The sequence below is a fragment of the Mytilus galloprovincialis genome, chromosome 7 (assembly GCF_965363235.1).
Source record: "Mytilus galloprovincialis chromosome 7, xbMytGall1.hap1.1, whole genome shotgun sequence".
Taxonomy (NCBI): Eukaryota; Metazoa; Mollusca; class Bivalvia; order Mytilida; family Mytilidae; genus Mytilus; species Mytilus galloprovincialis.
Window position 1 is genome coordinate 22398676 of NC_134844.1, and position 144179 is coordinate 22542854.

Sequence of the window (144179 nt, forward strand, 5' to 3'; positions counted from 1 at the left end):
GTTTGTATAAGTGTACCTAATTATTGACCAGATAACTGTATTTGTAGTGGTCAGTTATCGTTACTTCTATGTAGACCACATGAATTTTGTCGTCTTTTTGTCACATTTTTTGCTGATTTATAGTATGAGTATAGTAGTTTTGTCTTATGACTAAATCTTCTAATTAGACTTGTTAACATGTCTTTGTGTTAAATACGGATAGAGTTTATATCGCAAATGCTTAACTTGAAGAGCACAGAAACAAAAACAAGGCTTATCTAGTTGGAGATAAGTTATATGTAAACGGCAACCTATGGCAAGGATAGGGGTATTCGGAGTTTGATTTCAAAGAAAACAGTAATAAACTCAAGTGTCACAACAGTGCATTACTTAAGTTATGTTCATGGAATATTTCAAAAGGTTTATTGAGAAAACTTAGAGATATTTTAAAGAATTCCTACAGATGGTAAACAAATTTGATATATTGTGTTTAAATGAATATTGGGTAAAATGTCCAGAAGAATTCGACTCATTGGGTTATCAAAAAGAATACATAGTCAGAAAAAAATGTAACGGGGGAGGTGTTATTGTGTTTTATAAAAAATGGTTAAACCCTTTTATTACATTTGTAAAGAGCTGTGTTGATTGTATGATTTGGTTCAAAATTGATAAAAGTATTTTGTGTGATAATACCGATTTATATATTTGTTCTATATATATGCCTCCATATAAAAATGTGTACTATCGTAAATATGACATAGATGTATTTGATAACCTACAAGAACATGTAGAAATGTTCAGAAACATTGGTAATGTGGCCGTTATAGGTGATCTAAACGATCGTGTAGGTCAAGAACCCGACAACATAACAGGTGATGTTATAGACAAACAATTACAAGACAACATTTCTTTCATTAATTATCACTTCTATTAAATATTTAAAACGTGATAAATCCACTGGTTATGACAATATTATGAACGAATATATATTAACGAGCAGAAACTTTATCAAACCAGTATTGTGTAAACTGTTTAACCGTATATTGAGTGCTGGCGATTTTCCAGAAATATGGGTTAACAACATTATAATACCAGTTTTCAAAAAAGGACCAGTAGACGACCCTGGCAACTATCGTGGTATTTCCCTCGTATCACATGTGGGTAAACTGTTCACATCAATTATTAACACCAGGCTTACCAAGTGGAGCGAAAAGCACAATATAATAACAGATGCACAGTTTGGATTTAAACCAGGTTATGGAACAACTGATGCCATCTTCGCACTCCATTCTCTAATTTCTAAGTCTTTGCGTAGTGGAAAACGATTTTATTGCTGTTTCATAGACTATAAAAAAGCATTTGATAGTGTGTCTCATTTCAAATTGTGGTTAAGATTAATCAGATGTGGTATACGTGGAAACTTATTAACTGTTATTAAATCTATGTATGCCAAAATTAAATGTTGTGTTAAACTGGAAGGAAATTTTTCAAATTTCTTCCAAAGTAATGTTGGTTTGATGCAAGGAGAATCATGTTCTCTTTTTTTAGCTCACCTGGCCCGAAGGGCCAAGTGAGCTTTTCTCATCACTTGGCGTCCGTCGTCCGTCGTCCGTCGTCGTCCGTCGTCGTTAACTTTTACAAAAATCTTCTCCTCTGACACTACTGGGCCAAATTAAACCAAACTTGGCCACAATCATCATTGGGGTATCTAGTTTAAAAAATGTGTGGCGTGACCCGGCCAACCAACCAAGATGGACGCCATGGCTAAAAATAGAACATAGGGGTAAAATGCAGTTTTTGGCTTATAACTCAAAAAAATAAAAACCCATTGTTGGGTTGTTGCCCCTAAATTGGTAATTTTTAAGGAAATTTTGCGGTTTTTGGTTATTATCTTGAATACTGGTATAGATAGAGATAACCTGTAAACAGCAATAATGTTCAGAAAAGTAAGATTTACAAATAAGTCAACATGGCTGAACTGGTCAATTGACCCCCTAAGGAGTTATTGTCCTTTATAGTAAATTTTTAACAATTTTCATAAAATTTGTAAATTTTTACTAATATTTTCCACTGAAACTACTTGGCCAAGTTCATTATAGATAGAGATAATTGTAAGCAGCAAGAATGTTCAGTAAAGTAAGATGTACAAACACATCACCATCACCAAAACACTATTTTGTCATGAATCTATCTGCTTTTGTTAAATATTCACATATACCAAGGTGAGCGACACAGGCTCTTTAGAGCCTCTAGTTTATATTCTTTGTATATTAATGACATTGAAAATGAACTTTTAAGTCAAGGTTGTCAGTCATATGAGTTAAAGATGCTCAATTTATATTTGCTTATGTATGCAGATGATACAGTTCTTTTTAGTGAAACTATTTATGGTTTACAAAAAATGATAGACAGTGTAGACATATATTCTAGAGAGTATGATTTGGATATTAACTTGTCTAAAACCAAAATTGTTGTGTTTAGAAATAGAGGCCTCGTTAAAGCGACTGAAAAATGGCACTTAAATGGTGTTGATATTGAATTATGTGATGAATTTACATATCTTGGTCTACTTTTTAAATACAATGGTAACTTTGTACATACACAGAAAAGGATAGCAAATCAGGGTAGAAAAGCATTATTTAGTTTATATAGTAAAATATTTGATGATTGTTTTAACCATGAAACTATGTTATCTCTTTTTGACACATATGTATCTAGTATATTAAATTATAGTTGTGAAGTCTGGGGACATCACAAAGCCGAAAATATTGAGAAAGTTCACTTAAGTTTTTTAAAACGTATATTGAAAGTCAAAACAACTACTGTTAATTATATGGTATATAGTGAATTAGGTAGATATCCGTTTTACATAGAGATATTGCAGAATGCTTAGATATTGATGTAAATCATTGAAAACAGATAACTGTATTTCACAATCTTGCTACCAAGAAATGTTAGAAAGATCGATATTAAAACTTCGTGACAAACAAAATTGGGCATGTGAAATAAGAAACATATTGTTTCGTTATGGTTGTCAAGATGTATGGTTACACCAAAAGGTTATTAATGTTGATCATTTTTTGCTAGAAATTGTTAATAGAATGAAAGGTAGTTTTGTCAGTGAAATGAATGCTATTTTCAATGAGTCATCAAAGTGTAATTTTTATAGATATATACACGACCCAGATACTCTACAATTTTACCTACAAAAACCTGTAAACTATGTGTTTAAGCCATATATTAGTAGATATAGATTGTCTGCACACTTCCTTAATATTGAAACTGGTAGATTTTGTAATATTGAAAGAGAAAACAGATTATGTAATATGTGTGATAAAAACATGATTGAAGATGAATACCATTATATTTTAGTATGTGAGAAATATTCTGATATAAGGAAAACATATATAAAACCATTTTATTGGAAAAAACCATCTTGTTATAAACTTATACAATTATTGTCTGTTCATAACATTAAAGAGCTTAACAATCTAGGTAAATACCTTTATTAAGCTGATAAGATTCGTTATTCATAATATTATACTTATTTTTCATTATTTATATTATTTGTTGTCATTCTCCGCCATTGATACAAACTGTTTGTAATTATAAAACATGTATGTAATTATTCACTGATGCTATTATATTTGTATATGTAAATTCTATAAGCTGTATTGCTTCTGAATAAAAGACTATTATAATTATGTGTACAGCTCTCTGTTGTTCTGATAAATTCCTCTTTATTTTCACACGAAATATCATGACGAACGATTTCAGTGTTGATGGTTTAGATACGTATTCCCAAGTGAAAAAGACAGATTTGTCAATTCCAATACAACAGAACAAGATACAAATATGCTACAGGTTATGCCTGTATCAATTTTGTCATTGTGAATTTTCTTCAAACCATATTAAAACTTCCCAAAAAAGCCGATGTACTCATCTAGACTGTCACTGAGTAAAAAAAGCTAATTGTTCATTAAATGTATACTTTGAATCACTATATATGTGCAGTAAGCACTAAGAAATATGTTGGTATGGAATCATCACACTCATTTACATACATTTTAATCAGCTACGGTACATCTTTATTCAGTCATCTGGGTCTTTCATAAGGAAAGACGTAGCTATACAGCAACAACAGTGTATTATCGTTACATCTTTAATACTAAAACAACGAATTTGTCAGCTGTCATGGGGAAAAAACGACACATCAAAGAATTCAACTTTATATATAGCTAATATAGGACAATGGTGTTGATTAGAAATTACACCACTCCAGACCCTTTTGTGTTTTCACATAATTAATATTGCCAATAATTAGATCCGGGTCGAATCCGATACCGATACCAATAGTATATTCACCTGTTACCTATTATCTTATCTGAACGTTCCGCATCTGACAGGAGCACCACCAAACGGTGTATTAAGGATTTTGCTATATACACGGGTCATAATCACAGGGTTGACACTACTAAATTCAATCACTTTCACATTGTTCCCTATTGTAGTATTCTAATCAGTATGACTTTCTGAGATGACAATACGAATACTAAAAAACTGGCGTATAGGTACAGTTTTCAATTTGTTAGCCGGCATGACGTAAACAGCGAAATCAAGGAAGTCAACTTTATTTATAACTATTATAGGACAATGCTGTTGATTAAAAAATACTCCATTCCAGGCTTTTTTGTTTTCCAAAAAAAATAACATTACCAATAATTGATAAGTTCCAGGTCGACAGGTTCAACCAGACAGATTTTGAAAGCAGAGAAAACTGTGCATCTTATAATTGGCATGACTTTATCAGATGACAATACCAATACTAAAATAAGGCTTACGCATAGTAATACACTTGAATTCAGTCACGGAACCGCAATATCACGGGTGTGTTCTAGTACATTATATATTTGCTAGTAGACGAGACCACACATCGATCTAACAAATCTAATTATATATTTTGAGGCCTTAATTTGTTGCAATTTTATAGGTCTGAAATCTAGACTCAATTGTTACCGGTAGCTTTAACATAATGCCTGGAGTAACTGTCCGTACCAACATAAAAGAAATGGACTTACGAGATGATTTCGAGGAAAAAATTGCTGAAAAAGCCAGTGAAGTTCTAAAGGCACCATTAGAGGTAGGCAATTGTATAAGAAAATAAATGATAAAAATGGAAAATAAACAAAGAAGGCAGTTAAAAACCACAAGTCAAAGAAAAATAAAACGAAGAACAACAGTCAAACAAAAGAATACAAAACACTACAATGAAATTCAAGATCGACCAACACCAATACTATCTGTGATGAAACGTGCAGAAGGGGTATTTATCCCCCTTTAATGATGTCTGTCATGTTACCCATGTGAAAGAAACATGTGTGCGTCATATACGGTGATAAGATATCAAACAATAGCGGATTTGAAAATGTCTCTTTTAAACACATAACTTGTAGGCGTGGTCAACTTTGAAGATATTATTTCCTAAATAGCAAATGCATAAAATTTACTAGCTGTGTTCGGTGTTCAATTTAATACTTGTTGGGACAACAAAGCACTTAGCAAAATTTTCATATTTAAACTTTGTTGTCGATGACCAGACTTTCTTGATTCTGTTAAATATTGACTGTGATTAATCCTTTTCCTACGGGAATATTTTTCAGTTGATTTATATATCAGTCTCCCCTGGAAATAGAATGTTGAACAATGGAAGAAAAACACCAATGATATTTGTTGACATATCAGCCATTTTTAAAGACAACGTCTACGATGATTTCAACAAAATCTTTATACCGTTTTTTGCTTCACTTCTAGATCTTCCTCTCAACAGGTAATTTATTCCTCTTATTGCAATGAATGTAATAAAAAAAAACTTATATGTTTCTCATTCATATGTTTAATAACTATCTTGAAATTATCTATCATTCCATTATACTTTCATTCTTTTTGTGTATTTGACTTCCCAAAGATATAATATACAATTGGTATTGTACAGCCAGTAGTCTGTTTGATAGGCTTTTTGTTTCACCTTCTGAATGGCATACACGTTTTTGACATTTATTTTCTTGAGTAATGATTGTTTTGGTATAGTGATTAAAGAATACCCTGTATGTGTTACTCGTCCTCACGTCTCTAATTTTGTTTTGACAATAAAATATTTCGATAAAATGATTCAAATTGATGGTAAGTATGCAGTTTATAAATTATGTGATGGTTTTTTGCACGATTGACCTTTAATTGCTTTTTAAAAAAATTGTTATGCATTTGATTCCTCGAATGGTAGTCCTGATCGTATGCTAAAAAGAGAGTCGAAAGTCTACATAAAACTCACAATATATCCTCATTGTAAATTGTTTGTAAAATTTCAATTCCATAACAAAAATTTTGCAAAAATCGAACAATAGACTACACAACACGAATAACAATACACGTTAGATAGTAAGACTAACAAAATGAAACCTACATAAAAAAAACATGGTGATCTCGTGTGCTCCGGAAGGATTATCAGATCCTCTTCCACATGTAAGCCCCGTACATTGGCTTAAAAGGGAATATCGACTCAAATTCCCTATTAGTGCCATACATCCTCTTCGACTAATGGTTCTCGGGAATCAAACTACTGACAGGGAATATGCGCCCATATTCCAAGTGAAGATCGCATATAACATTACAATATATAACGTTAATAAAGGTAGATATAAATATTAATTTCAAATAACATTAAACTAATTTCTTTTCTTTACAGAGTAGTTATAAAGTATATTAATGTGTGTCCAACAGATTTTGGAATGGTTAGAGAGGCACCAGAATTCAAACATGCTGAATTTTACTCTTCACTTAAGCAGTAATGTTTCACAAATATACGTTGTTATAGCAAACTTCAATTGCGTTTAGAAACATTTGTATGTTTTATTTCCCCCAAAAAAAATAGTTGACAATTAAAATCTGTTTAAATTACAAATGTTGAACCCTCAACTGGCCCCCAGTGAGTAGTTAGTCTGTGTTAGCTTTGTAATTAACAAAAACAGTTGATTTAACAGCTTTAAATTTTAAATTAATTTTCACTAAGCATTGATAAACTTATTCGTTACATTATCAAAAAATTGAAAACAACACGTTTAATGATTTCTTGCGTTCGAAGCGCTTTTCTGAATTTACCCTCATCAGGAACGTTCATAGCCAAACATTTCAAATCCAAAGATAGATAAGTACCGAAAATCGTTGAAGAGCTATATGTCAAAAATACCTAAAATAGATAGCCAAATTCATCTAAAGCCAACTTTGCCTGAGGGAGTTGAAATCTTAGTTTCATAATAATTTCAAAATTTGTTAACGGACAATTTTAGTAAAGTTTGTTAAATCTTGTCAGTACCGAAACACTGACTACTGAGCTCATGATACCCCGGGGACTGATGGTCCACCAGCAGAGGTATCGACCCAGTGATGTAAAAAATTGAAAACAACACGTTTGATGATTTCTTGCGTCCGACGCGCTTTTCTGGATTAACCCTCATCAGGAACGCTCATAGCCAAACCTTTTAAATCCGAAGATAGATAAGTACCGAAAATCGTTGAAGAGCTATATGCCAAAAAGACCTAAAATAAATAGCCAAATTCATCTAAAGCCAACTTTGCCCGAGGAAGTTGAAACATATTGTTTCTTTAAGTAATAGTTAGTAAATGGGTTAGAAATTTCTTAAGACTATTATCTAGTCTTAAATGATAATGTTGAGGAATTTACGTCACTAAACGTTACCTGGGTATAATTGTGTCCAATTTGTATATATTTTCCGAGCGAGTACGCAAGTAATATTCGGTAAAACAAACGATTACCCGATTAGTACATTAATGAATACACAAAAGAGGTACATTCTGTTCAGACTTGTAGTAACCAATAATATTGAATACCTGAATAGAAAGACATTTTTGAGTAAATATCTTTGTACATGGACCGTAATATTCGTGATTTCTTTTGACTCCATCACCAATATTAATGAATGAGTACATACATAACCAAATTAAGCTATTTTGCGCCACGTTTTCATGTGCCTGTTAAAAGTCAAGAAAATCGTAGGTAGCTGTCTTATATTGCCATGATGTTTCATGGTCATTTAGGATATTTGTTGTTGATTTTTTATTATGCAGTTAAGCTGCATTATGCGAGCGCCCTAGATTTGTGTTCTACCCAATAAATGCTGAAATACTTGCCATTGTTATTATCTAGCTCGCTACTATGTTATATATAACTAATTGAACACTTTTTTAATACTTTTTATTCTGGATTACAAAAAATATGACCAGAAAAACCTTAAATGATCGTCGATTTATCCAAAAGTTTTGAAGTTACACATAGGAAGTAGTGCTTATTAAGAATCCTTGTGTAATTCATTATGACTTGTGCTTTTAGCTAAGATGTCAAAGAACAATTGTATGAAATATTTAATCGCCGAAAATCTCTTAAGACAAGTAGTTTAGATTTCCCAAATGGCAAAAGTCGTAGGGATATTGTTTGTCATCAATACGTAGTACAATTACGTCAGTAGTCTATTATATAATAAGTTCAACTGTTCATGATGTTGGCGGCAATTTCAAATTGGAAAAAGAAATTTTCGTAGCTTTTCAAATTGGAGGCAGGTGTGCAAATTAGCGGTGGTCCGAGGTCCGCGACCTTCCACTTTTGCAAGCGGAATTTCGACTAGGATAGTTGGTTTCTAGCTACGCCCGACGTAGTCACCTTCCACTTGAAAGAAAATAAGAAATTACTTTGCAAACCTTCCAAGTAAGTCACCAAAGTCTCCAATTAAACGAGCTAAAAACTTATTTTTATCATTATTATTCATGACAGCGATGTTCATTTTGTTCAACCACTAGCTTTATACAGAAATTCGCAGACAAATACTGTATAAATTCGAGTAAAATCGTATCTGATTGACAAAAACAACATTGTAAACACAACAATGGCGACCGTGAAGACAAAATTTTACAATATCGGATCCGATTCCGGAAGCGGATAAGGATAATTCCGGGTTTGGCGATCATTTACAAAATAAATCAAAGCAGGTGAAAAAATAAATCTATGCATGGTAAATGAATATAAACACTAGAATTGCAAACCAAAAGATATATGTAAAAGAAAGAAAAAGCAGAAAAATATTTTATACAGAAACTCAAAATTACTTTTTTACAAATTTTAATTTAAATATCCAATACAACGTGACAGCTGGGAACAGTATATCTAACAATATACATGTTCATGGTCACAGTCTAAATTTTCTTTATCAGTGATAAATGATGATAATGCATGTGAGATGCTTTTAAAGTGTAAACATATTGCTGCAATTTCGAAGGGTTATTTGTTTTTCTCAATTTTGAAGGGTCAATTAAAGTAGCTGAAAGTTTCTTTATTTTCACAAATAATACAACAATATTATATATACCTAAATGTAAGTGAATCATATGATATATAGGTGGCATTCTTTGGGCCACTCTACCCCTTCCTGTTTGATAACTTGGAAACGGTCGAGCTCCCCATCCCTAAACCATATGAGGGGCAGATCCAGCATTTTAGGTAAGGAGGGGCACAAACTTAAATTTTCGCCGAGCAGAGCAGGAACATATATATTAATATTATATATTAGATATACTGTTCCCAGAGCAGAGCGAGGCTAAAAAAAATTTGAGGTAAAATTATCGGAATATTCTTTATTTAGCTGAGAACAACCAATGCTTTGTAAATTTAAGGGGGGGGTGCAAGCTCGCAACACCCCCCCCCCTGAATCCGCCCCTGCATATATTCAAGTATAGGACAATATAATAAATAAAATGAAATATAGGGGGAGTCGATGGAGTTACCCCACCCCTCCTGTTTGAGAACTTGGAAACGGTCGAGATCCACACCCCTTAACCGTATATATTCATGTTTGTGACAATATGAAAAATCAAATGAAATATAGGAAGAGTCGCTGGGGGTCACCCCACCCTTCCTGTTTTAGAATTTTAAAATGGTCCAGATCCCCACCCCTAAACCATATATATTCATGTATGGGACAATATAACAAATCAGATGAAATATAGGGGAGTCCCTTGGGTCACCCCACCCCCTCCTGTTTGAGAATTTGAAACCCGTTGAGATCGCCACCCTTTAACCATATATTCATGTATGGGACAATATAACAATTCAAATGAAAGATAGGGGGAGTCCCTGAGGTCACTGTTCACCCTTTTGTTTGAGAACTTGGAAATGGTCAAGATCCTTACCCCTAAACCATATATACTCATGTATGGGACAATATAACAAATCAAATAATATATAGGGGAAGTCCCTGTGGTCACCCCAACCCTCCTGTTTGAGAACTTGGAAACTGTTAAGATCCCCACACCAAAACAATATATATTCATGTATCGGCCAATATAACTAATTAAATGAAATATAGATGGAGTCCCTGGGGTCACCCTACCCCTCCTGTTTGAGAACTTGGAAACCAATGAGATCCCCACCCCTAAACCATATATATTCCTGTATGGGACAATAAAACAAATAAAATGAAATGTAGGGGAAGTCCCAAGGGTCACCCTACCCCCAGTGGCGGATCCAGAAATGTTCATAAGTGGGGGCCCGCTATAGTCACGCTTCAGTGATTCCCTATATAAGCAACCAATTTTTTTCCCAAAAAGGGGGGGGGCGGGCCCCCTGCCCCCTAAATCTCTGCCTACCCCTACCTGTTTGAGAACTTGAAAACCGTTGAGATCCCAACCCCTAAACTATATATATTCATATGTATGGGACAAAATAACAAATCATTTACATTTACTATGGGCAGGTCAGTCAGACCTCACCTTTGATCCCTGTTGTAGTGAACATTTGTCTGATTCGTGTCTCATAACTTTTGTAATATAGAACACAAACTCAGTTTTCTTTCCAAGGAAACCAGTCCATTCATACTATTACATGTTCATACTAAGTCAACTTGAACTTCTTGCAGTCAAATAAAACTAAGGTTAACTACCAAGTAAAACAACTGCAATCATTGGGAACTTGTACCACTGCAGACTCACCATAGAAATATACATTGATATATGCATTGCTTTTGAAACCTTGATAACATATAAATTATTTGCCTTAATAAATAAATCATTAGATAAACATGAATGTACTATATATGAATGTTTAATGTTGAGGCAACATTGCCACAGTTTTCATAATTACGGTTGCCTTGGTTTTTGGTTAACTGCCTTCAGCGCTTACAGCGCTTTGATTTATTTTTTAAAACGAGCCTACGGTGAACGTAAGAGCAATTATACCACATGTGGAGCAGGATTTTTTACCCTTCCGGAGCACATGAGAACACTCTCAGTTTTTGGCGGGGAATGTGTTGCTTATTCAGTTGATAGCTATGTTGTCTTTTGTTTACTATATTGTGTCCGTTTTTCTTTTTCTTTTTAGCCATGGCGTTCTGAATTTTATTTCCGATTTATGAGTACGCATGTTCCTCTAGTATCTTTTGCCCCTCTTTCATGAACTCCAAAAGAAGACGAACAGATTACGTAAATAACCTCATCATAGGTACCAGGATCAAAACAAGTTAAAAAAACAAACAAATAAAGTACAAAGTTGAAGAGCATTTAGAACCAAAATGTCCCAAAAGTTTTGCTAAATACAGCGTAGGTAATCTATGCCTGAGGAAAAAGCCTTAGTTTTGTTAACAGTTAATTTATAATTATGCAAATATCGATGATTATGCATGTCAACACAGAAGTAAATAGAGTGAAATGTAAAATTAAAAAAATACTGAACTCCAAGGAAAATTTAAAAACATGGCAACATCAAATGATAAAACTCAGCAAACAAAAGAACAACTGTCATATTACTGACTTGGTACCGGCATTTTCAAATGTAAAAAAATGTGGACTGAACCTGTTTTATAGCACTAAACCTCTCACTTGAATAAAAGCAACAGTATTATACCGCTGTTCAAATGTCAAAAATCAGTTACAATAAAACAAATACAGGTTACAAACTCAAACAGGTAGAAGCACATTAATTATAAGAGGAATACAAAGAAATAACAGGAACACTGAATTGCAACAAAATCAAACGCCGACATACATCGAAACGAACTATTAAATAACGACAGTCGTATTCTTGATTTGGTAGAGAAAATTTTAAAAAATAAATTAACGGACTGAACCTGGTTTTATTGCTACCTATACCTCCCGCTTATATGGTAATGATAAAAAAATATCGATAAATGACAACACTTACTACTTATAATACAGAAATACAGCCCAAACAAATACAATAGTCGACACAACGAACATTTTTCACCAACGACACACAGCACAATACATCACAAACAGTGACGCACTTATGTAGCGAATATGTGATCTTGAAATTCATGCAATTATTTTCACAATACTAGTCCAAACAATTATCACGACAATGACGGTATTGAAAGGCTATTTTATACTATTTGGACTACAAACGATAAGTCATAACACATTATTCAATCGCAACCACGACATAAACATCATACATGTATATAGATTCATAAATGTTGGATGTATTAAATAAGGATACACTCCGAATAGCGATGCAAATTACCACTCGGTAAACAATCATATTGTTATCGTATCTTTGTATGCAATACTGGCGATGGGAGTTGACACTTAGTGTCACCATGAAGAATAGAACACAATCGATAAACTTACAAATCAGATTACTATGATAGTATATAAAGATCTAAGACCGACAGCGAAACATCTGAGTTGAGACACTGACTCACTGTGTAGGTCAACCACGTCGTGAAGTTGGCATTAAAACTGTTCATACATAACTTATGATTTATAAATAAAGTGTCGATTTCAGTGGTCGTTACTCACAACTCTGTTTTAGCAGTTCTTACGTATGAGTGCAGTCCTGTTAACGAAGTCATATAGTGTGAGTATACACGAGCATAATGAATTGATTGGAATATGTACGACGGAGCAGAGGGATGGTAACTGCTCTGAAATTAAAAAGCAGAGCAAATCTGACAGTAATGGTACACAATCAGTGCAAACTAAACTCCCAACTGCCTGCTAAAGTATTATTCCACCGAACTCAACAACTACGTTGTCCATCAAAAAGTGCAGCATTTGGTGATACAGGTATCATCATCTGTGTATTTGTTGTGGGAATTAGTGCGGTTTATAACTAAGAGAGGTTATACGTGGCCCAAAACAAGAATTTTGTATTGTCCCTTCTCATTTTTGTAGGAAATAAATTGTTAATGAACTGAAATAGTCAATCCCTAATAGAGTTTGGAGAATAGAAATGTAACGGAAACACCAATAAGAGGTTTTCAATCAAATTGAAACGGTATCACACTATTTCTACGTCTGAGTTTTTAAGTAGACAGAATAGTGGTAATACGTAAAAAAAAATTGTGCAGTCGAACATGAATTAAGGCAGTGAGGTCGTTGATACAAATCAGAATTAAGAAACTGAATGGGTCTACCAATGCCCTTGATACGTCAATATTTAAAGACCCAAATTTTGCAAAACACATATCCTACCTCCACGAAAAATATGTAGTTGTCCCTGCAGATAAAGTCCCAAACAACATCGTTTTTGTGTGTACAACGCATTACATTAACTGCTTGATAAACGAATTAGGTATAAACAATTTACTTGGAAACTCAACATATACCCTCACGACACTTACCAAAGAGGAAATCCTGGATACTCATAGGTCTGTTCTATATTCCTTTGGAATTTCAACTAAAGACGAAGAACTGGATCTTCCATCTCTGTATTGGATACCTAAACTACATAAGTGTCCTTACAAACAACGGTATATTGCTGGGTTTTCCAAGTGCTCCACGAAACTTATTTCTAAATTATTGATATCTATGTTATCAGCAATCAAAGCCCGGTTTCAACGTTATTGTTTAACTGCCTATTCTTGAGGTTGCGTGATTCAGATGTGGATACTAAATCCAAAGATCTTTTAAAGTACATACAATCTCTTTCATCTTGCAATAGTATTAACTCATTTGAATTTTCTACACTTTACAAAAGTATTCCACAAAACTAAAAGACAAATTGAAAGAGTTGGTATTACTTTGTTTCATTAAAAAGAATGGCCAACGTAGATTAAAGCATCTTGTCTTAGGGAGGGATAAATCTTACTTTGTAAAGGATCACTCTGATTCAAACAAATAATTTTCTGAATCTGACATTATCAAGATGCTTGATTCTTATAGACAATATATTTGTTACGTTTGGAGGACGTGTTTTTCAACAGACTGCCGGCATTCAAATGGGAATCAATTGTGCCCCTATTCTTGCAGACTTGTTTCTTTTTTATTATGAGACTGACTACATACAAGAGTTTCTTAGGAAGAAAGATAAAAATTTAGCAATATTCTTTAACTTTAATTTCCGCTTTACAGATGATGTTCTCTCACTAAATATTTCAAAATTTGGTGACTATGTTGAACGCATCTATCCCATCGAACTAGTGATAAAGGATACAACAGTTACAGTTAATTCAGCCTCATATCTTGACTTCCATCTAGAAATTAAGGGTCGGTTGAAAACAAAACTTTACGACAAAAGAGATGATTTCAGCTTTCTAATTGTGATCTTTCCATTGTAAGTAGCAATATTCCAGCAGCACCTACATACCGGGTATATATCTCCAAATTGATACGATATTCCCGTGCTTGTATTTCCTATCATGATTTTCTTGATAGAGGGTTGCTACTCACAAGGAAGCTATCAAACCAAGAGGGTCCAAATGGTGAAGTTGAAATCATCCCTTTCTTAAATTTTACGGACGCCATCACGAGTTGGTTGACCGTTGTAGAATAACTGTTGCACAGATGATATAGGATATGTTCCTTACTTCACAACTACAATCAACTTCATTTTCATCAATGTAATCCACCGAATTAGGCTATTTACCGAATTTGTTGTAACATAAGTAACACGACGGGTGCCACATGTGGAGCAGGATCTGCTTACCCTTCCGGAGCACCTGAGATTACCCCAAGTTTTTGGAGGGGTTTTTGTTGCCTATTCTTTAGTTTTATATGTTGTGTCATGTGTACTATTGTTTGTCTGTTTGTCTTTTTCATTTTTAGCCATGGCGCTGTCAGTTTATTTTCGATTTATGAGTTTGACTGTCCCTCTGATATATTTCGTCCATCTTTTAAAGACTAGGTAAATATCATTATTTGTCATTCTCAATGTTGCGCCGATCGGAATATACCCGAAAACAATAATCTTTAAACTGAAAATACAATCAACTGGTTTAGTCAACGTCAGATTTCAAACTGAAAAACTGTCAGATTCTTTTTAGCATGTTGTGTTTAAAATGACTACATATTTACGTAGTCCTTATTTCCGGTTAACATGCAAACAGAAGACGAGGACGTTTAAGGATAAATTAACGACTCTTGTCATTAAAGGATATATAATAACTATCTTGAAAGGTAATTGATTGCATGTTAAACATATTATAACGTTTAAAAACATCGTTGTTAAGTGAAATTCTACGCATAAAATCGAGGCCGACATGTTGACAATGGGACATGAATATCATATTCGCGGAAAATATAGTGCGGGAATTATAAAATACAAAAGAACTGAATAATTGTTTATTATGAAGATAATTACAACTAACTTTGCACAACACTCAATATTTGCTTTTTGTTGAAACTTACTTTTGTAGTTCATCTACACCCAGAAAATTCATGACATGCAGTACCTTGCGGTTAATGATTATAATTGCCTGTCGGTACAAATTTTCCTACGGCAGGTCACAAAATGCTTTAATCGCTAAAAAAGAAGGCATCATTCCAAATCTCAATTAACAGAACTTACTACTTTATAATGAAAATTCTTGTTAGTGCTCATGTATTTTTATTTTTTTCAACGTTTTAAGATTTCTGTAGACAATTTTAAGTCAATATATATGTCAGTCAACTTGTCACTAGACATATGAACAGTTTGACTAAATGTTTTTTCTTCTTTTTCACTCTCTGAACTTTCTACATATGAGACACACCCATTTATAATAAAAATTAACATACGCAAAAAGCGCGTACATACGACTTATTAGTTGTGCTAGAATCAAAACAGTTGAAAGGCGCAATTAAACGGCAATCAAATAATACGGTTTATTATATTAATATTGTTACTGTTGCCCCGATATCCTCCAATGAAACAATCTGGTTATCATCTTTCAAATATTGGCTATCATCATAGGATTCAATGAAGTGGATTGTAAAAAAATATGATGTGATCTATCGAAATACCTTCTGAGCAGTACATGATAATTGGAATACGGACTTGTACGATATTACGAAAGCCCAGAAAGATCATGCGAGATTCGATATACGAAATTCGAGATTCAATAATCTGTAGATCGAAATTCGAAATTCGAGATTTAATAATCTGAAGTTCGAAATTCGAAATTCGAGATTCAATAATCTGAAGTTCGAAATTCGAAATTCGAGATTCGATATTCGATATTCTATCCAGCGTCACAATCAGAAGAATGCTTCTTACTTGTGAATTATTTTGGACCAATGAACTGTGTTTTTACATAAATGATATTGAACTTACACGTGTGCTTTTAACTGCATAGTGTAGTAAATTGGTTGTCGTGCAAGAAAGAAATAAGAAGGTATGTTTTTATTTGTTTATTGCACTATTTGTTTGTAGGTTAGTTCAACTTCACAAATATAGTAAAGCGTATTGGCTACGTATTATTTCAAGAGCAAACTTTGCCTAAATTAAACATGACAAAGTTGCATACAATATTATCTAAATAATTTATCACATTAAAAGTAAACAAGTAAACATGATAGGATGTTCGTACCTTGAGATATGTTTACAGATAAAGATAATTTAATTCCTTAAACGCCAAATTAGTTTGATTTATACACCCATCAGGTAAATTTATATTATTTCTCAATCCGAAGTTTGGGTCAAATTATAACATACAATAGGTAGAGCTTTTAACTTTCCAGTCACTGAAAAAAACTAATGAAAACAATATGGTAGAATTAGAAATATTGAATGATTCTTTATGTTTATTATGAAATCCAGTTGGATTTTTGTTATACAGAATGCCTAGAATACTCATTCGTACGAGCTTGAAAGATGCAGATTTACAAGATGACTTTGAAGACAAAGTAGCACAGAAAATTAGCGAGGTTCTTGAATATCCGTTAGAGGTAAGAGCAATTATGAAACGTCAAAGGTTAATTGAACGGTTTAGTCGATAAACACTATGACATGAAGAGTTTTTTTTAAATATACTCAAGACCTGCACAATAAAATATCTTATTATGATATAAGAGAGTCTGAAATTCTTCATATAGTCTAGTCTGTCTACAGAATCAATCTAAACAAATTGCAACAGAAAAGATTTTTTAGATATAATATGAGATTATCATAGCACATTACTGTTAAAAAAGTCTAACAAAATCGTACGGTCGGAAATCGGTGAAAATTGAAAATAAAAATATCGGTGATGTGCCTACCGATTCGTGTCAGAAATGGTCCGCCATATTGACAAAGGGAGAAGACTCTTACATATGTGAATTTATAGAAACCAACTGAGAAGATGATATCACTGAAAGAATCGCTAACATAAACTTATATTATTATAAAAGTATGCTGGTAAGTGTTTTTTTAACATACACTTATGTTTTGCGTGTATTTAGATATTCGGAAATGCGTCAAGAAATGAATTAGACATACAAAAGTTCTTGACGCAGGTCAAACGACAAAGATCGCTATATTTTTGTTTATTTCAAAGAAAATAAGTAAAATCAACTATGTTTACATAAAATCAATTAAATTTAAACTAATAAAGTCCAAAATATAGCAATAAAAATAATTTAAAGGAACGTAGTAAGACTCGTCCCTAACGAAAACAAAAAAGTATGGAACGCCAAATTAACAAAAATGGATAGTCATAATTGCAATTTTGTCGATTTTGAACTTATTACTATAGCCGAAGCATTTATTCTTACCTACTATTGCATTTTCTTCAAATTAATAATTTAAATAATTATTTTCTTTCTTTTTTAATGAATAATTGTCGAAAATAAACTATTTTGTAATTTTATTTCATCTTTCACTTGAAGAAACTTATTCAGCGTCATGATTTTATTGGAGCTAACCACAGTCACTGTGCTAATTGTTTAGCACACGGATAATTTCTATATCAGGTACTAGATTATATTTTTCTGCATTTCCTATTTCAATGAAAATATTTTATCACAGTGGAGTCAAAAATATTTGCGTATCTTGTACTACCAAAAGTCAATTCAAACCAAATTCAAAATGAATGGTTAACTAAACAAATGTACGGAATATGCTACAATAAAACACAATCGAAAGTTTCCAAGTAGGGAAAACATCGAACATAGTATACTTTTTTAATGCTTTATAATAAATATTGTACTTCAGTTCAAGCTGCTCGTTTCTGTGTGTACTTTGTATAGTTTGTCTTGTTTGTCTCAATGTCCTTTTCGTTTTCTCTGATGCGATTTAAGCCTATTGATTCAACTTCTCTTGTCACCCTTTTTGACACTTTTCAAATAATTCATTATCTTCAGTAGTGCTAGAATTCATAATAAATTGAGAAATGGACAAATGAATTACAGTGTATAGACACACTAAAAAAGAAACATCACACGGACAAGAAAACATTATTCATTTAGAGTCGATGTTGTTTATTCTTGTTGTTCTGAATAATATTTTAATGTGTATTGATATGTTATATGACATATATAATGATTAAAATATACAAAAACAAATGATGTGTGTACTAATTCTTTTCAGCTACATCTATACCATGGAGAAATGTATTGTGTGCCTAAAAGATGACCACCCAACAACGCTGATCAAATTGCGACAAAAAGGATGTCTTGGAATTATCAAAGCTAGCCAGGAAAGAGGAGACTGTTTGTCCGCATTAGAGGGTAATTTTGTCCATCAACTCTGCAGGAAAACATATACCAATCCAAATGACATAAAGAAATACAAAAAAGAAAAACTTGTTCTGAGAGAAATAAATACAAATACTCCAAAACTACGATCAAAGTCCCATTTTGATTTTAAACATCATTGTTTATTCTGTGGAAATGAAGCAACGGACTCCAAGAAAAAAGACAAAAATGTATTTCAGGTTCGAACTGATGATTTTGAGAGTCGCATACAAGATGCTTGTGATCTCCGAAATGATGATTGGGCAGCCGAGGTTCGCGGAAGACTGGAGAGCGTAAGCGACCTCCATGCAGCGGATGCTGTTTATCACCAGGCATGTAGTGTAAACTTCCGCACGTGCAAAAATACTCCTGTATTCCGTTCTCCCATATCACCAGACACAAAGCCTGAAAACAAAAGAGGAAGGCCAGCTTTGCAAGAAGACGGCTTCTACAAAATAGTCGACTTCCTTAAACATCATGACGACGAACAGATTTCTATATCAGATCTTGTTGAAAAAATGGACGAGATGTGTGATGGAAATGCTTATAGCCAGATGTATTTAAAGAAAAGATTGAAGCAACATTTTGGAGACGAAATCATTATTACAGACATACCAGGTAGAAAAAGTGTTGTAACTCTACGAGAAACTGTGACTTGTATTCTCCAGGACTATTACCAGAGACCAAGCAATTTAAATCCAGATGACGAAAAGAGAGCTTTGATCAGAGCAGCTGCCAAACTGATAAAAAGCGACATCCGATCTGTAGATACCACAAAGTCTATCTATCCAACTCCAGCTAACATTGCATCAGTTGATAATAATCTATCATACTTACCCGAAAGCCTACTGTTATTCCTTTCTAATATATTTTCTGAGAAAGACCCATCAGTGAAAATAGCTTCCATAGGACAAGCAGTAATGCAAGCCTCACGACCTCGAGCACTTATAACACCGCTTCAACTCGATCTAGGAGTACAGGTGCATCACAACTTCGCTTCACGATTTCTTGTGTCCACATTGAACAGCTTAGGATTTTGTTCCTCATACTATGAAGTCCAGAAGTTTGAATCAAGTGCTGCAGCTGTACAAGGAGTTGACCTTCCAGGTGATATAAGCAACAGCTTTGTACAATTTGTAGCAGATAACGTTGACCACAACACAAGAACGATAGATGGCCTCAACACTTTTCATGGCATGGGCATAATAGCTGGAATTACGCCTGGTACGAAGAGAACACAACCCATTCCTAGAATAGCTTTTTCTACTGATGAAATAAAGGCATTAGCAAAGATAGAGATCAAATATTACAAACCTCAATCAGATCGTATGGCTGAATTAAGTTATGCTGAGTTGAAAAACCTAAACACATTGGATAAGACTTTCCGTCTTGATCTGCTGTCGGTTATTGTTTGGCCTTTAAAGTATCCAATACCAATGTGGTCTGGCTTCATGCAGATGGTTCAGACGGGAGACTACCCAGGAAAATCATCAGTTTCATTCATGCCTATGATAGATTTGAATGCTTCGGACATGATATGTATTTATTCTACATTGAACTTCGTCGCCAACCAAGCAAAGCGTTATTACATAACAGCGATCTTAACTTTTGATCAACCTCTGTATTGGAAAGCCTTATCAATTGTTGAAAACGAAAATCCAGGAAGCACCTTGAAGTCTATGGTTTTACGATTAGGACCATTCCACACAGAGATGAGCTTCCTCGGCTCAATAGGGAATCTTATGAGTAATACTGGTTTGAAAGAGATGTTAGAACTCATATACGCTCCGAATGCCGTCACGCATATCCTTAGCGGAAAAGCTGTAGCTAGAGCTTTTAGAGGTCACATGTTGGTGGATACAGCACTTTATTGTTTGTTGATTGCAGATATATTTAATATTGACGTATCTAAACTTTTGGAAGAACCCAATTCAACCCTTGAAACAACTGAAATGAAGGAAATTGATGAATTATATTCTCAATTATCCTCTGGAGAGCTGTCAGCTTCAGAAGCGAGTGAATCGGACGTCTTGAAAAACCTAGAATCAACGGTCCGGAGAAAAACTGAAATTTAAAAGCAAAGTCGTACAGCAAAGTTGTGGTTGCAATATTCAGAAATGGTCCAGGTTTTAAGACAATTTATCAAAGCAGAGAGAACTGGTAACTGGCCTCTTCATTTGCAAAGCATCAAAGAAATGTTGCCTTTTTTGGCAGCATCTGGACATAATCTGTACACGAAAACAGCATACGTCTACTTAATGACGATGCAATCTTTAGACGAAGACCATCCTGATGTTTATGCTAATTTTATCAATGGGAATCATGTCATCAGACGCAGCAATAGGTACTGGGCTGGAATATCTTCAGATTTATTTATAGAACAAGTTCTAATGAGAAGTGTGAAAACAGCGGGTGGATTGACGAGAGGTCGAGGAATGACTGAAAGCCAGCGTTCCCTTTGGCTTATGTCCATGCCAGCATGTGCTGAGATCAATCAAGCTATGCAGGATTTGTCCGGAGTAGGATACTTTTCTAGTGAACAACACAAAGACGAAACACATGCAAGACAAAAAAAGGACACTAACGACATTCAAACGCTTCTCACGTTCTTGAAAAGTCGTAATCCATTCATTGATTCAGAGGTAGACCGTTCACTACGAAACATTGAGACAGGTGTAGTAGCTGATAAAACCGTGAATGTGGATGATGCCAAAAAGGTTGGGACTTCCATTCTACAAGAACTAGTAGGAAAGAATGTAGCTGACCACACGTTTAGGAGAAAGAAACAAGCCATTACGCTTGGCAACAAAGCAGGCAAAACTTGACGGCGAACCTCTTAGAATAGATTCACAGCTCCTTTTTCAGAGATGCACCACTGCTGCACATGGTATTTCCGAAGATATTTCAGAGATATTTCAATTTGAATTATGTGGAGTTCCTTCATCAATATTTGAAACCACTGGCCTTCCAAGAGAGCCTCAAAAATCAACCCTTGCCGAATATATGTGGAATTTGACTGGACTTAAACCAAAAGCACCAACAGAAACCCACTTTGTACTTGATGGTGGTTCTCTTATACACCGTTTACCATGGACAAAAGGAGCTACAGTTGACACCATATGTATGACTTATGTCAATTATGTTAACAATCACTATACAGATGCGACTGTTGTGTTTGACGGATATCCATCAGTTCCAACTACAAAAGACGTAACTCATTTCAGACGTACTAAAGGAATAATATCTCCAAAAGTCAATTTTAACAATGACACACCAATCAAAACAAAAAAAGACGAATTTCTTTCAAATTCAGAAAATAAACAGCACTTTATCAATACCCTTGGAGAAAAACTTAAGGACGGAGATGTTCAAGTTATCCATGCAGAAGATGATGCTGATCTAAAGATTGTGCTTACAGCAATAGAAAAGTCGAAACAACATACAACTACCGTCATAGGAGAGGACACTGACCTACTCATACTACTCTGTTATCATTCAAAAGATGCTATAAACAAGATTTATTTCAAATCAGAAGCCAAGCAAAACACTCACAAAATAAAGATTTGGGACATCACAGAGACAAGGAGAAAAATTGGACCACTTGTTTGCAATATTTTGCCATTCATTCACGCCTTTAGCGGATGCGACACAACATCTCGAATTTTTGGTCAAGCAAGGGCACGGTTTTCAAGAAAATAAGTACTAACCTTAAATTACAAGATCATGCAGCTGTCTTTTGCCAGGAGTCCAATGTTGAGAGCATTCATAAAGCAGGAGAACAAATCTTTGTTGCATTATATGGAGGGTTACAAGATGTTGAAACATTAGATATGCTGCGTTACAGAATATTCGCCTCCAAAGTTTGCGTTGGAAATATATATGTACAAGTGCACACTCTCCCACCAACATCTGACGCTGCTAAGCTACATTGCATGAGAGTTTATCATCAAACCCAAGTTTGGATTGGGAAAGGTGATAAATTAGATCCAAAGGACTGGGGTTGGCATGTTGAGGACAATAAATTGCTTCCAATTAGAGCAATACTACCACCGGCTCCCGAAAAGCTTCTTAGGATAATCAGATGTAATTGCAAATTGAATTGTGACACAAAACGATGCTCCTGTCGTAAACACGGAATAGACTGTTCCCCAGCATGTGGGGAATGTCGGGGAATGAATTGTTCAAATACAAGTAACATTACAGAAGCCGATGAACTAGACATGTGAATGCATCAATATGCATGTACATTGCAGAGACATTTAACTATACATTAGGAAGACTTATATCAAAATTGTCTGTTTTTTTGTTAAATTAAAACAAAATCAAATATTTTCAAAGATAAATTTTTCAGAAATTGTATTTACCATTCTAATACTTTTACATGAAAACAAAAGTAATCAAGTAAAAACAAAGTAATCAATTATTGAATAGTTTAGGCAATTTATAATATTAATTCAATGACTGTTGTAACAAATCTAACATTAATACATTTTTTTAGAAATTTATTTCATTTTTTTTTGGGGGGAGGGTAATTTTGGGCTAATTTCGATGATAGATAAATAGATTTTCCTTAAAACAACTGTTTGTTTTCTTTTTTTTCTTCGCAAATAATTGTAAATAATTGTGTTTAATGTTTTTACTTTAAAGCTTTCTTCAAAATAAAACGTTTGAAAACAGCCATATATATATATATATATATATATATGAATCTCAAATATATCGGTTAATTTTGCATTTTTTTGTGATTTTATCATTAAAAGGGATAATTCTACCAATAAATTCTAACTCTGGATTGTAAATTTTACATCGGAAATGTTCTTTGTAGTTATTTTAGTCATCTTAATTCGTTTTTCAGATTTGATTGGCTAACATAGTGCCAAAATTTCGATTTTCAAAATTTTTTCACAATTTTCCTCGATTTTTGGTTAAAATCAATGTTTTTAGCCCAAAATGGTGATTTCCGATCTTACGATTTTTCTAGACTTTTCATATATGATTGTGTCATGCTTTGGTATTATAAAACTGTTGAAATCATTTCTGTTGCAATTTGTTTAGATTTATGCAATATTTGCCGTAGTCAGACTAGACTAATATAGCAATGGAGTTCTTTGAATATTCAACCCTACAATCATACAAAGATAAAATTAAAAATCATTTACATTATATGGAACATCGACAGACGACAAAACATATTTTTATATGTTTGTTTGTCAATATACCTAGGTTGACTTAAACCAATGGACATTTTAACATAAAGTATAATATAAAACAAAGAATATCGTCAGTAAGATGTTAGACAAATATAAAAAAAGATGACTTGGTATGATTGCCAATGAGGCAACTCTTCACACGTGACAAAACTCTGGGTCATCGTATGGAATATAACAATGAATCCGAACAAAGCCCATATCTAAAAGCCAGCTATAATAAGCCCCGAAATGACAAATGTAAAACAATTCAAATGGAAAATCCAACAGCCTTATCTATGCCCCTCTCCCCGGCCAAAAAAAGTAAACATAAATGTATCTGTTTCCTAACAACAAAAGCTTTTTTTCAATCTTGATATCAGCGATACGTTATTTGTGTATCTTCTTTAACAACTAGAAAAAGAGGCTAATGATAACTAAAAGGAGAATCCAAACTCAATAGCCGAAAAAAAATCAAAGAAACCGTCGAAAATACAAACACAAATTTAGAAAACACTGCATAAAAACAAAGACAGAGTAAAATGAACATTACCAATAACTGGAATTGATCACATATGCTCCGGAGGTTAATTATTAATTCTGCTGAATTTGTGGCGCCGTCTTGTTGTTCATGAATGCGCAAATGCGATTTAATTTTAATAGGACTTCTCGACTTTAAAAATGTGTATAAACTATAAAGTCTTGCATGGGTCAATACAGAACGGCTGTATTAACAATATCTATAGTGTACATCAATTTTGTTAATATTATTGCACTAGATATTGAATCGAAAACACTGACTTGAGCAAATAAGTACGTCTAAAGTAAAATCGAAAAAATGCTGAACTCCGAGGGAAATTCAAAACGAAAAGTTATTAATCAAATGGCAAAATCAAAAGTTCTAACATCAAACGAATAGTTAACTGCCATATTCCTGACTTAGTACAGGCATTTTTTTAAAGGTCGAAAATTGTTGAATAAACCTGGTTTAATATATATTATAGCGTACGTACTTTACTTTTCAGTTGGTGTATATAAATGTATCAACAGGTAACAGGATGATAAATAATGGAAGGAAAACACCTATGATGTTTGTAGATATAGAATCAGTGAACAGGTTTAATGAAAAAGTCAACGATGATTACACAAAAGTCTTTATTCCATTTTTTGCTTCATTACTGAATATGCCAACTAATAGGTAGTATTTTAGTATTCCATTGTTTAAAACTGTACAATATAAAATAAAAACAACTAAATATTGTAAATTAAAAAATATGTTACATGTATCTTAAAAACGTATTTCTATAGCATGCTCTAGCATAATTCGGTGAATATAAAAAAAGAAGATTTCTTTGTACATTGATCAGTAGAGATTTGTATTTGTCATTACTTGTCCTTTTAAAACTTACTTTGTGGTATAAGTTTGTTTATTGTTAAAGGCTGCTCTCTCTGTTCCATTGTGTATCTGGTTGAGAGAGAGAGTTGTATCATTGGCAATCATAACATTGATTTCATTGATCTCGACTAACTTTGTTGTTGTGTTAATGTTTATTTGTCAAACTTCTCAAAACATGGTTTGTTTGAATATGTATATGTAAAGAACAAAAATTCATCTGTGGAAAAAGAGTATTATGTTTACTAATTATGAAAAAGATCATCTTTACTAAACGTTGACTTATTAAACTTTGCTACATTTAAGCAAGAACGATAACATGTAAGGGCAAAACACACTATATCAATTATAAATATATACAACTGAATGCAAAGAAATCTACACAATCTAATTTTAAACTGGAACGCAACACTGAATATTGAAAAGCTTCCGAATGACGAGCCTGACACGTATGTTTCGTACTGTCATACATGTATACATTATTTATGTATGTGCCTGTCCCAAGTCAGGAGCCTGTAATTCAGTGGTTGTCGTTTGTTTATGTGTTACACATTTGTTTTTCATTCAATTTTTTTTTTCTTTTTACATAAATAAGTCCGTTAGTTTTCTCGTTTGAATTGTTTTACATTGTCTGATCGGGGCCTTTTATAGCTGACTATGCGGTATGGGCTTTGCTCATTGTTGAAGGCCGTACGGTGACCTATAATTGTTAATATCTGTTTCATTTTGGTCTTTTGTGGATAGTTGTCTCATTGGCAATCATACCACATCTTCTTTTTTATATGTGTTCCTTGCATTAAATTTTCTGTTAGTCATATACCTTTAATTGTAAGTCGATCAGTGAATGTTTATTGGATGTTCATAAACTAAATTAAATGATGATCAGTTTGTTTGCATTATAAACTATGTTCTCTTTTCTTTCAGAATTGTTGTAAAATATCATGATGCAAAAGTTCCCGATTTCGGAGTCGTCAGACAAGCACCAGAATTCAAGAGTGCTGAACATTATATAGCATTGAAAGAATAATTATTCCATGACATGATCAGACACGGCTCAATGTTTTTAATTTTACAGGATTTAATGCATGTACTTGAACATTCGTATGGTTTTTCTATAGAATAGAATTTTCCTGTAAATTGACAATTACTGTTATTAGTCGATCACTAAAAAAAATACAAATTACAAACATTAATTAAAATAGCAGATATTTGACGAACACACTTTTTTTTTATTGAGAACGTTTTTACACATTTTTTTGTTAAGATCCGTTATTGAAAAAACTGAAACTTCGGTTCCAAATCAACTCAACGAAAATTAACGTTAAATTGATTTTGTATTGAGACCTATTTTGTTTTATAGATCCAATGCGTATTTTAAATTTGGCTTCTCAAAGTTTATATGTAGGACTCGGAACCGCGATGGTACTCCGAACCGCGATGGTCACGCTGGAGTGCGATGGTCTACGCTGAAGTGCGATGGTTAACACGCTGAAGTGCGATGGTAACATTGTGACGTTAACTTGTTGATATTTACGCTGAAGTGCGATGGTGGTTACGCTGTAGTGCGATGGCCAACTTAAGACTTTGAGTAAAAGCAAAATGCACATGGGCTTTTGTAATAAAATAACACCATTAATATTTGGCTGCTAGCCTCTTATTTTGAAGATGTTATAACTTCTGTTTAGATCAAACAAAAGACTTTAATTTTTGTTTTAATCTAATTTTCCAAGTCTCCAATTATTCTTTTAGCACGCAAGAGTATGGAATAAGGTGTTCAAAGGCGAAATAAAAAAAAAAAGATTCAGCGTGTAGGTCTTTATAATATTACTAAGAAGTGTCCATCTCATTTACTTAAATATTATGATAAAACTTAGTAATTGCTCACATTCTTCTTCAATTTATATATACAAGTTGTACCTTGAATGTCGGAACAGTATCCACGAAGTAAAAATACCGACAAGTAAATTCATTCTTTACTAATAGCGAAGCTTGTCAATTATTTCACGAAAAACAAAGATGAGGATGATAAAATGGGAAGTACACGTAGGGTTTAGTCAGGTTAATTTCTGTCTGACATGTTTTAGACTGAAACCATAAAAAAAAAAAACAAGAACGACGGTGTTCTTTATAAACAAAACAAAAAAATCTCGGGAACAAAACAACATTATATGAACTTGATATAGCAAAATCATTGAAACATTGCTAATACTATCATATTTTTTTTTTAAATTTTTAAATTGCCCACATAAAATCATGTGACGCTTACCGTAAGATAAATTAAGATTAATATTTAGATTAGTATACTGTATTTATCGTACAAAAAGTCTGCGGCATAATTCAGAATACTGGTTAGCCCATTTGGTGACCAAGTTCATTTTACAGCCGCTTTGCTGCCTAAAATGGTTTAACATATTTTTTTATAACCTCAACATGTAATGCTTAAAACTGTTCGGGACTTGAATTGTTTGTTTCTTTCTTATTTCCTTACTTTTCTTTGTTAACATGAAACCTTCATCTACAAAACCCTATTCTACTGCCTGCGAATCCATGTTGTATTTTGAAAACGTCATATTATTCAAACGTCACACACAAAACCATCGCACTTCAGCAAAAGGACCACCGTACTTCGGCGTAGACCATCGCACTTCAGCGTGACCATCGTACTTCAGCGTCCCCATCGCACCTCCGAGTCCTACATATATACCAACAGTTACACCTTTTGCCTTCTTAGTTGATGCTGAGTTCGGTATTGTAGCTTGAAATTACTCCGGGTTTATTTTGGAAAAGAATGTATTACGGATAAAAATCCTGCTATATCATAAACCAAAATTTCCAGATATTACAACATGATGTACTGACTCTAAAACACTAAAGTAACCAAAACTGCATCATAAAGCCGTGAAGATTAAGTGTTTTGATACCTGTTCGTGAGTTTTGTCAAGTTCGTGTGAATACTTTCTAAGGTCATATTTTTTTTTAACATTATAATTTCTTCTTTTGTGTTTTAAAGTTTTAAAGTTTATGTGTGAATCAAAACTTCATTTTTAATAAATCTTCCAAAATTTTGTACTTTTTAAAACAATATTTGAATTAAAACAAATTCTTACACTTTGAAAGCTGTGTATTGTCTTTCAGCTGGTCCTGATTATCGTGCGAAGAAAGATCAAAGTGTTACATTGTTTCCAAATATTCAACAACAGTAGTTTTTGGTGATGAGTAATTTTAATTTACATACGAAACTGCCTGTACCAAGTCAGGAATTTAACAGTTGTTTTCCATACGTTTGATGTGTTTGAACTATTGACTTTGTCATTTGAGTATAGCAGTTCCGTATTGATTTTTTTCGGAGTTCGATATTTTTGTAATTTAACCTTTTAACTTGAACGCCACAAAAAAAAGATATTGTCAGTGGATGATGTAAAGATAACAAAATGATGATGATGATTGATGGTTGGTTGCTTAACGTCCAGTCGCAAATATTTCATGCATATTCAGGACGAGATCAAGTTCACAATAAATACTATAGGTAGGTCTTGAAATAATAGAGGCAATCTGGGATGATGGTCGGGTAAATTTGGACTGCCACTGGAAAATGAGGGTATATTGGATAGGAACAGAAATTTGGCCTTGCAACAGGCCACCTACGGACCCCTTAAAGAGTTGTTGCAAGGGTTCTTAACGTGCAAAGAGCGTGGCACTTTCTTTACACGAGGCATCGGATTTAACGTCCCCAATCTGACCGGACGTGACTGCGAACTTTATACATCCCGCACAGCCAAACGGACGCCTACTTCGGCAAGCGTTTTACTGCCGCTCGGAAGAAGACCAAATGACCATATTTCTATTCCCAAGTCACCCTGGGGGATAACAAAACGACTGTTTAATATGACAATGAAAATATGTGCTATAAAAATTACTTGTACGACTTTGCCCCCCGCAGAGCTATAGAAAAACAGTACATTAACGGGTGTTACACGGACTCTTTTTAGACGATACACGGACTCTTTTTAGTTGTTACACGGACACTTTTTATGAATAGAATCACTCGTGCATGATCAGTGAGTTCATTGGCACTTTAACTTTCAATTAGATTTGAACTTTTTGGTTCACCGACTTATTTCCTGTCTTTTTATTGAACAAAATATTTACGTTAGCATCAATATCTTTTTTCAAACATTTCCAGTTAAATACTATTCACATCAGTACACTAAGGGATTAGACATTTAACTTCAACAGTGGGGGGTATGGTTTTCTCCTAAAATAGATATTTTGATCCCAAATTTTATGAGAAAAAATTTATTATGGTCAAGCAGATGACAAATTAATGTTTTGAATGATTCCTGATTTTCCAAATACTTTTAATAGTGCTCATTGGCGGACCCAAGGGGGGGGGGGGGGGGGGGTCCGTTTACGATTGATCGACCAACCCCCCTTTTTTGTTTGCCGATCAATGCATTTGAATGGGGACATATAGTTGGAACCCCCCTTTTTAAAATGACTGGATCAGCCCCTGGTGCTAATTTAAACAAAAACATTTGGGTGATGGCGTTGAAAAGTAAATAGTTAATATACTCAAAAAAGAACATACCGCCCCCTTCATGAAGCAAAATAATCGGTCAATAAATGTTTTTCTTCAATATATGGACATGAATAGTATTTTGGACAATGCTGAAAGTAAAGAAAGGATGATACTGACGTGAACATTTCAATAAAAATAAGACAAGAAATAAGTAAATAAAAATCAAATCTAATATCAAAAGATAAAATCCCTATCAACTCACCAATGCACGATTGATCCTATAAACAAATAGTGTTCATCTACTACACGTCCAAATAAGCAGCAAATCTAGAAGAAAATCTTTCAACTTATGTCATCAATTTTGGGCGGTAAGCTGCGATTGGATCATATAGTAACACGTGTTTAATCCCGATCAACACTTGCAGATCTAGAGACGAGCATGAGTTTTAAAAAAAATCACAAAGTATATTCCTGAATATATATAATACTAAGACAAAATCCATTTTTTTCATAAATATTTCATTCCCTAATGAAGTAGGAAATTCATTCTTTTGATACCTTTATATTGTTATCGAATTTATATCAGTGGCGGATACATGTCTAAATCCAGAACAAAACAGGGGGGTCCAACTTTATGTCCCCATTTAAATGCATTGATCGTCAAAAAAGGGTTGTTCCAACCCCCGGGACCCCCATCACTGCATATTAAATTCATGTATTTGGCAACAAACGCGCGATTTTTACGATTTTTTTTATGGGGGAATGGGGGAATTGAATGATTCATCCTGCATTTTTTCATCAAAAATAAAGATCACAGCCTGTGTATTTTAAAATGAATTAGCCCCCCCCCCCTCCTCCTCCTCCCCCTCCCCGCTTTCCGTTTTATTCATAAAAATCGAACGTTATCTTACTTACCACTAAAATATTCCTTAATATATTACTTTTTTACGAAGTTGCATTTTAAAAAGTCTTAAATGTGTACAACAATTATCTTTTTTTTAAACGGTTCTTTTTTTATCGAATTATAAGATTCCTGATTTTTTTTCTTGAAAAAAAATCTCGGTTGAAGGGAAATGAAAAAAAAAATGTGTTTATACTATAACTTACATTTACTGCTTTATTGCTATCAAAGTTTCTCAAATGTTTAGTCTTGCTTAAAAGTATTATTACTTGAAACGTCGTACAAGTCAGATAAAAAACAAAAGTAACAAAAGAAACAGGCCGGTTACAACCAGCCGAATAGTTTTTCTGCACTTGTAGTCAGGTCAAGGTCCTCGGCTATCGCCTCGGACCTTGACCTGACTACTCGTGCAGAAAAACTATCCGGCAACGGTTGTTACCGGCCTGTTTCTTTGTTACCTTTGTATTTTATCTAATACATATTGAACTTATTAATTGCCTTGCTATTTGATTTATTCAATGTGTCTATACGGCAAGAACATCAACAGCAAGTAAAAGAAGATCAATTCAACCAACTGCCATGCCGAGGGAAGGGGACATACTAATTGAATATATGATAGTTCAAGCCGATGTTACACCAATGTGTTGTTTAAATCAATTTTCCTGTGTCATCAGTATTTGATTTGTTAATTACAAGTACCATGTTTTACTATCCATTGTTTCCAAAGAATGGTGTAGTTTTGTATAACATAGATCAGAGGCAATCTATTTAAATTATAGTATTAAAGTCTAGAAGTTAATGAGTGTCGTCTGTCGTATTCATTCAGTATTTTCAATTTTTTGTTTTGCAGACATTTACCCCTATTGACCTGCTCCTATGTCCATTATGACTATAATCAAAGTAGTATATAAGATGAATTAGACAAATAGATATAGGAAGATGTGGTGTGAGTGCCAATGACACAATAACAATTTATAAAAATAAATGTTTAGAATTGACGTAAATTGAAGTAAGAGTCGATAGTCAACAGTTATGATATTTTTTTAAAGTGCGTCATCCTAAAAGAAAAAAATTCATAATTTACTTACTGGGTGCATTTTAAAACATCCTCCATAATACCACTTATAATAAGTATACAGGAATCTGATTATCGGTAGTTGTTGTTTGTTGACGAGGTTCATGATTGTTTCTCGTTTCTCGTTAATTATTTATAGACCAGACCGTTGGTTTTCCCGTTTGAATGGTTTTACAGAAGTCAGTTTTCATGTTCTGTATACCTTTCTGTTCGGTGTGAACCAATGCTCTGCGTTAAGACCGAACTAAAATGGTTTACCTTAACAAATTCTGCCTTGGATGGAGACTTGTCTTCTTATACATGTATCTATACATGAAAATCATGAGATATATATTTTTTGGTTTACAAACAGTATTGTGTGTGGTTAATGAAAGAAATTCCATATTTTTTTAGTCAGTTAAAACATGATTTTGGGTTGATTGCTTGATAACGTCTGTACATATATGTGCATTTACAGCTAACGATAATTGTATTTCTTAAACGGCAAAGTTAGTTTGAATTTAGCCCTCGTCAGGTAAATATATATCATTTTTCAACCCTTGGTTTGTTTTAAGCTATAACATTTCCAAATATAGGTACTGAAGAATTGCTTGAAAATTTTAACTTATAATTATCAACAGTATTCAAATAAATTTGGATATGCGAACTCATACTTTAATTTCATATCAACTTATATCATTTTTAAACTAATGCTTAATGTTACAAACACACTCGGTTGATTCAAAATTTTATCCCAAACTTTATTTGCAAACCCGCCCCCTAAAAAACAATTGAAACAATCTGAAAATTTAAAGAATTGACCCGCACAATAAGTCGGGAATGTAAACATATGTTCAAAAGAGCGACTTGGTCATACTAATTACATTTAATTGTGGTGTTCGTTACATGTAGTAATCCGATCTTCAGAAGTTTTGCCTCATTGAATTATCTTGTTATGATATGAAACTGTCTGAAATTATTCATATAGAAATACTGTGTTGTCGAGGGATTTTGTCAAACATTCAAAGTTTTGATTAAAAAACTTGACATTGAAATAGAGCAGAACTTACATGACGGAAGACAAAATATAGTCTATATATAAAAAGAAGATTTGGTATGATGGCCAATGAGACAACTCTCCACAAAAGACCAAACGACACAGAAATTAACAACTATAGGTCACCGTACGGCCTTCAACAATCAGCAAAGCCCATACCTACATAAAGGCCCCGAAAGTGTGAAGCAATTCAAACGTCCTAATTCAAGTACCTTAAAAGAGGGACGAAAGATACCAAAGGGACAGTCAAACTCATAAATCTAAAACAAACTGACAACGCCATGGCTAAAAATGAAAAAGACAAAAAAACAACAGCACACACGACACAACATAGAAAACTAAAGAATAAACAACACGAACCCCACCAAAAAATTAAATGAATGAACAAAAATATATAACACATCAACAAACGACAATCACTGATTTAAAGCCCTCTTGACTTAGGACAGGCACATGAATACAGAATGTGGCCGGGTTAAAAATTGGTATGAGATAAGAATTTCATCAATCTAATCAAGAACCCATAAAGGGTATTGTTATGACAATATGATTGGAAAAAGCAAAACAGAAAACTAATACCATACTATAACATTATGGACAGGATCAGAGCCTAACACAACATGTGTTTTATATAACTATTATATTAAATCTTATAATAATTGGTATATGTTTGTTTATTAATAATGTACCTGAATTGCCTTATCGAGGTTGACATTTTAATGCTAAGGATAATATAGAACAAACAAATATCGTCAGTCAGATGTAAGACAAATTAAAAACAAAAAGATATGGTATTATTGCAAATGAAACAACTTTTCACAAGAGAACAGAAGACACAGAAAATGACACCTATTTTATCCCAAACTTTATTTGCAAACCCGCCCCCTAAAAAACAATTGAAACAATCTGATAGAATTGAAAGCATTGACCCGCACAATACGTCGGGAATGTAAACATATGTTCAAAAATAGCGACTTGGTCATACTAATTACATTTAATTGTGGTGTTCGTTACATGTAGTAATCCGATCTTCAGAAGTTTTGCCTCATTGAATTATCTTGTTATGATATAAAACTGTCTGAAATTATTCATATAGAAATACTGTGTTGTCGAGGGATTTTGTCAAACATTCAAAGTTTTGATTAAAAAACTTGACATTGAAATAGAGCAGAACTTACATGACGGAAGACAAAATATAGTCTATATATAAAAAGAAGATTTGGTATGATGGCCAATGAGACAACTCTCCACAAAAGACCAAACGACACAGAAATTAACAACTATAGGTCACCGTACGGCCTTCAACAATCAGCAAAGCCCATACCTACATAAAGGCCCCGAAAGTGTGAACCAATTCAAACGTCCTAATTCAAGTACCTTAAAAGAGGGACGAAAGATACCAAAGGGTCAGTCAAACTCATAAATCTAAAACAAACTGACAACGCCATGGCTAAAAATGAAAAAGACAAACAAACAACAGCACACACGACACAACATAGAAACTGAATACATTTTAATGCTAAGGATAATATAGAACAAAAAAATATCGTCAGACAGATGTAAGGCAAATTAAAAAACAAAAGATATGGTATTATTGCAAATGAAACAACTTTTCACAAGAGAACAGAAGACACAGAAAATGACACCTATAGGTCACCGTTCGATCTTCAATACCACACAATGAGAAAATCCCATACCACATAATCAACTGTAAAAAGCCAAGAAATTACAAATGGCAAACAAGAAAACCAACGGCCTAATTTATGTACCAAAAAATAAAAAAAGTATGCATACATGTATCTGTCTGGCAATTTTTAAATAGCAAACACTCTAAAATCTTCTTTAACAACAAAAATAAAGGCAAATTATGCCCAAAAGATGAATCAAAACTTATTAGCCGAACAAAGACCGAAACAATTATAGCAATACGTAAATCATTGAAAACACCAACAAAGTTTAGAAAACACTATTGAAAAAAAGACAGAGTAAAACAAATACAACCAATAACTGGAATTGATCTCATGTGCTCTGAAGGCTTAACTATATTCTGCTCCAAATATGGCGCCGTCAAGTTATTCATGAAGGCTTAAATTCGACGTTAAATATTATTAAGTGATGTACTATTTAGTAAAAAAGATGACAGGACAATAGCTACAACAAAGGTGTGAAAAAAATATCCATTAACAGTCAACCTTCACATAATGGGGCTCGTTAAATTAACGAAGGAATGACTTAACCAGAAATCAATAAACAATTGAAAGATTAATTTTTAAAGGTATAACATTAAGCTTGGACATTTTACATTAATTAAGGAAGCACAATACAAAGATTTTTTCACTCCCAATCAGACAACTTTAAACTGATGTAATTCATTTCATCCTTCTTTATATTTTATAAATGAGGTACCAAAAGAAAGAAGAAAGATTAATCTTTCAAATTGTGATAATTTCATTATGACATAATTATTACATAATCAATTGTTATATGTAATTAGTTGCTATATTGTGATGTCCACAGTTGAATGAATTTAACGTCTTTGTTATTCATAGCATCCCAAAATATTTTATAGATTCTTGTACAACACAGCTTGACCTCCAAAACCGTGTCTCAGATTTCCAAAAACATCAATAGAACAAATTTTAAATCCAATTGAACTTAGTGATCTCTTATGAAATGATGTTATAAACTTCATTGAAGATTTATGAGAGAATGAAATACATTAGGAAAATTCTGAGATTCAGTTTTGGAGGTCAAACTGTGTTGTGCAAGAATCTATAAAATATTTTGGGATGCTATGAATAACAAAGAAGCTAAATTCATATCACAATATAGCAACTAATTACACAACAATTAATTATGTAATAATTATGTCATAATGAAATTATCCCAATTTGAAAGATTAATCATTTTTCTTTCTTTTGGTACCGAATTTATAAAATTTAAAGAAGGATGAGTGGAATTACATCACTTTAAAGATGTCTAATTGGGGATGATAAATCTTTGTATTGTGCTACCTTAACATGATCTTACATTATGTGGTCAATTCAAAGTGAATATAGTACACGTACTTTGATACTTGTATTGTAATAAATATTTAGATTAAAACGCTGTACTAGGTCGGTCGCAAAACAACGTTTGTGTATTTTGCCTTTCAGTTGGTGTATATAAATGTATCAACAGGTAACAGGATGATAAATAATGGAAAGAAAACACCTATGATGTTTGTAGATATAGAATCAGTGAACAGGTTTAATGAAAAAGTCAACGACGATTACACAAGTCTTTATTCCATTTTTTGCTTCATTATTGAGGATGCCAACTAATAGGTAATATTTCATTATTTCATCTTTTAAAATTGTACAATATATGGAATATACACTGAAAAACAATTCAATCTTTAAAATACAAAAATCAGGTATTTATGATGGGTTTAATTACATTGATATGTTATCTTAAAAGTATTACTATTAGCGTGCTATGGCATAATATTATAGGAACCCATCAATATGCACCACATGCACACTTAGATAATGTTTTTTCGGTGATGTTCGAGGCCAAAGTAGCCAATGAGACAACTCTATCTCCATCTGAGACCGAATGGAGTAGTAGATACAGCCTTCAACAATAAGCATACTCAAACCGGATTGTAAGCTACAAAAAAAACAGCAATAACAAACACAAAACAAGAAAACAAGAAAACAAACTGCCTGATTTTTGTATTAAACTATAAACGAAAAAGAAGTACTCTTTTTTTGCATTGATTTCGTATAACTTTGTAGTTCCATTGATGTTTATCTATCAAATTCTCAAATCATAGTTTATTCAGATATTTATATAAAAGAACAAATATACATTTGTTGAAAAAGATTATCGTTTTCATAATTACTAAACATAATAAGGCAACTAGTTGGCTAATTCAACTTTGCTACATTTAGTCAAGGACGTATATATCAGATGCTTTTATAACTAAGTCCTTGATTCAGTCATGGAAACCCATAAGATTAATACATGTAAATGCAAAAACACACTATATTAAGTGAATGCTAAGAAAACAAAATAATCTAAGCTGAAACTGGAAAGTATCACTGAAAATTAAAAAGCCTCCGAACAACGAGCCCGTTTTGAAAATGCTCAAGACACGTATGGTTCATACGGTCATACATGTATGTGTTCCTTGCTTTAAAATACTTTGTAATACGCGTACTTCAGAAATTGTAAATGTATGTTCCTTTTACATTGAAATAATTATATGTTTGTATACTGAATAAGTTTTCTTTTTTTTCAGAATTATTGTAAAATATCATGATGCAAAAGTTCCCGATTTCGGAGTCGTTAGACAAGCCCCTGAATTCAAACACGCTGAGTATTATTTAGCATTGAAGGAATAATTATTCCATGACATGGCTAATTATTTGTATTTTTACAGGACTTAATGCATGTACTTGAACGTTCATTTTGTTTTTCTATACTTCAGAATTTTCCTGTAAATTGAGAAATACTGATCAATAAACAAAAAATACAAATCATAAACATTAATCAATAAAGGAATAGATAAATAGCCGCTATTTAACGGAACACTTTTTTTTTATTGAGAACGTTTCAATATATTTATTTGTTTATGCCACGTACATTAACTCGAATTGAATTCGAATCGAATGCCGATCGAATTCGCTAATGGCGTTCACAAAATATTCTTTTTTCATTCGAATTGATACGAATTTGCTAATTCGCATTATCCAATTCGCGGTATGGTCTTTTTTCACTGTTAAAGACTGCACAATGACCTATTATTGTTACTTCCTGTGTCGAATGGTCTCTTGTGAAGAGTTGACTCATTGGCAATCATACACATCTTCTTTTCATGAAGACGTTGTTTAAATAAATATTCAAACTGTATCTGGGCATGTAGGACACCCAATGCCTTTAGAAGAAATTATTTGATCTTTAAGTATTGTTCATTGGATGAAAGGTCGTCTGAATGTTGAAATGACGAGTGGATGATAGTTTCATAATACTATGATAATCCCTTAACACGGAGTATCATATTTGATATGCTATTCAACCAAACGGACTGGTAGCATAATTTATATCCCCCATGCAAACAGTTACACCAATTGTCGTACAGTTCATTTGATGCTGAGTCCGATATTGGAGCTAGAAATTACACTTGGTTTATTTTTGAAAAGAGTATTACGGATATAAATCCTGCAATATCATTCAGCATAAAGTGCATTATAGTGTGACATTTTACAAATAATTTGTCAAATTAGGGTTCGACCTTGATTTCATTGTTTGTTGTTCATAACAATATGGTCCGTGAAGTGCATCGTGTCCTCATTAGTTGATACCAAGTTGACTATAACAGTATTCGATATTCTTTTTTGCTGATGAGTAGTTATACTGATAACTAGGCAAATCTGATTGCAAAAAGTCTGCAATATTTTTAACTGCACTTCTGAATAACCCGGTGATGTCAATCATACTAGGATCATGCGGATTTGATATACTAAATCCATTGCTAGCCATTCCAACGTTTATCAACCGGACATCTTTATTCTTTGTGGAAATTCTGTAATTGTTTAACACTTCGCCCGTTTGATCATTGTAATTGTAGGTTTCAGAATCAGTAAAAAGTATAAAAGTATCGAAAATCAAGCTTTTGTCTAAAGCCCATTTAATTGGCATGGTGCAATCACTTTTTCCAGTTGGAAAATGATCGAAACTTTTAATGGATGTAGATAGTCCGAAGTCTTTAGTAAAATGCAACCGTGTACACTGATTTGAAAAAGCAACAACTTCATAATCCGTTTCAATTTTGGTTAATAATGAAACCATGGCAGCGGCTATATCTTGAGCCGTCAGCATTGACCCAAACATCAGACTCTTCATGGAACAACTTACATCTACTGCCAAACACAATCTTTTTTGTGTTGGCTGTATAATGTCAAATGCTTTGTAAAAAGCGTATTCGAGTGCATTCAGGATTTTATTATTGATCGACCAACTAAATTGCCCCTTATATCCATTATGATTGTTTTCATACCGATACCACGCAATGAGAAGGGTTATTGGGTGGATTTGTTCTTCTTTAGAAATGTTTTGAAGTCTATCAATAACATTTTTTTCCCAAACGGATTGGCTCTCGAATAAATTTAGACTGGACATTTTGTCTAGATTACTTATTAGTGCCGTGGTTGGCATCACGAGAAGTAAACACTCCCAAATCTGTTTATCTCCAAGAAAACTATAATGAATATGTTGTTTAACTAGTCTATGCCTGATTATTAGTTGTTTTAACTCATTCGTGTGTACATTAATACCTTTTCTTGCTGTTTCAATAGCCAGGAGAAAGTCCTTGATCTTGATGGTTATAAGGCTTGTGTCATTTTTTGCTAGACTTGTAGCATAAAGTAACCCATGTGTTATATACCTAATGATCAGTTCAATTTGACGGTTTGCTGGTTTGATATGTGCTAGTCGAACTACATCCCGATGTTTCCATCCATGTCTTGCCTTATATCTTGAAATTAAATATACCAGTCTCATTGGATTGTTTTCAAAACTGTTATACCAGTTTGAAATAGCTCGTCTAAGCGATCTTCCCCATCCAGTTCCTGAACCTTCTGCTTCGCAATATTCAATAAACTCAAATAAATGTGTTGGTATCCTGCATACCTCTGGAACAAGACTATATGCCCTAGCTCTAGTAGTTGGATCTATAATATTTTTTGCACATACAGCTAGTGCGATATTCATAGGTGTATGTTGCCATGTACCATTGTTAACACTCAAATCAATTATCATTCTTAATATATCATTTCCTTTTCCACTTATGAGCAATCTGTAAATATAAGAAGCAAAATACTATACATGAATTATCATTTTATAATTGGCTGATGGCTTTTGAATTGCATGTTTTGCACCATTTTCAATAATAAAAAAAAACATAAATTAAATCATATAGGCTTTTTATCCACTGATAGATTTTTGATATTACATGTACCTTTATTCAGGTGTTTATAATAATTTCAAAGCAAAACCATCTCTGATACACGATTTTTCATTGTTAAATGTTTTTCGCTTTTAACTGGCTGTCAGTAACTATGAGTACTCTTCAATCGTATTTTCTTGTTAATTTGACCTGTGAATACTATTTGTAATATTTTTTTGTTATTTAATGTTTACTTATTCAGGGTCACACCGCGTTTGTATACCAGCTTTGATAAGTGTTTTGTTTTACCATAAATTTTCACCTCCTCGTACTGTTAACATCAACATTAACTATTTTGTAAAAATATTTCCATTCTCCATTTAAACTGTTTACCTAACAACACAATTATTTTCATGTACCTGTCTATATATTAGTAAGTGGCGAGTTTTTGTACGAGGTTATTGTTGTTTTTCTAAAAGTGTTAAACATTTCACAGCGATATTATACTGTTACTTTAATGATTCATCACTTCTTTTATTGATTTTGTATCTACATTGTATCATAATAGATCAAATTTATATGTTCAGTGTATGTTCACTTGTGCTAATATGTCATTTCAACTGATATTTTATAGTGTGTCTTTCTATGTTGTGATGTAACATTATTGTTTATTGTTTTAGATAAGGGTGAAGGTTGGTAATCATTTAAACGTTTAAACCCGCTGTAATTTTTGCACCTGTCTAAGTCTGGAATCCGATGTTCAGTAGTTGTTTTTAGCTCACCTGGCCCAAAGGGCCAAGTGAGCTTTTCCCATCACTTTGCGTCCGTCGTCCGTCGTCCGTCGTCGTTAACTTTTACAAAAATCTTCTCCTCTGAAACTACCGGGCCAAATTTAAACAAACGTAGCCACAATCATCATTGGGGTATCTAGTTTAAAAAATGTGTCCGATGACCCGGCCAACCAACCAAGATGGCCGCCATGGCTAAAAATAGAACATAGGGGTAAAATGCAGTTTTTGGCTTATATCTCAAAAACCAAAGCATTTAGAGCAAATCTGACATTGGGGTTAAATTCTTTATCAGGTCAAGATCTATCTGCCCTGAAAATTTCAGATGAATTGAACAACCCGTTGTTGGGTTGCTGCCCCTGAATTGGCAATTTTAAGGAAATTTTGCTGTTTTTGGTTATTATCTTGAAAAATATTATAGATAGAGATAAACTGTAAACAGCAATAATGTTCAGCAAAATAAGATTCACAAATAAGTCAACTTGAACAAAATGGTCAGTTGACCCCTTTAGGAGTTATTGCCCTTTATAGTCAATTTTTAACCATTTTTAGCTCACCTTAGTACGGCGGCTTTGTGAAAAATTGTGCACATCCTGCTACAAGCATGAAATTTGGCATAGACCTTCCTCAACTATTACTCTTTTATTAGATAGGGAAACATTTGAAAAAAATGTCTCACTTCCGGTAAAATCCAAAATGGCGGACGTCATACTTAAATCAGCCCAATATCGAAGGCTAGTGTGTAAACATGTGTTATTATCATGGTATTATTATAATATTTGGTACAAACCTTTGTTTTTTACTACTTTTGGATAAATTAAAAAGATTAGATGTCTTCAGAAACCCTACTTCCGGTTAAAATCCAACACGGCGGACATTGTACTTAAATAAGCTTATTTTTAGGGAGGATAATTGAAATGTGTTTTAACGTATTGCTACTATCATTAAATTATGCAGGAACCAGGGATGGGCACGATTACTGACAAATGTAATCGATTAATAATCGATTACATGAAGGATTTTTGTGCAATCGATTAATGATCGATTACTCAAATTTTAGTATGTAATCGATTACAATCGATTACTTTATCAAAAGTAATTACATTACTTTTTCGATTACTGTCAATTACATACTTCAACATTTCAACAACAAAAACATGAGTAGAACACAATTATATTGCTCAACATTTGTATAGTGGAAATTAAGATCTTTACAAAATGAATCATCCAAAGCATTGTTTCTAAATTATAAGTTAATAACTGTTTTTTTAGATCAAATCTCTTGATGAAGATAAGAAATATTTAAAAAATCTTGAAATTTTGACTTTCAACATAAATGAAAGATGTCATCGCATTGCAACAATCACTTATTCATAACTAATTGTTTTTCAAAAATTTAGCTTTCTTACTGACTTACGTTAGCTTTTTTGTTTTTACTCTTTATAAAAAAAAATATTTTAGCATAGTTAATTATAATGTTTAAGGAAATATAAAATAAGTAGAAAAATTAGTTAGTTCAGCTATGTAAGATCAAAATTTATTTTAATAATGACATGCATGATTTAAACCTTTTGTTTGGATAACCACCCTAATTACAGATTATTTAACTGCCACTGGAGTACAATTTATAACCTGGGGCTAAATATCGTTAACTTCCTTCTTAATTAGACATAAGATAATAGATAATTGAAATGAAGATAATACATGTAATAGATAGTTGAAATGAAAACAAAGTATGTTTGTTATTGATTAAAAGACTTTGATCATCTCATTAGTAAAGGCAAGAATGTTGTTAAGATTTGTAACTTCTTCAATCAAATTATATACAAATATATTTATAGTGTCAAAGCATGGAAGTATTATATTGACAGGAACTACAACCATTACCTGTCAATATAATACTTCCATGGTCAAAAGGATACATGTATCTATTTCTAAAAAGAATTGCTATGCTGCATTGTCATTGGTTCATTGTTAAAAAGATTTTGTGTTCTTTTTTAATTAAATTTATATATCATTACATTTAAGAAATCAACTGTTTATCTATTCTAAGCTTTAATTTCAACTCTGATTGAAAATGATGTTTTCAGGAAAGTTAATACAAATAAGCTTACTACTTTTAAAAAAGGTAGTACAGAACGAAAGACAGACACATTTCTTATTCAAGATCTATTTTATTACTTCAAATCTTTTTTCTTATTTAAATATTTAAGCTCTTGAATTGTTGACAAGCACATACATCCATTTGTTCCAAAAGCTAGATATAAAGTAAATTTAGGTAGGGGATCTGGTTACTCATAATGCAGCTTGAGACAATAGATAGAAATATGGCAGTTGCTTAACTCTCAAGTATTGTTGATGCATAATTTTTTATCTGTACTAAAAAGTGATAACATACATATTTTCCTCTGAAATAGGTTATTTTTCATCTAACTATTTTACTAAAGTAATCGAAATGTAATTGAAAAGTAATCGATGATTACATCTAAATTTTTGCTGTAATCGATTAAATTACGATTACATGTAATCGAAAATGTCTTCGATTACAGATTACTGTCGATTACTTGAAAAAATGTAATCATTTACAATCGATTACGATTACCCCATCCCTGGCAGGAACCTTTCTTTGGTGCTTCTGATGAATACAATTTATAAGACATATGTCTTAAAAACCCTTACTTCCGGTAATATCCAAAATGGCGGACATAGAAATATCAATTTATTATTCAAATTTTCAACTTTTTTTAAAATGTAAAGAAAATGATTTTTTTTTGTGCTGGTCATTAATCTTTTGGCTTTAAGTTATCACCAAAACCACTTATTCTATCATGTTGTAAATGTTTAAATATAAAGTTGACACTTCCGGTAAAAATATGACGTAAATTTCAAAAATGTGTCCTCAATCCATTTCTTCGATGCAGAGTTTTGGATAGATTGATTAAAACAACTATAGTACTAAAACATTTTTAAAATTACTACTATTTGGCCAAGAATACATGTTTATTCACAGTCACCACCACATGCACACAAGGCAGTGCACTGGAGACCCGATTTTCCACATTACAAATGACCGCGGCATCCTTTCTTTCATCCACAATGTACAAGCTTCTGACAAAATGATGAGGCCTCAGAAAGAGGTTTTTTTTTAAAGGAACCCTCGTTGTCCCTTCGCAATCCATTAGTGCCTGGACTGGGTAGCATAAGAGCCAATCCCAAGCTCGTCTCACTAAACACCTGCATTAGTATATTGCACGTTTTACATGCTTGAAAAGATTAAACCAAGTTGTGGAAATAGCCTCACTTATAATTAGCCTTCCCTTTTGTGCAAAAAATTATTTTCTTGCTTCGTTAATCATGTTAGCTCCATCTGATAAGTTTGTGCGATCTTACATTAAAACCCCGGTGATTTAGGCTGATCAATTATCATTCTTTATGTTAAAGTCACATCTTCAAATACCATCTTTTTCTCCTTTTCAAGCAAAGAGAGAACCGTATCACAACAGGTAAAGGTATGGGTCAGAAATAAGTGTGTGTGATCACTCATTGCCTAGTACATTTGAAAGGCCATTGATAGATATTAATCCAAAGATTTTTGCCTCCCCAAACACAATTCGTAGTTCGTCTGCCCCTATGTCACGGAATAGCGAAATAGTATTGACAGCATCATCAGTGACTGTTTATCATGACTCGTTTAAGTTCGTCATTAAGTTAAGCATCAGACACATGCACCATGATTGTAGTGTCTGTCTCTTTATGTGACCATATGAGTAGTTATAGCAACAAATGGTCAGGATATTCTATCTTATCCACCACGTGATGTATTTCAAGTTTAGCACCAAGTTCACATTTAAAGGCAGACACTAGAATCATGGTGCATGTGTCTGATGCAGTGAAACACGAACTTAAACGAGTCATGATTCGAACAGTCGTTTATGATGATGCTGTCACTACTGTTTCGCTATTCCGTGACATAGGGGCAGACGAACTATGGATTGTGTTTGGGAGGGCAAAATACTTTGGATTAATATCTATCAATGGCCTTTCAAATGCACTAGGCAATGAGTGATCTGACACACTTATTGTTATCCATGCCTTTACCTGTTGTGATATGGTTCTCTCTTTGCTTGAAAGGGGGAAAAGACTATGTGGGAGACATTGATTGCATTTGAAGATGTGACTTTAATATACAGAATGATGATTGATCAGACTAAATCACCGCGGTTTTACTGTAAGATCGCACAAACTTAACAGATGGGTATAACAAGGGTAACGAAGCAAGAAAATAACTATTTGCGCAAAAGGGAAGGCTTTTTGATGCTATTCCCTCAACTTGGTTTAGTCTTTTCCAGCATGTAAATCATGCAATATACTCAGGTAGGTGTTTAGGGAGACGAGCTTGGGATTGGCTCTTATGCTACCCACTCCAGGCGGGGACAAAGAGGATAACTTTTAAAAAAACTCTTTTTGAGGCCTCATCATTTTGTCAGAAGCTTGTAAATTGTGGATGTAAGAAAGAATGCCGCGGTCATTTTTAATGTGGAAAATCGGGTATTCCGTGCACTGCGATGTGTGCATGTCGTGGCGATCGTTATTTTTGGCCGAAAATTGTAGTAATTTTAAATATGTTTTAGTACTATAGTGATTTTATTTTGTTTTAATCAATCTATCCAAAACTCTACATCGAAGAAATGGATTGAGGACACATTTTTGAAATTTACGTCATATTTTTACCGGAAGTGTCAACTTTATATTTCACAATTTACAACATGATAGAATTAGTGGTTTTGGGGATAACTTAAAGCCAAAAGTTTAATGACCAGCACAAAAAAAATCATTTTCTTTACATTTTAAAAAAAGTTGAATATTTGAATAATTAATTGATATTTCTATGTCCGCCATTTTGGATATTACCGGAAGTAAGGGTTTTTAAGACATATGTCTTATACATTGTATTCATCAGACGCACCTAAGAAAGGTTCCTGCACAATGTTACGATAGTAGCAATACGTTAAAACACATTTCAATTACCCTCCCTAAAAAATAAGCTTATTTAAGTACAATGTCCGCCATGTTGGATTTTAACCGGAAGTAGGGGTTTTGAAGACATCTAATCTATAACATATATTCAAAAGTAGTACATAACAAAGGTTTGTACCAAATATTATGCTAGTAGCATGATAATAACACCTTTTCAAATACTAGCCTTCGTTATTAGGCTGATTCAAGTATGACGTCCGCCATTTTGGATTTTACCGGAAGTGAGACATTTTTTTTCAAATGCCTCCCTACCTGAAATAAAAGAGTAATAGATGAGGAAGGTCTATGCCAAATTTCATGCTTGTAGCAGGATGTGCACAATTCGTCTGAAATATGCTTGTAGCCGCCGGACTACCTTTCCTAAAAGGAAATGTGAGCTTTTGCCATCACTTTGCGTCCGTCGTCGTCCGTCGTCGTCGTCCGTCCGTGGTCGTCGTCGTCGTAAACTATTTCAAAGATCTTCTCCTCTGAAACTACTGAACCAATTACAACCAAACTTTAGCTGAATGATCCTTAGGGTATCTAGAATAAAGATTGTGTTTTATTTTCCATTTTGTGAAAAAAACATGGCCGCCATGGCTAAAAATAGAACATGGGGGTAAAATGCAGTTTTTGGCTTATATCTCAAAAACGAAAGCATTTAGAGCAAATCTGACATGGGGGTAAAAATATTTATGAGGTCAAGATCTATCAGCCCTAAAATTTTCAGATGAATCAAACAACCCATTGTTGGGTTGCTGCCACATAATTGGTAATTTTAAGGAAATTTTGCAGTTTTTGGTCATTATCTTGAATATTATTATAGATAAAGATAAACTGTAAACAGCAAAAATGATCAGCAAAGTAAGATCTACAAATAAGTTAATATGACCAAAATTGTCAATTGACCCCTTAAGGGGTTATTGTCCTTTAATGACAATTTTTCACAATTTGTTCATCATATTTGCTATTTTAAAAAAATCTTCTCCTCCAAAACTACTCAACCAAATTCAACCATAATTCAACTGAATGATCAGTAGGGTGTATAAAATAAAGTTTGTGTTTTATTTTCTATTTCGTCAAAAAACATGACCGTCATGGCTAAAAATAGAACACAGGGTAAAATGCAGTTTTTGGCTTATATCTCAAAACTCCAGCATTTAGAGCAAATAAGACAAGAAGTTAAAGAATTTATTAGGTCAAGGTCTACCTGTCCTGAAATTTTCAGCCGAATTGGGTAACTGGTTTTTCAGGTATAATGCCCCTGAATGGATGATTTTAAAGAAATTTTGCAGTTTTTGGTTATTATCTTGAATATTATTATAGATACAGATAAACTGTTAATAGCAAACATGTTTAGGAAAGTAAGATCTATAAATAAGTCAACTGACCAAAATTGTCAATTGACCCCTTAAGGAGTTATTGCTCTTTAAAGACTTTTTTCACAATTTGTTCATCATGTTGACTTACTTTAAAAAATCTTCTCCTTTGAAACTGCTGTATCAATTTCAGCCAAACTTAGGCTAAATGAGTTTCAGAGTATCTAGTAAAAATTTTATATTTTATTTCCTTGTATGTCAAGAAACATAGCTCCTATGGCTAAAATAGAACATAGGAGAAAATGATTTTTTTTTTTGCTTTTGAAGAAAATAGGATGATTCAAAGAACATTTAAATAAATTGAAAAGCCAAAATAATCATTGATGAGAGATTTAACCAAAAAAATTAAGGTGAGCCTCTTGTTCGTAAATCGTATTAATCTTTTACAAAAATCTTCTCCTCTGAAACTACTTGGCCAAATTAAACCAAACTTGGCCACAATCATCTTTGGGGTATCTAGTTTAAAAACTGTGTCCAGTGACCCGGTCAATCAACCAAGATGGCTGCCATGGCTTAAAATAGAACATAGGGGTAAAATGCAGTTTTTGACTTATAACTCAAAAACCAAAGCATTTAGAGCAAATCTTGCACGAGTTAAATTGTTTATCAGGTCAAGATCTATCTGCCCTGCAAATTTCAGATGAATCGGACAACCTGTTGTTGGGTTGATGCCTCTGAATTGGTAATTTTAAGGAAATTTTGCTGTTTTTGGTTATTATCTTGAATAATATTATAGATAGAGATAAACAGTAAACAGCAATAATGTTCAGCAAAGGACGATTTACAAATAAGTCAACACGATCAAAATGGTCAGTTGACCCTTTTAAGAGTTACTGCCCTTTATAGTCAATTTTTAACCATTTTTCGTAAATCTTAGTAATCTTTTCCAAAAATCTTCTCCTCTGAAACTACTGGGCCAAATAAGACCAAACTTGGCCACAATCATCATTGGGATATCTAGTTTAAAAATTGTGTCCAGTGACCCGGTCAACCAAACTAAGATGGCCGCCAAGGCTAGAAATAGAACATAGGGGTAAAATGCAGTTTTTGGCTTATAACTCAAAAACCAAAGCATTAAGAGCAAATCTGACATGGAGTTAAATTGTTTACCAGGTGAAGATCTATCTGCCTTGAAAGTTTCAGATGAATCGAACAACCCGTTGTAAGGTTGCTGCCTCTGAATTGGTAATTTGAAGGAAATTTTGCTGTTTAAAATTGGTTATTATCTTGAATAATATTATAGATAGAGATAAACAGTAAACAGCAATAATGTTCAGCAAAGTTAGATTTACAAATAAGGCAATATGACCGATATGGTCAACTATTAGTAGATTTTTTGCTGGTTCTCGGTGATTTCTATACAAATGATCAACCATTTTGTCAGAATTCAATCAGTTTTAATTGTAATGACAAAATAGATGAAAAGTAAAATCACAAAAATACTGAACTCCGAAGAAAATTCAAAACGGAAAGATCCTAATCAAATACTAGTAGCAAAATCAAAAGCTCAAACACATCAAACGAATGGATAACAACTGTCATATTCCTGACTTGGTACAGGCATTTTTTTATGAAGATGGATTAAACCTGGTTTTATATAAAGCAAGCTAAACTTATCACTTGTATGACAGTCTCATTAGATTTCATTATGTTGACACCGATGTGTGAACGAAACGTACAAATAAATGCATTATTTTTTGTTTTTCTGTTGAAGTTCATCGAGCCACAGATGTATGCACAATTTTACTAAAAATCGGTGACATAGCCTATTAACTGTAACTTCACTTTAATGACAAAACTCCTATAAATAAGAAGTCATCTTTTCGCTATTCATAGCGTTTTCTATTTTGGCCCATGAGATCATCAGAAATATATAACTAGATGCTCTGTAGAGCATGTGTCGCTCACCTTTCTCTACTTTGGTTTTGGAAATCATGTAAAAATAGATCGAACTTGTAACAAGACGGACGACGGCGACAGGGGAAGATGACGGACGACGACGAAAGACGAAGACGATGGACGCCAAATGAGTTAAAAACTAAATTATCATTTTTTGAAAGTGGCGAAGTTTCGTTAAATTTGGCTTTGAAGAATATTTAAAAAGTTAACGGACGATAACTAAAAACAAGGACGACGACGGACGACGGACGCCTAGTAATGAGAAAAGCTTACTTCGCCTTTCGGTGGGAAAAGGTAACAATAGGACTGCTTTGTTGGAACTGAATACAAATGTTTACAGTCAACTTTCTATAACTTTTTCAGTTCAACTGACATATTCATAAAAATATACCATTTTATGGCATATATTACCTTAGCCGTATTTGGCACAATTTTTTTGAATTTCGGATCCTCAATGCTCTTCAATTTTGTACTTGTTTGGCTTCATAAATATCTTGATATGAGCGTCACTGATGAGTCTTGTGTAGACGAAATGCGCGTCTGGCGTTCTAAATTACAACCCTGTAGCTTTGATAATTTTAAACCTTTTGTATACACTGTCCTTACAATTTGATGTTTGCTCTTTAAAGATATACTGCAAGTTAAATAGTAAAATCAAAGAATTGATTTTAGTAAATCGTCAATTTTTTTTTAATTATTTAAGATTGTTATATCGTTTTGCATCCCAGCATACCAAACAAATGATTCTTATAAATTACATTTTATTATATCTTTACACCAGACTTGTTAATTTGCATGTAGTCGTATCTATTTTTGTTCATTCATGTCTTTTCGGTTTGTGTTAACTTTATATATGTATCTAACATTGTTGGGCTGGTGTTTAGACGAGTTATATATATATATACACATGTTTATAATTCGTTTAAACATCAGCCCAACAATGTTAGATCTGTCAATTTACTTTCGCTATTTTTGTTTTTCCTTGCCGGAATTTGAACTCATGCTACTGAGTTTTCGTGGCACCAAATCACCTGTAATGTGCCCGACGCGCTAGACCACTCGGCTACCCGAGACCTATGATTGCGTTGGATTAAAACCGCAATTTTTATACGTGGGGATGTACATTTCGTTGAAGAGGGGTCTAAATACAGCACTAACAACATTTCCAAAAAGACCAGACCAGTAAATTTACGATTGCCAAATAAATTGATCACAAGATGTAACAAAATGGATCTTTATATAAATGTCATACCAAATAGAAAACAATAAACTTCCGACAAAGATGGTAAGTCACAAACATAAGGTACTAAAATTTGTTCAGCATATCCGGATTTCCACAATTTATGTCTTTTCGTTGATGTTAGGGATCGGAACCGAATTTTGAAGGCCATATAATATATGTATTTATATACATTCAATATAGATAAAATACAAACCTATCAATGCACAAAAACATTTTTCTTTTCAAAACAGGCTCACTTTCAAAAGAAGACCCGCCATCATATCCTAAACAAAAATATCTATGCAAGAGAATGAAGTCATCAACACCATATGAATCCCCGCCATTTGAGTTTCTCACCATTAAAGTAGGCACAATGCTGTCCAGTGTTGGTTCAATGCCACCTAGACTAACTCGCAGGAGCTCTTGTACTGTTCGCCTTTTCACATTCTGTCGATGAAAATAATGATAAACAAGAATGTGTCCATAGTACACGGATGCCCCACTCGCACTATCATTTTACATGTTCACTGGACCGTGTAATTGGGGTCAATACTTTAATTTGGCATTAAAATTAGTAAGATCATATCATAAGGAACATGTATACTAAGTTTCAAGTTGATTGGACTTTAACTTCATCAAAAACTACCTCGACCAAAAACTTTAACCTGAAGCTGGACGAACGAACGGACGATCGGACGAACGAACGAACAAACGGAGGCACAGACTAGAAAACATAATGCCCCTCTACTATCGTAGGTGGGGCATAAAAAAGTATTCTTTTAATTATCAGTCTTCTAGTTTGAATGTAATATTTGGAAGTGCTAACTCGTTTTTTTATTTATGTTAACATTTCACAGGTTTTAGCTAAATGTAATTTACATTTAGGTCTTTTGCATGTAAAAGGTCGAACACGGAGTCCTTTAAAAGAGAGGCGAAAGATAAAAATGGATACACGAACAAACTATTGTAATGCCATGGCAAAAAAACACTTTAAAACACCCACGAATTGACAAACAACAGTACAGAAAATCACAACATTAAAGGTTAAAGACTGAGCATCACGAACCCCACCAAAAAGTTTTTTTAATCTCAGATGCTCCGAATTATGAAGTTTGTAGATATCCTTATAGTGCATGTTTGTTTTGTAGATGTCTAAAATCTGCATTTGTAAATAAAGTTAAAATGAATGAATAGTTCTTAATTTCAGAACAGCTCTCATTACTGACGTACTAATAAGATAATACCTATATTCATGACATAATTGCTGAACTGAAAGATGGCTGTTTTTAATAGTTTGTTACTCAAATGAATTTTCGGACTCTCTAGTACTGCAAAACGCCAAGCCAAAAATAATTAATACACCGAAAGTGTTTTTGAATACACATGCTACATCGATCTCTATAGATCAAAAAGTCCTATCTAGATTGAATAACGTCCTGTGACACATATTGCTTTGATGCATACATGTTCCAGATGATAACACATTACCAATAACTGCAATAGGTCAGTCCTGTAATAGAAGCCGTCCGAGATAAATGTTTTTGTAAATAGGACTTCCACTTATGGAACGCCAGAAATGTCTTATGTAGAACTCTGATATTACTCTGATATTACGTTATGTTGTTCTATTATTACTTGATGATAGTTTGTCTTTACATAAAATGGTTTTGACATAACGTAATTATGTTTTGATATAACTCAATATGAAACAGTCATCACATAATGATATTTCGATATTACATGATATGGTTTCGTATTGACTTGATATAGTTTTGTCATTACTTACTATAGTTTTATAATTACTCGATGTGGTTTCGTTATTTTCTTAATGATGATTTGTCAGGTCTTTATATTGCTATTAACATTACGTAATAATGATTCAAAATTTGATGATTTTACACTATATGATGTGTTTGTTTCAGTATAGGGGTACTCATCCAAAGCGCATTACACAATCGACATATGGAAATCGGTCTAAAAATATAACATATATTTTCCAAAATGGTCACGTGGTTTTACCTCGTAGAAGTGGTCGATAAAAGACCCAGAGAAACCAAATTTCAAAAATTTGTCTGAACTGTATGTTCTCAGTAGGTTGAGAATAAGAAGTCAAATGAAATATTTGGTTGAAAGTTATTTACGCGTTCAAAATGTTGGATAGTTGTTTAATTGTAAGAATGAAATCGCGTACATTTCATTGAACAATAGACGCGGATGGAATTGAGGACGTGAAATGCTGTTTCGATACATGACGTCATTACCTTTTGCAGAGTATCAAGTCTTGTCTATGGTCGAGAAAATGTTAGGCAGTAAGATCAAAGGGGAAATTTAGAAATTGCCGTTAAACCAACATTCGGGTGTCTACATCACTGTCAGTCTTCCCGTATTTCTGGGTCAAGATTAGTGAGATTTTATCTTTTTATGCAATGATAGAAATGCCTTACCTTTTCTTCATTTCTTTCTGTTTTGCTAGTTATGTCGTGCGTGTTTGTAGGAATGTTAGAACATTGCACACATAGTTTCTTCATCTCATGAACAATATCAGATATGCGTCCAGGCAAATGGTTGACAACAAAAGGTTGCGGTGCCTTGTCTGAACTCGATATATCTGATGTCTCAACATTTGAATTAGTCTCGAACACTGTGCCACTTTTGCTTTCTAATCTTTGGTATATGATCTGTTCATTTCGGACAGATATGGAGCCATCCTTTTTATTTATGTTCTGTGCTTCATCTACAGTTTGAAGAACTTATTATATACCTTCATGCAAATTGTGTAAGCTACCATTTTACTTGCATTTATTTTTTTACACTTGCAAATTCCCCAAACCCCAAAAGGTGGGTGTCCATAAGATTTATACAAATAAAAAGACTTAAGGAACATTTATGAGATAATGATCTTCTCTTATATCAAAATGATATGAGTTACTAAGTTATGTTTTCTTTTTCATTACTGTAAGGTAAAAGTGAAGAATAACTCTTACTTTGTCTTCTGACTTCACATTCCAAATTGTTGTGTCTATAATATTGAGTCACTTCTTTGAATTCACTTTGACATTTTCCACAATAGATATAATCACATTCGTCGTCCAATCCATTCCCTATTTTTGAATAACATATTGTTTACAGTATCTCTAATGAAAATATCTAATATGTATTCTTTCCAACAATTCTCAACTATAACTAAAATTTCACTAAGACGTACTATAAACTTTTTTGCTTACACATTGTTTTAGTTAAAATAACAAGGACTCATCTATCATTTCTGCATAAGGAAATACACTTAGTAAGTTAGGATTATGAGTTTCGATTGGTGTGTTTGAGGTTTCGATTTTGTCATTGATAAATTACTTTCTGTTTTGAATGTTACTTTGGGCTCGGCACATTTGTATAATCGATTGAAAGATTTGCAGTTCTGGTAACACTTTTTTACTACCCAAACAACGCGTGGATGTTTGATGATGTTCAGGCTCGGATCTTAGAATGCTTAGTTGTCTATTTAGAAATTATTCTACACATCTATGTTTTAATATTGGAAGTAGAATGGAAGCAATTGAGGCTAGAATCTAAGCTTGGCTCTTATGTTCGAATTTACATCATATTTGTATTACAATTTGAATACGATTGATGATCAAGTTCTAACAAAAAGAGAAATATAATCTTATTAGCTAAAATGTGAACATAAATTATTAGCATACATAGTATGGTTGTCAATAAGACAAATATTAAACGGAATCAAATCTAATTGAAGTAGAAATCTCTTATAATGATTGATCCGCATCTTTAATCCGGGGCTCTTTATTCATTTTTTTTCCTTTAAATTGTTCCAATCTTTCTACTCAAAATTACAAACGTTAAGCAGCTTTTATTTTAAAAGATTCGTTACTTGACGTTATCTATAATGAACACATACCTTCACCTAACTGAATCCTAAGTTTCACAGTAATATTAGCTACATCGTTAGTTTCAATTGGGTAGTTACTAAAAAATGATTTCAGAAAACCCTGTACAGCACTAGTAACCGATTTCTTAGAAAGACACAATTTTGTTGGTATTCTGACCCATATGACAATGCCTCCTTTTTCTACCGAATCAATAGATATCTCTTGGTATTCTAGAGCATCTGTGACTTTCGAACTTTTAATGGTTCTATCTTCATAACTCCTGCTTAAACCATCTATTGTAATCTTGGTTGTGAAATTCTTTTCCGCCTGTCTTCTTGGACATTTTGTTTTGTGCTCCGCTATAACAATGGACATGTTGTCGGATGTTTCCATGTAAAACTGATTACATGTTCCGCATATAAAAACATCTTTCGATTTAGCTGTATCATCCGAGTGTGCACCTGCAAATATATATCTCAGTCATTCGTTATAATTAATTTTAAATTCCATTTATAAGTAAATCATGAAAACAAAATGTGGTCTTTAAGGTCACACGACAAAACTATAGGTTAATGTACAAAAGTAATTGTAAGTACATGTCGTTAGTGTATTTTCGATCTATGAGTTTGACTGTCCCTCTGGTATCTTTCACCCTATCTTACATAGATATAAGAAGATGTGATATGAGTGCCAATGATACAACTCTCCATCCAAGTCACAATTTATGAAAGTAACTCATTATAGGTCAAGGAACCGCGTTCAACAATGAGCATTGGCTCACAACGTACAGCAAGCTATAAAGAACCTAAAACATGACTAGTATAAAACCATTCAAACGGGAAAACCAACGGTCTAATCTTTATAAAAACGAGAAACAAGAAACACTTATGAACCACAAAAACAGACGACAACCACTGAACATCAGATTCCTACATTATTTTATTTTCATTCATTGTAGTGTTCTGAACTAGATGTGTCAAAGCGACACGAATGGTCCCCTCTAAAAAAGTTTGAAAATCTGCAATTTCAATATCACATGTACACACAAAATGATGGTAGTATCAAAAATCAGCCCAATATTTGAAAGCATTTAGAAAAAAAATCTGTATAACTATGATTTTCAAAAATGTATCAAATTCCAAAGCCCTAAATAACAGCAAAAATTTGCCGAGCGGAACAAAACTTAAACTTGATCTGTAACTCATCATGGGTAACTCACATACCAAAAATAAAGGCAACAGTAGTATACCGCTGTTCAAAACTCACAAATCCATAGACAAAAAACAAAATCGGTGAAACAAACTAAAACTAAGGGAAACGCATTAAATAATCAGCCCAATATCTGAAGGCGTATTTTAATAAACTGAAATCTTTGATGTGTTTCAAGAGTTAACAATGACAGTATGAAAATAGTAATCAAGGTACCAGACTTATCATTTGATTCCAAAAAGCGCGTGTTGCCTACATACGACTCATCAATGATGCTTAGACCAAACAAGGACTCCACACAAGTATAAAGTTAAAGAGCATTGAAGACCCACAATTTCAAAAAATTGTGCCAAATACGTTAAGGCATCATGTATGCCCGGTATAAGAAACCCTTTGTATTTTGAATATATGAAAATGACCATATACATGTAATTGATATTCATTTCAATACCGAAGTGCTGACAATTGGGTTGGTGATATCTCGGGACGATACGTCAACAAGCAGATGCATCGTCCCCGTATTTTTATAAATAGTTATCAAAGGTACTAGGCCTATAATTTGCCAGACGCGCCTTTGTCTACATAAGACTCGTCAGTTACGCTCAGACCGAACAAGGAAGCCAAACAAGTATAAAGTTAAAAAACACTGATTCATAAACAGTTCTACCAAATACTGTTTTATTTAAAGAATTCTATGCCTGGGATAAGTAATATTCTAGATCTGTACGTGAAGAGAGCTTGGCACTCTCTTTACAAATGCCATTTTACTGTCGTTTTGAAGTCCAACAGTGGTTACATTTTTATCACTGTAACTACTGAGATTTTATTTTAGTTAACTGAAATCTTTAATGTGTTTAAAGAGTTTTCCGCTTCATTCAAAATAGAATTGAATTATCAATGACAGTGTGGAAAAACTTATCTGATGTTGAAAAGAAAATCATATATTCGAACAGATGCAAAAACATTTGAGATTTGTTTTCAAAATCGTGTAGTTACTACATTTGTTAACAGCCAAAAAGCACAAACGAGACTGAAGTTTTAAAAGTTAGTACATTATGGTCCAGATACTCTATAAATATGATCATTCTACCTCAAAATATCACTTTCTCCCACTTAGTACTATTATCTAACTTTAAAAATATTGCTATCCAACTTTTAAAATATTACTATACACCTTAAACATATTACTATCTTTCTTTAAATATACTATTTTACCTTATGAATATTAATAAACTACATAAAAAATATAACTATTGTTCGATTTTTGCATTACCAATAAGTATATCTCATTTCTAAGAAGTTGATCTATATGTAAAGCTACAACCCCTTTATCATAGTTCTTTGACTCTAGAACTTTGGATAAGTTTACATGTCAAGATTTGTGATTCGATAAAATAAAGAGATGTGATATATTTGCCAATGTGAAATCTATCCTCCAGAAAACACACGACGCAGATGTTAGCAGCTACAGGTCGCTGTACGGCCTTCAACAATAAGCAAGATCCATAGCGAATAACAAGCAATAAAAGCGCCGACATTATATAAAGCAATTCAAAGGGGACAACCATCTGCCTGATTTCTGAACAAAACAGCAAACGAAAAACTAATCTGGTACAGTGACTAAAGACAATAACTAACTACAGACTCCTTCTTGGGTAATCACATCTAAATATGAATTAATATTACCGCTACAAATCACCGCCATCATTATATTTCTCGAATACAAATAAACTTATGCACCTAATAAAGCTTAAAGGTTTATTCTAATATGACGTGCTTCTTTCGTTTTGTGAATAAACCCATGCTCTAAATCCAATAAACTTTGTTTGCACATGCGTATATTGACTACTGCAGAATAATTAACTTTATCAAATTGGCATGCATTTATTATATTTCATTAACTCAAAACACTTTCAAACTCTTTTAAAATGATGCACATTTTGTTACTCATTCATTTATCATGACTATAATGCGATGCAATTCGAGATTACCTTAGCCGTATTTGGAATTTTGAATCCTCAATGCTCTTCAAATATTAACTTGTTTGGGTTTACAAATATTTTGATATGAGCGTCACTGATGAGTCTTACGTAGACGAAAAGCGCGTCTGGCGTACTAAATTATAATCCTGGTACCTTTGATAACTTTTTCGAAATTGACATAATTCACCTAGATATGACGACCGTTCATGCTGGTTGTTCAAAACTCCTCCCTCTGAAAAACCACGTTACCAGTCGTTTGCTTGTTTTAAAAACAAAAAAGGAAGGTGCATGGAAGAGACTAAACAAACCTCTACACTTATATACATCGGACGATCACATAGAAATTACCTTCACTGTCCTAATCAGAATCGAAATAATTGATGCAAGCTATACTTTATTGTAGTTTTAACATGGGTAGGCATTATATTCGCGTAATTTTAGCCCTCACTATCGCTCGGGCAAAAATAATCACGAATATAATGCCTACCCATGTCAAAACTACAATAAAGTATAGCTTGCATCAATTATTTCTTAAGCAATCCCAATATATAACATATAAATTCCTTTTCTTATCAGTCAATACATGACCAGGTTACGTGCTGAAAAACTACTGGCAATATATTTTTGTCAGATATATTAAAAACATGTATTGAGCTCATAAAAAAAACTTTATTTGTATGATTTACTCCAATTAAAACACATGACATAAAGTCGTTAAAGAGTAAGCAATACATGCCTTCCAAGCTGTTGACATTGTCTTCTGCTTCAAACTCACTTCTAGATTTAACTTTTCCTTTGAACACAACTTCTAAAATAAAGAAAGGTGTTTGCAAGCATGAAATTGTTCTAAAACCTATATAACTGTATTATCTAAGTCAAAGTTAATAAACCACAATCTACTTGTCTGTGACTCTTAAATCAACCCGGTAACACATATGCATGAACATTTAATTTGAAAAATTACGTTATTCTGGGCTCTTAATCATGCTTGAAAAACCGAAGCTCAGAACACTCCATCTCACACAAAAAGCGTGTGTCATCTTATCAAAACAGGTTTAAATGAACTGTGCTGGTACTGTACAATGAGAGTCCTTCAGTTAGTGACTTACGTCTCACATTAAAAGTGTAAGAATATTACGTTATCCTATTCATTTCAAATTCAATGACCAGATTTATGGGTAACATTACTGATAAGGAGCATACACAAGGTTCATAGGAGATCTTTTGTCACTAATTCGCGGTTGTTAAGGTTGTCCTGCGAGAGAACGGTATGTGATTGTGAATCGGTTCTGGTCAATGCTGGTGATCATTAGAAATATGTAAACAAAGACGAAAATTAGGAATTTTGACGATTTATGAATAACAGATGAAAAAATATAATGGGTAAGATGATTCAAATGTGTTTGTTCTTGATTAAAAAGCAAGCAACAAAAACATTAGCCGTCTAACTGCTTGGCATAACAATTTAAAAAAAACTGTAGCGCTTTCTTACGACTGCACATTTTAATAGATTATTCTGTGCTGGTTGGTCCTGACATTGTGCTGTTGGGGCATGATACCGTGCTGGTGATTTTTCACGATATATCAAAATTATAATGATTCAAACGTTGCTAAATAAAATATATTTTGTACACACCTGTGTAAAAACTTATTCATGACACCTATTTAAACATTGAGCATTTCTTTTGATTGTAGTTTTAGCGTGTTAGAATAATAGAAATTTGGTATAACTTCTATGTACAAAATATTATTTACAATAGCAGATAAAAATATTTTTAATTCTAGTATTTTGTTAAAGCTATTAAATACCTTTAACAGGTTTATTTTAATCGATACTGGATGTTTACTACAAACTGTTTAAATGTTTCAAATACATTTAAAGCAACACTTTGAAAAACATTGATTTGTTGGGGGGGGGGGGGGGGCTCCTCTTTAATATATTATTTTTTGATAAATTTTATCAACTCGTGAGACAGATATTATTATCTTGCAGGCAATGAAAGTAAAGGCTTTGGATGCTACTACTGTAATGTCGAGACCCGTTATGCTCTTGTAACCATAGGCCATTCAATTGGGTACCATGTAGATAGATGTATCTCAATTAAAGAAAATATCAAAGGAATTAATGGGAAATGAGGATCAGTACTTTATCGTTCCAAATGCCGTAAAAGCATATGGAAATCATATATGAATAAGGGCTGAATCATCTGAGACAGATAGGCAGACAGACAGATAGATAGACAGACAGACATTTAGACATATGACAGGCACACCTAATGTACCCTTCGACCTTTTAACTTGCATTAAGACGAAAGATATAAAATATACCTATTCTTATAGATTTTATAGAATTTCATCACTAGAAATATATATATCATCCTAAGCTTCTAATTATAATGATAACATGGTAAAGCCCCGTTCAATTAGGTTTTACAGTTCTTCTTTTGTTGTGCTTTACACAATTGTTCAACGTTATCGAGCGGGTTGAACGTTTACACCCTCTGTCTGTTCTAAGTCAAGAGTCTGTAATTCGCTCGTGGTCGTTGGTTGCTGTCAATCATTTTTTTTATTGTTTTGTTCATACATCAGCCGGTTTTTTTTTTCGTTAGAACTGTATGTCGGGCCTTTTATAGCTTACTATGTTAATGGGGTTGGCCTATTGTTGAAAGTCGTATAATGATCTGTAGTTGTTACATCATCGACATCTGATCTCTGTTTGTCTCTTTGACACATTCCCCATTTCCATTCTCAATTTTATTGATAGGTGTCTCATTGCTGAACCTTATTCAAACCCGGTTCATTCAGAAAATTGAGCAGATCCTGATTCATAAGATACACGTCGTCATGTTCACTATAAGTACAATTTGAAATAAGTGCAATTCGTTGATATTCATGGAAAAAAGAAGATGAGTTTGTGACAGTTGGAGTTTCGTAGTCAACTAAACCTTCTAGTAACAAAAGTTTACAAACCACATTCTGTTGAACTAATATCATTTAAGTCTATGTTACCAAATGAGTCCTATTTAGACGAAACGCGCGTCTGGCGTATTAAATTATAATTCTGGTACCTTTTTACCTGAAATTATGTTCACCATTATTTCTTTTAACACCTTTAATTCCTTATGTGTGTGCTCATTTTCTGCCTCTCTGAGTTCCGACTGCTTCTAAAGAATATAATAAAGAGATTAATCTTATTTAGAAAAATAAACAAAGGAGAAGGATAGTTAATGTAGCTTTGTTTCTTGCGTATTAAAGTGTAGACACAATCTTATTAACTTTTGTGTTGACCTCCGAAGACCTCCGAAGGTCATAGTAGCGATATAAACATAAATATAAATATTCATAGATTAGACCTCGTGCAATAAGATTTTTCGAGAACCATTGAATTTTATATTATAGATTAAGTGTATTTTTTAATCATCGTTTTTACCTCTATGTTCACCATTTTTTCTTTTAACACATTTAATTCCTTATGTGTGTGCTCATTTTCTGCCTTTCTGAGTTCCGACTGCTCCTAAAGAATATAAAAAAGAGATTAATCTTATTTAGAAAAATAAACAAATCCTGGTATCTTTAATAACTATTAACACCACTGAGTCGATGCTACTGCTGGTGGACGTTTCGTCCCCGAGGGTATCACCAGCCCAGTAGTCAATACTTCGCTGTTGACATGAATATCAATAATGTGGTCATTTTTTTATAAATTTCCTGTTTACAAAACATTGATTTTTTTCGAAAAACTAAGGATTTTCTTATCCCAGGCATACATTTGTAGATTACTGTAGCCGTATTTGGCACAACTTTTTGGAATTTTGGATCCCCAATGCTCTTCAACTTTGTTCTTGTTTGGCTTTATAAATATTTTGATATGAGCGTCACTGATGAGTCGTGTGTAGACGAAACGCGCGTCTGGCGTACTAAATTATAATCCTGGTATCTTTGATAACTACTTACCTGTATAAGAATAAATGTTTGTGGATCGAATCAAATTGTTTTATATTATAGATAAAATATATATGTTAATCATCGTTGTTACCTTATGAGAATACATTTTTGTGGATCGAATCAAATGATTTACCTTTGTTTCACTTTAAAGGATGACATCCCTCGCTAAGGGAACAAATTGAAGTTCACATGAGTACGGATTCAGTGTGGTCGAATTATTCTGTTGATGGTGAAGATCTTTTGTTGTAAAACAAATACTATTTTTCAATTATTATTATTTTTATTTTATAGATATTATTACTTTTATTCTTTCATTTCATATTGTTTGATGAAAATGCATCAGTTATGTTTGCAAAAAGCAAAAATAAAACATCATGTTTAAATATACAGACATACTGCTTTTAATAAAGGTGATAGATAATTAAGTCAACAGTAGTATATCACTGTTCAGTAGTCATAAACCGATCCATTGAAAAGAAAATCGGGTCCCAAAACAAAAAACGATGGAAGCAATTCAACAAGAGGACAACTACGGAACAACGGAAAGATTTTACTGCTGCACAAAAAGCGCCAACACACATAGAAACAGACTATTTGATAAAAACTGCTATTTCCCGACTTGGTATAGGACATTTTAATGATAAAAAAGAATGATTGGCTGAACCTAGTAATAGTTTAGCCAAACCTACAGCCTATATGGCAATGTTTGAAATACCGCAATAATGACAACATTAAGTGAAAGGTCATAACATTTAAACACAAGAACACTCAGGACAGAAAAATAAATTGAATAAATAATATAATATAATAGTACATTACAACATGTAAACAACAGAATAACATCGGACAAACTTCCATTATTTTACGAAAGTACACCAGAACACCACAATAGTATTATAAACTCTGTGTCACACGAATGTTTATACGCCACACAAATAATGTCACAGGTAAATTTCTAAACATAAAACGGGAATTAATATAAAAAAGAAGATGTGGTATGATTGCCAATGCGACAACTGTTCACAAGAGACCAAAATGACACATGCATTAACATGAAGTTTGTAATGGTGTTATTTTACGTATTAAGTCTTAAAATTAAAATATTTTACTATTAAAACAATGCAATTAAAATTCTTATCATATTTTTTTTATACGCTACGTATTTCAATGACATTGAAATTTAATTGATAATTACAGGTTGTCAATCATTTTACATAAGAATGTGCAATCTTATATTATTAAAGCCCGCTTTCAGCGAAAATATAAAGGATCTTTAAAACATGATAGATGTTTTCAAATATGTTCTTAGGAGTATAATTAGCATATAAATATGTTTAAAACTAAACTTGTTGCATTTAGAAACAGAGATGTAATCAAACCAAAGAAATGGTTCATTAATGGTGAGAATAATGAGTTATGTGATGAATAATATATATGAGTATGCTGCTATCTTGTAATGTTTTTTTCACTGATATTAGAAAAAGTTGACAAATCATGGTGAAAACTGTTTTTAGTTTATTTAGGGATATTTAAAAAGACTATTCTAATACACAAATAAAGGCAACAGTAGTATACCGCTGTTCGAAAGTCATAAATCGATTGAGAGAAAACAAATCCGGGTTACACACTAAATCCGAGGTTTAACACATGAACTATGATCGGGAAACAACGAAAATATATAAAGTGTACAGACGAATTTCCAGTATGTCAAAAGTTAATTAACTAAGGGGATTCTTCAGAATTTGGATTGCGTATAGTAGAGGAATCAATTTTGAATCCAATAGCAAACGATTCTGACGAGAAACGTTTGAATAGTGCCTAATCTTCGAAAGCAGAAAAAGTAAAAACGCGCACAAGACCTGTTCCATATATAACAAAGATGCATGGAAGACAAGAACCTAATGTACAATCCTGGTAGATGTTTCACTAGTTCAAAGAGATGTCATTAGAATGACAATTGTCCAGAAAAAAGAGGGCCAAGATAAGTACATTCAGTTTGTTACTTTACAATAACGATTTTTTATCATCTGAAACAAAGATAAAAAATAATCTTATTGGACATGCATATACCATGTTACCTTCTGTCTTGCAAACGACCAAAACAAATCAGAAAAAACAAGTGTAACGCCTGATAAGTTCTCACCTAAAACTGTTTTATATTTACAATTTTAGAAATTTAAATTACCTAGATACCTTATGGGATTTTAATAGCTAATTGGAAAGCTGAAATCGTGTAGTTTTTGAAAATATGTGTCGAAAATATAAAATCTGGTACAATTATACCGAAAATCAAGGTCAAAGGTCATTACTTAAAAAGTATATGAGTAGTTTTATCGAGCATATATATATAGGTAGAAGTTTATTTTCATCATGTCCGATATTGAGCCAGACAACTTATTGAATGATATTCAACCTGAAGTTGCTTCACATGCTGCGGTTCCTGATGAGGAGATTTCCAATGCAGATTTGCTTTCTCTTATGCAAAACTACTTTGGTAAGAAATTGTCGGGGATTGAAAGAAATTTCGCTGACACCACTCAGGATTTAGCCCGTAAAGTTAAGAAGACGGAGAATAATTTAAGATACAAGGGAAATCAGGTTCAGTTTGATTTAAATTCAGACATTTTAGACAATATTAATGGCGCTTTAGACAATATGCAACATAAGAGATATTCCAAGGCCGTTTCGTTGTTGGAGGAGTCTGAAAAGGTGCTAAAGAAGAGAAACAAACTGATCCGTATAGCGGACAAGTCAGAGGCAGGATGGAAACCCGTTGACGAATATCTTTCTGACGAGGTAGCTAGCAATTCAGAAGATGAGAAGAAGATACGAGCTGCAGAGACAAGAGCCGTGAAGAAGATGAAAGTTACAAAGGGTAGTACGGGTAACAGAAGTGCAAGGAAAAGACCCGCTAAAGCTGCAGGTGGCCCGTCTTCAGTAGCACGTGGAGCTGATGGTGTTGTAACTGTTTCCCAGCCGCCCTTTCGTGTTAGCGGGGCATCGGGCCCTAATTCAAGATTCGTCAGATCAAAAGCCAGAGACATCTGCTACAAGTGTGGGTTGTATGGGCATTGGGCCAAGGAATGCAAGAATGGAGGGAACAGTAACTTCGCAGCTTCCAGAGGATCTTTGCATAAAAGAAAATCGGACATTTTAGAGGTACAAAGCTTAGACAATTTTCAAACTTATTTTGAATATGAATCTGGTTCATTTTTGATTAATGTACATAATAGATTGAAGCATTCTATTTCTTTTTGGAAAAGCATCAATACTTCAGATTTTATTCTAGATATAATTAATTCTGGTTATAAAATTCCTTTTATCAATGAACCTGAAAGTGTATTTTTGAAAAATAATAAATCTGCATTTGATAATTCAGATTTTGTAGGGAAGGCTATACAGGATTTGTTAGATTGTAATTTGATCAGAGAGGAATCGAACGCACCTTTTGTTGTAAATCCGTTAACGGTATCTGTGAGTCAATCAGGTAAAGGTCGTTTGATTTTAGATTTACGACATGTAAACAAACAGGTACGTTATTGTAAGGTCAAGTTCGAGGACTGGAAAACAACTAGTCAGTTTTTAACTTCGAATTGTTTTGGGTTTGTCTTTGATCTTAAGTCTGGTTATCATCACATAAATATCTTTCCTAATCATCAAAAATATTTGGGATTTTCATGGAAGTTTGGTAATTGTGTAAAATATTACGTTTTTACTGTTTTGCCATTTGGGCTTTCATCAGCAGGGTACATTTTTACTACGGTAGTTCGTCCTTTGGTAAAACATTGGCGTAATGATTGGATTAAGATAACTGTTTATTTGGACGATGGTTTGGCGTTAGCAGAAGAAGAACAGGTATGTGCCCAGCAAGCGATACGGGTAAAACATGACTTGATTTTGTCTGGATTTGTACCCAATAAAGATAAGTGTATTTGGAGGCCTGTTCAGAATTTAGTCTGGCTTGGATTTATATGGGATTTGAAGCTTTGTCTATTTCAATTGCTTCCAGAGAAAATGGCAAATCTTGTAGATTTAGCAGGAGTCATTTTAGATCAGCCTCACAAAGTGAAAATAAGGTTGCTTGCGAAGTTTTGTGGTAAAATAATTTCTTTTACACCAGTTATAGGTAATGTCACACAGATAATGACTAGGTGCATTTTTTCAGTGATTAACAGTAGAGATGAGTGGGATCAATTTGTAGATTTGAATTTTTATTCAGCTTCTATACGAGAAATTTTATTTTAGAGACAAAATATCGTAAGTTTAAAGCCTGTGGCAATCTTGCGAGAAATTTTAGATTTTAAAGTGTTCACTGACGCCAGTGATGGTGCAGCTGCAGGTTTTGTAGCTAATTCTGATTATATCATGCATAAGCATTGGTTGAAGCATGAAGCTATTAAAAGTTCCACTTGGAGAGAATTGAAAGCTATTGAACTGTCTATAGATAGCTTTAAGCATTTACTATCGAATAGTTTAGTTTCGTTTTTCACAGATAACCAAAATGCTGTTGGTATTATTCAGAAAGGTAGCAAAGTACCAGAATTGCAAACATTGGCTTTGTCAATATATAGTATTTGTGTTTCTTTTGATATTTCGTTACATCCAGAATGGATCCCGAGGGAAGATAACGAAAAAGCAGATGCTTTGAGTAGGATCGTCGATATTGACGGTTGGGGTATTTCGTTTGAATTTTTCAATTTCATAGATAGTTTATGGGGATTACATACAGTTGATAGATTCGCTTATATGAACAATGCGAAACTCGGGAGATTTAATTCTCTATTTTGGAATCCGGGTACGAGTGCAATTGATGCTTTTACTTGCAATTGGAATGGGGATAATAATTGGTTAGTCCCTCCTGTTAATCTAGTTAGCAAATGCATCAATCATGTAATCAGTTGCACGGCAGTAGGAACATTGATCGTTCCTAAATGGCCATCGTCTGCGTTTTGGCCTCTTTTATTCAAGAAAAATTTAGAATATGCTTGGTTTGTCAGGGATGTTTTAGAATTTCATGAGATTGACAGAATCTTAGTTGCAGGCAATAATAAGAATTCTATGTTCGCTAATGGGACATTTAATGGGCTATTTTTAGCTGTTCGTTTAGATGCTTCTCAGATGAATTAATATGCTGTTTATTATTTACAGATTGTGGATAAAGATGTTGCACCACTGGGTGTTTTTTATGTACTGATTACGCTGGAATGCCTTCAAGGTTGCTGGACCATGTATGTGTTAAGAGGTCACTGGACCATATGTTTAAGTGTCACTGGACGTACATCTTCTAAGATGTGTTACCTATTTGCATTGTGTAGTGTTGGTCACAGGACCATATAGAAATCATAACGGTATGTATTGATTATATTACAGTATACCTTATTTATTGGTGTGTTTATTTGATTACAGAAAATATTTTCTACTGGATTCTGGTCTGAAAATGAGAAAGTGGCACATCCTGAGCTTCGTCTGCTTTTACATAATTTGCCAACAACCGTAACAGATGCTAGAGCTAAATCTACAGTAGACAAATATAGTGGTGGTTTTAAAAGATTTGCCAAATGGACAGAAAAGTATCGTCAAATAACTTGTATTTTACCATGCAAAGAAATTTACGTTGGTCTTTATTTGCAAAATTAATAGAATCTGCAAATCATTTTAGTTTAATTGAGTCTGCATTTTATAGTATCAGATGGGCACACAATTTAGCTGGTGTAAAAAATCCTTGCGATTCAGATTTAATTTCTTCAATAGTTGAGTCAGCAAGAAGAACACTTTCTAGACCTATTAAGAAAAAAGAACCTGTGACACCTGATATTATGATTAAATTATTTTCTAGATATAATACTTCCAACAGCACACTCAAAGATTTACGTTTACTTACTATCTGTTCTTTAGCTTATACTGGTTTTTTACGTTTTAATGAATTATGTAACATTAAAGCCAAACATATAAGTTTTTGTGATGGTTATATAGATATTTTTGTCGAAAAGAGCAAAACAGATTGTTATAGAAAAGGCAACCACATTTTCATATCAAAGCTAGAAAGTCCACAATGCCCTGTTGCTTTACTGTCAAACTATTTACATGTAGCCAATATAGATATGAAGTCCGACATGTATATTTTTAGATCGATCTCGTTTTTTAAGAGTCGAAATGTATTTTTGTTAAGAAAGAAAAATGTATGTTTGTCGTACACTAGAACTAGAGAAATCGTATCCATGGCATTTACTGATTTTGACTGTAGTATAACTGATTTTGGTTTACATAGCTTCAGAGCTGGAGGGGCAACAGCCGCCGCTCAGAATGATATATCTGATAGATTGTTTAAAATGCACGGTCGCTGGAAATCAGATAGAGCCAAAGACGGATATGTGTTAGAAAATTTACAAAAGCGTTTATCAGTTTCCAAGAATCTTGGAATTTAGTTACATGTTTATTTCTGTCTACTTTCTTTGTGCGTCGAGGTGGTCACTTCGCCATTCAGTATTCAAACTTGTGTTTGTTTTATTGTATTTAGAAAGTAAAGGCTTATGTTGAAGTGTAAATAATTTAATGTGCTCAGTTATTTACACATAGGTTCAAAATAGATGGAGCATTTTAGCACATAAATACTTTATGTTTGGTTAAACAACGTGCATTAAAACATAAATGAATTAATGTGCGGTATGCGGAAAGTATTTGAAAGATTGCGCATTAATTTTATAAAGGAAATTTTGTAAAGTTATATACTATTGCCGTGAACCGGTTTGGCGGTCAGTATAAAAGTAAATTGCACGGGTTTTTTAGTTATCGAGGACTGGGTAGTGACCACATACGCGCATATATATATAGGTAGAAGTTTATTTTCATTTTTTTTTTTTTTTTTTTTTTGTATACAAAATATTTGTATTCAAGTTTTATATAGAACAGTATTTATATGTGTTGTATTTATTTTGTAGATTATTTTGTTGCAGAACATATTGTTCAAGATTCTGAAATCTTGTGTTTTTTTATGGGACTTTTATTATTTTAGTTGGATGGACTAAACATGCAGATCAGATACATTTTGTATAAGAAATAAAATTTAAGAGGTGGTCACTGCGCCATTCAGTATTCAAACTTGTGTTTGTTTTATTGTATTTAGAAAGTAAAGGCTTATGTTGAAGTGTAAATAATTGAATGTGCTCAGTTATTTACACATAGGTTCAAAATAGATGGAGCATTTTAGCACATAAATACTTTATGTTTGGTTAAACAACGTGCATTAAAACATAAGGGATTTTAATAGCTAATTGGAAAGCTGAAATCGTGTAGTTTTTGAAAATATGTGTCGTAAATATAAAATCTGGTACAATTATACCGAAAATCAAGGTCAATGGTCATCACTTAAAAAATAAACGATATGAGTAGTTTTATGTAGAAGTGCGTAAGTTCATACAAAATCTTTTTCATATTTGCACATGACGTCAGAACAACGTTTTATTTAACTAATTTGAATGTAGTCCGTGGTATACAAATTATAAAGCCTAATAAAAAAACAGTAACAGAATAACCTTGATATTTGACCTCGACAAATAGCATTTCTTGAATACTTTATGATAAAAGTTTTCCAAAGAGTATCCGAAATGCAACGTTGATAAATCAAACAAAATGTGCAGCCATGTTAAATTTACTTTCAGTTTTCAAGGATTCGACATGTCACTGAGTTTTCTTAAAATGAATTCCAACTATCTCAATACAAGATACCTACCTTATCATATAATATAGTTATTGGAGTGATATATTACTCAAATTATGTGCAAGCGTGTTGTAGAACAAATTCAAAAATTGCGACATGACCTTTTGGTATCTATGATGAGTTTATTTTCATACCATATGAAACATGGAAAAAAATATAGCAAATCAAAATAAAGTTACCAAATATTACAACAAGAACTATTTTCTTGTTATTTTATCTGTGACATCAGCTATGTCGGCTTATTCTGCCTGGACATTGTTACAATTACCTAAATTTTTACAATAACATAAATCAGTGCAAGGAAGACACTGGTCCTTGCAAACACATGCTGCCCCTGCTGCCTGGCGCGCTTGTTTCCCATTACACGATGAATTAGATCTTGTAGAACGTCTGATGCCATTTGTCCCTCAAAGAAAACTGACTATAACTTGCGCAGTTTTTCAACCGAAAGCACATGGGAAGCCATTATAATTTTGGGTTGGCTAAATTTGTCAAAATGGAACAAGTTGTACGGTACAATTACTAGACAATTCAAGTGGCAAGACATAACCCTGTCTGCATATCATTCTACGAATTTCCCACAACATATCTGGAGTCTGGCCGATTGGATCCTCTGCAAGTGTTTAAAAGTTCAAGTGCAATTTGACATCGCGACGGTTCGCCTCTTAATTTTGGTTTTGTAATCAGCGAGGATACTTTTTCGTCATAGAGTAATGATTTGTCCGGTTTCCGTTTAAAAAAATCTTGCCATGCCAAATCCGCCCTATCAAATGTTTTTGTTGGACAAGGTCGCACCCTCCTCATTTTCTAACTCACAAACATCTATTATATCTTGAAGTAATCTATTGCCTTGACAAACCCTTATTGATCCAAATAATTTTGTTTGCGTTGGTAAATTTTTTAACCTTTCCGTTCCGCAAGTACTTTAGGTATGGTTTTGTAGTCCGTGTTCAATAGCGTCATAGAACGCCAATTGTTTATGTCCTCTCTCCCCAGAATTAAACATAAGCGTCGTCATGCCTCTGAATTGATATTCGCAGAGCAAATTGTTGTCGAAATTTGCTTGATAACCAACACGAAGTCATCGCTGAACAAATACCAAAACGTTTTATAAAATTCGTTCATAATTCCGTCTTCATCAGGGGATTGATCAAGTTTAAAATTTTAACGGCTTTACTTATTTCATCCAAAGTTATTCTTATTTCACACTATTCTTTTTTTATTTTCTTCACTTAGTTCATGATCTAGATGCTGTAATAGATTATCTGCAGCATCCCTATCCCACTTCTTGGACGTAAATATGTTTTCTGAAGAAAGATACTTGTTCTTCTAGAATAGATTATATATCCTCGTTATACCTTCCATCTGAACACTTCATCCTAGTCCCTTACTTTTCCGCGCCTCTCTTTTTTACGAATTTAAAGAAGTACCCTGTAGATTTTTCGTCTTTCTCGTACCAATTTACCTTAGACCTAATTCTGGCTGCTTTTGCTTTTTTATTTTAAAATAATCTTTTAATTTTAGCTTTCAAATTATTTATCGCCGTCTTTGTCACTGAACGAAAAAAGAACTATTTTACCTGTTGTGATCTATATTGAAACTCGCTACTTATAAACATATAATCAATTCGTGACCTTGAGTTACCCCGGCAAAAAGGTATAGTGTTTGTCGTTAGAGTATTGCTCTCTTCACATGTCTTTTAACTCACTATGTTCGACAAATGTTTTTAGTTCAAATGATCCTATGTCGTCTCAAAAATGCACCGTTTTTCGATCTTAACTTTTTGTACGAGCACAGCTAAAATCCCCAAGAACGATATTTCTATAATTGTTATCAATAAGTATATAATATTTCTAAAAACATTTCTGTCACCAGCCATTTTGGGAGCATAATTACTGGAAATAAAATCTCGTTCTTACCAGGCGTTTAACATGTACAGAAATTGTTCTACAATTAGTTCTATGTCTGGTTTCAGTGATTTCATATCTAAAATTGTTATGCCTTTTGAATTACTTGATCCATAATTCCAAAACTTTTTCCGTTCCAGTAATTTTTCCATTTCGTTTCGAAATCGATGGAGCTATGTATTTCTTGCAATCAGAATTCATCAACATTTTTTTACACCAATAAAAACGGTCAACCTTACCAATGACATCTTTATGTAGTTTACATTTGTGAATATACACAAGTAACAAAAATGTTTTGAAATACTTATAAATTTTACATTAAAGGGTCATAGTGCAGAACATAGCCCACGTGTGTACATGTAAATAAAGATAAACATAGAAATTTAAAAGTTGTTTAAAAAGAGCATTGATTTTGAATATTGCTGACAAATTTGAATTATACAGATGCATTATAACAATTTAGATTTCGGCTACAATAAAACAAGAGTGCACACGCTGAAATGTCTCGCCTTCTTTACTAATTATTGATATTATGTTGATAGACCTAAATATAAAGCTTTATTACAACTGTCACATAAACTCAACATTAACCAAGAAAACGAAACGTTGATCAATGAACCATGAAAATGAGGTCAAGGTCAGATGAACCATGCCAGGCAGACATGTACAGCTAACAATTCTTCAATACAACAAATATAGTTGACTTATTGCTTATAAATTAAGAAAAACAGACCAAAACACAAACACTTAATACTTAGCAATGGACCGTGAAAATGAGGTCAAGGTCAAATAAAACCTGCGTAACTGACATATAGATCATAAAATATTTCCATACACCAAATATAGTTGACCTAATGCATAAAGTATTAGAAAAATAGACCAAAATTCAAAAACTTAACTTTGACGACTGTAACATGAAAATGAGGTCAAGGTCAGATGACACCTGTCAGCTAGACATTTACACCTTACAATCATTCCATACACCAAATATAGTAGACCTATTGCATATAGTATAAGAAAAACAGACCAAAACCCAAAAACTTAACTATAACCACTGAACCATGAAAATGAGGTCAAGGTCAGATGACACCTGCTAGTTGGACATGTACACCTTACAGTCCTTACATACACCGAATATACTAGACCTATTGATTATAGTATCTGAGATATGGACTTGACCACCAAAACTTAACCTTGTTCACTGATCCATGAAATGAGGTCGAGGTCATGTGAAAACTGTCTGACGGGCATGAGAACCTTGCAATAGTTATCAAAGGTACCAGGATTATAATTTAGTACGCCAGACGCGCGTTTCGTCTACATAAGACTCATCAGTGACACTCATATCAAAATATGTATAAAGCCAAACAAGTACAAAGTTGAAGAGCATTGAGGATCCAAAATTCCAAAAAGTTGTGCCAAATACGGCTAAGGTAATCTATGCCTGGGATAAGAAAATCCTTCGTTTTTCGAAAAATTTAAAGTTTTGTAAACAGGAAATTTGCAAGGTACGCACATACCAAATATAGTTATCCAATTACTTATAATAAGAGAGAATTTAACATTACAAAAAATCTTAACTTTTTTTTCAAGTAGTCACTGAACCATGAAAATGAGGTCAAGGACATTGGACATGTGACTGACAGAAAGTTCGTAACATGAGGCATCTATATACAAAGTATGAAGCATCCAGGTCTTCTACCTTCTAAAATATAAAGCTTTTAAGAAGTTAGCTAACGCCGCCGCCGCCGCCGCCGCCGCCGCCGGATCACTATCCCTATGTCGAGTTTTCTGCAACAAAAGTTGCAGGCTCGACAAAAAATGTCATGTACTATATATATATTTTAATATAGTAAATAGGCAGTCAATATGATTTGGGCATCTTGGTTATTTGCTTATCGGTGTCACTTATGTGCTTACTGATGTCATTTGTCCCTTATGATATAATCACATTAATAACAAAGTCAGAATTTCAGATTGACATACAAGTTTGCCAATTTGATCAAGAGTGGTGCCTGCTACCGCTATAATGTGTATACCATGTTTACCTGGGTCCTAAATTTAAAGACGACTGCAATTTGATGCACCAAATATTACGGTTTGAGTGTAGATTTTTATTTTCAAACATTTTTAGTTGTTTTGTTTAATTCAACAATAACTTCCTCTGTGTTAGTATCCTCGATAAACTAGTCCTCTTTATTGGGGTCTCAGCCTTCTTGAATGTCATGTACAGAGTCACCATACATTTATTAATCATCAGCCTGACAATCCCTTTGTATATGAACTTTTTCCCCGCACCGATAGCAAAATTTAGTGTATATGCAGTACTGTTGCATTGATAACATTTGCGTGCAGCTCAATTTTGACTGGAGGGTTTGTTTGCACATCGATAAGATGAATGATCTATTTTCGTAAAGAACGGACACTCTGTCCTGTTATTGTCTGCGAATACCTTGACACTGAATCTCCCGAATTTGGATGCGATTGGAATTATTGGAACACAGTTTGTTAGTTGCACAAAGCGTGTGTCTGTCTCGACATTCGTATCTTCTTCGTGTGAGTAATGTATGTTTTGTGTTCTGGCCGTGTACTTTAACTTAACAATCTTTCTCTGTAATTTGTATAGTTAGTATTTCGTTTTGGTCTCCCAGAGTTTTTACTTCATTTAATACATCAGTATGTATAATATCCATGGTAAAACTAATACCGAAGTGAATATATAAGCGTCGCGTAAGTTGAGCCATGCTCATCGTGTGAATCTTGAAAGGGATGTGAAACAAAAGATGCCTTACTTCCAAGCAAATACTGAATATCAAGACTTTTAACAGTCACTACATTGGTACCATATACACCATATTTTGCAATGTAAATAACAAGACTACAAATTGAATATCTTCAATCTCTCAAAGCAGGCGAGAAAAAAATTAGACATGCAACATGTCATATTCATAAATATTTTGAAATATACGACAATGCATAGATACATGAAGATGCGATATGAGTGCCAATGAGACAACTTACCATCCAATTCAAAATTCAAAACAGTAAAACATTAAAGGTCAAGGTACGGTCTTCAAAAAGAGGGACACAAGATACCAGAGAGACAGTCAAACTCATAGATTGAAAATAAACTGACAACGCCATGGCTAAAATAAAAAGTCAAGCAGACAAATAATTGTACAGAAGACACAACATAGAAAATTAATGACTAAGCAACACGATCCCCACCAAAAACTCGGGAGAGTAAGCAGATCCTGCCCCACATGTGGTACCCGTCGTGTTACTTATGTTATTACAAATCCGGTAAATAGTCTAATTCGGTAGGTCACATTCGTGAAAAGGGAACGGTATTGTAGTAACGACATAAGGAACATGTGAAACGGTTGTTCCATAACATGTATTTCTCTAATATTAGTCTGTACGTAGCTATAAAGTTACACTTCAACAAAAATATTGCTATTCTTAATCAAGTTAACAATGCAAATGCCTTTACCAACGTTTCCATCGATTTTAACCAACACATGCCTGTGAAAAGGGTACCGCAATTTGACAATCCTTCAGTAAACATAATAAATAATTTTCAGTTTAATCTATTACTCAAGTAACAGATGTCTACAGATGTTATTTTTTTACTTTGATATCTTTTATTGATAAAAGCATTGGCTTAGTGTTCACAAGACTTTTTAGATTATGTTAGAGCATTTAAAAAAAATTAAAACAAATCCGCGCTTCTATAACATCAGACGCGTTAGTAGCGAACGAATATGAAACATTGATAAATCAAATGAACCATAACGTTAACTTTTTTTCGTAACTTCTCAGGTGTTAAAACTCAGTTGCATATTTACTTTTATCAACAGAAAAGATAATTTTGTATACCTTTCTTTTGGTATTTTTCATTTATTAGACTCAAGAATGTTTCGTCTGAGACTCGAAGTGTAATGAGATTATGATAAACATGTAATAAACAGACCACATACCTTTAGTTTCATTTCAACAGATTTCACCTCAATTTGATCCGTATTCTCTCTATGTGTAGAAGATTCAATATTGATGCCAGAAGCAGCATTATCTGCACATGGCTCTGCTGATGTTCTAGCTTGTATGGCATCTGTTCTCTCTGTCCCAATATTGCATGTGCGACTAGAAATGTTGTTAGTGGAAGCTGGTAAATTTTTGTTGTCAGACCTTGACATATATATTGCTTCAGCTTTTAAATCATCAGTGTTCTCTGGTTGAGGATCACTTGTACTCAGTCTGAATCCTTGGTCAACATTTTTATTACATCCCGTAGACATTCCATGATTGCTTGAATTTATGTTCGCCTCTGTCTGTTCAGTTTCATCTAATGTAATAATATATCAATATGTATCCTTGATTTACAATCATGCTATATTACAACGCATGTAATGGCGATCTAATACTTACACTTATAGGGGCAGGTATTTTGTCATATTTTGGTATTTTCCGTTTTTATCATTAAGCTAAGTGGACGTTTTTCGCTGTACTTTACTAGTAATCAAATAAAAAGACAAATAAAAATTGTAGACAATATGATGAAACAAAACATTCATGATCAAGTTATGAAAATGATATTGGTCATACCAAATTAACAATGGTTAAATAATAAAATAACTAACACCAACTATTATTAACGACAGCATCAACCCAAAATGATATTTAAAATGGTTAATTTATGATATTGTTCTAGTATTTGAGAGTACAAGTCAATAGTCCGTATTCAGATAGAAAGATTTGAAAATTCGTCTTTTTAGTCGCAAATATTTGAATAGAGTGACCTCTTTTAAGTATTGTTTCAATCTAAATTAAAACTAAGTATACTCATCTCACATTTTTATTATTATATTATGATTTTACCGTATGAACAGAGTTAATAGAAGCCAACAGTTTAAAGCCTCTTATGTTAGACTGAAACATTACTTTAAAGGGGTCACTCTATTCAAATATTTGCGACTGCAGATTTGAATTTTCGAACCGTATTTTTTATTTTCCTTTTTTTTTAACGAAAATAATCTTTTGGTCCCTTTTTTCGGACGTAATCCTATATGTATCACTATATTAAACGCTGTAGTAAGCTCTTTTATTATCGGTACTAACACTAAATTTCATGCAATGGTATACAATTTAAAATAGTTATGATCCTAAATCCTGTCGATTCTTATATATCTTGGCATGCTTTCTTACACACTTAACGAAAATTTCACATCTAATCCGTTTTATGTAACTTCGAAGAAATCATGATTTATTATTATGGCAAGCTTTCGGTAACTGTGACTACTCTTAGATTGATTATTTTCAAGTTTTGTGCTTCGTGCCAATATGGAGAGCCAAACCTTTGGAACTGGTTTTGCGGTTTGTTCTTTTGTTGAGCTATCACGTACACCAGTACCAGACTCGGGTTGATAGTTGCAATAAATTAAACATAGCAACATTATTCATGTTACAATTATTCAAAATTTGTTGGTGAAAAAGTCAACCATTATTTTGTTTTTCGTTCATTGCATTGTTTCCACGTAAATCCGTTGTGTCTACTTTGAATTGTGCATATGTTCTCGTACTTGAATAATTTAGTAAATATCTAGTTTTATGTATTAGTAAGTGCCGTAGGGTGACGTATATATGCTTGCATCCACGTCCAGTGGTTAGCTGCCTCATTGAAAAACCAAAAACAAATCATCTTACTTTCACGTAAAATATAATTACTATGTACCACTGAAAACAAATATTTGTCCGTCTGTCGTCACTTTATATAAACGTGTTCAATAACTCTGATGAGTAAACAAGTTTGAAAAGCAACTTTGTAGCTCATGTTGTATAACTACTTTTCCTTTATAAACTTATCACTATCACAGAAATGAACCATAACAACATCGTGATGATCTTAACCATAACATTCCTCAAAGAAATCATGTCACTTACTTTCATGCAGCCTAAACTTAGCGACTGTCACGGTTGTTTCGTGATAATGTGTATGTGTTGAATAGAGTGTATGATTCGTTTGTTAATTCCTAACCAGATAAAACCAAAGACTAAGAAGTGGCATTTGCTGTTACTTCACTAAGAAACTATATACGTAGCATTCAGTGGCGGATCCAGAAATTTTCATAAGTGGGGGCCCACTAACTGACCTAAGAGGGGGCCCGCTCCAGTCACGCTTCAGTGATTCCTTATATAAGCAACCAATTTTTTTCCCAAAAAGGGGGGGCCCTAAATCCGCCTCTGGCATTAGTGATACAGAGTAATGCTTGCTCCGTTTGGAGTCCCAATAATGTGTCTGGAAGGATGACATGTCTTTCCGTGGACTGCTACAATGTGAAATAGCATGTTCAAATCGATCTAGCACAAAGTAGGGTTAATAATTATATATAATCATGTTCTAGTGCTTCATTTTCATGACGTTTACCAAGAGTTGCTGTATAGTGTTGTTTTACAAATAGCTATTCGTGTCACATGGTAAAGGCTTACAATATTTAATTTTTATTTTTTATATTTACAAAATGAAAGTTTGTACTAGGCGACGGTATTCTTCTAATTAAACAAAATTTGGAATTTACTATAATCATTGCTTCTTTTGTCATATTACAATTATAAAAAAAGATATGGGGTCTTTGATATAAAGAGGGCATAATATATATTTTTAAACATTACAAGACAGTTATTTCTTTTTTTGAATGAGTGAGATTAGCCCAAAATATACAGATTTGTTCGGACACAATTTCTATTGATGTTTTCTTAACCCCACATTCATCCATAAAATAAGAGGGAGTGACTTGTAATTCAAAAAGAAAAGGCGACAGATAAAAGTCTTGACAAGTTAGCAATACAATTACAGAAAAGAAAAAAGACTAAAAAAATAAACAACAGTACAAATAACACAGCATCAAAACCTAAAACCTAAACAACACGGACCCCTTAAAAAAACTAATCGTTCTTCTGTTTCCACCCTATGCATTTCATCTGTAAAATTTCTAGAAAGGGGTTCTCAAGATGCAATTTTCGATCGTAATTTATAAACTTTTATGGATATATTTATTCTTCTATGCCAAACAATTTCAAACTATGAAATGGTTTATTATATCATATATAATATGGTCCTTCTATAAAGAAAATTCATATTTAACTGGTTGCGAGGCATTTCATACGGCAAAAGTGCCTCATATGTTCCACTTAACCATATTGGAAATCAAATTGCTATTTTTTTATTTGCAAATACGTCAATATAGATGAAACTAGTTGCCTTTTAATCAAATGTTTTATTCTTTCTGTGTGTTGGGCCAACGTGTAGAAGATAGAGAGAAACTGTGAACAATAATTATCAGTCCCTTAAGTTTAAGATGAGTAAAATAGGCTTTTAAGAGCCTTTAGATTATCAGAGTTTCATGAGCTGAATGGTGGTTTTAAAAAGATAACTAATTCTGGACATTTTTAAGGGAGATAAAAATAAAAATATTGTCCTGGTTTTATTCTTTTTGTTTTTAAAATTAAAAAATATTCTAGATTGCTTATTGGTATTTACTCTCATTTGATGCTGCCCGAAACGTAATAGTGCCCAAATGTTTCAGAATGATGATAAAGTGATTATGATTTGGTTGATTGTAATGCAACTTGTACAATACAATTGTGGGATAGAATAGACGGAAAGAAGACTATTGCATTTTGGGGTCAAACGGTCAGAGGTTGGGGTCACTTTTACGAAAAAAAGATGACAAACATTAACAATTGTTTCCTGAAGGTAGGAGTTTTCTGTGCCGGATTAGAGTGAAACTTATACAGATGAACTATATATGAAAGGGTAAGAAACCAGTGAAGGTTTGATCGAAAGGTCGGAGGTAAATTCTTCGTTAAGCCTTTATTCTACCTACCAAAAAAACAGTTTTAATCAACTTTTTCCTCCGAAAATGCCTGTACCAAATCAGAAATATGACATATACTTTTTGTTTGTTTCGGTTGTATTAGGTTTTTGGGAATTTCTTTCTTTTTATCAAATGTGTTAACTTCCTTTGTCTCAATAATGAAACAGATAAAAATTGGGAATTGAAATATTGGTATACGACTATCAGTATTAAACACGTATTTCGATAAATATTGTTATATGGCAATTAGTCAACTTGACTGGATATGGAATAAAATTATTTATTTTTTGCCATCATGCATTTTTCTTCAATAGAATTATATTATTTCGAAATGATATAATACAAAATATTATTGCAATTAATTAGGTGGTACCCAACACCTTAACTAAAATCAACTTGGCTCGTTTACTTTTTCAAAATTTGTTTATAAAATATTTACTTTGACCCTTTGACAAAAATATAAAAAAAAAGTCTAAAAAATTCAAACGAACCATTACATTAGAAAAAAATGATTGGTTACATAGCAGTTGACAAACACAAATTTTAATCATTGGGAAGCTCAATATTTCCTTTACAATACAACGGGATTAAACAGTTTAGCTGATTTAGAGTTATCTCCCTCTAGTGTTAGATACAACCTTAAAGTTGACTTTGCTCACTCCGAGTGGAGGTGATACACTGATGAAAACACATATTATATTCATAATTACTCTAAACATCAGCACAACAGTTTTAATCTGCAAATAGCGAAAGCAAATTTTTGTTCTTCCCTCACTGGGATTCGAACTCATTCTATTGGGATATCGTGACAACACCGCCAGCATTAGACATGAAGATGGAGTTGACTGTAGATTAGCTAAATATCTATCGTAAAGAATCGTTAGATGCAGTCACATAAATACGTATTTCGGTAAGTAATAGTAACAAGTGACAACTAATCGACAGATCCATATATTGGATCACCATCTTGGCTGAAAACACATATTATATATATACATTGTACTCTAAATATCAGCACAACAATGTTAAATATCGCCGGGATTTTGACACAACACTGCCTGTACTGTGTCCAGCGCTCTAGAACTAGGCTAGACTATTGTTGTATGTAATCATCACCGACAAAATGTAAGCATTAGTTTGTTTTCGTAGTAAGTTATTTCGTGCTTCAACCAATTACAAGTATATGAGTTGGTAAAAGACATGTTGTTTTTCTGATCATTCAGTTCGGTCACGACATATCCTTTACTATCGCCAAAAATGCGTTAAATGAGTTCATATGAATCGTAGTGTGTCCGCTCACATCTTTGTCTGTTTTGTGTCTGAAATTTTTATCTGAATATCGGTAACCTGTGTATTTTAAAAAATATATATTTCTTTATTTACGTTGGTAATGCTTTTTCGGGTTTTAAAATGTTGACTTATTATTTCAATTTTTTCTTCTTAAAATTTTTTTCTTACCTAATTGTCTGAGTTTGCATTCAGTTCTCTGGTGGCTCATATATTGCGACACTGTTATAAATTCACTCTTGCATTTTCCACATAGGATACAATCACCTTCGTCGTCCAAATCATTTCCTAATATCAAGATAACACATTTTTTTAAATTACGTACCATTAATAAAAGCCTCATTTCGTATATATATAAATAAACAATTGTATTCAATATATACAACTCGTCTAAACATCAACCCAACAATAATAGATCTGTAAATTTGCTTTCGCAATTTTTTTGTTCTTCCCTCGCCGGGATTCGAACCCATGCTACTGATATATCGTGACACCAAAGCGCCTGCACTGCAGCAGTCCCGCTAGACCACGCGACCACCTGGGCTTCAAAAATAAAGTTTTTGGTGGCCGTGTGTTACCTTTCCTCGTCAGTTTTAATTTAGCGGCGTACTGCAGTACATGATATATAAGGCATGGAGATGTTATTGTTACAGATCAGCTCAATTATCTATAAAAAAAAAAAATCCTTCAAATTAATGCAAGATACAGTCACAAATAATAATTATATTTAAAAGTACGTCTGAGTCAGTGACAACTCTACAACAGATTTATCCATCGGATCACCAGCAATTATGGTGATACATGGCTGTGTACATTATGTATATACAACTCGTCTAAACATCAACCCAACAATATTAGATCTGTAAATATGCTTTCGCAAATTTTTTTGTTCTTCCCTCGCCGGGATTCGAACCCATGCTACTGAGATATCGTGGCACCAAATCGCCTGCACTACAGCCGTCCCGCTAGACCACAAGACAAACTGGGCTTCAAAAATAAAGCTTTCGGTGGCCGTGTGTTACCTTTCCTCGTCAGTTTTAATCTAGCGGCGTACTACAGAACATGATATATAAGGCATGGAGATGTAATTATAACAGATCAGCTCAATTATCTATAGTAAAGGATCCTTCAAATTAATGAAAAATACAGTCATAGAAAGTACGTCTGAGTCAGTGACAACTCTACAACAGATTTATTCATCGAATCACCAGCAATGATGGTGAAACATGGCTGTGTTTATTATGAATATACATGTACAACTCGTCTAAACATCAACCCAACAATGTTAGATCTGTAAATTTGCTTTCGCAAATGTTTTGTTCTTCCCTCGTTGGGAGTCAAACCCATGCTACTGAGATATCGTGACACCGAATCGCATGCACTGCAGCAGTACTGCTAGACCACACGACCACCTGGGCTTCAAATATAAAGCTTTCGGTGGCCGTGTGTTACCTTTCCTCGTCAGTTTTAATCTAGCGGCGTACTACAGTACATGATATACATCTGTTGTAGGGTTGTCACTGACTCAGACGTACTTATGTATATATATATAGATATATAGATATAGATATATATATATATTATACAAATATAGCCTTTGTATGAGGTCGATACAAGGATATATTGACCTGAAAGAAGCATATTGAATGAGGACGAAGTCCGAGGTCGATATACTTCTTTGGGTCGATATATCCTGTATTGACCTCATACAAAGGCTATATTTGTTATATTATTAATTTCCGACCATATTTGTATCAAATCGTCATTTAGGTTTGTTGGAATTTTATAGATATTACATTGTCTCCTTGACAATAACAACATTTTAGTTGTTATTTCATTTACTTTTTTTAGGACATCTTATGTATTTGAAGATTTTTTTTTCGTCAAATAATCGATCACAGATATCATTTGTTTCAAAACGTTAAACAATATCCTGAAATTTCTTACATGACGTCACAAAGTATATCGGTTTTTAGATATTCTAAAAATAACCGTGCAATATGCCTTTTGCTATCCGCCGTTTTCTCTCTACCTTCGAAAATATAGTTTAACATGGTACTATCCCTTAACGAATCAAATTTGTTAAAATATACGAATTAATAATATATATATATATCAAAGTGATATAACCACAAACTATCTGTTACCACTGATTTAGCCTGCCGTTAACTACAACCTAATTCAGACCAGTAAACGTAATGTCCCTTTCCTAACAAATACAAAAAATGACACTGACAATGACATCGTATTCCACCGAAATAATTGTTCTACAATACCATATTATTAGATTGTGTGTCTCTACATAATTATACGAACAGTGCAAATTAATATTGAGTATGGTCCATAATCCTTTAGAACAAATTTTTGACTTCCAGAAAAAACAAATTCAATGCAAATCTACTAAAATTGAGAATGGAAATGGGTAAGGTGTCGAAGAGACAACAAACCGGCCAAAGATCGGAAAACAATCACAGGCCACTAATTGGTCTTCATTACAGAGAGAAAATTCCGCACTCGGATGCGTTCTTCGGCTAGCCCCTTAACAAAAATGTGTACTAGTTCAATGATATTGGACGTCATATTCAACTCTGAAATATATAAAAGAAATCATACAAGACTAACAAAGGACTTAAGGCAAACGCAGTAATATGGCGGCGTAAAACATGTTTTTTGATATCTCAAACCTCCCCTTATACCTCTACAAACACACAGCAATACGAACGGTAAAACTTAGTTTAAAAGAAGTCAGAGTCCGATGTCATAATAGGTAACAAAAAAAAGTAAACCAAATGACACAAGCAGTTATTGGCATGACAGCGACAGACCTACATTTAACTAATTGAAAGATAATGTCTACATCATATGAGGCCAGTAGCGTATGTTGTGCTTTGTAAAATAATATTACCATTGAAGATTAGATATGAAATACCTGAACGTATGAAATGTGTGTATGTCGGTTTATATTTACGACTGTTGTCCTTGTTCTGATGATATAAAGTTTAGTAAATGTTTTGACTAGGTTGTGATATCGAAATTTCTGGTGTAATAATTTTTCAGTAATAAATAGATTGCGTTGGCTAAAATCTAATACTGTGTGACAAACACGAGCGAATCGTTCAATTTGACATAAATAAACACCATAAGACGGTCATAAGGGAACGTCACCATCTAAAAATGGATAATTAACAATAGTAATTGAATGAATTATATCTTTTTTCATAAATTTTGGTAATAAGATTTTCGTTTATGTTATAGATATCAAGATCCAGGAAAGGGCAGTGTTTATTGTTATTATAAGCTTGACTTAAAGTTAATTAGTCTAATAAAAAGTATGGTATGTGAGATTTAGAGCAAGGTGCTTGACATCAGTACTTAGTTTATGTTTTATACCTTTTCATAGACTTTCCAATTTAGCACATATTTATAACTCGAGTGTTCTTTTGGTAGTTTATTTTGGCTGAAAACTTGTATCGCAGGTGTTTGCAAAATATGTTATATTGTGTTTATTGTCATCTCTGTAACTATGTGATTTAGTTCATGAGATAAAGATCTAACTATCCTTGTAAAATGAAGCTTAGAAGCATAGTAAAATATGTGATGTTATAATGAATCGATGGTAGATGATGTAAATTCAGGAAATATTGCCAGGTTTTTATGAATGTGACAAATTTATGCGGCTATTTGAGTATCGCAATAATGAAAACAGGTATCTGGTATATGATACATATATCACTTTATGGCCCCTAACCAAGAAAAAACTTCACACCCTGGCATTACGAAATGTGAAACAATCTGAATAAAGTCAACAGTAGTTTACCGGTGTTCAAAAGTCATAAATCGATTGAGAGAAAAAAAATCCGGGGAAAAAATTAAAATGAGAAACCAAACTTCCTTACTTCTGACAGACCATTTTGGTTTTGGTTGTGATTGTGTTGCTCAGTCTTTAATTTTTTTTTTTATTTGTAAGCTGATGCCCTTCTTTTTTCGTGGTATCCTATGACGTTTTCATAATGTCTACCGCTGTGATCTTACAAAAAAGTATTGTCGAGTATCAAAAATCAATTCCAATTGATAGCAAAACAAAGCAGAGCACAAACAAAATGATGCTGTGGCTTGATAAAGAGGAATCTTCGTTTTCTATTTAGTAGGATTTCAAGGTGTGGCACAATTATTTAATATCTAAAAACTTTAATTCCAGACTATTCGTAAGTATCAAGTGCTGAAAGTAATTATTTTATGGTTTGGGCATTGTATCTTTTTCTTGCATGAAAAGATAAAGTATATATGTCGTATTATCACACTGCACGAAGTGTGATACGAAAACTGCGTTAATTTAGTTGACTTAAACAGCATCATGAAACGATATTACGACATTTTCAATGGCTATTTGTTAGGTTACTGATACCTGTAGATTTCGTCCATGGCAATGAAAATTTGTGGCTTCTTCAATAATGTACAAAACACTCAAACTGTTCACCATGACATTCATCTTTTTGTAAAATTGTATTTCTCTCTGAAGCGTACAAAAAGTCTTGAAATGTCTACTGTTAAAGTTTGACGCCTGCAAAGGGCATTTTTTTAATGACGACACTCATGGTATTTGCAAAAGACTAGCTCTACGAATCGCAGAATTTTTGATTTAACACAAAAAGAGTGTTGACCATAAATGAAATTGATTTAATAACGGTGAGAATTGAATATCGCTTGATATATTCGTTTATTATCATATTTAAATTGAATAACTCGAGTTAATATCAAGCCATATCCAATTCTCACACACGTCATGAATCCTGTGTGAAGTTTACATTCTGACGTCAAATGGGCGATTCTGCGTCATAGTTGTAATCTGACCTTTCGGTCCCAGTACTTAAAATCATTCAATCGTTTATGAGTGGATTGAACATAATTCTAAAATAAAAAAAAAGCAATGAATGAGGTTGTTTAATTTGATACATGTATATACTATTTTGAGCTTCTTTGTTAAATATTTTATTGTTTTTTTTTTTTATGATTTCAAAAGATCCTTGTGGTACTTGTACGTTATTGTGTATGATAATTCTAGTATTCATGTCTTTCATTTTTGTCAAATTAATGTGCTTTGTCTATATGCCTTTTGACAAATGTTTGGTGTTACTTCGATATATATAGCGTGGCTCTGTACTTTTTTACATCACGTTATTGTGCTATTATAAAACATGTCTTTATGCTTGTCTTTCATTTTTATTTTTATTGTCCATTCGTTTGTTTTGTTTGTTCTCTTGATTTTTCCATTTGATTAGGGACTTTCCGTTATGATATTTACTTGGAGTTCAGTATTTTTGTGATTTTACACTTTTTTATAAGGAAATCTATCAGATTATGCAATTTTCTAAATTTTGGTTTAGAGGTTAAACTAAAATTTAAAAAAAAATTATGCATATGTTTTTTGTAAGTAATTGGATAGTTTTTATTATAAAATATATTTTTTTCTGAGGAAAATTCTTTAATTTGTCCACATTTAGAAGAAGTTTACCTTTTCTTAATTGCTTGCTTACAGGAAGCAATTCGTCAACATATTTTCCGTATGCAAGTGACATTAGCGTGACCCTCCTCGTAAAAAACCGGTGATCGCAATACGCATGGATTCGTCATTGAAATAAACAATTATCTGATTAAACGTGTTATACACGTGCTCAATACGCATGCTTCTTTGTTGATTGATTACTCTAAGGTGACAATCGGTAACCTATGGCTTCAAAACACGACAATTGATTAGCTGCAATGCCATAATTTCATAACATAACAGGCGGAGAGAAATAAAAAATTGACGATTGTACGATATGTTTGCGTAAAAATTGATAAAATCTTGCACAGTAGACTAAGTTTACATTATATACACATGCATTGGTTAAGAATTTGATAAACATTAATTTTCACCAGTCATTCGTTTCATATGACTTTAACTTTTACTCATAAACATCTTTTGTTAACGTTTCATAAAAAAGATTCAGGTTTTGACGAGGTTCTTGGTGTCAACATAGGTTTAACTTCATACTGTATGTACAAGAATTGTAGAAAAGTTCATTAATCAGTAAAATACGATTACATAAATTCAAAATTCATGACTATTGGATTGCTATTTTTCTGATGGTCATGAGGAAAAGTACAGGGGAAAATAATTGACTTCTGATAAGTTCATTTCAGTAGGATACAGAAATGATGAATCAGAAAACAAATCCTGTTGACTCTTCGTTTTAATTGGATTCTAAATATAGATTTGTGTGTCTGTTGGTTAATGATTATTCATTGAAACAAAAAGATTGTTAACGGAAGTTGAAATAATTGAATAATAAGTTAAATAACTATAAAATTCTTTCTAAAACACGTGTTACTGGTGCTCATTGCTCGAGTAATTCATATCGATCATTGCAAGAGATTTTATATTGAATGAGAAAAGGCCACTTTATTATCAACTTAAGATTTAATTATTTCTAAAAATGCATACTAAAAAGGTAAATCGAAGAACTATTACAAATTCAGTATTCACTTTTAGTTGTAAATGAAAAAAAGCTCTTGAATATTGAGTTTAAACAACTTGAATAATTGTCATTTAATAATACTTAATTTCATTTACACTTGTGTTCGATCTTTGAATAATTTATTAGTGTATATTTAATTATCCATAATTCGTACTTTTAACTTTGTGAAAAATTCTCACACCAGTGTAATATGACGTAATAAAACTTAACGAATGGTATATCTACTATTATAACTTACAATATCAAAATAATCAATGCAAAGAATAAGTAATGATTATTTCATGAAATAAACGTTTTTAGATAACCGTTACATACGTTTACACGTCTTTCAAATTGCGGAAATGAAAGTTAAAAGATATTGCTTACTTCGTGTCTTTCTTTCTTAGAAGTTCGTGTATGAAGTCAGCCACATTAATATATTGTCTATGGGGTCAAATTTGTATGTTTAAATAGCTCTTATTATATCATGCTTTTGTTTATGTCCGTCTAAATCGAAATAGATGATACAAACGATATCTACTCTTCTGTGACCTCTTTTGCGCACGCTTATATATTGGCGAGTTTTGGATGTGTCTATTGGTCACTCGATATCTCTCGTCCGGAGGTTGGAATAAAATTCTCGGAACGTCTCGAAAGTTTTCGATCAATTATACAGGTAGTTACCTACGTCTTTGAGACGGTTCCTCTACGACTAGGCTACTGACATTCTATTTCAACAAACAAAGAAAATTGGAAAGTAAAACAATAAAGACTAATTCTAATGCAATTCGATTGTAACAATAATTTTCATTGGACGTTGAAAAATATTTTGAAGGAGTAAATTACAAATTCTACCAGTCCGAAACTAAGAAATTTTGAATTCCGTTTTTTTTTTTTTTTTTGTAAGTAATTTCTCACAAAATAAACATGAAAGTCACATTTGAGCCTCAAAATGTATATTTTTTGTCAACGTTGAAACTATTCTGAAGCTTACTAAAATTATAAATACGTCCAGTGTTTATGTTTGACATCGTGAGTATACATATGACGTCACATTGTTTAGTTGCAAAAGACAATGCAACAGATTCGCGGACTTTTTCACTTATGTCATTTTACGCCAAAATATTTGTTAAATAGTATTCATTTTTGATATGGTGCACTAGAATACAGATAACTGTATTATATTTCAAACTTGGCCTTCGCTATGTAAACTCAATTTGCGACATTAAAATCTACGTTTTACGAAGGCCAAGCTTAAAATGCAATACAGTTATCTCATAAGTTGCAGTCAATAAATCTTTTTAATATTAGAACCTATTGGCTTTTCACAAAACATATGTGTGTTTAATAATGTGAATGTTATAAGCGCTTAGATGTGAAAGTTTCTAAGCGAGTATAATGACAACGCAATCATATATGTTTTGAAACGAACCCTGTACACTGTGTCTGTATATAGGTATATTATAACGTGGTATTGTGCTCGTCAATAGATATGTAGAGTTCAGTTTTTTAAATTGAGTGTCTAAACGAACACTCCAAGAATGGCTAACAGAAAAGACAAAAAATCTAGAAATGAAAAGTCGACGGAAGAAATTTTAAACGAAAGTAGAAATGTATTATACTAGTATAGTAATAATTATATTGTTCAGTAATAATTATATCCACATAGTGTTCATCCGTAAATACTTGACGTTTGGTTTTATTGATATTATATATATTAAAAATTTTCGGGGAAAAAAATTCTAACAGGAACGTATGTTAATTATAAAATTTCAATTCTATTTTTGTTTGTTTGTTTTGATAGTTTATCCTAATAGAATCTACATTTTTGCACTATGGTACGTTTTTTTAATTGTATTCCCTGTGTCGACCAACTATCCAACTATCCTACACGTCTTGATTCATTTTCATTATAGATCAGATTTCAAACGCACACTATCAGTTTGCGTTCTCAAAAATTCCGGATAAAATGTCAATGAATTCGGAGTCAAAACACTTGAGGTAGGTAGTTTGACATTTCAGTTCAACTATTACATTTATATATGTGATGACGTAAATGCGTATTCTTTTCCAGAGTATCAGTGCGTATGCTTTCTGTTTACTATGTCGTGCGTTAAAATACCGCGTGTGTGCAATAATATAAATTCACTCGTGAAAGAGTGTTTTTCTAATCTAAATTCAGGACACGGCAGTAAGAGCTTGACATGTAACTTTCAAGCATGGTATTCTGACCTTTAGCCGTGTCTCTTTTGTTTCTATTTTGAGTCACTGTCCTATAATGAAATTTTACATTTTCGATGAATTGTCTACCCAAGGAACAGATTCCTTAACTTAGTAATTTATTTGACCTTTTAACTTTTTTCATTCGAACGTCACTGATGCGTTTGTGTAGACTTTACTCGCGTCTAGCGCACATCAATTTAAGGCATGTATCTTTTTATATCTACATACTTTTTTTTATATAAATTGGTTATTTTGAGAGTATGTACAGGTATTCATAAAACTTCTGAATTAACATATTCTTCGGCAAAACCAAGTTTCCTTGAAGAATGTTTGAATTGATTTAAGTAAAATCAGGCAGTCCCTCAAATTTGAGATGTTTTATGTGACCAAAATAAGTCTGTTTATATGAAGTATCAATCAATTGAATGCCACTGCACATGGAAGTTGGACTTTAAATTTATTTATACAACATCTAACATGAGTACAGACAGCTTCAATAACGATAATAAATAAATGCATCCATAATTCCAGATTATAAAGCAAACTGAGTGCATAAATTTATATTGCGATTGGTTTGTGCAATTTGCATAAGTCATCCGATTTGTAGAAATTGGGATTTGCAAAAGGTTTATCATCGGAAAAATTATGTACATTCCTAAGTAAGAAATAAAGGAGTCGAGCTTTAAAACGTATATTCAAATAGAAGCTGTAAAAAGTAAAATCACAAAAATACTGAACTCAGAGGAAAATCAATTCGGAAAGTCCATAATCACATGGCAAAATCAAATAACAAAACGCATCAAAAACGAATGGACAAGAACTGTCATATTCCTGACTTGGTACAGGCATTTTCAAATGTAGAAAATGGTGGATTGAACCTGGTTTTATAGCTAGCTAAACCTCTCACTTGTATGACAGTCGCATCAAATTCCATTATATAGTCACCGATGCGTGAACAAAACAAACAGACATAATAGGTAAAAATGTCAAAAATAGGGGTAAATATGCACTTTCAACTGGCTTCTTCTATTCAAAGTCAATTATTTAAATTCAAAATCAAACACAAATTTAGTAACAATCTTTTGGTGACCGGGCAGTCAGCGGTCTTAGGTTCAAACCAAAGTAAAAGGAAACATAAATAGATGTATATTTGTCTTCTTGGTGAATGTTTTCAGTTATGTACATTTTTGCATGTTTCATATCTAAACCCTGTTTTGTCATTTCATTCATCGAAATTTTCTGTCATAACATTTTGGAATTTTAGTTACTGATTGCATCTCGGTAATGCGTACTTCTGATTTCGTTTCTGGATTAAGCTTTAGCTTATGGTCCCCGTTTTGCTTTTTTAGCAAGATCGTTTGCAGCTTTTCAACGTTTTGTATTTTTAACTACTACTACACTGATTCAATACATCAGCTTTCGAAAGATTTGTCTCTGATGTAATCACTACAAAAGAATCCATCTTCACATTTTGGTTTTCTTTTTTTATTTTAAAGAAAGCAACTTTTGCAATTTGAAAACCGTCGGATGGTATACCAATTTTTATTCCAATTACAGTATTGACGAGATAATAATGTAATTTTTCCTACGTGTTTTAATTAAGATCTTCAAACACTCGTTGGTCGTGCTTTGAGTGCTGACTTGATTATAAAATTATGTTTAAATCGCATATACATGTTTGTAAAATTTGTTTATATGCTAATTAGCGTGCTTGCCTTGGTGTTCATTTGATACAAGAAAACAACAATATGTAACTTTATAAGTAAAGTTGACATATATTTCGCCTGTTTTTTCAGGACAGTATTGACAGTGAAACAAAAAGATCATAACTGTCCTCACTTGGACTATAAAGGCAATTGTAACAGTATATTGGGATTTTTAAAAATAGACATTTTGTTAATTTGAACAAAAATGTGTCCCTAGTACACGGATGCACGATACGCACTATCATTTTCTATGTTCATTATATCGTGAAAATTGGATAAAAACTCTAATTTGGCATAGAAATTAGAAAGATCATATTATAGGGAACATGTGTTCTAAGTGTCAAGTTCATTGAACTTCAATTTCATAAAAAAAAACAACCTCAACCAAAAACTTTAACCTGAAGCGGGACAGACGGACGAAGGAACGAACGGACGGACGGACGGACGAACGATCGAACGAACGAACAATCGAACGAACGAATAAACGAACGGACGGACGAACGAACAAACAGACGAGCGTACGGACGCACAGACCAGAAAACAAAATGCCCATAAATAAAACATAAAAAAAACAATATAAAAGGTAACCATACAATAAATATTGCCAACGATTTCATTTTCTTTTCTTTTCAGTGTACATTAGCACATTTTGAAATCGATGTAGTTGTATCGGTCAATTTCGTATCATGATTTAGGACGTTCACTACTCTGTTTCAAATTAACAAGCTTTTCAAAACACTAGTATATAATGATAGGGAATTGATAAAAGGAAATATCTAGATCGGTGTGATTGTTTTCGAGATATCAGCCATTGAAATTGTTGCGGGGAAAATATTTTTTCATAACCTTTTCATTAACAAGTTCAAGTTCTAAAAAAAATATAACAAAATAACAAAGATTTAATAAGACTTTTACAGATGGCTTGTAGTTATACATGTAAAAAAAATATTAAAAAAAAGAAAAATAGGGGTAGTGGGCAAAATTGTTAGGGCATTTTAATAGATAAAACGAGAGAGCTCTAAAAATCTGACAAAAAATCCAAAATATGACAAGCGAACATCCAAATCAAAGAACAAAGCATGATTCGTGATTGTCTGTGCCATACCGCTATCATATCTAGGTATAAATATAACATTGGTATTCATGTTATCTTTTTTTTATTTTAGCTTTCCTAAAGAGTTAGAATTCAGATAAGCGATTTGGACAAATCAAATGTTTTGTTTCAGCTCTTAAAAACAATTATTTCTATATAATTTAATTTACATAATGCAAACATACCTTCATTTATTACTACCCCTACTTTCACTGTAATATCAACTGCATCATTAGTTTCAATTGGGTATGAAATGAAGAATGATCCTAGAAAACCTTCTACGACATCAGCAACTGAGGTCTTAGCATAACAAAATGCCTTGGATATTCTGCCCCAAATGATAATACTTCCTTTTTCTACTGATTCAACGGAAATTGTCTGCTTTTCTAACCCATTTGTAGCTTTCAGAATTTGAATAGTTTTATCTTCGTCATTTTCGCTCAAACCTTCTAGTTCAATTTTGATACTGGTTTCTTTAAGTGAAAAAAAACATAGCTTTTGGTGTTATTTTTATATCATAAAAAAAATATATTTCAATTCTAGTTAAAATTATATATCAAACATACAATTCAGTCAGAATTTTCTGCTCCACTTTTGACACTCGTCGCGTTATTCCTGTATCAATTGTGTTATGATAAGTAGTAGGGAGTAAACAAACTTCATTATTAAATTTCTATAGTCTACACTTGAGACATCAATTTTTTTAGCTTTCGGTCAATGTTAACTTTTAGCTCTTTAACATTAATTTCTTTAAAAGAAAACAATTAAAAAGCAGTCAGTTTAAAATATCACACAGCGTTAAAATTTACACAACATTCAAAGTAAACGGAAACATAAATAGGTGTGTATTGGTCGTCTCGGTAATTGTTTAAACTATGTACATATGTTCATGTTTCATATTTAAACCCTGTTTTGACATTTCATTCATCGAAATATTTTGTCATATCATTTTGGAAATGATTTTGTATTACGGATTGCATCTCGGTAATGCGTACTTCTGATTTCTTTTCTGAATTTAGCTTTAGCTTATGGTCCCCGTTTTGCTTTTTTAGCATTATCATTTGTAGGTTTTCAACGTTTTGTATTTTAATTTTTTTGGCGTCGAGCATCATTGATGAGACATCAATTGTCAAATGCGAATTTTGTGAGAAAGTTTGTACCATTATGGTTTTTACTACTACTACACTGATTCAATACCTCAGCTTGCGAACGATTTGTCTCTGAGTATCACTACCTAAGAAGCCAGTACTACGGTTCCAGTATCGTAATACAGATATTTTTTATTGATATGTGCTGTTATACAATTTGATTAATCTTTTTAAAGACAGCAATTTATGCATTGAATCCTTGTTCGAATATGGATTTATCTTTTAGTCCAATTTGATCTTATCAACTCTTTAATGTTAGCATGCAGTTTTGGCAATTACAAATGTTTTGGTCTCGAGCACCACTGAAGCGACAATAACTGTCAAATCCGCATCCGGAGTTATAAAAATCAGAACGGGTAACGTATTTATTTAAGGCTAATGTGTATTCTTCCCTTATGAACATACCTTGTAAATGGTCCCTACTTGTTTCTGGTGTTGCCGATCTAACCTATAAATAAGAAAAGGAAAACATAGAACAAATTCATTCTTTTTCATATACATTGCTTTTGTTCATATATAATGAATATAGATGAATGCATCTTTAGAACAGCTTCAATATCATATTGCTGTTTTCCAAGGCTACGTAAAATTTGTGAAAAATAACATTCCCCTCAATCTTAAATCCATAGTCTCTTGCAGGTTTGAAAGCATATACAAAAACAGATCTTTATAGATAGGATTTTAACATGTAAATATGAAGTTGACATTTACTTTTTTTAGACTTTTGGGTACATGACATTATTGGTTGTATCATTTGAAAATAACACTTTATTCATTTTTTGCGTCCAAAGCGTCAAACCTGGACCAAATTTTCTATTTATCTTGTGACATTAATATTCTTCGTCTAAATCCTAGTATGTATTGCTTCCTTCAATTCTCATCTCAAAGTCAAAACGATGTAACAACCTTACAAACATTGACCACTATCCATGTGAATCCGTTCATTAAAGCACACCAAAATTCAAAACATTATAAAAACTGTTTTGAGTACACATATACGAATAATAATATGCAATATTAAAACTCAAGGTGGAACAGAAAAGGGATGTACGACGAAATGTGAATGAATATACGTAAACACGACGATCATTATAACTTCATTGCTGTGGTCTTGTCTAGAATAAGAATTACACCTCTAATTTAGCATGACTAGTGCAAGATTGTATTATATGGTTCTTATTGCATCATGATCTTACGGGGCCATGCAACACAAGTCCAAGTGTAAGTACGCTGTATATATTTTCATTAATAGAGCAGATATTTGTCCATACCTTTGTTATTGTTATTGTTATCTCTACGAACACTTTTTTCTCTCGTGAAGGTATTTCCTACATAGCAATAGTTCAACTTGCTAAAATCTTTGGGACAGTCTATCTAAAAGACTCCATGTAAGAATTATTTCCCCTTCTGTATCGGACATCAGTGATATATTAATGTATTTCTTTTATGAACTAGACCTAATATATTTTGCTTTGGTTCACGAAAATCATTTGATGTCAAAATTAATTGTCAAATTCATGAAATAACTTTAGATTTTTGATTGCTTTTGTTTTTCGTCCCTATTTATTATTTAGAAATGTAATGATGGAAAAAAATTAATTATTGTCTTTACATTGTTTTTTTAATTAGTTTAAACAGTATTTATTAATGAAAAATGTCAAGACAAATATTACAATGTAACATAAAGTTCAAATATGGGATTCGGAAACAAGTTTGGAAAAACTTTTATAAATCCGTCTCCCTAAAAAAAAAACAAAAAAAAATTTATTTAACATACAATATTACGTGCCAACAGTATATTCATTTTATGGTAGCATATGATACATTGAATAAATAAACAGACACACGCAAAACAAAAAATAATAATAAAAAAAAAATACAAAAAATACAAAACAAATAAAATAAAGGAAAACAATAAAAAGTGAGGGAAAAAAAAAAAAAAAAAAAAAACAAACGACAAAAACAGTTAACTCTTTTTTACTTTTCTAGACAGTCACTGGAACCAACACACACGCTCGACCACGATCAATTACAACGGACAATCCACTCGATTTTACATCATATTTAAAAAAAAAGTATAAATATATAATATATATACATATACTAGATTAACTTTCAAAACGTTTTGTTTTATTTATGTATTCAGAAACTTTATGAAATATTTGCATATTGTCCTCGTCAGCTTTTAGACCATCCCCATATAAGATAATCTTAAGATTAAAACAAGAGATCGTCCCGATAGTATCCCTTCGAATTTCAATATATTTTGGACATTTGAAGAAATAATGAGAAGTAGTTTCTACTCGACCACAGGAACACAGTGCGTTCTCGATTAGATTTTTTTTAAATAAATGGTCCCTTAGAACACTACTCTGGAGCCTTATTCTTGCTAAGCATATCTGTTCTCTTCTACAGCCGAAGTGAAAATACAATGGTATTTTATTAATATTTTGAGAGAGATAAGTCTTAAAACCCGATTTTGATTGATTTAGACGGATGTCGTCAGGAATATTGTTCCAAAGGTTTACTACGGCTGGTAGAAATGACTTTTGATAATAGCTTGTTCTGCATAATACAGTTTGTAAATTTGAAGACCCCCTGGTCCTGTGGTCATGTAGATCTAGTCTCTGATTTGGGACTAACACAGAAAGATAATCAGGACAATCTCCGTGAAACATTTGATGGAATTTTAATAACTTATGTTTGTCACGCCGAGACTGGAGAGTTTCCCAACCGGTTTCATCGTACAGCAACTGTCTCGATGTTGTCTTAGTACCACCTGTAACGATTCTTGCTGCTTCTAGTTGTAAGTTTTCCAGAGATGTTTTCAAATAATTAGGTATATTATCCCAGACAATGTCCCCATATTCTAAGACTGGGCGAATGAAAGATAAATAAATAGTTTCTAAATGTTTCCTTTTAAGTTTAAACTTTAACTTCCGGAATAATGCTAATCTAGGAATAGCCTTATCAATAATCATTTTTACATGATTATTCCAGCTTCCATCTTCATTTATAATAACCCCTAAATGCTTATGCGACTCAAATTCTTTTATGATACTAAGTATTAGTATCCATATACACTGGCGGGTGGTGGGGTTTTTGATGCCTTTTTGAAATGGTCATTATTTCTGTTTTGTTTGGATTGAAATTGACAAGCCATTGCTTAGACCAATTATGTATTTTCTCAATATCTTTATTTAACTTTTCTGCCGCTTCATATTCGTTATCAACCACTATATAAATTGAGGTGTCATCAGCAAAAAGTTTTATATCACATTCGATGTCATTAACTATGTCATTTATATAAATGAGAAATAAAATAGGACCCAAGACAGACCCGTGGGGTACCCCAGCTGAGACATGTTCGTTATTGGACGTTTCTCCACCAATGACAACCAGTTGCCTTCTTGAGTTTAAATAGCTTTCAAACCAAAGTAACAAGTTACCATTAATTCCTATTTTCCTAAGCTCATATAGTAAGCCTTTATGCCAAACTCGGTCGAAAGCTCGACTAATGTCGCAGGAGATTACCCTGACCTCTTTCCCTTCATCTAATGCTTTACCAAAATCGTTAATAATACACAGTAGTTGGTTTACTGTCGAATCACCAGGGATGAAACCAGACTGGAATTTTGTTAATAAAGAATTTGTAATAATAAAGTTAAAAAGGTATTTAAAAATGCATCTCTCCATTGTCTTACCAATGTTAGACAGCAAAGATATAGGTCTATAACTAATTAAAAATTCTGGGCCACCTTTGTTCTTATAAACAGGTATAACATTTGCTAGTTTCCACACATCTGGAAACCTCCCTGTTAAGAGGGATAGATTAAAAAGTTTTGTAAATGGATACTTCAAGACAGTTGCTGCCGCCCTCAGTAGTCTTGGACTGATTAAATCAGGCCCAGTAGCTTTTGAAATATCAAGATTCAAAAGCACATCTTCAACATCCTGCTCACTTATAACCAGTTCCTCTAGTTTATTAATTTCATCATTTTCTAATATTGGTAATACATTATATGAATCATCAACAGAAGACTGAGCGCAGAAATAATCATTAAAATATGTAGCTTTGTCGTAATCACTTTCTATATATTGGTTATTGAAAATTAAAGTGGGATATGCTGATTTTTTGTTTGGTAGTCCGATCAAATTTTTAATGGTTTTCCACCATTGTTTAGTGCTTATTGTGTGAATACTATCAACTTTATTTATTTGCTTTTCTAAGAATTTTTTTTTACTTGATCGAACATAGTTTATGCATTTATTTCTTATGCGTCGAAAATTTGACCAATCAATTTCATCGTTTGTTAATTTTGCTTTTTTATTTAATCTCTTACGCTTCCGAATCCTTTTTCTTATATTTGAATTCATCCAAGGTGGATCATTTTTCCTGACCTGAACCATTTTATTCGGGATTGATTTTGCTGCCGCTTCGAGAATTTTTTCCGTAACATTTACTGCCGCGGTATTAATGTTGTAATTATCAATTAGAGAATCCAAGTTTATTTTAAGGAGTTCGTTTTTAAACAATTCATAATCGCCTAAGTGGTATTGCCAAATGTGTCTTTTAAAGGATTTTGTTAATTGTTTTTCGATATTTATTACTGCACTTATAGGGCAATGATAACGTACAGAATTTTCGAGGATGTTTTCACCAACTTCTGAGTAAAGTATTACCTCCGGATCATTTACCATAATAAGATCAAGTAGCGACACTGACTTTTCGCAAAAATATGTAGCATCAGTAATTATTTGATATAAGCTATTTTGGTTGCAAATTTCTCTAAGATTTTGTTTGCTATGATTAAGTTGGTCATCATTAAAATCACCGCAAATTATAATTTTATCTGCATTCGAATTAATGGCAAGATCTATTGAATAGTTTATTTTTTCCCAGGTTTGGTTATCTGAATCTGGCGGTCTATAAAAATTCCCAAATAATATATTTGTTCCTTTAACATGTATTTTGACCCAAACACATTCCAATCCGTTTATTTTAAATTCAGGTTTTTCTTCACTAAAAATATTTTCTTTCACATAAATAGCCACACCCCCTCCTGCTTTATGATTTCTATCATTTCTGTATGGTTTTTTAAAAGATTCCAATTTGATATTGCTGTCATCAGTGTGTTTATTAAACCAGGTTTCGGTAAATAACAAAATATCTCTGTCGCTAAGCTCAGCTTCAATTAAGTCTCGTTTCGCTAGGAAACTTTGTGTATTTAAACATGTAAAGGTTAGGAACTGACTACCAGTGAGCAAAGAGTCGGAATGTGTTGAACAGCTACTTGAACTACTTGTAGAATTAAAAATTGGACCGGGATTTTTTTCTATATCACCAGCTCTATACATGAGATAAAACAACCATAAACACGTGGCAATAATTAAGATGATCAGTAAAATCACCAACGACGACAATACACTCAAGTTCATTTTCTGAAAATCGTCAAGTTTATGTTTTTGTTTTGAGTAATAGTTCAATTTAACATTCAGTAAAGCATAAAATAACTTTGTTATTTCAATGTTACATATTATTCGACATAGAACATATAAATGTACACCAAAAGATTTGTACTTTGATATGATCAGTAATAATACAAGTTGATCTATAGTTAGGCGTAGATGCTTAGGCAATCGAGTAGACCGCGAGTAATTTGACCCAACGCGTGCCCTATATGTAATTAGGTCAACGTTTGACATAACGGTATTATTATAGTAGATACTTTGTGTAATATAGGACACGCGTGGGGGCTTAGTGTGCTCATAATATAAAAATGGTTATAATCGGGTCGTGTGTTGGAGGTAACAGTGACTGTCAACAGCTGATAAAAAAGTAGGACGTGGATGACTGATAAAAAAAAGTAAGTAGGAAAAAGTAAAATATATACAAAATGAAAAAGGGGTGGAACATGTAACAGGAAAAACAGGATTTTACCACAACAGTGCCAAACATAGTTGTATTGTTTAAAGAAAATAAATAGTATTAACTCTGTTTGGACATCAAGAGACTTATCGTTTATCGAGAAAATATATGAGAATAAGTTTTTCATATACTTTTTTATATTTTTTTTTTTTTTTTTTTTTTGTGCTTTAATTGATTACAAATAAGCAATGAACAAAGGCTTTTTGAGTGAGTTTGATCTTTTTAACTAATTCAACTTTGCTTAGAGGTGAGTATGTATGTATCACCCTGATTTACTAAAAACAGTTGGAGTATTGTAGGCTAAGTCTAAGAAGAATCGTCTTTGATTTCTTTGTAATATAACTTATGCAAAAGTGAATTTTCTTAATTATTCATCGTGACTGATATTCATCAGAAAATAGTATTGTAGTATTGTAGGAGTTCCGGTATTTTGAGTAAAGGGTGCAAAAAAAAAGCTTAAACAATGCAAGAAAATAAGACAAACACAAAAAAAAAAAACAGAAAAAAAAAAACCACCAACAACTGAAAACCCAACAACATAACCAGAGAAAAAAAGGAAAAAAAGGGGGAGAGAACAAAAAAAAAAAGTAAGTAAAAAGCCAACGAGAAACGGGAATACAACTTATTTCGACCTAAGGGGTAGAATACAATGACACTTTGAATTACATGTAGTATAGAACATAACTATTTTTAGCATTTTTTTTTACATGTATCAAAGTAACAATATTAACATTTTCATAAGTACTAATAGTCAAATGAGTACAGGTGTACGCTTGATTAATCTAAAATTTTCGCTGTAGAGGAAAATTGTAAATGTGATATTTGTTCATCGATTTTAATTGGTTGATCATTTATAAAACAAAGAGCACTCGTATAAATTTAAACAGGAACGTCACTAGCTGGTTGTTCGCTGACCCTGTCATGACCATTTGACGCGTACTGCATTTCTGTTTCTTGGTTGTCTTCAATCTCGTTTATTTCAGTAAAGTTATCGGATTGGAAAACATATTCATTCAGATCATACATACGTGTGACGGCGTGTTTTTTGTTGTCCTTCCCAATTATCATGACCTTTCCATCAACCACCCAGGTTGCCTTGAGTCTATGGTTGCGCACGTACGCTCTAGCTTTGAATGCTATTTCATCTCGCGTCTTTGTTAGGTCTTGGTTTATACAGATATCTTGAAGACCTGGTATTTCTCTAAGTTTCTTGGCCGATTTTAAAATTTCGACTTTTAAATCATGCTTTGGGAACCTTGCGATGATTTGGCGAGTTTTATTTTCCCTGAATTTTCCTGTGCGATGGCTTACGCTAATGTCATCAACTTTTATGTTCACTCCTATCCTTTTTACTATGTCAATCACCTTTTCAGTAGTATTTTCACCTCTTGAAAAAGGCACACCACTTAGACGGAGAAGACCTTTTCTACTGTGCTGTTCGAGATCGTCAACTTTTTCTTGTAGTTTAGTGTTTTTTACATGCAGCTCATTTAGTTGGTTTGTTTTTATTTTAAGGGTTGTTTCCAGTTTACATTGTTTTTCTTCTATGTTGTTTATCCTGTCAATTAAGTGTTTTTGTTTTTCGTTTACAACCCTCTCGACGGTCTTGTCAATATCGTCTTTCAGTAGCTGCTTAACAGTTTCAGCTATCCTAACTATATCAATTTCAGTCAAAGATACTTTAGGAAGCAAGTCTGATGGATTACTCATTTCGTCTTTTCCTCTAGAATAACAATCTGATTGTTCTGACTCGCTGTCTGTGTCCGACTCGGAGCTTATTTCACTATCTGTACGTTGTCTCTTGTCCTCAACTTGCGACGACGGTGATGGTTTTGAAGATTTTCGGCGTCGACGTTTTTTAATGTTTAATGGGGTTGTTGAGTAAGTTTCGTCGGAGTCGCCTCCCTTCATCTTCTCAGTTATGAAACAATCACTATATATATAAATATATATAAATGTACAATATCAATATTTTGGTTTTCAGTTTGTAGTTGGTAAGTTAGAGACCAGTTGTGAGGCGTATTTGCATCACCAAAGTCATCAAAGCCAAATTCAAAATGTTAGATAAAAGTTCATCCACGTACTAATGGCTGTCGTTGTTTTGGTGTGGTCTCGTAGAAAAAATATCCATAAGTAGGTTCATTTAGACACAAAATTCATAGTTCATGCACTAAAGTGTTTTCCTAGAGTTTAACAAATACACTGCTGTGGTAAAATGTGTTTGAAGTTGTGTTATTTACATTTTATCGGGATTTTTTACCAAGAGTCATTTACCATACCTGTTGGCACTAGGGTGCACTCGATCACTTTTTTTAATTATTGTAATATCATCGACATTTTTAATCAAATAGAATATAATAGCTTCTAAATGACCATTCTTTAATATAGAAGGATATATAAACCTATTGCCATTGAAACAAGTATCCACCAGATAGTTTCTACAAAAATGTTTTTTATAGATATTTTGCCACAAATGTTGATTTTTCTTAGGAATATACTTGAAAAGAATCATTCTTATTAGTGAACCAATGATCAAAGTTGATAAAAAAAAAGTTGACATGATACTAAAATTTGATATTCCGTATGACTGTCGTACGCTACCTAATACAAAATCAAGCATTATCACATTGTTTACAGAAACAAAATATGATTTACTGAAATAGTCATCAGATAAGAATGAGATACATTGAAAATATACTCATCATAGATACTACACCAACCTGTTTTCCTGGACACTCTTGCTTATGATTCAGTATTAAAATAATCAGTTTGTCCGAGCTGTAATCCTCAAACATCTGTTTACATTTTCCGCAATTGAACCTATCTAAAGCTGTCTCCTCTGAGTAGGCACCTGCAATATACATATATTTAAGTTGCCCATTTTAATAGCATAAAATATCGAACAACTGTAGAACATGATAAACAGCTTTGTCTTGAGAATTAATGCAGATTCTAAATAAAGATATCCCAATTATAGGTGTCAGACCATCAATTAAAAATCCCTCTCTGTTCAACCACATTTGCAATTTTCACAGCTTTCTAAATGTTTTAACTTAAGTTTAACTGCATAGAAACCAGGTTTATCCTGAATTGTACATGTATAATGACAATTTTTAACTCTCTTTTAAGTCTTATAAGAAAATGAAAATCTCACTTTCAGAACACAGATACTACAATTTTACCAAAATAATCCTTGGTTTTCTGGAAATCATTAATTAGTATACTATGGAGCGCATTAATCCTGAATTTTAATGCAAACTCATAGACAAGTAAATTATTGCTCAAAATAGCCTGAATATATTTCTCTTTCACCAAAAATTTAATTTCTTCAAATTTATTGGTAAGTTTAAGTAAACAATGACATCAAAAACAATATTTTGTGTCCGAGTAGGGCTAGTTTTACGTTCTAAATTGGAAGGAGTAATTGGTGGTCTGTCTGATATTGGGTCCAATTGTTTCTCTTATCTTCGTGCTTTTTTTATATTTTTCGATCGGTGTGAGAAAACAAATCTCCTCCGTAGTGAACTATATGTATATCTGTTCTCGGCAAATGATTGATCGAATTAAATTACATGTGTGACGTCAAATTTTCTTGTTTTTTTCTGAATTTCCTATAATTTAACAGAGTTATTGGACGATAATTATTAACAGAAAGTGGATCTCCTTTTTCATATATTAATGATATTGATCCTATTTTTTGTGAAGATGACAATTCTCCTTTTGTATGGCAACAATTGAATACGGATACAATTAAATCTTTTATTTTTTTCCCAAAATTGTCTGTAAAATTCAACATTAAGTCCATCTAGACCTGGAGCTTTATTTTGTTTCATTTTGAATATTGCATCTGTGCATTCCTGAGCCGTGATTTTTCCTTCACATAAATCAATTTCACTATCACATAATTTTGGACATTTTTTTAATATCGTTAAAGTACTTTATGGTATCTTTCATATCTGGCTTAGTAGAGGAATATATTTTTTTTATAATAGTTTACTTCGAGGTTAATTATTTTTCTTGATCAGTAGTTATAATATTGTTTACATCATATAATCTTGTAATGGTTGTTTTTGCACTGCCTGGCTTTTTCAAGTATTTTTTTCTCCCTCTTTAATCCATTTCATTTTTATCTTATTTGATTGCCCTTTTGTTTATGGGCTTTCAATTTACAGAACTTAATTGTACAATATCGAACCTCTATTTTAAAAGTATCCCATAAAAGAGCTAGATCTTTTGAATCATTTGCTTTAACTTTATAGTTATTAATGAGATTGTATATTACTTTTACGTAGATTTCATCGTTTATAACACTACTATTTAATTTCTAGTATCCACGTCCAATCATTTCTTGATATTTGTAATTTTAAAGATACACTTTTATGGTCAGTGTATTGAATAACAGTTGGTCTGATACCACAAGAGGAGCAATTTCTTTAAATTTCAGTACTAGCAAGCAAGTAGTCAATTCTTGTGGCTTCAGTTTTATTTCTTTTCCACCAGGTGAACTGAGTTTTATCTCAGGTTTTTTTCACGCCATATATCTGTTAATTTAAAAGATTTTATTAAAGTTTTAAGTCCGCAGACTGGTTTATCAAATTTTATTCTATTATTTTTATTTTTTGTATCTTTTCAGATTAAATAACGTTAAAATCTCCTCCTATTATTAATTGTTCAAGACTATATTTATCTATAAAAGTTTTGACTCTTTTAAAAAAAGTGTTTTTCAGCTTATTATTATTTGGTGCATAAACGTTTGCAATTGTAAGTATGCTTTCGTCAATTTCTATATTTATAAGAAGAAGTCTTCCATCTTTATCTTTATAATAGTCGATAAATTTGTAGTTAAGCCTACTTTTTAAGGTTTATGTACCCTTCTGTAGCCATTTTTGTACGAACTTTTCAAACTTCAATTGTATCAAAACTACAGATAAAATGAATAATAGAGATAGGCCATTTTGTACATATTCCAAGGGGAAACATGATGCAAAGCATTATTTTTTACTGTTCCATTGCATTTAATAGAAAAAGAGGACTTTGTGGCAAATAAATCAAGATTTTTATAGAAAATCCACAGCCTTTATCCTTGTACTCTCATATTTGGCAATTTGATGACTGATAGATATAGGATTATTGCATGCAGTGCTAGCATTGATTTCCTTAAAACAAGTTAATAAATGTAGTTATTGGTTAAGACAAGTATAAATATGGCCAAAATCAAGTACACCTTTTAGGGTGCGCTCGACTTTAGTGACTCAGCACGAGGTGTTTTGGAATTTACAGGTTACTTAGAACTTTTTGTAAAAAATAAACACTAGCACATCATAGAAAATCAAGTGAGTCATTTATGTTTCAAATTTTATAACAAAAAACTCTGTATTAAAGGCTGTGGATTTTCTATAAAAATCTTGATTTATTTGCCACAAAGTCCTCTTTTTCTATCAGATGCAATGAAACAGTAAAATATAATGCGTTGCATCAGGTTTCCCCTTTGGAACATGTACTAAATGGCCTATCTCTATTATTTATTATATCTTTAGTTTTGATACAATTGAGGTTTGAAAAATTCGTACAAAAATGGCTACAGAAGGGTACATAAACCTTAACCATAAAGATACCCCTCTAGCATTGCTCTGACCATTACTGAAGATTAATTTTTGAAGTCCTTTAGCATTGACTGTACAGATGTGAAGTTTTTGATCAGTCAATATTGTTTTATTAAAAGGTTAGTTTATGAATGGGGAACCCCCCTCTTTTTATAGTATCAATTATCAATTTTCTGCTACCAGTTCACGCGTGTTTACTTTAATTTTCAACAGGTGGATAATCATCGGTAGTTTTGCTGTACTTTTAGTAATAAATTCTTTACACTTTCTACGTAGTGCCCAGTGTTTTATTTTAAGAAGTTATCCTACATATTAAATAGTGTGTACATTTTATCACAATAATTAGATACACAGTATCATTAATGTTTAACGTACCGGTATTACAATAATACCACAGTGTTGTTTTCACCTAACGGGTCATTATTTGGGTCAACAACGTGACTTTGTTAACAAACTGAGCTGTCACAAATATATACCCACACAGTTGGTGAATACAATAATTGAGAAATAAATTTTACTCAAAACACAAATAATATATATTTCACAATGATTATGTTGAAAAAAATATTTACATGAATTTATTACACAAAAGTTATATATATGGCCATTGTTATATTATAGTTCGTTTCTGTGTTTCCGTTGTGTCGTTTGTTTTTTCTTATTTTTTAATGTGAATTCACATTACTATAAGACGTGTCACGGTACTTATCTATCCCAAATTCACATGTATTTGGTTTTGATGTTATATTTGTTATTCTCATAGGGTTTTGTCTAATGCTTCTTCCATTTCTGTGTGTGTTACATTTTAATGTTGTGTCGTTGTTCTCCTCTTATATTTAATGCGTTTCCGTCAGTTTTAGTTTGTTACCCCGATTATGTTTTTTGTCCATGGATTTACGAGTTTTGAACAGCGGTATACAACTGTTGCCTTTATCAGGTCGGGACCACTACCTTATATGAAAATGCATAAATTAGCATACTGATGTTTTCGCACATGTAATTGTTTATTTGCATGTGACGCAATTTATTTTTACCTAGGTTTTGACCAATCCACTAAATGAGTCACAATGCATGATGGACTACTACGTGTTTACAATCAAACAAGAACACGTGTTATTTACTGAAATACAACACATTTTTTCGTGCAATGCGAAATTCACAATTTCGCTAAGTTTTTCATTTTGTGTATCCTCATTTATAGTTCGTGATATAAAGTATTACTTCCATGCTCAGATTAACGAAGAGTTGTTTCTATGCGAAGAAAAAAGGGTTTGAATTACCCGATATATAGCCATTAACATGTTTGATGATGGCACAGAGATTTCATGTATTTGTCCACCAGAAGCAACGACACAACAGCGAAAAGACACAATTACCCATGAGACAAACTTACTGGTGTAAAGTAAGCCGTCGATAACAGCCGGTGCTGATATTCAAGAGTACAGCAATGTTCGTATAGATAATTAACATGATTAAAGGCAAATGTGGGATCCTTGAATTTTGTGTTCGTAAAAAAGGCGAAGAAATATTTACATAGTTACATGGCAGTGTTAACAAAATCTATAAGTATTTTTGTTGGTCACATTTCAGTATATGGGACTTCCAAACTGTTCCCTTTTTTTTTGAGGTAGTGAAGTCAGCAACTGTAGTTTCAGTTTGTTCGTTTTTTAACGTGCTCGGACATTTGCCAAACTGAATAAAATCATTACAGCTGATTTCTTAAATTTGCAAAGTAAAACTTTGGTTGGCTTGCTTGCTTTGTTTGTATAGTTGTTTATACAAGCTTTGAAAATAAGATTGACATCTTTAAACAATATATAATAGGCATAGTTTAACTTGTATATTTTATATTTTATACAATATACAAACAAAGCAAGCAAGCTAACCAAAGTTTTGCTCCACATGCATTAGAAATAAGCTGTAATGATTTTATCCATATGTATGTGCGACAAGGTGGAAAATTTGATATGTTTTGTGAAAAAAACTTAATACATCCCGCACAGCCAAACAGACGCCCCACTTCGGCAAGTGTTGTACTGCCGGTCGAGAGAAGACCAAGTGACCATATTTCTATTCCCCAGTCACCTTTAGGGTCATATCACTGTAAATGTATTACAGTATAATATTAAATTAGTTCTACATTTATTTGTTTTCATATAAAATTTATTCAAACTGTTTGTTTTTTACAGTACTGATAAATTTCATTAGATTTGAGTTGGTATAATTAAGTTGCCAAAGATTTTGGCCGTTTAGCCGTGGTATCACCTCGTTGTTTTCCTGAGTTGATAAAGACTCCTGTTATGCAGACTCCTGTTGTATATCATGTGGTAAGGAAGGTCATAAACAATTGACTGTTCAGAAAATGACCTCTCTGATACCATTCAACAATCTGATGTACATCAAAGAACAATTAACGCAAGTGAATTTCAAAAAATACATTATGCTGATGACACTACTGTAGTTACTTATGCTACACAACAATCACGTCACAAAGATGATCCATCTACAAATAGTGAAGATGACATCGACATGTATCAATCAGTACCGACTCCGGAGGAAGAAAAATAAAGAAAAAAAGTCAAAGAAAGAAAAACAACACAAACTCAAATTACCTCATTTGTATAACGTTATCAAAGGTACAAGGATAACAATTTAATACGTCAGACGCGCGTTTCGTCTTCATAAGACTCATCAGTGACGCTCAGATAAAATTGTTATATAGCCAAACAAAAGTACAAAGTTGAAGAGCATTGAGGACCCAAAATTCCAAACAGTTGTGCCAAGTAAAGCTAAGGTAATCTATTCCTGGGATAAGAAAATCCTTAGTTTTTGGAAAAATTCAAAGTTTTGTAACAGGTAGACCCACCAGTCTTATTAGAGAACGCTTTTACTTGCCTGTGATGGACAAAGATATTGGGAATGGATCCAACGTTACCAAAGATGTATTAAGAGAAAGAAATATCCAGGAAGATCACCACTAGTCAACATCACAGCAACTCAGCCTCATATGTATTGACTATCTTACTCAAGAACCATCGAAGGGAGAAATTCAAGACATCTTGGTAATCACCGACCACTTTATACGTTATGCACATGCCATACCAACACGCAACCAGACTGCAAAAACAACTACAGAAGCATTGCTCAACAACTTCATCGTGCATTATGGTTTACCTAACAGAATTCACTCAGATCAGGGTCCATCCTTTGAAAATAACATCATTCAGGAACTTTGCCGTTAAACAGGAATAAAGAAGTCAAGAACCACACCATACCATCCAATGGGCAACGGCATGACTGACAGATTTGATAGAACATTATTGTCAATGCTTGGAACTTTACAGCCAAAAGATAAAACCAACAGGAAAGCTTATGTTGCTCCGTTAGTTCATGCGTACAACTGCCCTCGACACGAGGCAACTGGACAATCACCATACTTTCTTATGTTTGACCGATAACCAAAGCTTCCCATCAATTTAGAATTTTGACTTGTAAAGGAGAAGATAGAAAACCATAAACTAAGTACATCCATTATTTGTAGAACAGACTAGTGGATGAATACAAGCTTGCTTCATAATCAGCAAAGAAATCACATGAAAAGCAGAAAGAACATTATGATTTGAAAGTTAGAGGAGCAGTCGTAGAAAAAGGCGATAAAGTGCTGGGAAAGAAAGTTGCGTTTGATGGTAAACATAAGTTGAGCGATAAATGGGAGAACGATATTTACCTTGTACTAGAACAACCGAACAAGGATATAACCGTCTATATTGTACAGAAAGATAGTGTCGAGGGGCGTAAGCGAACGATACATAGGAATCTCTTATTGCCTGTGGGATATATTTCAAGTCAACAACCAACGACAGAACCAGAACCTCGAACAGTTTCTAGACCGAGAACAAGATTGCAAAAGAACATCAACAAGAACCACTCGAACACATACTTTATGATTGAGGAAAGCGATAGCGATAGTGATGATTATTAGATATTTGTTCTTCAACGACCAATGGTTCACAACACTTCATCCAGTGTTGATGATGAAGAAACATAGAGTCTTGATGAACACGAATATTAATATCAGGTGAAGACATTGATAATAATGGTAAATTATTAATGAAAATATTAATATAATGTTAACAATGTTTACAATGTTATAAATGTCAGGTGACACATATGACAGTGACCGTGATTGTCTATGTTTATGTTTATGTTTTTGTTGAATTACCTTGGGTCTCGCTAAGAAGAACTCACTATATATATAACGTATACAAAGTGCTCACTGGAATACTCTAACTTCACATTAGCTTATATTATAAATATCACATTTTAAAGACAATCAATGTTTTGTAACGTTCGACGTTACATTGAAGTTCAATATCACACATCCTCAGAGTCGGGAAAGTGTCTAGATGATCATAATTTTAGGATTTTACGAGAGCTAAAAAAATAACGTCCAACATTGTGCAGAGCATGTTTATCATCGTGTTTGTGTCTTGTAAATAGTAGTTACCTGTATGTCAATTATTACATGTCAATTATTACATGTAAACATTATAGTAATAAAAAGTTCATTCATAAATCAATGAATGAGTACCGTAATATAAGTGGACATAATATATTTAATCCTGACTTTGTTTATAATTGATTGAATTCATATATCTATAATATATACTCTTTAATAGAGCATTTTCATTATTCACGTAATAGGATACGTGCACGGATCGAAGTATACGTTTCGAACAGATTTGTTTACAATAATGACTTAACCCCGATCTCAATTAAAATTAAATGCATTATAGAATATTTTATCGGGACCAATTTTACTTAATTTATCCTTTCCTCATAAAGGTGTCATACGATACGCCAACAAATACTTGATTAATGCAAATGCTCTATTAGAAGTAGGACATTCAAAGACGTATCGTAACAGTATCTGATACGTCGACGTATATGACCGTATCTATTGGTTATTGCCGAAAATTGATTATTTATGTGTCTAGATAGTACATGTTTACATGATTTTTTGTTATATAAGATGTCTTTCGGTCATTAGCACACTCTTATTATTACACGATAGCGGTTTTTTATTTATTTATGTTTACTCGTTCATAACTAAACACTCGATATTTAAACCTTTAATCATCACTTTTCAGACATAAATTTAAATAAAAACGCTGAATGGAGTCAAAAACTGTGATAAAAATTGCGAAAACAGGGAAAAGAGTGGGAACAAAAAGAGAAAGGGTGATGACAATTTTTGTCCTCTTTCATTTTTAATATTTGAAAAAAAGTATTGCCTGCTAATTCATAAATGTATTATTATATAATGGTCACAGTCATCAATCCGACACTGCTGATCTTGAATGGTTCAGTCCCCCTTTATCAGCAAATTTAAAGTACGCGTAGAAATATTGTTGGTTTTTTTTGTTAACTTTATTTGTTTTATAATTCAACTTTACGCCTAGGTAGTTCTGATTTTATTATCGGTTGTTAAAACATATACAAGTATAAACACGAAAAACACATGATTGTTAAATGTGTGTAGAGTGGGGTGCTCATTTTCGCCATATCTTTCCATGTTTTCTACAGTTTATGTTCAGGTCTATATGTTTTTGAAGTATACTGATATTTCTATATGAAGATAACTTCAAATGTAAAACATTCCTAAGCTTGAAAACATGTTTGTTTGAAAATAATCATCTGTAAAGTTAGATTAAAAGGTGTTTGAAATTTCCTGAAGTTTTGTCAATGGGGGACACATATTCGCCGTTTTTACACATCTATTTAAAACCAAATAACTGCAGCTTTATATAATATTTATTAAATAAATTTCATTATAGATGAACAGCAGACATTTCAAAGGTGTAAAAAACAGAAATTTAGGCCAATCAGTCAAAAAAATGCTAAGAAAAAAATCTATGAAAATCCTGTTTTTCATTCAGGAAATTGACCGAAAATCGTTGTCCGTTTTTCGATCTTTTGCAGTAAGTGCCGTAATTTTGTTTAAGTTAAAAAATAATCATATTTGTTATAAAATTATAATTTATTGGCATATTCCTTCCATTTCAGCAAAAAAATCAGCATTTTGGTATACAAGAAGCAATTATGTAAATCCATCTAATATTTCTATCAAATAATTGTTTAAAACACAATTCAGTTATTCAAAATGAAAGAGACAACAAAATGTCATCGTCCTTTCACTGTGTTTTCCAACTCTTTGACCTATTCTCTCGATATGTATTTTATCAATAATCAATAATTTAATTTTGGATGTAACGCGTCTTCTGATTGGCTGACGTTATTTTGTTATCAGTCTACAGATATAATTTAGTCATGTGAACGTGACGTCATCAATGTTTTTTCATGGTTTTTACGGTTTAAAATGGAATTCAGAATTAAATTATAAGAAATGACTGTAATATTTTTTTCTCTCTATTCGAAATAACATAAAAGATGTGGTTAACACTGTTAAATAACCGCTACGCGCGTTATTCAGTGTGCACCAAAATTTTTATGTTATTTCTTCATAGACAGAAAAAATATTACATTCATTCCTTAAATAGATACGTTCAGATACGTCAACGTATCAGATACAGATACGATACGTGTTTAAATGTCCCACTATTAATATTTTTGGTTGTATTCCTACAGAAAAGAGTTAGTTTATCATATTTTATACATGTACTTTCCGTTATATGAATCCCTTTGTACACTGTACTGTCTATGTATTTACGTTTTGTTATTTGTGTACATTCAGGGTTATTTATCTATGTCGTATGAATAAATCATCTTAAACTTGACGAATCCTTTTATTCCGTCCAAGAACCCTGTTACATCTAGACTCTCAACAGAATCTACTAAGACATAAACAATATTTCCTCTAATTGGGAGTTGTCCGCCTCTTGAAATATACCTGTTTGCCCATACCCTTTGTTTTTTTATTAATGGTACGAAAAGGATTCTCAAAAATACAACATCGTTGAATTTGTTTTGGATTTTTAAGAAAAAAAAATTCCCCACGCACAATTAAAATCTGGAACAGCCTTCCCTTGAGTATTGTGATGAGCGACTCTATAGAGTCGTTCAAAGTTGCCGTCTCAAACTACACCTACAGTCAGGAAATTCATCATGTGTAAATAGTTTTATCTTAATAATTAAAAATAATAAATTAAAAATATGCACTACCACTATGTAAAAAAATTTTGTTTTGTTTATTATCACAAATTTGTTATATTTCACTGTATATATGTCTTCACAAAGCAATGCGCTGTTCAAGTGCCGTAAACTTCAACGTGTTGAAGGCGGTCATTATATAGTAGAAGTAGAAGTAGAAGAAGGGTTTCTGTGAAATGTACGGAAGCGTATTAGCGCCACACAACTTTTTTTTAATATTTCTTCCCATGTTTGCGTCATAACGCAAAACTTTGCAAAATAACGCAAACCTTTGCGATATAACCAGTCTAGGGAAGAAACGAATCGATAATGCCACACCAATTTAATTCCTTTTTCGACGGACCCGCCCGCACCTATCTTTTTCAAAATAGAAAAAAATATATATTCCCGAATCCGGAAATGTGATCATGTCGATTTCCCGCACTTTTTTTTTGTAATTGCTATAAAGGGAAAACGGTAGTATTTAATATTCCCAGCATTAGGTTGGCCTATTGTGTACCCAAGGCAGGTGAAGGAAGTCAAATTAGGAGCGCTGTGATTGGATGTAAGGGTACAATTTATTTTTTATTTATCTATGAATAACTGCAGTGTGTATATTTACAAAATAAATTTAAAAACCTATTGAAATATTTTCTAGAGAATTATTCGAAAAGACTTGCAAAATTACATAAATTTGGTGCAAAATGAAGGTGGGCATGGATAACATAAACAAGCTCCGTTGGAAGTTGGTCATGATACTATTTGGCTTTAATTTTTAAAACAGAGTAATAAAGTACTAACACAACATATAACTGTTTTATCCAGGTTTTTATCTTAAAAAGTGGTAAATTTAGAAAATGTTAACATTGTCGCCTATGGCAGAATAAATAGTACCGTTTTCCCTAAAACTAAGACAGTACATGATATATCGAACGAAGAAAAAACCACGCATAATAGACGTTTATATATGAGTTCACCCTGTGCAAAGGGTAAACAATTCACATCAGATGAAAACCTATGTGTTTCAAACGTAACGATAGATTACAAGGACGTTAAAGTAACTCCCTTCACTTTTGTCTGTTTAAAAGCTAACTGATAATGACTGAATAGTAAAAGATTTATTAGGTTTCGTTGCACATATGGTGTATTTCGATTCATCAAAAACAAAATAAGGGCCCGTTCAAGAGCCGTGTAAAAAAAAAGAGTTTCTTCTGTATCAGTGATATTTAAATACGGTTTTTGATAATATTTGTGGATTGTGATAATGTTTGTTTTTATACTGCAACTAGTTGTGTTTATTTCCTAAATATAGTAACACAGCTATATTTTGTGCAATGTCAATTTCATCATGGAACACTTTTCCACAGTCAGGGGTTCATTAAGGGATAAAATAAGTTTGAAACTTGTGTTACAATATAAAATGCTATGAATTCATTTATTTAAGTTGCAGTATAAAAACAATATCAAACTTTTTATGTATAGAACGGTAGAACCTCGCCCTTCCCCAGTTTCTCAGCCTCATACAAAAAAGTTGATAATTTTCTGACATTGACCTAATATTGTATATGTATGCATATATGAGGGTAGAACATCTGTCTTTTCTCTTAATTTCTGAACTATGAATTTACCATTCACACTGTTCTCAGTCGTCTACCAATATGTTGGTGTTTGATTTAAGTCATGTATATTCAGATGCAAAAACAGATAACAGGCTATTATCTGAACTTGGGATTATTTTTAATTATGGAATTTGCATTATTTCTTGTGTTAGAAATTTTTAATGAAATCTATATTTATTCTGTATTATAATGTTCTGTGCCGCGCACAACACTTTCTATTACAAAGAAGATAGCACATTTTCAGTAGAATGTATTGTGCCGCGCACAACACTATCTATACAAAATACACTGTGTGGAAAGTGTTATGGTCCACTCAAAACATAATAAATAGAGATTAATACATGGCCTTTTCCATATCAGCCTGGGTATCATCCCGAGACCCCCATATCAGCCCGAGACAGGGTCGAGGTGCTGATATGGGTCAAGGGATGATACCCAGGCTGATATGGAAAAGGCCACGTGTTAATCACTTTATCATATACTTCCGACAATAGTTTTATGTAAGGCAAATAATCAAATGCAATAACTAAAACAGTCAAAAACTTTATAAAGAAAATAAATTATGAATCAAATATACTATAATTGTCCAACAACAGCATCACTACCTCCTTATATATGTATGGTAACATTTCCTATAGAGGCATTTTGAAACATTGAAAATTTGGAAAAGTTTTATGATCATTACTAATCCATGTATGTTGTACTATAAAATGATTCATAGAATGAAATTCAAAACAGTGTGGCTGTGGCCATTGATTGACACATTAAATTCATCCATTGACTGGGAAAATTTAGGTGAACGTTTGTATGTAACGACCACTGATCACTATGTACTTTTTAAAGACACTTAAACTATGGGGTCACCAAAGGTTCTCAACACCTCAATAAAGTAATTCGAAAAAGTTAATCAGAAATAACACGATATTTTGATTTATACCAGTTATATAAATCAAAACATAAAGGTTATTCCTGATTATTTTTTCGAATTACTTAATAATTAAAGGCGTTAAGAAACCTTTGGTGACCCCACAGTTTAAATGTCTATCGTAGGTACGTCGATCGTGAACAGTGGCCGTTACAGACAAACGTTCACGTAAATTGTCCCAGTCAATGGATGAATTTAATGTGTCAATCAATGGCCACAGCCACACTGTTTTGAATTTCATACTAATTGTCAATGGCATTTGTTGGCAAGTACTAAACTATCCCCATAAAAGTTTCCGTAAATTTTGACGTCGTCATAAAAAACATCTGACGCCACAATGGAAAAGTAAACAACCGATACCGGAAACACCGGAAGTAACTTGCACGAGAGGCACTATTATGGGTTTTGTGCACGAGATGCACATGATATGGGTTATCAGCGCGGGTGGGAAATTATGGCTTGTGTACTTCCGCTCATTACACATATGCAAAAGCTATCATATCAATGCTAAGTATATGATAACACAAAATAAACATGGAATTTATAAAAAAAAAATCCAACACAAGAAATTATGTAAATTCCATAATTAAAAATAATTCCAAGTTCAAATAATAGCCTGTTATATGGTATAAAGTCGTTTCATATTTACGTGCCTTCTAATTTCTTTGTTATGGTCGATTTTGGTTGAAACTGACTACCAGATAACACTGTCGCTTGGATGGTAAATTCTACAATGTTAAAGTTTAATCTAAAATAAATTAAGTTGCTAAAATAATTCATTACTTAAATTTCATTTCAAAGCAGGAACCTTTGAAATCAATTAACCCACAGATCTGAGATATGCACTCATTAAGGGTTGAGGTATTCGTTATCCATCAATTTTCGAAGGTAAAACGAAAAAATATTTTAGATATTCAACAACATAAAACTACTGGTTATTTATGTTTAATATATACAAACAAAGCATAGTACGTAACATCCGGTTGCATACGAAAAAGACGTTTCTCTAGAATTGTCTTTCGTTATTTTCTTATATGCAATGAAAAAATGAAAAATTATGTGAAAAAAAAATTTAGAACTGGACAGTATAAAACTTTACTCAGGCCAATTGTTTTCTTTAACCAAAGATACATTCTGCACATTTTTTTTTGTAACGTGCATATTCAACAAAGAATTAAAGGATACACATCAATGGTGGTAGTACACCTATATATATACTACTAGAACCCACCCGTGATATCGCGGGTCCGTGAATGAATTAAAGTATATAACTATGCGCAAGTCTTATTTTAGTAATAGTATTGTCATCTGATAAAGTCATGCCGATTATGAGATACACAGTTTTATCTGCTTTCAAATCTTTCTGTTTGAACCCTTCGAACTGGAACTTATCAATTATTGGTAATATTAATTATTTGGAAAACAAAGGGTCCTGGAATGGAGTATTGTTTAATCAACAGCATTGTTCTATATTAGTTATAAATAAAGTTGAATTCTTTGATTCGCTGTTTTACGTCATGCCCACAAACAAATTGAAAACTGTACCTATACGCCTTATTTTTAGTATTCGTATTGTTATCTTAGAAAGTCTTACTGATTAAAATACATTGTACTACAATAGGTAACAATTTGACAATTTAGTAGTGTCAACCCTGTGATTATGATGACCCGTGTATATAACATATTAATCCTGAATACACCATTTGGTGGTGCGCCTGTCAGATGCGGAACGTACAGATATGGTAATAGGTAACAGGTGAATATACTATTGGTATCGATATCGGACTCGACCCGGAACTTCTTAATTATTGGCAATATTAATTACGTGGAAAACCAAAGGGCCTGGAGTGGTTTAATTTTTAATCTACACCTTTGTACTATATTAGTTATATATAAAGTTGAATTCTTTGATTCGTCGTTTTTACGTGATGACGGCTGACAAATTGGACCTCGTAATTTTAGTATTATAGAGGTGTCAGACCACCAATTAAAAATCCCTATCTGTTCAACCAAATTTTGCAATTTTCACAGCTTTCTAAATATTTTACCTTAAGTTTAACTTCAAGAAAACCAGGTATATCCTGAATTGTACATGTATCACCTTTCTACATGCCAATTTTCAACCAATGTTTAAAGTCTTGTAACAAATTTCTGATTTTGAAAAGACAGGTACTACCAAAATAACTCCCGGTTTTCTGGAAATCTTAAATTAGTGTACTATGTAGCGCATTAATCCTGAATTTTTAATGCAAACTCATAGACAAGTGAATTTTGGCTCAAAATGGTCTAAATATATTTCCCTTTCACCAAAAGTTTCATTTCTGCAAATTTGTTGGTTAGTTTAAGTAAACAATGACATCAAAAGCACTATTTTGTGTCAAAGTAGGACTACTTTTACATACGTTCTAAATTGGAGGGAGTAATTGGTGGTCTGACACCTAAAGAGCCAAAAAAGTTGCTCAGAAATCTTTGCTTTGCTTTATTCTTAATCCTTAGTCAATTTGAAGTCAGAAACATCCTATCTGAGCATAATGTGACTTATATTACAAATTTCACAGCTCAATTTAAACTGACTGTAATGTATGACTTGATAGAAAATACTTGAAAATTTCATTTTGGACTACAGGAACATAAACTTTCAATATCAAGATCAGTTTTGTTGATTTTGTTCTTGTTTGTTCTACTTCTTAAAAGACTTTCCACAATTTTTACAATGGGTTAAGTAAAAAATTCAAGGTATTGAAGAGTCAAGAAACATTGACCCCCCTTTTTTACACCTGGTGTAAGTAATGGGACTATTAAATGATCAAAAGTGCAGTCATGGTCATTTAACTGTTTTTATTTTCTATCAGTTGATACAACTTAAGGCATAAAACTTTCATTTGAGATAATAAATGGGATTTTTGTGAGTTTTTGCAATGTTTACATCAGGCTATGCTATCTGCCAAATACATGCTATGACGCAATGATATATATATATATCGTTTTTACGTGATGACGGCTGACAAATTGGACCTCGTAATTTTAGTATTATAGAGGTGTCAGACCACCAATTAAAAATCCCTATCTGTTCAACCAAATTTTGCAATTTTAACAGCTTTCTAAATATTTTACCTTAAGTTTAACTTCAAGAAAACCAGGTATATCCTGAATTGTACATGTATCACCTTTCTACATGCCAATTTTCAACCAATGTTTAAAGTCTTGTAACAAATTTCTGATTTTGAAAAGACAGGTACTACCAAAATAACTCCCGGTTTTCTGGAAATCTTAAATTAGTGTACTATGTAGCGCATTAATCCTGAATTTTTAATGCAAACTCATAGACAAGTGAATTTTGGCTCAAAATGGTCTAAATATATTTCCCTTTCACCAAAAGTTTCATTTCTGCAAATTTGTTGGTTAGTTTAAGTAAACAATGACATCAAAAGCACTATTTTGTGTCAAAGTAGGACTACTTTTACATACGTTCTAAATTGGAGGGAGTAATTGGTGGCCTGACATCTAAAGAGCCAAAACAGTTGCTCAGAAATCTTTGCTTTGCTTTATTCTTAATCCTTAGTCAATTTGAAGTCAGAAACATCCTATCTGAGCATAATGTGACTTATATTACAAATTTCACAGCTCAATTTAAACTGACTGTAATGTATGACTTGATAGAAAATACTTGAAAATTTCATTTTGGACTACAGGAACATAAACTTTCAATATCAAGATCAGTTTTGTTGATTTTTTTTCTTGTTTGTTCTACTTCTTAAAAGACTTTCCACAATTTTTACAATGGGTTAAGTAAAAAATTCAAGGTATTGAAGAGTCAAGAAACATTGACCCCCCTTTTTTACACCTGGTGTAAGTAATGGGACTATTAAATGATCAAAAGTGCAGTCATGGTCATTTAACTGTTTTTATTTTCTATCAGTTGATACAACTTAAGGCATAAAACTTTCATTTGAGATAATAAATGGGATTTTTGTGAGTTTTTGCAATGTTTACACCTATAGATAGTAGAAATAAAACACGAAACTGCGGTATCGGAAAAGTGTTTATTTACTGCAAGATGCACAGATTAGCTTTCATTCAAAGCATGCGATTAGCTTGATCGTTGACATTCCCGGATGTTTAGTGTTCTGTTATCATTTCTCCGGAGTTTGAGCTCAGTGAATAATAATTGTCACATATATCACAGGGGATGTCGTGTTCGGCTGGGATTGGGTTTTTTCACGTGATTTGATCGAGTTTTTTCGAGTGTGACCACGTTTTTACGAGTGAATATGATCAAAAATGTAAACAAACAGACTTCTTTTCAAAAATGACGATAAATGTATGCTTATCAAGATGATACAAGGTAAGGTGACATTTGTAATAAACAGATATATTAACTCTTCGTTTGTTTGTGTAATTTGTATAATTTAGCCTTCCGATAATTAATTCCAGAATAAAAAAGCTTATCATGTTTTAAACACTTGAATGGATAAAAAAAGTAAACGTAAACTTTGTTTTCAAAATTAATCCTCTGCAGTATCATGAATGAATGAATGAATACTTTATTCTCTTAAAACAATTGTTACAGAGAACATATACATATTAACAATATACAAACTTATATAGCATATATCAGAATCTTCCTAAATGTACCGATATTGAATTATCGACTTCCCTGAAACTAATTCGTCGATTTTCCCAGTATGCAGTGACCTCACTAGCATAATTTACGTTTTAACTTCATTCATCGGACAGGGCAAGTGCGAGATGAAAACCGTGCTTAAAGAACGTGAACACTAAAGCAGTTTTTCACTAATGATATTTGCTATATATTATAATGAAAGATAAAGTTGAAAATGTATGGAAAAAAAAAAGAAATAGATTCCAAAACGTATAATTACTTTAAGAATAATAACGATTCAAACACGGACATCTGTATCTTATTCTAAAAATTCATAAAATTAATCTAGAAATAATAATTGAGGAATTGCAAACAAGTCAACTAGTAGGAGACATTAATGTTACTTACCGACCAATCATGCATCAATAAGGGTATTTCTCCCACGAAATGCATTGAGAGATTACTTAATCTAATTATTAAACCATTGTTGAAGAGGCATAACTTTTACATTCAAGATACAAAAGATTCATCTAGAAAATAGAGTCGCACGGGGTAAAAGAAGAATACCTTTTCTTTGCCTATGGTGTAACAGTGACAGACCCAGAAATTTCCATAAGGAGGGGGCAATAACTGTCTTAATTAAGAGTGGGGCTGCTCAAGTCATGCTTTATTGATCCTCTATATAATCAATGCAAATGTTATCAATACATTACATTGTTTGAATAAACGATTAAACAATTAATTGACCCACAAGAATATACTTTAAAGATTCATAAAAAAAATCAACTGCATTTGTAAAATCAATTCTTAGAACTATATATATATGTAGGACTCTAAAGTGCGATGGGGACGCTAAAGTGCGTTGGTCCCGCTAAAGTGCGATGGTCTACGCTAAAGTGAGATGCTTCCATACGCTAAAGTCCGATGGTCTGCTAAAGTATGGACGTAAGAAACGCAGTTTGATTATGACGTTAACAGTCGTTTATAAATACAAACCAAAAATGCACATGCCGTAAGATGAATTAAAAATATTTGATCAACAACATATTTTTTAAACTAAATCAGTGTCTATGACAGTATTTCAACCCTAACTGTGATTTGTCGGCTGAAGCAAATGCGTTTTTTTTTGTGCTGAAAGAAGGATCTGTGTCCTGCACCCGACCTGGCATTTTACAAATACAAACTAGAATACACATAGCTTTCGTGTGTCCTGTTTTTATTGGAAGCGAACGAATCTAATTATATCATTGTTTACGTTGCAGTTTATTTTGTGGTCCCCGTTAAAATATTGTCGATTTAATAAAAATTAAGCGTAAATAATAAATTGTCAGCTAAACATAGTTTGTACATTGTAGGAAATTATAAAATGTATTTGTACTCGTTACAAAGAGTGAGAAAGCTTAGCGAATATTGCATTTTTCTCGAATTTATATGAAAAGCTTGTAGAAATAAATATGACTTATTCCAACATTTTGTATTTGTAATTTACAATGACGACTGTAAAAAAATGGGGCGTTTAGAATATTGACGAACTGTATGAACGTTAAGCTACGCCAATTATCTTAAAAAAAAAAAAGCTACGCCAATTATCCAAATATTTCTAAATACGCATGAATTGTTAAAAAATTATTAAACAGGAACTACAGTATTTTGTCGCACCTAAATATTTTTTAGCAATTATTACGTGGTTGGTCTATAAACAATCACTTAATCCTACAGTCGTACAGGAAATTATAAAGCCTACATGTATCACATATGTTATAATACCTTTGCATACTATTTTTTGCAAAAACACTATTTTCAAAATTCTATGTACGTAAGCGTTTAAATCCCTCGACCCTTACCCTATTGGTGCATGACAGTTTGGTGTGATATACCACCGTACTTAAGCAAACAAACAACTATCGCAATTTAGCGTGAGACACCATCGTACTTTAGCAAACAATTAACCATCGCACTTTAGCGTGAGACACCATCGTACTTTAGCAAACAATTAACCATCGCACTTTAGCGTGAGACACCATCGTACTTTAGCGTAGACCATCGCACTTTAGCGTGACCATCGCACTTTAGCGTGACCATCGCACTTTAGAGTACCATCTCACTTTAGAGTCTTACATATATATATAATGAATTTGAGTTGTTATGATATTGTAATTATTGTATTTATTTATGTTGGCCTGATTTGTATTGTGTGGCCTGATAGTTGTTTACAGAATAATTTTAGAATTGTGCAGTTTAGAAATCTCTGGAACAATTACAGAATGATTGGAACTTTCCAGAATGATCCTAATAAAAGATGCATTATATAAAGTTCTACATTTTACTAGAAACTTCTGTTGTAACTTTCTAGGATGTTCCATTATAGACTGTTCTAGAATCTTCCATGACAAATATATATATATACAGACACTAAAGTTAAACTCACTCTAGGACTTACTCTTGGACTTAGACTTAGACATCGATTTGATAGACATTAGTATTCACCGCATTTGGATTGACACTTTAATTCTACAAACAACATCATACTGGATTGTGATCGTAATATTCAGATTGGAATCCAAAAGATATCCGGATACAGATAAAGATAAAAGATTGGACTCATATTTTGACAGTTAAGTTGACAGTAATATTTGTGTAATACTTCTTGTATACTTTTGTATAATAGATATTGTAAAATTTTCTTATTGATTTGTGTCTTTTGTTGGCTACAATTTGAAGGCGATTTCTGGCCGTAACAGAGTTTAATGTACAGTTGTATAAACAAATTATAGGTGCGCCCATGCCGGGTGGTATATTTTCACCAATATGCACATATCTGCATATGTCTGTCCTATCAATAAGAATCTTAGAGAATGGAGAGAAAACATCGAATTACACTGTCAATAAAGAGATGACGGTTTTGTGGTCTTCACTGGCAAATTACAGCATGTTGAAGATTTCTTTAACATTAGCGAACGAAATTGACCTTCTACTGGACACATTTTTTTTTTTGCCCTTCCATTTTTTTCCAAAATCCGTTATTTTTTCGTTTGCTATTAATTTCAACTATTTTCGCGTTATAATTTCTTTTTCAGTTGAATTAATAATTAGAATAAAAAAGTACTAAGGTTCATGTTTTGACTTTTGTTTTTGTAAACTTTGACAACAAACTCAAAAGTTGATTAGCTTGCGATCCAAAACCACTGAATGGAATATTATTTGTCGATAATACGTGATGGATACGATATGAATATAAACAAAACGTGCATGCAAGACTTATAAAAAAGAAAATGAATAATTATACATTCTATGTTATCGTTGAAGCAGAATGTACCTACTGCTAATTAATGCGTAAATACAGGTAGGTGTGTACTTATAGGCTCACTTATCAAATAGCACATTTACACATGTCATATTTCCGATATACGGATGATAATTATATTTAGGCAAGACACAATAACAGTACCTCGAACGTAAATATCTATAGATGTGTGTGATGTAATTGTGATGATTTACTTGGAATATAGAAAAAATGCGAATACCGAAATCGGTATACTTAAGGATGTACTAAGGTGAGGTTTTGGAATTTGTGTCAAATGTTCGAACTCCTTGGTGTATTTCCATACAATAAAATGTAAAATATTTTGCCCCATAACACCCATTTATTTTTTCATATAAGACTTAATAGCTCATAAAAGGTCATTTACAAAAATTTTAGAAGATTCTTGATTTTCTTTCTTTTGTTTTGAGACTTAAATGATACCAATGCAAATATAAGGTAAAAGTCCGAGTCAGCCTTTTCCCGCAATATTTTAAATCTCAAATATCTCGAAAATGAGGTCCATGACCTATCAATATTTTTATCTTTTCTTTCTCCTTAATTAATGCTCTACCAGCTTATAGTATCAACTTCTTAATTTTTTAATGTTTACCTAACCTCACCTAAGTACATACTTAAACTGTTTTGTTTTAATAGAAATTAAGAGACGGAATACTGATTGCCTAATATTAGTAAATACATAAATTGTAAACATATTTTGTTTCTACAAATGCCAAGAATTCTTGAAAGAAAAAAATGGAAATGGGTGCGCACGAGTGCCCGTAGTTGAAACTTAACGACAAGAGAGACGGCGCATAAAGAGAAACCGGGATGTTGCTGAACCGGCATATCTAGATTAAGGAATACAAGACTTTGGTGCAGTTGTTGGTCAGGTCCAAGCAACTGATCCTCTACAAATTCAGACATGCTCATATTCCTAAACAACCTGCCATGTAAGGACATGAAGCACCAGCATTTAATGTGTAACTGTTAGCGCCTTTTGCGCAAATTGAAAGATACTAGTGCCTGTGCTTATTCCTTAACAAAATGGTGTACAAAATTTTGATCCTTATAAGTCAGAATTTGATGTTAACGTATCTCAAACTTAAGGATCAAAATAAGCTAGAAATATTGTTAGATCATGGAGCTCCTTTTCGATATATTTGATTTTTAAAATATGGCGGGAAAAGGCTGACTCGGACTTTTACCTTATATTTGCATAAGTATTATTTGGGTCTCGAATCAAAGAAATAAACAATGATTCTGCTTAAATTTTGTCAAATGACCGTTTATGAGCTATTTTAAAATCTTGAATTAAATGATAAATAGGTGTTGTGGGGCAAAATATTTTACCTTGTATCGTATGGGAAAACAACAAGCAATCAGAACATCTGACACAAATTCCAAAACCTCACCTAAGTACATCCTTAAGCCAATTGTTTTACTTAATATATTACATATGGAGAACCGAACAAACATGTACATACTATAAAACCTAGTACCCTTTACTATTATGGGCTGGACTTAAAAAGACGAGAAAAATTCATGAGCTACATGTAAATACCAAATTGTTGTATGAAACGATTTTAGAATTATCGGACTCACTCGTTTTTTTAAAAGGTGTAACACGACGGGTGTAGCATGTGACGCCGGATCTGCTTATCCTTCGGGGGTGCATGGAATGACTCACGGATTTTGGTAAGGTTCGAGTTACTCTGTCTTTAGTTTTCTAAGTTGTATTTTTTTACATGACATTGTCAGTCTTTTTTCACTTTTCGTTTTAAATCAGTCTTATATTATTAAATTACCTGACATCATTTGTTTCACTTGTTTTAAATCTGCTCGGTCGTGTTCTTCCATTATTTGTTTAGACTCTAACATTTGTTTTACTTCAACTACGCCTTCTTTGACTTGATTCATTACATTAGTTAGCTCCTGGTGAGTACGTTCACTGTCTGCCTTTGTTCGTTGAAACTCGTAGATGAACATTTCATTCAATTTGATGACATTATCTCGTATGTCCTAAAATGTTTTTATAACACCTAAGTAATGTTTATTAGAATATAAAGAACTACAAAGTAATTTATAAATTGATATAGTTTGGCAATTACAATTTATATCATGATTCTTGTATGTATTATTGAAGATATAATACAAATGAACTACGACAAGTTGCATTCCCTGGACAACTTCTGTGAATGATTAACTCGTTTACCTCTATATAAAAATAAGCAACATGTGGTATGATTTCAAATGAGCCAACTATCCGCTAGAATACAAACAAAGTAAATGTAAGCATTTATAGTCAACCTTTAGCAATGACATAAAAAAATGTTCGGCTATAAAAAGCACCGACCTACATGTTCATGACTTGGGAGAGGCACATTAATAATATGGTGAGGTTAAACATGTTTGATGGGGTCAACTCCCCCTTAACTAGTGTAAGCAAAACATAAAAACACACTACAACAAGAGGCTGTCAGAGAAACAGTAAACCGGATTTTCCTGCAGAGGTCAAACCCTAAACAGACTAGTTGAGCAAGTATAGACGCAACATTTGTGCTTAAAACAGCACTGAATTTGAATTGTGATTGAATATTACAGCATGGGGTTTGTGACACAAAATAAATGTGGTCAAAGAACTGAACAATTTGAAACGGAACAATAGTACTATTAAGTCAAATATCCAAAATATAAGTACATTTATTTTAATAGATTAAGCAGAATTTTTTATGAAAAACGTTTTAGTTAAACCATTTCTGTTCAAATGGAAATAACTTAAAATTTACTTCCATAAACCAATAATGTAAATCTAAAATTAAATGTGATTTAACTATAGACTCTTAAATTAGATATGATGTAAAGAGATATGGTGCTATATTTATTTTTAAATTATAATCAACATGATCAAATATGATCTATAGTTTTCACAGACACGACTTGAAACGCCATTTTTTCAATATTTCAAGAACCATAACTCCTGAATGGTGAAAATAAAAATCGTCATTATCCAACTTGACCTCTATTTTATCATCAGTAACAACATTTTAAAATTTGAAAAGCTTCGGTTGAATGGTTCATGAGTAAATGCAACGACATGACTGGAAACGCCATTTTTCAATCTCTTCTAGCACCATAACTCCTGAACAGAAAAAGTGAAAATCGCCATTATTGAACTTGATCCCATCAGAAACAACATTTTTATATTTGAAAAGCTTTGTTTGAACTGTTTTTGAGTACATGCACGGACACGTCTTGAAACGCCATTTTTCAATCTTTCAAAAACCATAACTCCTGAATGGCAAAAGTCAAAATCGTCTTTATTGAACTTGACCTCCATTTTGTTGTCAGTAGCAAGATATTAAAATTTTAAAAGGTTTGGTTAAACGGTTCGTGAATAAATGCATTGACAACATTTGGCTGGCATCCGCCAGCCTGCCCACCGACCGACAGTCCGCCGTAAATCCCCAAATCAATAACCGACATTTACTTCGAAAATCTTGTTAAAAATCAGCTCGATATAAAGCAGAAAAACATTCTACAAAAACATTCCGAACGTCAGAGGAAATTTATACATCCGTCAAAACAAAAAAGATTTTAAAAATACAGATCTAAGATCTAGAGTACTTACATTTACTTGTAGCTAGTTCAAAGACAATAACAAATAATTAAAACACGCATGCATCTTAAACTAACATATCAATCAGTACACATTCAACGTGCAATAGATCTAGTGTAATGACGTTAGCTGCCAAAATATTGTTATCGACAAAAATTGAAGAATCCCTCTTATAGGGGCACTAGCTACGAGATATATAAAAAAATATAATATATTATTAATTTTGCACAATCATTAATGCCCGCGTCACACTGTCCCGATTTTTACGCCGATGGTAACACGATTATGGAAATTTTCAAAATCGGGACTGATCGTATCCAGATCGGGCTATTCGTAGTGCCATCTTTAACCATCTTTAACCATCGGCCACTTTTTCTAGCCTTCGGGGACAACTTCGGGAAGGGTTCTAAATTTTTTAACATGTTAAAAAATCCCCGAAGGTGCGTCCGATGTTGAGGGTTCGTATTGAGTTCGTATCACCATCCTCAACATCGTAATGTCACCGGGAATACATCTTTCAACATCGTATTGCATTCGTGTTTCCATCGTTTCCATCGGGCAGTTTTGACATTACGATGTCTACACGAATGAATCACGAAGCTACCCGAAGGTCTTACGATGGCAACACGACTTCGCGAAGACCTCGTAATCCCGTCGTGTTGCCATCGAATAAAAGTACGAAGGCGACAAGATGGAACTACGACGGCAATAAATCCAGCTGAATGTAAGTTAATTTTCGCGCTAAAATACATTTAAAGTGCCATGCGCGATATACACTTGCCAGTCTAATACGACAGTTAAGAAAGACGTTCACAAAACATGGAGCTCATATCATATGATTCTATGAAAACAGGAAAGGCGACAGCGTTGTTTCTATTAATTCAAATGGAACAAGAAGAGCATCTATTACAGGCTCCGGATTTACTTTTTCAAGTTAAATATTATTTTTTGTCAATTTTTCATATCAAGTAACATAATGAAAATCATAAAAGCGCCTCGTACACCAACACTGCAGGTACACGTATATAGGGAAACCAACTTTTTCTTCATTATTTTGATTTTTTATGTATCGTCTGAGTTGTTGTCACACGAATTTTTACTCCATAACCATTTAATTTTCTATATGTCATATTTTGCCGCATTTGTTGCTTTCCTCACATCCTTCCTTTTGTCTATATTATTATGATATTCTCCTGGGAAGAGCTCTTTTTGAATAAAAGGGATCAACGAACCCATTACTTTACCTTTAAGATAGATCAGTAAACATGGGCATAATTATGGGTGATTATTCAGACTAGTGCACACATTTTACAGTTCAAACAAGGCAATGCCGAGCGTTGCATCCCCAGGTATGTAACATATTGGGGACAAATATGGACACAATATTTGTATATGATAAATGCAGAAAATAGTAAATTGAATATGCATATTTGATGCATAAACTTTTTTTTTAGAAATCAACCAAAACATTCAGTAACTGGAAATACCTTTAATATTGTCTTTAGAACCAGCAGGTGAAAAACGAGCAACCAATTTCCTGTGTATTATGCTATTTCAAGGAGAAAAAAACAAGTCCATCTGCATGACCTTGACCTTTGGCCTTGAACGTAAAAAATGTCAGACTATTACAAGGAGGAACAATATACCAAATGTGGTTAAATTCTTTTGAAGCATATTGGTTTTTGAGTGTCCACAAGGGTGATATTGCCTTGTATTACAACTGCCACTGTGACCTTGACCTTTGAACTTTAAAGTCAATAACGCTTAAGATATTCTTAACGAGCAACACCATACCAAGTTTTGAGCATTTTGTTTCTAGAGTGTCCATAACATTTTTATCTATACGCAACTTACATGTAGTAGGCGAGGGGATAATAAACTAAGTTTTATTAGAATTAGACAAAAAGATCGATTTCGCGCCATGCATGGCAGACTTGTAGAGAAACGAAATTATATGCAGAGACTCGGAGTCAAGTTTTACCCTTCAAGCCCACGGTCTTCCGTCTTATGATTAAACCAGAAATTATATGTACAATATGATATATATTCAATATTGATCAAACAATTTAAAACGCGTGATGCTTTCGGCATATAATTTAAATTCATCGTAAGCTGTACACGACGTCTTTTAGACATCGTATGGCCATCGCGCCATCATCGTAATCCATCGTGTAGCCTTCGTAATCCATCGAGTAGCCTTCGTGATCCATCGTGTAGGCTTCGGCTGAGATATGAAGCTTAAATACCCGTCTTCGGTTAACCTTCGTATGTCCATCTTTTGCTATCGTATATAATTTCGGCACCATCGTATAGACTTCGTTATTCATCGTACTTGCTTCGGTCACTTTTTGGTATTTTAACGAGATCGGGACCAACTTCGTACGAACTTACAATTTTCACATTCGGGTGTCCATCGTATATAAAAATCGAGACAGTGTGACGCGGGCATAATGAAATGCAAATAGCGATTACATTTTAGCAGCCAGTATGGTTAAATTTTTCAAATAAGCTTACTTGCAAGTGAATAATTTGACCTCATTGAATCCGTATTCATGTGAACTTTAATTTAACCCCTTAGCTTGAGATGGATAACACATGAATTGTATGTTGAAAGTTATCTAAAGGAAAAGAATGTCAACATTGAAAGTGTTACAACGGTAAATCATTTGATTGACTGTTGTGATCCACAAGCAATCATTCTTATCTGGGAACAGTATACCTATATAGTCAATAGATATGTTCCTGTTCTTATACACTCAGGTAAAAACGATGATAAACATTTATTTTTCATCTATAACGCGCTAGGTATAGTGTCCGGCTAGGATCGTGGTTTTCGAGTGATTTGATTGGGCTTTTTCGAAGGTGACCACTTTTTTTCGAGTGAATATGATCAAAAATGTAAACAAACAGACGTCCTTTCTGACAAAACGTGATATGAAAGCTTGAGTTTAATATACAAGGTCACAGTGTAGATACTATTCTGTACGCTTGTGACAATATGATGGGGTTAAATATATATATAAATATATATTATAAATATTTATATTTATATTTATGATTATATATTCTCAAAATATTTATTAAATTGACTAAAATAAATACAGGGGAATATCTATTAAGAAAAACATGACCTTGTTAAAGGTTGTTCAATTGACCTCTGGGTTGAATATAACATGTTTACATGCAGACCAGGTGGTGACATATAGCAATTACAATTAGTTATAACACTGGACATACGTGTATTCTTCAAACATCAATTTCCAGGTTGGTCAAAACATGTCAATTAGAGTCAACTTAATATATATTCATCCCTGTATCTTTAGAATTAAAACTATAATGGTCAAATTAATAGAAACCTTGACACTGTTTATATTCTGTATATATACTTGTGTATTTTACTGTATAGAGGAGACCCTCCGGTATGGACACTGGTCCAGACGGGCTTCAATAAACTACGATTCCAAATAACCATGTGTTGTGTTACATTTGGTTATTTTTGGTTAACCGTGACCAAAGGATATTAAGGTAAAGTGACTTTTTATTTAATACTCTTTATTTTATTTCTCAAAATGGCTAGACAAGATTTCAATGTAGGATCTGTTTTTCACAATTTAGAAACACAAGTTCAAGGTCTCACTCAAAAGATATTTAAAAACGGCATTAATTCGATTGAAATCTTTGATTGTTCAAAATCAGACAAATTAGGAATAGGTGTATCAGATGTGAGCACAATTGTTCATTATCAAGATGCTGATTAACTCATTGAAAAAAATGTTTTGTTAAATAATGTTTATTTTATAAGCGAAAATGTAGATATTTGTTTTTTTATGATTCAATGGTGAAGGTTTAATTTTTTTATTGGTATTTTTTTCATGTAATCATTAAAAGGGTGAGGACTTGAGATAAGGTATCTGATTGTATACGTCAATATAAAAGACTTGCAACTTTGTTAGGTATTTGATAGCATAAGTCAATACATAAGATTTGCATACATATTGTAATGATAATGAGAAGTTTTCATATGCTGTTTATCAAAAGACAGAATAGATATTTAAAGAAAAACAAACAACACTTGCATAGTAATATTTTAGAATTAAATAGGTGAACATCTAAAGATGTTGGTTATATTTTAAAGAATTTAACTGCATGAATAATAATAATATTAAAACATTTAATATATCTTGATTTTGAATATAATAATTAAATTTTTTATTCATATTTTGAGCTGTTTTCTGAAGAGACAATCTGTAATTCTAGAAGATACGCGCCTATATACATTGGTATAAGAAAGTTTCATAAGAACACTTTTGGCGACGGATTTAAGGGTATTTGTGCGATGTTATAATCATATAGTTGTTTAAATATTGTTGACGCAGTTGGGTACGTGCTTAAGCACATTTGTTTAGAGAAACAAAATATTCTGTGTTATTTAGAATCCAAACCTTTATTTTCGCACAGTTATTGTGGTATTTTTAAAGAATGGCGGACCAATCTGCGGAAAATAGCGCCTAAATGATAAAAATTGATACAATTGTTTAAGTCCACTTATAGGAAAAGGTAAGGTTTTATAAGTTTTAAGCGATAGATGAAATATAGGATTATTTATAGAGTACATAAATTTATACTAAGGGTTGAAATTGAAAATGTTTTCATAATAAAACACATCTTCAAGGTATGTATAGCATCATACATATGAGTAACTGTAACAAAAACATGCATAAGAATATAAAATATACGTGTGCATCACACCAACTTGATAGAAAAAAGTGAAATCGATGGTAAATTTTGCTCTCGTAGTACAAAGCAAATAATATTTAATTCCAAAGTTTTACAGCAGTTTACAGTTAAATATATACTGTTTCAATATTCTTTTCGTATTTCAGTAGAATATTCGTATTTCCCATAAAAAATATGTTTTCCTTGAGGATCCTAAAATAAATTAGTGTGCGATCAGTCTAGAACTGACTGTATTCTAGAAGCGATTTCAGATTGTTTGACTGTATGACCAGTCGTGATTTTGAAGGGAAAAAAACAACGGCAATTTGACGGTATATACGTGTCTATGTGATATTATGAACTGTCCAGGGAACTATAACATGTAATTTCTTTCATCAGACAATACAAATATCTTTCTGATGATTTTTTGTAGACGGCAAAATAATTTTATTTTTGTTCCGTCAGTCTTATTTAAAATCAAATGCATAAAAAGCAATACATGATTCACTTGTGGACTTTGTAATAGTGTATTGTTGCAGTTAATTGTTTAGCTATTACATTTTTAGACTATTTACACCGTTCGCCGTTGACCAATTGTTGATAACAATAAATCAAGCTTGTCTCTTTTGAAATTGAACCCCCAATGTATATGAAGTGGTTTATGAGGAGATGCGCTTACAAAACCGGCGAAACATATTGTACCGGTCCAACGGACGAACGGAAAGAGGGACTTTATTATCACTATAAAACCCCGCTTTACCGGCAAAGTGGTGTACAATTGAGCGTCAAAGAGACGGATCTACATTCAAAACAAAGTGAGGGAACTGTGGTCAATTATAGGCTACAGTACGGCCTCGAATGTGTGTAAATACATGCATTTCTATATAACAATTAAATATGTGTGTTTGTACAATTTTAAGTAAAACGGAGGACATTTCTGCAACTTATATATACAACAAACCTTCCTCTTATTTTAGCAACATTTAAACATTCTTATACTAAATGTAGTAAGTCGAGTACACCCTATCAAGCTAAAACATGTTTCATAAGTTTTTAGGATGTCAGTTTATTAAAATATATTTGTGTTATTTAGAAAAATGCCACCTTCTAATGTATCGTAAATAACTTCGAAATCACCACTAGAATACAGTAAAATAAAGACTGATCATACAGTTTCAAAATATACAAGCGAGACTGATCGTACAGTGAGAAATTCAAACAAGTGTAATTTTCTTATTTCTGGCGTCAAAGATCTGGTTGAAACTTTTAACACCACTTAAAATATACTTCATTTAGTTAATTAAGTCTTGGTTTTAAGTTAATTTGTACACTAAGAGTAAGAGGGTAAAAATATTGTTTTTAGGTTCACAGACTGATTATCCTTAGTGATGCACTTGAAAATCTCTTGATTAAGGCAAAGATACGAATAATGAATGTGTTGAAAATGAATGTTATTCTAAACATTTGAGAATATCGATGTCAGCTGAATTAATCATTAAAGAATGTACAGATGATCAACTTACCGTTTAATTCAGTATATCCATCAAATTTAAAATGTGATTAAAAAAGTCAGGACGGCGTACAGAATAGTATCTACACTGTAAAGGTTATACAAGGCATGTTAGTATTAGAGATAAAAGATATAATCATATACTTAGACTAAATAACATATGATTTTTACCGTATGATAATAGCATTAAATTAAAGTATTTTCCATATTTTTCGAATTGGTGCTTAGCGGGCTGATATGAAAAGTTTATCGCATGCTTCGATTGTTATCACATGCCTTTCCGTAACGTTATCACATGGCATTCCGGTGATACTCGGCAAATTCCGGAAAATACACCTCAATGCTACGTTTTCAGTGAAGACCATTACAAAGTAGTGTACAAAACATTATTTGAATACTGGAAAGTATATTGAGTAAAATACTTAAACTAAATTAAAAAAAAAAAAACTAAATAAATGCATTTTTTAAGTTTTTCTGAAACACAATTTAGAAAGTTACTTTAAAAAAGTTGACTTTTCCAAACAATGTTCATTATGCATATTGTTGAATTATTTTTTTGTAGATTCGTCCATATTAAAATGTGGGTTTTTTTTCTCTGTTGAGGCATATTATAGAAAGATTTCATATTGAATGTAACAAATTTTGGGTCCGACGTCCGTGAACTTTTTACTCTTTCAACTTCTTTTCGGGAACCACGTAAAAGGATCAATATATGAATCTGTTATTTTTCTCTACTGTTGAAGTATATGATAAAAAGATCATAACATGTCATTTTTCATATCGCATGTATTATCAGCCCTCGGTCAATATCAGCCCTCGAGCCATGCGGCTCTTGGGCTGATATTGAACCTAGGGCTGATAATACATGCGATATGAAAAATGCCATGTAATAATCTGATATTATCATTTTTGACATTGTTTTTCGTTAAAAAGTTAAATTTAGCCTTACAATGCATTTATTCCAAAATACAGAATAAAGCCATTCTCATACACATACCAATATAAATGTCGACAGAAAAGCATACATGACATCTATCTATCCATAGATTTATAGACACTTTACAAAAAATATTGTTATTGCATTGAAAACGACATTTTGGGACAATATTCATTTCTTCATGTCCGGGCTTTTTCTAGAGCAGTCCGGGCTTTTTTCGAGTGCGTCCTTGTTTTATCGAGTGATAATACACATTTATTTTAGCTTAAAATGTTTTGTGTTGGTGTTTTTACGTTAACTTTCAAGGCACATTGTGTATTTTAAAAGTTAAACACTTGCATTTTATAAACAAGTATCGTTCATTTATATATATTCTTTTTCTCACATGTCTTAATTGCATGTACAGTATGTATTCGTGATGTCAACAATCTAATATAAGCATAGGCAATTCGGATTGAGACGTTCATACATATATTTATTGTGTAAGGTGATATTAATGTTTGTGTTTAAAATAGTATATATCCGAAATATTTCATTAATTATTTGTCTTGTATTATTTATTTTATTGTTTAAGAAATGGAAACCCAAAATGTTTAAAAATACTAAAACAGTGAGGAGGAGTATGATTATGCATATATAATAATTGGTCATACAGCAACTAAACACCATGAGAAGTTACTTTCAATAAAAGAAAAGTGCCTAAAAAATGGAAAATGTGAATATCAAACAAGACATTACAAGATTGTTCCTGATGTCATTCGAAGCACTGGACAATCTAGCTGCATGGGGATAGCATATAATATACTTATTTTGTATTCTTTTATCATTTTTAAAGGATCATATTTAGGCTAACGATCTATTCATTTCATTGTTGATTATATATTAAGTTTTATTTCAATGACAATACAAATTGGGTGTGGATGAAGTGTGTGTGGGTTTTTTTTATTTTTTATTAATGGATTTTTTTATAGGGGCGGGGCAACCTCTTTTAGTAGAATATCTGTTTTACATAGCATTTTTCTTATACTTCTATGCTGTCTATTAGGTTTCTTGCTCCAGTTATTTAAAAACCGGGGTTCACCACAAGAAATAATATTAGCTGTAAAATCAAAAGTAGCATGAAATGAAGTTAAAACTAATATGAGTTCCCTGCACTATGTTCTAAACACCGTTTGGTAAAGAATCAAATCATTCCTAAATGAACACTGGAAAGCAGTTGTAAATTTATTGTGAATATATCATATTGTCATTCACTTAGTTAGTTATAAACTAGAAAAAGTTATTTTTTAAAGTCTAGAATACCTATTTTCTTATTCAAAATATATGTTAAAAAAAAACCGGACCATTTGTTTAAAAACCCAGCCGATTTCACAGTTGCTCTCGAAAAAAAACGGACAATAACAAACACTGAATTCTTTAATTAAATACAAGGAAATCAACCTTCTGTGTTGATCAAAACATGTAAAGTAATCAATATAAGATGGGTAGTAATGTAAAAAAAAACTATTATAATTACGAAATATCGGTTAATTGAACTTATCGCATGTTTTATACTCGAAAAAGCCCGAACTACACTCGAAAAAATGGACCGAATCATTCGAAAAACCACGATTCTATCCGGACACTATATCTAACTTGTATAATATAAAATTAAAGACCTAGAAGAATTTAACAGCACGAGTTTGCCTAGCCTATTTATATCTATATTTATGTTTACGTCGCTTATATGGTCATTGGCTGACTTTAAAGGTCAACTCGATAATAAATTAGATGGCGTCTACACTAAAATACACACGAAACAAGGTACGTAATTTCATGCCCATGCTCTATAATAATGTTTATCTAAGACTTTTAATAGTTTGGCTAAATGTTTTACATTGTTATAAATCAAATATGAGAATTTGATAAAAATCGGAGAACATGAATTTGACAGTTAGTGCCCCTTTAACTTAATGAAGTCTTAAACGCCTTCAAATCAACGAAACATTTAGTCAACATTCTCACAGTGTGGGATCGGAACTGTACGTTTTGAAAATTGATTGGTCATTCGGGAGACTGTCAAGCGGGGCTCCGACATTCGTAATAATTACAAGTTGCTTGATGGAAAGTTTGACGAACTCAACTGTTAATATAAAACGTTTCTGCTTGAAGTTTTGGTAATCACAACATTCCATGTCTTCCATATGTATATATGAACCAAAATGTTTTCATAAAAACGACATATGTTTCCAAACTTTTTATTTACAATGGTGGGCTCCGAGTAAATCGATCAAAACTGTCACGGAGCAAGAAAAATGCTCGAACTAAAAGGCTTTCAAACCTCATAATTCACGTGTTTACACACTGATATAATATGGTTGTTAAACCTTACAAACCTGTAATTGTATAAGACACTATATACCACAGTTTAGATACTATTCTGTACGCTATCCGGAAGTCGCGATTTTCGAAGCGATGATTTCTAACTGGCTAACAGGACGGTTTTGCCTACGGTAACTTTTCTCATCATTTGTTTACTCCTATATCTACAAAGTGCTTTGAACATCTTCGAGGTATATATAGCATCATAAATATGAGTAACTGTAACAAAAACATGCATTAGAATATAAAACATACGTGTGCATCACATCAACTTGGTAGAAAAAAATGAAATCGATGGACAATTTTGCTCTCGTAGTACAAAGCAAATAATCTTTTATTGCAAATATGTGCATCAGTTTACAGTTAAATATATACTGTTTCAATATTCTTTTCGTATTTAAGTAGAATATTCGTATTTCCCATAAAAAAATCTGTTTTCCTTGAGGATCCTAAAATAAATTACTGTACGATCAGTCTAGAACTGACTGTATTCTAGAAGCGATTTCAGTTTTTTTGACTGTATGACCAGTCGTGATTTTGAAGAAAAAACAACAGCAATTTGAAGGTATATTTGTGTATATGTGATATTATGAACTATCCAGGGAACTATAACGTGTAATTACTTTCATCAGACAATATATTTCTAATGAATTTTTTAGACGGCAAAATCATTGCTTTTTTGTGCCATCAGTCTTATTTAAAATCAAATGCCTAAAAAGTAATACATGATTCGCTTGTGGACTTTGTAATAGTGTATCGTTACAGTTATCTGTTTAGCTATTACATTTTTAAAGATTATTTATACCGTCCGCCGTTGACCAATTGATGATAACATACATCAAGCCTGTCTCTTTTAATATAACAAAAAATGGATAAAGACAGCTTTGCGTAGAAGGATAATTCATGTGATATAATTTTGGTAATTTTAAAGAAATAGAAGGTCCATATATAATGCATTAATCGAGTAAAAATAGAACAATTTCAGAAAACTTTAATGATTGGTTTAGGATGTGTTGGAAATACCTGATGGGTGCCCCCATATAATGCAATATTCAAGTCCGTATCTTATATAAAGTAACCCCATAAAAGATTGTTACTAAAATTCGAAATGGACGGTGCACAATACAGTCGTTATCATTTATGATAAGGAAACCGAATAAGATTAATTAATAGTTATATAAGTGACGGATTCAAAAAAAGGGGATCCGGCAGTTTGAAACCTTTTTTAACTATCAATGCATTTGTATGGGAACATATATTTGGAATCCCCTTTTTCTTCTGGATTGGACCCCTCTCCATTTAAAAATGTCCGGAACCCCCAATGTATATTAAGTGGTTAATGAGGAGATGCGCTTACAAAACCGGCGAAACATATTGTACCGGTCCAACGGACGAATGGAAAGACGGACTTCTTTATCACTATAACCCCCGCTTGACAAAGTGGTGTACAATTGAGTGTCAAAGAGACAGCTCTACATCTTAATCAAAGTGAAGGAACTGTGATCAATTATAGGCTACGGTACGGCCTCGAATGTGTGTAAATACATGCATTTTTATATAACAACTAAATCTGTGTGTTTGTACAATTTTAAGTATAACGGAGGACATTTCTGAAACTTATATACTAGTATACAACAAACCTTCCTCTTATTTTAGCAACATTTAAACATCCTTATACTTAATGTAGTAAGTCAAGTACACCCTATTAAGCTAAAACATGTTTCATAAGTTTTCAGGATGTGAATGTATTGAAAATAGAAAAATGCCACCTTCTAATGTATCGTAAATAACTTTGAAATCACCACTAGAATACAGTGACATAATGACTGATCATACAGTTTTAAAATATACAAGCGAGACTGATCGTACAGTGAGAAATTCAAACAAGTGTAATTTTCTTATTTCTGGCTTCAAAGATCTGGTTGAAACTTTTACCACCACTTAAAATATATGGTAGATTATATAATTGTATAATCATGGTTTATAGACGAGTTGTTTATTACCAGCTGTTTAATGGTGCCGATGACTTTTCTTAACCCGTTTCTGCATAACCCGTTACTCGACATTAAATATAGGTTAAGAGGTCATAATAAATATAGGTTAGATAAAGTTGCGTGCTTGCAGTTTTACATTATATGTGTCACGTGAAAAACAAGTTGATCACAGTCTTAGTAATTGCTCCTTGTGGCAACAGCTTTTATAACTTATTCTCAAAACACTGTAATATAAGTTATGCCTCCAACTAAAAAACGGAATCCGACGAAACGGAAATCCCGTTTTCAACCGTATAGTACGGAAATCAATGTTACAAACACTAATTCTGAGAAAACCAAATCCGAAATGGTGGACGAACTGTCAAAAATTGGTTTCAAAGTGCCTCCGAATTTAACTCTAAACGTAGTAAAATCTCTGTACACAGAGAACATTGTAAACAAAAGTGATGATCGCGCCGTAGAAACCATCGAAACCAGTTTAAGTCCAACAGAAGGTTTTTCATCTGTTAATCCAACAGCTTCAACAGAGACTCAAAACATTGAACATAATTCTGCTACGGAGAATGTCAACACTAATATATTGGTGACTGCTTTTAACACTATGTCACAATGTGTGAACGGCCTTCAGAAGTCCGTCGATACCCTGATGACAGAGAAGCTGTATGATAGCAAACCATATAATCTCCATCAATGGTACAATTCCAGCAATACGACACCGCCGTTACAAAACACACCGGATGCGTTACATCAAGGATTATATAGAACAGGAGTTCGTTCGGATGATTTTCCAAATGTAGACATAGTTTCTTCAGGATTACAGAAACAAATAATACAGGGTAAGGACATTAACTTAGCTTCTCTCCTTATCCCTAGTTTCGAGAGTCCCCAGTCACATACCATTTTGGCAGACGGTATGGAAATTAACGTGGGGAATAAACCAGACCCACGCTTAAATCGACAGCTAACAATTCAGGAATTCATAAAAGCTTTCGGTAAACTCAAGCGTGTAATGACGTCTGCTTTTCCAGGTAGGAGATTTGAATTAGACGCTTATGAAGAGGATATCATAGAAATCAGCAACTTTTATGGTAATAAGTTTTACGACTACCATAAGTTGTTTTCGGCCAAAGCCTCGACCCTTCTTCAAGAAAAACAAATTAAAGTCGATTGGAGCAAAAGGGATCGCGACCTGATGATCTTGATAGGTGCGGGCGTGGAAATAAATATTTGCAAGCTTTGTCACATGGTTGACCATGACACGAAGTTCTGTCCTTTGCAACTAGCAGAAAAAAGCGTATCTACGCCACATCTAACGAAAAATAGCGGAAATTCTGATATTCGTGGTAGGAAGCGTTTTTATCACAACGGGAAAGAAATTTGCAATAATTTCAATAGCTTGTCTGGCTGTAATAAAGACGGTCGATGCCTTTTCTTACATATGTGCTCCAATTGTCGTAACTATGATCATAGCGTAACCACCTGTCCTCGTCAATCTACGCATAACGATAGCGAGAAAAATAGAAAGAATTACTCTTTTAAAAACACAGCTGCTAAGACTAGTACTCCTGCACAAAAGTCAAGCTTCGGTTCCGAGAAATGACTGTCAAATATTAACTTCCCCTTACAGGCTACTACTCCGATTAATGTAGAAGTATTACAAAACGAACTTAGAAATCACAGTGACAAATCTTTTGTTTATTATTTATGCAATGGTTTAAAATATGGTTTTGACACCAAAGTGTCTGTAACTAGTTTACCAACCCTTGAGTGTCGTAATAATTTGTCTGCACGATCGCAACCGAACGTAGTAAATGAGTTGTTAAGAAAGGAATGTGAAAACGGTTTTATGTACGGACCTTTTGAAACACTCCCATTTTCAAGTTACCGTGTCAGTCCGTTGGGAGTTGCGGAAGGAAAATATTCGAAGAAAAAACGACTTATATTGGACTTATCGGCGCCCCATCAAAGTGATATTCATTTTAGCATCAATGAATTAATTGACAAAGACACCTGCTCTATGTCGTACGTCAAGATCGACAACGCTATAGATATAATCCTAAAATACGGAAGACATTCCTGGTTATGTAAATACGATATTTCCAATGCATTCAAAAATTGTCCTATATTACCTTCACAATGGCCTTTGTTTTGCATTAAATGGGAGGATAAATATTATTTCTATGTGCGATTAACTTTCGGCTGCCGATCTAGTCCCATCATATTCGATACTTTATCACAAGCAATATGTTATATTGCTACAAACAACTACAAGGTCAATAACATTTTACATCTGTTAGATGATTTCTTAACTATAGATCCACCACACGCCGAGGGAGAGCGATCAATGGCATTAATGATGATGATTTTTAAACGATTAAATGTTCCAATAGCAATGCATAAAACTGTTGGCCCTGTAACTTGTCTTGAATATCTAGGCATCATTCTCGATTCAGAAAAAATGGAAGCCCGTCTACCGCAGGAAAAGGTTGATCGAATTTGTGAGTTTATTTCAAGCATAAGTGTAAAATCCTCTTGTTCTAAGAGAGAAGTTCTACAGCTGCTAGGTCATTTAAATTTTGCCTCAAGAGTTATCTTACCGGGCAGGTCTTTTGTGTCTTATCTAATCAATTTATCAACCAAAGCGAAAGAATTACATCATTTTGTGCGTTTAAATAAAGAATGTCGGATAGATCTCGAATTTTGGTTACGATTCCTTAAGAATTGGAATGGAATTAATATGTTTTATAATTCTACATTCATATCTAGTTACGATATGGAATTATACACAGATGCATCGTCAACTATAGGTTTTGGTGGATATTTTGGTGGAAAGTGGTTTTATTCTTCATGGCCGACCGAAATTAAAAACATCACAAACAGTAAACATTCAATGGCATTTTTCGAATTGTACCCTATCGTTGTAGCAGCTGTATTATGGGGTGCCTCATGGAAAACTAAAAAAGTGTTATTTTGGTCTGATAATATGTCTACAGTTGAAATTATAAGAAAAGGCCGATCAAAATGTTTGTATATTATGAAGTTAATGAGGAAATTAACATGGTGCGCATGTACAAACAATTTCTTTTTTAGTGCAAAACACGTGCCAGGTGTACAAAACGATATTAGTGATGCCTTATCTCGATTTCAGATACAACGTTTCAGAACCCTGGCACCAGATGCAGACACTTTTCCGGAACCGTGTCCCAAAATCTCAGATGTAATATGGTGTTAAAACAAACTGTCGAACAACTATGGACAACATCGATATCCAAAAGGACTAAGGATGCGTATGATATTGGTTTCATGCATTTCAAGAGATATTTACTGTTAAATAACGTGACATTTACAAATAACTTGGCCCCAGTTTCGGAAGAAATCCTCATATATTTTGTTGCTAATTGTCAAACAGTTCTGAAACTTCATTATTCCACCATTAAACTTTATCTATGTGGAATCAGGTACAATTATTTAAAGGAAAATTGTAGTGATCCATTAGAACTATATAACGGCAAACCATTGCCAAGGCTTACATTGATCTTAAATTCTGTTAAACGATCTCAAAATCAAAATAAAAGAATACGGCTACCAATCACTTTTGATATTCTTGAGCAAATTATAAAGAGTTTACGAAAGGGAGTTTTTTCAAAATTTATTGATCTCATGATTGAAACAGCTAGCGTGATTTCTTTCTTTGGCTTCCTCCGATGCGGAGAAATAACTGTTATCAAATCCGAACATTTTGAACCTGCAATTAATTTATGTATATCAGACATTTCATTCACAGACAATATCGCTAACCTGCACTTGAAACAGTCCAAAACTGATCCATTCCGTAAGGGTATAGATATTCAGTTACACAAAATTAATAGTCATATTTGTCCTTATCGTGTTTTGAAAAGATATTTAGAGATCAGGAAAACGTTTTTATCGTCTTATCAAAACACTGACCCTCTTTTTGTATCAATTGGCAATTTAGCTATGGAAAGAAATTTCTTTATAACAAAAATCAGATATGTTCTAGAGTTATGCGGTTATAATCCTAAAAACTTTTCAGGTCATTCATTTAGAATAGGTGCTGGCACCGCAGCTGGTCAAGCAAAAATAGAAGATCACATGATTAAAACGTTAGGTCGTTGGTCTTCAGATTGCTATGTGCGTTATATTCGAACTCAACCAATCTCTATAAAGCATGCACAACAGCAGCTTGCTGGATCTTTCAATCATTGATTATATAGTATAGTCAACTTCGATTTATTGGCAGTAGAACTGCATGCTTGCTTAATATGTATATTTTGTTTCTTATATTTAGCTTATTATTGTGTTATTCGTTGACTTATTGAAGGTGGTCCTGGGGGATTCCTTATTCTAAATACTTGGGGGTCACTCAGACTCATCTGATTTCTAATCATTACTTCGTCAGAGTTTCTTGGCACCTTTTCAAATATTTCACTTATCATTCATATTTTTCATTCATTTTCCAAGCATTTTTCATTTAACATCTCCAACCTCAACTCAACACCTTAAAACATTGTAGCCCACCGTCACGCGGGGGCTGGTCCACTGCCACGCATGGGCCGTCAGATGAAGCTTCGCTTTATCATTCTTTTGTCAGTTGTGTTGTTCAAGTTGAGCGTAGTGGCTTGTCAGCTGGTCTTCTTTCCACGAAAGAATCGCTTCCTGACAAAGTCCTGGAGCAAAATTTTTCGTCAGATAGTTGAGTGATTTCCCAAGGCCAAACAATTTGATATGTTTTATATGTTTAGTACAGGAAATACGTTTTCATTTTATCTGGTGTAATTTTCATAATAAATATATATTACATTAAAACCTTTTCGTTTAGTAGCAATGGTTCCATGATAAAGTTACTATTGAATCTACAGTATACTGACACTACACTAAGATAACATTCACCAAACAGGAACCTTTAACACATTTGACCTCAGATTTTTATCAGATGTCAAAGTTTAAAACAGTGAAGCTAATGAGCATATCGACACACAAAAATTTCACAGTTTGATGTCCTGCGAAGATTCTCATACTAACTGATTGATTGATAATGGGGATAAAATGATTATTAAAGAGTCTGCAGTGTCAAAATCCTCACAAATCATATTGTGCTATTACACGTGTATAGCAAACAGCATAACATGAGACTTATGGTTAAAGCGACATTGAAACCAGCATCACAGTAGGATACAACATTTAATATATTAAATTGCACATGATTTCACTTCGACTATTGAACTATAATTAGATACAGAGATTATCATGTTGGGAACTCGCGTCATTTTCGGATATTAAGTTATTTATTGGTTTATTTGAATGGGATTCTTACATGGTTGATCAGTTGTTGGTGTAGTTCAGTGGCAAATATTACATGCATATACATGACGGAAAAACATAAAACACATTTAAAAACAGAACTTCGACTGTCCGTTTTACACAACTACTCATAGGTAAAACGAGTATATAAACTTCATTTAGTTAATTAAGTCAGGTTTTTACTTTAATTTGTACACTAAGAGGGTAACAAGATTGTTTTTAGGTTCGCCGACTGATTTTTCTTAGTGTTGCACTTGAAAATCTCTTGATTAAGGCAAAGATACGAATAATGAATGTGCAGAATTTAATTCTAAACCATTTGAGAATATCGATGTCGGCTGAATTAATCCTTAAGCAATGTACAGATTATCAACTTACCGTTTAATTCAGTATACCCATCAAATTTAAAATGTGATCCGAAAAGTTCTCGCTTCGAAAATCGCGACTTCCGGATAGCGTACAGAATAGTATCTACACTGTGTATACATACCTCATGTGTTTGCATTAACTTATCCAAAAAGATATTTATTTTAAAGCCTAAACATTTCGACATATTGTTTTCATTTAGTTAATTTTGGTATCACAAATTCCGGTTAAGATTTGACTAAACAAACAATTAATTTGACATAACATAGAGATGCAGTGGCAGGGAAAAAAGGGACTTACACATAACGTAAAGACAAAGCGATAAAATACATTAAATATTTATACTATAAGATATAATTCTCATTGAAATCTCGGTTGAAAACAAAACTTTACGAAAAAAAGAGATGATTTCAGCTTTCCAATTGTGAATTTCATTTCTAAGTAGCAACATTCCAGCAGCACCTTCATACGGGGTACATATCTCACAATTGATACAATATTCCCGTGCTTGTATTGCCCATCATGATTTTTTTGAAAGAGGGTTGCTGCTCACAAGGAAGCTATTAAACCAAGAGTTCTAAATGGTGAAGTTGAAATCATCCCTTCGTAAATTTTACGGACGCCAGCACGAGTTCATTGACCGTTATGGAATAACCGTTTCACAAATTATATCGGATATGTTCCTTACGTTGTAACTACAATCCCCTTTCGTTTCATGAATGTGACCTACCGAATTATACTATTTACCGGATTTGTTTTAACATAAGCAACATGACGGGTGTTACATGTGGAGCAGGATCTGCTTACCCTTTATCGGCTGGAGCACCTGAGATCCCTCCTAGTTTTTGGTGGGATTCGTGTTACTTATTCTTTAGTTTTCTATGTTGTGTCATGTGTTTTATTGATTTTCTGTTTGTCTTCTTTCATTTTTAGCCAGGCGTTGTCAGTTTATTTACGATTAATGAGTTTGACTGTCCCTATGGTATCTTTCGTCTCTCTTCTAAAACGTCTACGCGAATTCGCGTACTCCCTAACTTCCCCATACAAAACCCAAATAATAGTCCTCAAAGGTACCAGACTTATAATGTAATACACCAGGCTTGCGTTTCGTTTACATAAGACCCATCAGTAACGCTCAGATCAAAATAATTAAAAAGCCAAACAAGTATAAAGTTGAAGAGCACTGAGGACCAAATATTCCGAAAATTTGTGCCAAATCAGTATAAGCTAATCTTTGTCTGGGATAAGAATCCTTATTATTTCGAAAATTCATACTTTTGCAAATAGTGAATTAACCTTATAACTGATTTGGTGGTCTTGCTTAAGGTTGCTCCCGTCAAGTGCGAGTGGTCGTAGGTTCGATCCCAGACCGGGTCAAACAATACACTTGCCATGTACTTCTTTGCCAAACACGCAGCATTGGTCGCAATTGAAATGTTCAA

General features: G+C 32.9%; 4 protein-coding genes across 7 annotated transcripts in view; 3 read left to right on the forward strand and 1 right to left on the reverse strand.

The window, feature by feature from the left end:
• The window catches only part of LOC143082559 (uncharacterized), a 10217-nt gene extending 2330 nt beyond the window's left edge, over nucleotides 1-7887 (forward strand). Inside the window, exons 1-4 of one of the 3 annotated variants that reach the window (XM_076258280.1) lie at nucleotides 100-445; nucleotides 4970-5119; nucleotides 5640-5806; nucleotides 6722-7887. In XM_076258280.1, the coding sequence (XP_076114395.1) occupies nucleotides 5012-5119; nucleotides 5640-5806; nucleotides 6722-6824 (378 nt within the window). In that variant the 5' untranslated portion in view covers nucleotides 100-445; nucleotides 4970-5011 and the 3' untranslated portion in view covers nucleotides 6825-7887. Of the gene's footprint in view, nucleotides 1-99; nucleotides 446-4969; nucleotides 5120-5639; nucleotides 5807-6721 lie in introns of those variants that run through there. The other 2 variants (XM_076258279.1, XM_076258278.1) reach the window with 2 other exon arrangements.
• Nucleotides 7888-16515: 8628 nt separating this feature from the next.
• LOC143082560 (MIF-like protein mif-2) lies at nucleotides 16516-27131 on the forward strand. Of its 2 annotated transcripts, none has more exons than XM_076258282.1 (4): nucleotides 16516-16649; nucleotides 17094-17202; nucleotides 25178-25350; nucleotides 26470-27131. In XM_076258282.1, the coding sequence occupies exons 2-4, from the start codon at nucleotides 17095-17097 to the stop codon at nucleotides 26570-26572; spliced, it is 384 nt and encodes a 127-aa protein (XP_076114397.1). In that variant the 5' UTR covers nucleotides 16516-16649; nucleotide 17094; the 3' UTR covers nucleotides 26573-27131. The 2 variants fall into 2 exon arrangements, with proteins under 2 accessions (XP_076114397.1, XP_076114396.1); XM_076258281.1 differs by lacking the exon at nucleotides 16516-16649 and adding an exon at nucleotides 16804-16918.
• Nucleotides 17368-23835, forward strand: LOC143084066 (uncharacterized). The gene is made up of 3 exons (XM_076260483.1): nucleotides 17368-18204; nucleotides 18821-20505; nucleotides 23822-23835. Exons 2-3 carry the CDS (start codon nucleotides 18834-18836, stop codon nucleotides 23833-23835), a joined length of 1686 nt encoding a protein of 561 aa, XP_076116598.1. The 5' UTR covers nucleotides 17368-18204; nucleotides 18821-18833.
• A 9265-nt stretch (nucleotides 27132-36396) lies between the features above and the next one.
• On the reverse strand, nucleotides 36397-101576 carry LOC143084155 (uncharacterized). Its single transcript, XM_076260562.1, has 13 exons — nucleotides 101433-101576; nucleotides 93189-93231; nucleotides 91821-92108; nucleotides 80288-80404; nucleotides 74936-75300; nucleotides 60817-60900; nucleotides 60463-60550; nucleotides 58123-58194; nucleotides 54225-54656; nucleotides 53296-53412; nucleotides 52756-53045; nucleotides 50526-50758; nucleotides 36397-39917 (listed from the first exon to the last, which is right to left on the reverse strand). The coding sequence occupies exons 1-13, from the start codon at nucleotides 101574-101576 to the stop codon at nucleotides 38414-38416; spliced, it is 3777 nt and encodes a 1258-aa protein (XP_076116677.1). The 3' UTR covers nucleotides 36397-38413.
• Nucleotides 101577-144179: the final 42603 nt, after the last annotated feature.

Excerpts from the sequence above, each read along its gene's own strand:
- LOC143082560 (XM_076258282.1), top strand. The coding sequence starts at position 17,095 with ATGCCTAGAATACTCATTCGTACGAGCTTGAAAGATGCAGATTTACAA. Across the intron at positions 17,203-25,177 it reads TTCTTGAATATCCGTTAGAG|TTGGTGTATATAAATGTATC; the intron begins GTAAGAGCAATT and ends TTTACTTTTCAG. Across the intron at positions 25,351-26,469 it reads CTGAATATGCCAACTAATAG|AATTGTTGTAAAATATCATG; the intron begins GTAGTATTTTAG and ends CTTTTCTTTCAG.
- LOC143084066 (XM_076260483.1), top strand. The coding sequence starts at position 18,834 with ATGGAGAAATGTATTGTGTGCCTAAAAGATGACCACCCAACAACGCTG.
- LOC143084155 (XM_076260562.1), bottom strand. The coding sequence starts at position 101,576 with ATGTATATTGCAGGTGCCTACTCAGAGGAGACAGCTTTAGATAGGTTC. Across the intron at positions 53,413-54,224 it reads TAGGATTCAGTTAGGTGAAG|GGAATGGATTGGACGACGAA; the intron begins GTATGTGTTCAT and ends ATTCAAAAATAG. Across the intron at positions 39,918-50,525 it reads ATGTTTTTGTGCATTGATAG|ATTGCTCATAAGTGGAAAAG; the intron begins GTTTGTATTTTA and ends TTATATTTACAG.